Here is a 144,179-nt window from a genome sequence, read left to right on the forward strand (position 1 = left end):
AATTGTAATAAACATTTTTTCTGATTAATAAAATTAATGAGGTATTTTATTCAAATATCTTAATTGCATTAATATTTATATTAAATTCCATTTAATCATATTATATGTATTTATGTGATCACTGTTAACCTAAAGGGCTATAAATAATATAATTTTGATGATAACAAACATATGTATTGAGTGATTTAATAAATATTGTATTTCACATTTTCACTAGTTTTTTAAGGATAATATTTATGCAAGTGAATCAAGTGAAATCAAGATTGAAGACACTCAACGGACAACGGTGACATCAAGAATATAGTTTAGAGCTCAACGAACAAATTAGTGCGATAAATTCTTGTAAAGCCGGTATGATTTAATTGATGCATGATTTAGTATTTGAGAAGCTCAAGAGATTAATTTAATTAAATACCTTTCATAAGCTAAAAGGTTTTATTTTTATAAAGCAAAGTATTTTGTGGAATTGAGTAATTTGGACTTAAATGCTAAGTTTTGAAATCTTTGATTTTAATAAGTATTATTATTAAATTTCGGAGTTGGATGTTTTTACAAACATTTGAAATGTTTTGGGCCAAACTATAATTTATGAATATTTTGGACTAAAGTGAAAGGTTTTGAGAACTTTGAAAAATATGGGTATTATGTTGAAAAGGACCTTTATGCGAAACAATAAAATCTTTGGGGCTATATCATAATTTTGGAAAGTTTGGAAAAGATAATTATATTTCGGAAGTTCTGAAATTGGACCTATTTGTAAAGTTTTCTGACGTTTTGGGCTATAGTATAATTATAAAAAATTTTGGGCCAAAGTGTAATTTAAGTGAACAGTATTACTGTAGCAAAATTCAAAAATAACGGTAATATCACTATTCCTGAGCGGCGAGCCGGATAAACAAGCGGCTAGCCACTTGGACGCTGGAATTTACCTATAACGGCTAGTTTTTGGGCTTTCACTATAAAAACTCAACTCAAACTTCATTTTAAGAACTAACACAAGGAAAAACAATATCATATAACATATATTGAGCTTCCATTTCATAAATCATCGTTTGTTGAATCATCATTGAGCTATAATTTGTTTATCCACTCTTAGAGAGAGTTTTTGTTGCAATTTTTATTTCTCATCAAATTGTGAGTGTACAAGTGTGGGAAACACTTGGGGTGAAAAGATTGGGGATATAATCTCTTGTTGTAAAGGTTCATTGACACCTTGGAAGTCAATTGTAAACATTTGAAGCCTTGGGAGGCTTGGATAGTGAAATCCTCGAGCTCGGTTGGCTTGGAGGCGTGGACGTAAGCGGGGATAGCCGAACCACGTAAAAATCCTTGTGTTCATTTTCTCTTCCCTTACTCTTTTAATATTGTGCTTGAATGAATTTATTGTTTTGATTTGATTAAGGCAATAGATTAAATTGTTGTGCGAATTGTATTGCATAAATTTTTTATATCCCAATTCACCCCCCCTCTTGGGTTGCATAACTTGTATTTCAATCACCATGTGGATTCGCAGAAGACATAAATACAAGTTATCTTATGATTAAATAAATTTAGTTCACAGTTGATAAATAAAGTTGGACACTTTATTTAGGTATAGACTGTAATGAATTCATTGAATGATTTGTCTTAATCCTGTATGAATTTATTGATGTAGTACGACTACATTGAACATGATCACATATGAGATTTAATTAACCATGAAATGACTGTCAGATTTATTAAATCTCATAGGCATTGATTTCACTGTAATCTTAATCTTGAGTTAGTTATGATTTCATGATTGTAATTGTTATTCCATTTGAGTTACCAATGGGGATGACACAAAATTGTGGCAAGATTACCTGGTATCTTGGTGGGAGCAATTATGAGTATTGAAGTTATGGATTAACAATATAGAATTTGTACAACACATCTCTTGATGGGTTTTTGGCATTTGATCATAGAATTCTCTGGCCAGAGTGTGTCAACATATTTAGTATGTTGAAGATGATCATTAGAGAAAACTAGTAAGTATCAAGGAATAAGATGTTATTAAATTGATTGGACAGTTGAGATATCAATTTAATTAACGATATGGTATAAACGATTGTGCAGTAAAGAAATCAATGTGGCTTGGGACGAATTATTATTCGAGCATACAATTATGGAGGTCAATTCCAATCTTTTAGTGTAGGCTAGTTTAATTACAGGGCTGATTGTTATAGCCACTATTGTATGTTCCCAAATGATTCTCGAGTTAGCTCATTTAATTGATTGCACCACTACTGGACTAATAAGTAAGATAACTAGCTATTTGGGTCAAAAGCCTAAATATATCTTTTAGTGGGAGGCTCCATTTAATTAGCTTGTGTATAAGGGGCCTTATGTTATTTTACAAGGTAGGTCCCCTATAGAAAAAGCAAGTAACGTAAGTTTTATTTTTTGATTATTTGGAGCCTAGGGTTTTCACTAAAGGAAGATATAAAATGCTTATTTTCTCTAAAGAAAAAAAGGGCAGCCACTTTATACAGATCAGAGAAAAAGATTTTTCTATCTATTGTTGAGAGAAAAATTTTCTCGTGCTAGTTGCTTTGGTAGTGATAAAGGTGCCCACACATCAAGTGCAGATCGAACCTAAGTCATAACCTGGAGGATCATTGGTAACAGTTCGTGATCTAACAAGCGTGGTGGTGATGGATCGTGATCAAATAAGAGTGGTGGTGACGGATCGTGATCTAGGAGCCTAAATTACTCCAGCGGAAAAAGCCAAATCAGATTTTTAATGTACGATTTCTGGATTACGTATTCCTATATATTATATAAGAGCGGTCCTTAAAATATTTTATAATATTTTAAAAACCTGATTTTTCCCCAACAGATACAGCAAATGCAACACATGAAATACATTTGGTGCAAAAATGTGGGCTCTAATCAGAAAATGATTAACCAAAATACCAACACGAAGAAAAGTTTTTATTGTTCGTAAACATGCAACATCAATGCAACTTTTATTATTACGACTTTATTCATTTATTAAAGCATGCGTATAACTTTAAAACGAAACAAATTTTAATTCAACTTATTTAATTTATTTTAATTTCAATTTATATGATTTACTTAATTTATAATAAATTTAAAAAAAAGTGTATTCGAAAATAAAATAAAGTAATATTATTAAAGAATGGTGCCTAGTGGTTATTACTTATTATAAAATAATACGGAAATAAATAATATATATGTTTATTTTAGTAGGGAGAAAACTAACAATCTCTTTTTTTATAGAAAATTTATCCTTATATCATCAATGTATGGTTTATTCATTACAGTCCCATGGTTGGCTTCTTTAATTCTACATATTTTATGCTATAATCGAGTCAAGTTCATAGATTGTTATGAACTATCAATTCTTTGTACAAATGATTTAATTTTTTCTTACTGGAATTGAACTATCACAATGATTTAATCTCCTTCGTAATTTAAAATGAAAATGTTGACACCAATCAGGAAAATGATGAACCAAAATAGCCACTTGAAGAAAAAAAGTATCTATATATATATAAAGTTGGGACTTGAGGAGGTGATGTGGCATTACCATTTCTCGTCTTTGTATATTTTCTATTATCTAATAAATAGAAAAATTTTCTTTTAAATTTGACTTTTCATCTTCTCATAATTAATTTGATTGTTATTACATAATAACAATTATGTAAATATTTTAATAAGACATATTCTTTATAATGAACATCAAAGAGGGAGTGTTATGAATTTATTAAAATAAATATAGATGTTCATAACATATATCTCTTAGTCTCCCCACTATCTCTCGTTAGCAACCTTTAGCTTCCCTATAACTCCCACTATCTCACAAGTGTAAATTAAGAAAAAAGGATAATACTAAATTTTTTTTTCAAAGCTGCGTGAAGCGCGGTTCTATTTTCTAGTTTGTTATTCATAGACATGCAAAATTGATGCAACGTTTATTATTACAACTTAATTTATTCTTTTATTAAAGCATGAGTACAAGCTTAAAAGAAAACAAACTTTATTTTTAACTGGAAGCATTTGCGGAGCTCTCAGCAGCTCGATCTTCAAACCTTTTTAAACACAACTTTGAACGGAATATAACTCAAAGCCAGACGCCGCACCCCACCATTAATAAAAATGCCAACATCTCTGCACAAACCTCTGCAGAAATTACAAACCGAAGGACAGTAGACAAGCTTGTAATCACCAAAAAACTTCTCAATCTTAAAACCAATTTCTCATGGTTCTGGGGCCGGGATTGCCTTCAACTCCCCCAGTTGTCACAAGCCACTGCCCAAATGCCGCATCAAAATTGTCAAGCTTCCACACTGTGGACTGCGCGCAACTTGTTGCAGCGTCAAATTTGATGTTTAAGTCAGTGGACTCACGAACAACGCCTTTTTTAGGGTTAACGGGCGAAAATGTTACCGGAAAACCATTTTTAAATGAATGCTGTTCTTGAACAACATCTAGGGGACATGTCTTATTGTTGCTTCTGCCAGCAAGTGTAAGCCCGCCGCCTCTGCCCTTTGTAACGGGCAAGATGTAGTACTTACTGCCAGCTCGGAGCTGCTTACCGGCGATGTCCAGCACCGGATCAGGTTGAGCATTGCCTTTGACAGGCAATGGCGTTGCAGTGAAGGCAAAGAGTAGGATCAGCGAGGGTAAGACTAACGTACTTCTCATTGTTATATCGTTATAGTTTTTGTTCTTATCTTTTGTTGTTGTGTGTAAATATCCCTTATGAGACCAAATTTATAGAATTAGGCTAGTATACCTAATTGACGGACAGCATGTTCGTTGGATTTGACTGTCCGATTCGAGAAGCCGATGGCCGCCCATAAGACATAAGCGAATTATCAGATTCTGCTTTGTGTCCTGTAACCCACCCCCCCCCCCCCCCCAACAGAACAGCCTGATTAGAAGATTTAATACAAATTTCAAGCTATGGAAAGCGTAATTTGATGAGAAAGTCAAAGTTTTAGTTTAAAGTTAGAAGTCAATACCCTTATCTTTTCTCTTAGACTAAATTTAACGGAATTTAGATCTGATTCCTGTGTCTTTGTTGATGGTTTCGTCATTTTGTTTTGCATGGTCTATATGTTTATTCTTAAAAGAACAAGTTTTTTTAGCTAAAGTTGGCCTGGTCAAGTGACGAGTTTATTGAAAAATTAAAGTAGCAAAGAAATGATAAAGCATACGTCTAGGGAGGCATAACATGTGCCATGTCTTTTATATAAAAATCGCACCAAGAATTTGAAAAAAAAAAAAAAGATGTAAAAAGACATACAAGAGATTATCAAAACATGTTACTAGCAGATCTATTGGCTATGTTCATATGGAGATGTCTTTTAGTATTATATTATGTGAAATTAACAGCCGTACACCCTAAGTTTACTTGGTTATAGAAAATATTACAAATTTTTTAATTTGTTTAACTTTTCATCTTAAGTTTTCAAAATAAAATAATAGTTTAAATTTAAAAAAAAATGTGATAATCAATATTCAATTAAATACACTTAAAACTCTAATATTTTCCTTAAATAAAAAAAATTATAGTTTGTCTTTTCAGTTTATCTTCACAAATTTACACAATCTAACCTAATTCGTGGACACGCAATCAATTTAGCCAATTCATTTTCTTAAGTAAAAAAAGCTAAATTAAATTTTAGTATTTATGAAAGTCAAAAATTCAATTGAATTGAAGGGTAGAATTTCCATTTCACTTAAATTCTGTTAAGTATTCTAGCAGTGTGAACTTTTTACTGGATGATTGATATAAATTACAAGCTTAGAGTAGAAAATCAAATAAATTTAAACTTTTGTAATATATTTCATAAGATGTAAACTTAGGGCGTGCGGCTTATAATTTTTTCTAAATTTTAATCCTTAACAAGGTTCCAACTAAAGCGACTATCAAATCCCCTTACGAGCTTTAGACGAGAAAAAAGTCTATTCTAAAACATTTGCACGTTTGGGATGTCTAGCTGAGGTAAGGGCTTACAGGCTTAATGAGAAACAGTTGAGTTGTTATTTTTATTGGATACTCTGAAAGATCCAGGGGGTACAAGTTTTATGATTCCACGACTAAGTTGGTTTTTGAGTTGGAAAATGCTCAATTCTTTAAGGATGTCGAGTTTGCAAGTGTGATATGGCTAGGGACTTTGTATTTGAATAGGGATATGTTGATATTTCTTTAGGTGTTATTGGCATTGATCAGGGTCTCATGCCCCTATATGAGAAGTTGCTCTAGAAGAACAAACTCTACCATCTCAAGAACCTACTCTATTAAGGAGATCCACTAGAGAAATGAGGTAAACATTGGAGTGATGGAAGATAATCCGATCAATTACTATCAAGACATAGAAATTAAGTTCTAACTCTTAGAAGTGGATTGATGGCGTGAATGAGGAGATGAAGTTTGTGAAGGATAATGACGTATGAGATCTTATCTCATTACCAAAAGGTATGAAACCTATTGGTTGCAAATACATATTTAAGACCAAGAGAGATTCGAAAGGCAATGTAGAGCAGTACAAGGCGCGTCTTTTCAGAAAGGGCTTTACACATAACGAAGGTATCGGCTATAAAGAAACTTTCTCTCCAATTTCTTTGAAAGACTCTTTCAGGATTCAATCTTATAACTTAAATGGATGTGAAGATAGTGTTTCTCCATGGTGACATTTATAAGAATATCTATATGGTGCAAGCAGAAATTTTGTGTCAAGAAACCCAAAGAATATGATTTGTAAATTTAAGAAACCATTTATGAACTCAAGCAAGCATCTCAACAATGATATTTCAAGTTTCATTAAGTGAACATCTCATTCAATTTTGAGATGAATTTAATCAATGATTGCATAAATAATAAGTTCTAGGTGAGTAAGTATATTTTTCTAGTTTTATACATCGATGACATTTTGCTTGTCAGCAATAATATAGGCTTATCTCACGACATTAAAAGATTTCTAGCTAAAAATTTTAAGACGAAAGATCTTGGTGAGCCTCTTTCGTATTAGCCATACAGATACACTTGGATCATTTGTAATGTATTCTTGGATTATCACCAAAGAGTTATATCAAAACGATACTCAAGAGATATGGCATGCAAGATTGCAAACCAAGTGATACCCATGTGGCTAAGGGAACAGGTTTTGTCTCAATCAGTGCTTTAAGAATAATTTTGAGGTGAAAGAAATGCAGAAGATTCCTTATGTATCAGTTGTAAGAAGTCTAATATGTATTCAAGTTTGTACGTGACTGGATATTGCATAATTTACTAGGATGTTTAGGAGATACCTAAGTAATCTAAGAGTAGACTATTGGAAAGCGGTGAAATAGGTCTTGCGGTACTTACAAAAAACAAAAGGCTACATGCTCAAATATTAGATTGGAGGCTAGATTAGATTGAGATCATCAGGTATATTGACTCTAATTTTGCTGGATGCCAAGATAGTATGAAGTCCACATCGGACTACATCTATCTACTAGTTGGGGTTGTTGTCTCTTGGAAGAATGGTAAACAGTCTCTTGCAGCCTCTTCAACAATAGCAACAGAGTTCATAGTATGTTATGTAGCATCTAATCATAGAATGTGGCTGCAAAATTTTGTTATGGGACTATGAATAGTAAATGGTATTGATAAATCACTCAAGTTATCTTGTGGCAATAAGTCAATAATGCCTTATTCCAACAATAACAAGAGCTTGACGAAGTCAAAGTATATAGACATCATGTTCATAGTTGTTAAAGAAAGAATTCAGAATTTGCAGTTGTGTATAAAGTATGTGAGCACAAACTCTATGATTGCGGATCCACTTATTAAGGTATTGCCACCCAAGATGCTTCATGAGCACACTATTCGTATGGGTGTCATGTTATTAGAGGATATTTAGTTTAGTTGGAGATTGTGATTTTAGATTCTCATCTAATATAGACATTTTTCAGTTATTTCAGTTTATGGATATTTTAGGTTATTTTCTATAGAAATAAAGTTTTGGTTTATTCACACTCTAATTTTAATATGCTTTGATCTCACTAAGGATTAAGGTAAACCAGTTGAAAATAAGCATGTTAAGTCCACATTGCATGAAATTCTATGCTACACATCCACATTATAATCCATGTCTTTTAGTTCTAGGCATAGTGACTATTTATGAAACGAGTTATAATAGTTGTAACGAATGTCGCCTTTGATCCTATATTGGTATAATTGATAGACCTTATTGATTATAGATACATTTTGATAATAATAGTAACGTTGAGCTCATACAATTATTTTTACAAAGCTTAATTATAAGGTTACATATATAGCCCAAATGAGAGATTGTCAAATTTTTTAATCTAGCATTGTTAGATCCTTAATCTAATGTTGGGATTATACATGAATAATTATGTATTGCGGACTGTTATATATGGTGAAACCCAATTAAAAGTGATCTATTAAGGTCTACAGTAATATAGGCTTTAATGTATCTGATAAGGTGAGACCTTTAATGTGTAGAGACTTAAGGGTAATTTTTATTTTTACGACTGGTTGAAATAGGAATACCTGAAGATAATAGAAAAAGTTATCTATATAAATGGTCATGGTCCCTAGGTCACATGTATCATTTTATTTTTTCTGACATCCTATCATCAGAGAGAGAGTGCAAAAAAAATTAAAAAATTTTCTAGGAGAACGTATTGAATTGGAAGGCAAACCACAACCATAGAGAGTAATTTAGTATTATAGATTCAGGTTCACTTTTCCTTATTTTGTTATTGATTCTTAGTTATATAAAATGAATGGTCTTAGATTATAGGTGATAGTTTTCACCAAAAGATTTCTTGTTCTAACATTTAAACAACAAAAAAAAAAAGCCTTGAGTAGTTGAAGAAAAATTAAAAAAAGAAAACCTATTTAATTATAATATAATCCAAAGGTTTGTTGAGCATAACTAAAAAGTTTGAGCTTGATAGCGAGTCATGGTCAATGAATAAGGATGGTTGTATAGTAATTAAAACTTCTAACAAAAAAAAAAAAAGAAAGAAAGAAAAGAAAAAGTTATAATAATATTTATTTTTATGATCGTACGGTCATCAGTAGTGTTCTATCATGGAACAGTTCGAATAAAGCTTGACCTAATTAAAAACTTTTTTCTCTTCCACCGTCACCTATCTAATAATTTCCACACTAATTTGGATTCCGAGCAATATAATTTATAAATTCCCACCAAACTAAAAGTCTACCATTTTAAATTATATAATATCAATTGCAACCAAATATTTAATTTTATATAACATATATTATTTATGGATGGACAATATTATGATAGACAATTGTCATATGAAAATAACAAATCTATTACACATAATACATCATAAAATCTATGACATATATAAATTATCATCAGAAATTTTTTGACACATGTTTTAGTGACCGACACATGACTATCATCTAATAAGGTGTATAATGGTAAAAAAGTAGTTATTTTATTTTATTTTTATTTTTTTGTGATCCTAGTTAGTTTTTTGTTTTCTAAAGAGCTCTTAGTTTAAAATTAATAAATTTTTGGAAAAAGGACAATTGTGCTCCCCAAAGTTTAGGGAATGGTCATGAGAACCTTTAAGTTTTTAATAAAGTACATCAAAATCGTATTTTGACCATAATTCTATTTGGCTCTATGAACTTGCAAGTTTATTCTAATACTTTGTGATAAAACAAGATATAATATTAAAATAAATGTAAAAATGCCTAATATTATTAGCCTACTAGACAAATTAAGTTACTTATATTATATTTGTATTTATTAAAAAATTGAAGTCAAATTTTAATTATTGTACTTAAAAGGTATTAGTGTCTATTTATTAAAAATTTACGATATCTATATGATAATTTTTCTAAACTTTAGGAGTATAGCTGTCAATTTTGTTGGAAGACCTTTCAAATTATTATTTAATATATTTATTTTCCTTCAAAAGCTCGTTACACAATGGAAATTTTAATATTTTAGATGTAAAAGTAAATTTTCTTCAAAAAAATTAATGGTTCAAGATTAACAAAATTTTTAAGTATAAAAATCATTTTCACATAAAAAGTTTTCTTAGTTTACTATAAAATATCTTGATTGAAAATAATAAAATATAAATTAAATTTTAAAACATTTTTTCATTCAAAACAATCAAAATGCATTAATTTATCCAGGTGGTGGGACCAATGACAACAAAAGTAAGATATCCAACGGTGGTGTCAAATTTCTGACTAAGATGGGGTTGAGGTAGTGTGATGTTGAAGCATAACTTCTGTATAAAATCATTGGCTAGTTCGTGTTTTGGGCCGGTGAGGTACACGATTTGACGAGTGTGAAAAAGACGCTCGGCTCAGTCACTCTTTACGATAACAAAATGTTGGAAAGCAGAGAGCGTGGTAAACATGTTTGAATGACATTGAACTAACGCAGCAGTGAAAATGAGAAACACAGCGGGTAGTGTAGCATGGGGTCCACAGGACATGACGTCATTACTTAATCACGGAAGCGTACGACATATGGAGATACTGGTGACTATCGGAATGTTCCATCCATTTATAGCCATGCGATCTTCTCATTATCTAATTTGAACGGCTGATGTCTGTGGTGGAGGATCCTCTCAACATTCACGTGGAGCCAAAACTATCAAGATCCGTACATTTGATGATTTGATCTTTGAGCTTTTAATTGCCTAAGATATTTTGCTAAGTTACAACAAATGTAACCTATAATTCTTGTAAATATGTAAAAATTTGTGCCATGTCAGTGGGTCACCAGTGTCATGTTAGAAAGGCTGTAGATTACATTGATTGTAATTTAGTAAGATCATTCATTTATAATATTAAAAAAAATTACAGATTCTTTCATGAAATATTTACATTCAAATTTAAATATGTCATAACACTTACCCTTTTAAATTTGAAAGTACAACACTTATTACTTTTTTTTTTAATCATATGCTACATTTAACTGCTTAATCTAATAGAAAATCAGAAATTGATATATTGTATTAAATTTTAATAAAAAAAATCTATATTACTTCTAATTAATTTAACTTATTTTACAAGTCATAAATATCTAATAAATTGAAATTTTCTTTGTATGTGCGATATGACAATATTGTAGCTGATAAATTTAGTTAATTACTTAATTATTTTATTTAGAATTTCGGCATAACCATAAGCTATTGTATATTAGATTTTCTTATAAAATTTTCATTTGAGTCCATTTTCACCACATCATGAATTATAAATTAATTTTACTTCTTATATAATACAATATATTCTCCGATTGATCATACAAAAAAAAAGTTCCACCAAACCTTCAAGTACCATATTCCTAATTTATTTACATTTTTCAATTTTGAAGCCAAGAAAATATGAAAATAGAAAAGAATTAAAAATCTAGGTAATTAACTTAGGTTATTAAGGATAATATTGTCATCAAACGTACAAAATATTTCATTTTCATGATTTTTTCTATAGTGTGTAAAATAACTTAAGTTAATTAAGTGAAACTTGGAATTCTTATTATAATTTAACAAAACATATCAACTATTGTTTATCTAAGGGAGTTAAGTTTGGTATTATAAAATTCAAAGGACGTAAGGGATTTTGTTTGTTTGTTTGTTTGAAGTTTGAATTTTAATTATTTTAAGACATTTACAGTTTTTATTTTATTTATTTTCTATCACTCATGTCTGATTATAAAATGTTTAGGTTTAAATGGAAAAAATTAAATATTTTGATTTTTATTTAAACAGTAAAGTATCTGAATGAAACTTTAATATTCTCTCTCATTAATACCATTAACACCCCTATTAAATAAATTTACTTCCTCCTATATAAATTATCCTTTTATTATATTTTTACTTATCCCCTTTTTTTATATACGTGCATTAAATTATTATTATTATTTTTAAATAAGAACATTAAACATAATAGAACTTTATGTGAGTGTGTTTTATACTAGGTCCATCTTTTACTATGTTTATAATAGATTTTGAATTTTATTTAATAAGTTAAGTTTAATTCAAATGATTAAACAATTCTTGATTGACTTATATAATTAACAAGAAAAAAACATCAATATAGTGAACTAAAAATAACATTATAATAGTATATATTATTGTTAAAACAATACACATGTTAGATATATATTTTATTTTCCATGCTTTATTAAGCTAAACATTATCAAATGTTTTTGTACTAATATGTTTATTTATAAATTCTCATGTGTTTCACTAGTTAAACCAATAAATACAAGTATTGGTAATATTTATGAGGTTATATATGGTGAAATTTAATATTTTAGATGTTTTCTTTTAAAAAACAAACACCTTAACACTTATCTTCTATTATAAAAAAATGAAAAACAAGCATGTTATTCAGATATATAAATTTAGATCTATTCAAACTTCAGCTAAATTCAGACCCATTCAAATTTTAGACAAAAAAAATGCTACCTAAAAATAAAATGCTACGTAAGTGTCATAAACCATTTAAGTTATGTATAAGTTTTTCTTACCTATATTTGAGGATGAATTTGTAATTTTTCCATAAAATTTATGGGTGATTCCACATTTTCTTCAAGGCATCAATAATGTAACAAATATATACCATTAGATTTAACAAACGATGTAAAAAATTTTATTAGTGAAAAGCTAAAATTATTTTAAAATGTTATAACTATTTCTTAACCATTTAAAAAATTATGTAAAACTTAAAAAAATAAAAAAGGAGAGTTATTATCGATCAAAATCTCTCTCTCTCTCTCTCTCTCTCTCTCTATCTATCTTATTGGATTCTTGCCCTGGGGTGTTTATCTCTTACATTTAAAGTCATGAGTTAATGTGAATAGGGATTTGTATGACTATTTGATTAAGGTTGAAGCTGATGGAAGGTAGGATGATACTCCTGAAATGCTAGTTATGCAACCCAAAATGGGAATGAATTGAGATTTTGAAACTTATGCAAAACAATTCGCATAACAATTTAATCTATTGCCTTAGTCAAATAAAAAATAATAAATTCAATAAAGCACAATAATAAAAAGAGTAAGGGACGAGAGACCAAACACAATAATTTTATGTGGTTCGGCAATCATCGCCTACGTCTACGTCTCCAAGCCAACCAAACTCGAGAATTTCACTATCCAAGCCTTCTAAGGTTTCAAGTTCTTTACAATTGACTTCCTAGGTGTCAATGAATCTTTACAACTAAGAGATTATTGCCCAATTTTTTTCACCCAAGTGTTTCTCACACTTATACACTCACAAATTTAATGAGAAAATAAAAATTACAACAAAAAAACTCTCTTTAAGAGTGGATGTACAATTGATAGCTCAATGAAGATTTAATCTATGATGATTTTCGAATTTGGAAGCTCAAAATATGTTGTTTAAACTTGTTGGTGCTTGCAAGAGTCTTAAAATTGAAGTTGGAGTTGAGTTTTTATAGTTAAAGCCCACAAATTAGCCGTTTTAGTAAAATTCCAGCAAGCAAGCGACTAACTGCTTATTTTAGCTGTCTCTTCACTTTAGAACAGTAAAGTTACCATTAAATTTGAATTTTAGTACATTAATACTGTTAACAAAATTATATTTTTTCCCAAACGTTTCTATAATTATACTATACCCAAAATGTCATAAAACTTTATAAATAGGTCCAATTTCAGATTTCTAAATAATACTTGTCAATAACAAAAATTTCTAAAATTATGATATGACCCAATATATAATAATATTTTTTAAAGAAGTCCTTTTCAAAATTTAACAAAATACTTATAGAGTTCAAAGTTCTCAAAACCTTTTCAATTTAGTCCAAAATTTGGAAATATGAAAATTTCATCAGGCGGCTAGCCGCTAGACCTCAGGCGGTTAGCCACTAACTCTCTGTCTATTTTTAAGATTTACACTCAAGTCCTCAACTTTCATAAATTATAGTATGGCCCAACATATTTCAAATGTTTACAAATAAATCCAAATTCAAAATTCAAAATAATACTTATTAAAATCAAAGATTGCATAACTTTTTCATTTTAGTCCGCATCTTGAAAAATATCTAACTTCATAAAATACTTAGTTTATACTTGTAAAATATTTGATTTATGAAAAATTAATGATTTATTAAACAAAATCTTGAACTTCTCAAATGTTAAACCATTCATATATTAAATCATACAGTCTTTACAAGAATTGTTGCAATAATGAGTCTGTGGAGCTCTAAACTTTATTCTTGATTGTGCCGTTGTCTGTTGAATGTCTTGAACTTGATTTTACTTGATTCACTTGCATAAACATTATCCTTCAAGAATCAGTGAAAATGTGAAATATATTATTTTTCAAATCTCTTAAGACACATATTTGTTATCATCAAAATTACATTGTGTAGCCCTTTAGGCTGACAATTCCTAAGAGCAAAGTTGTAATCAAAGATAGTAGTGAACTTCCTTTATAATTTCTAAGAACTATTGTCTCATCTAAATGAGTGAATTAGGTCTTAAAGTACACGTTATTGGTGATATTCCTAGTGTCAAGTTCTTGATTGTAAAGCTTTCTAGTGTTTCCCTCTTGGCTGTCTTTAAAGAGAAAAAGGAGAAACCAAGGTTTTAAGAGAGAATTGTTCATGCGGATTTTGTAAACATTTTCTGGTATTAACTAGTAAATTTGTTGTTGGGGTCAATGGCGGTGACACATTTGGATTATTAGGGGCTGAAGCCCCTAGTTAAATTTTTTAAAATTTTAATTAATAATAACAATTATTTAATTTTAATTTGATTTATAAAATTTTAATTAATAATAACAATTATTTAATTTTAATTTGATTTACCTTAAAAAGTACTTATCAAGTTATAAAAATAACTGGAATATCACATATTTGTTCTTACACGTTATTTTGAATATGAAAAAAGGTTAATCCTACAAACCTCATTGCTTTTGTGTGTCGAATTATTTCATGCAGTTTTAGACATACAGCTTCAAAAATTAAGCAATCATTTTAATGAAATGAAGATTTACTTGCTTCTATTTTTGGTAGAGTAGAAGGGGCCTTTTTTAGCTATAAATTTTTATTAAAAATCAACTGAAAATCATATAGAAGATCAATAGTTGAGTGATGGTCTTGTTGTCTACAAAGAAATAGATATATTTTGTAGCTGTTGAATTTCAGAGTCTTGACAAGTGAAATCTTCAAATCTTTGATCTTTGATCGAGATCAAAGTAAAACATAGAATCAAGAACAAACCAGACATTGAGAACAAAAACGAAGAACATAATTGCACGATACAATATTTTCAAGGCATATGTTTAATAATATTTATACTATTAAATCAAATGGCTTAATAATTTTTTTAGACTTATAAGGAGGTCCAAGATTCTAAATATTTATCTTATATGAAAATTTTACATCAACATAGCCATTTTTTTTTTTAACTAAAGGAGATTCTAAAATTAAGATCCATACTAACTAATAACTAATGAGTTGTTGTCCATAGGGTCGCGGTGGAATGACTTTCAGTTTCTTGATTTTACTAATCACTGTGAGATTGAGGGCCAGTTTGGGATTGCGGTTGAAATTTAATAAGCTGCTTATTTCATAATTTTTGATAAAAATAGTGTTTAATAAATTTTATAAAATCAGCTTATTTCATAATTTTTTCCATTTTGTCAGCAGTTTTTAAAAGCAGATAAAAGGTTGCTTTTCATAAGAAGTTTATTTAATAATCTACTACACCTTTTTAAAATTCCTATTATAGCCCTAAAGTTTAATAAAAAGACAATTGTATATTACTTATTAATAAACTCTAATATATAAATAATCAGATATCATATTACCGTCACAATTTAGTTACCGTCATAACTACGTACATTCTCTCCAGTTTTGATCCCGTAAGTTCATATTCTAATTTCATAACTATGGCTTTTAAATTTTAATTTATATATATTTATATTTTTAATCTAAGAGCATCACAATACTAATGGCTCTGGATCCCAAGAAATGGAAAATATTTTATGTAATAGATTGTGAAGTTCTTTAGATTTTTTTAAATTGAGTTTTTTAATGTAATTTTATATATTTAAGAAAAAAAGATTTGTCTAAATAATTTATTAAACATACTCTAAAAATAACAAGCAATTAAAATCTTTTGTCTATTTTGGTCATTATATAAGAAAACAACACTTTCGTAATAAAACTTACCAAACGCATGTACTTTACTTTTCAAACTCACAATAATCGTAACAACATAATTTACCAAACATTAAGCTACTTTTTTAATCAGCAGCTTATTTTAACTACACAATACAAGCAACTTATTTCATCAGGCTCCGCAATCCTAAACTGACCCTAAATCTTAAAAAGTAGAGGATTAATAAAAAGTATATTTACACTTTGCAACCCCTAAATTTAATAGATTTAATAAATAAATAATTAGCAAGTTGTTGGGAATTTTGGGCACTTTCCAACAAATTTTTATATGCGGATTTTAAGACGTGTCCTAATTAGACCATTTTTAATTGGTAGAATCTTTCAGAATTTACGTTATTTAATCTAGGGTATAACTAGTCATCGGGCTATTGCTCATGTTTGTAAACAATTTTATGTCACCATCATTATTTGATAGGTGTAATGTATTGGTTGAATCCTTCATTAGTGTCATAATATTACACTACTAACTAAATGATGACACGTAATACAATCTATTACTTTAAATATAAACTATGTATATATTCCAATTGTGGATATCTGTAGCATAACTTTTACTCATTTGTAAACCTGATATAGATCTTGGCTATATTTAAAATAAATTTTCTGAGCAGTGCTATTTAGATTCTTGATTTTTATGTTAATAGATAATAGAGAGGGTATAAGTTACATAAGAGAAAAGCCATTCAAGGTAGGCATTTATTTGGATCGTTTGCATGGAAAATAAAACTGATGAAGATGTCCTTGTAATAAGTTTCTTGTTTTATTTCTCTTAGTATAATTTTATTAAATAATTCTTAATAATAAATAAATGTAATCACGAGTAATTTTGTATATTATTAAGACTTTAAGATCATGGAATTTCAATTAATTTTGAACATTTTATACATAACACACACTTTATATGAAGCAAACTGAAACTAAGTTTAGGTAATAGTCGTTTGAACTTATTGTAAAATCATTTAGGATGATACAAGATGTATAACTAGATATTCAAAATCAAACCGTCAACGTTTTCATATTTATCAAATTTAGGATGTTTCTTCTGAATAGATTTCTCAGCCATCAGTCGTTGCTGCTTCTGCAGTTGACTATTTTCAAGGGTTATTGACAGTTGGCATTAGTCAGTTTCAGCAGTCATACGTTGATTTTATTCCGTCTTTGGTGACTGTAGGGGATGATGTGAATTTATGTAGAAAGCCAAATATAGATGAGGTTAGGCAGGTGGTTTTCTCTATTTGATTTTGTTCCGTCTCTGGTGACGGTAGGGGATGATGTGAATCTATGTAGAAAGCCAGATATGGATGAGGTTAGGCAGGTGGTTTTCTCTATTAATCTTGACAGTGCTTCGGGTCCTGATGGGTTCTGTAGTAAATTTTATCAATACTATTGGGATATTATTAGCAATGATTTATTGGAGGTTGTCCTTGATTTCCTCAAAGGTTCAGCTATGCCTAAGGGTTTCCAGAGTACATTATTGACTCATTTTCCTAAGAAGTCGTCCCCAACATCTTGGATAAATTTTAGACCGATCATTTTATGTAATGTCAATAACAAGGTTCTAACCAAACTGCTTGCGTTGAGATTTCCCCCTTTGTTGCCTCGTCTTATTTCTCCTTCTACACAATAATGTGCTTTTGGTTGAGGAGTTGGTCTATGATCTCAACCACCGTACTCGGGGAAATAATGTGGTGCTGAAACTTGACATGGCAAAGGCTTATGATCGGATGTCATGGTCTTTTATTATTCAGATGTTGCGGTGTTTTCGGTTTTCGGAGTGGTGGGTTTCTTTGATTCAACGAGCCATCTTTGGTCGTTAGTTCTCAGTGTTGGTGAATGGAGTTGGCCATGATTTTTTCCAGTTTAAAGGAGGTCTCAGGCAGGGAGATCCTCTCTCCTCACATTTATTTATCATTGCTGCTGAGTTTCTATCTCGAGGTTTGGACTGTATATACGCTCATTATCCTTCTGTGCGATATTGTTCTACCATACCTATTGTTGTCTCTTATTTAAGATATGCAGATGATATTGTTATTTTTTTAAATGGGAATCAATCGAGTCTTCAGTGGCAATTAATTAATCAAGCCAAAAGTAATTTTTTCATTAGAACTTCGGCTTCTACTTTACGATAGGCTATTGTCCATTCAGTCATTGGCTTTAAACGATGTCAGCTTCCATTCACTTATCTTGGGTGTTCGGTCTTTACAGGGCATCTTAAGATTTCTCATTTTGATGATATGTCCGAAAAATTAGGGATAAGATCTCAAGATGAGCCAATAGGTTGCCTTCTTTTGGTGGGTAGCTAGTGCTTATTCGACATGTGTTGTCTTCTATGTCGTTATAACTGCTTCATGTTCTTTGCCCACCTACGGTTGTAGTACAACGTTTAGAGAGGTTCTTCAACCGATTCATATAGGGCGATTCTGAGTCAAGACATCAGATTCATTAGTGTAAACAAGTCAGGTTCAGGTTCGTCATTCCACCTCTCCTCTTTAGAGATGATTATGTTCAATTTGGTCAGTTGTGGGGAGTGTAGTTTTAGGTATGATTGCTGGCTAGACTCTTGCCTTTTGGCCTCCTACAATCCTGCAATGGCTTATGGGGTGCTGGTTTCTTTTTATTGGCGGGGTACAATATGGGATTAGGTTAAGCTCCAAGATGTGTTACCTTCTTCGATCGTTGCACAAATTCTATTAGTTCCTATCTCTAGTAAAGAACTTGATATAATTCGGTGGGCTTAGACCATGATGGCCTATTTCATTTGCGGATAGCGTGGGAGCTTGTGCGTTGTTCTAGACAGAGCGATGATGTTTTTTTCGCTTATCTAGCAGCGACATATCCCTTCTAGAGTTTTTTTTTTTCTATTAGCTGTTGCATGATTTTTTGGCTACTAATGATGCCTTATGTTTGAGAGGAATTTGTATGGTCTCCTAGTGTATTTGTGATAGGGCTGAGACTTTTCGGCATTTGTCCCTTGATTGCCCACGGGTTAGGCTGATATGGGTTCATTTTTGGCAAAATTTAGGTGTGCGAGATGTGGTTTTTTTAACGCCGTATGCTTTGCTTTGTTATTAGAGATGGTGTGCACTAACTCGAAGTCATATTTGCATCCTTCTTCCATACTTTATTTTGTGGCAAATTTGGAAGGCTTGCAATGCTTTCAGGTTTGATTCGCAGACCTTCTCTGTGGATGCAATTATCCACTAGGTGGGATTGGACCTTAGGCTTGCTAGCTACGCATTTAGATTTAAGCCCTCCCAACTACGGGAAGTTTTGGGTTCTTGGATTACAAAGGGTTTGCGTATCATAATTCCCCTTAAGAGACCAATTCATTTAGTTTATTGGATACGACCACCTCCTGGGGTTGCAAAATTAACAGTGGATGGTTGCTCTAAGGGCAACCCCGGAATAGCTGTAGCAGGTGGTATTCTTCGTGATCATCAGGGTGACGTATTGGCTGCTTTCGGATATTTTCTTAGTTGCCAACCAATTCTTTATGTTGAGCTTATGGCTATTTGCGAGCGGTTGGATCTCGCTACTCAACTTGGGTACTCTACACTTGAGGTAGAATCGGACTCAGCCATTGTTATTTCTTGGATTCACTCCCAGGGTCCTGTTCGATGGGATTATATTTACTTGCTACATCGAATGTGTGCTTTGATATCTTCCTCTCACATTTTGATTAGACATGTGCTTTGGGGGGCTACATCTATTGCTGATTTTCTGGCCAATTGGGCTTACTCTCACCGACTTAGTCAACATTTCTTTTGCACTCATGATCTACCTACGAGCTTATCTGGCATTAGTCATTTAAATGCGCAAACTATTCCTCATGTCAGACGATAGGATTGTTGGTTTATTGTTTCAATTGATGGTGTATTCTTTTCTTTTATTTTTATGTATTTACATCTGTTTTAGGAGGTTTTAGGTTATGTTATCCTCTTTATGTAATTACTTCTATATTGATTTATATGACAGGTAAGGTTCATGCTTAACCCCACCTCTTTGGTAGTTATTAATTTAAAAAAAGAAAAGAGAGTAAGAATTTGATATAACCTAAAATTTATCTCAATTTGTGTTTGTAGCAAAGAAAATTCCCTAAAGTTTTAATAAACTGCTAACTTTATAAGCATGTTAGGTTGCTAGGAGACAATCAAACTTGAGCTTATTTTATTTAAATAAACAAAAAAATATATACACTTCCATTAACTACCTCTTCTTTATTTGTTTTGAAGTAGACAAGTGTAATGTTATATTGCATGAACACCAAATACACATTTGACGGTTTTGGCTATGAAATTGGTGAAAGAGCCTAACTAATTGAGGGACTTATTGAGGTTTTTTTTTTCAAAAATTAAAGAAATATTAATAGAAAAGGGGTTTGATAAGGATAATGGAGCTAATAGCATTACTCAGTTACGTATTGCAATGAAAGATCAATCTCTTTCTCTTCCTCCATTGGAGAACTAATAAGAACACACACACAAGGTGATTTTAATGATCTTTTAAAACCTTTGTCCGTAAGCAAGTATGAAGTTGCCATCATAGTGATGGTTGATACAGAAAATGTTCATGTGATTCCTTTATATGCAACCTTTTTTTTTGTTTGTTTTCTTTTTAGAATTCAAGTAACTTGAAGTTCGGTTTCAATTCTCACTTAGGCCTTCGCACTAGTGGCAAGAGCCTTCTTTAAAGTCTCTGTATGGACCAATTCATTAACTGTATCTTATCCACTGTGATAGGGTAGAGATCTCATCTCTTAATAGGCATTGATTTTTCTATTAACTGGAATTAAATTTAATCGAAATTTTACTAGGTAATTCACATTTACAAGTGTTGAGACCAATAAAGAAGATCAAAAGTATCTACGAAAGTGAGAATGTGAACAAGCCTGAGCAAAACCACATTGGAGTAGTGACTGTGGATGATTTTCAATTTTGGTTCATGGGGTTTTTGCGTTGTGAAAAAGCTTATAGAAAACTTCAGAAGGCCATTTCGAAGCCAACAAATTAAATTATTAGGATATATTTTGAAGACAATAAGCTCAGCTAGCAAGCTTTGACAATCATTTTAAAATAGCGTACTTCATATCATGTGCTTTAGTTCTATGTATATGAGTGAAGGTCATTATATATCATATATAACTCCTGCAAGTAAAGAAATTGCATTTTGGTTCTGATGCAATTGCAATTAACAATTTATTTATTTTTTTACATAAATGCGTAAAGCTTTATTAAAGAAAAACAGGAGAAAGGTACAAAAATCACAAGAATTAAAGTTAAGAAAAACGATAATGGTGTAATCTCTACTCATCCTTTTTAGGAGGCGTATCATGAACTGAGGAGGATCATTCCACCACGTCAGATTCACACAATTTAAGTCTATATTAGTCAAAGTATCAGCCACAAGATTGCCTTCTCTATAAATGTGGGAACAATGGAACTGCATGTTGTTGATTATATCTAGCGTGAAGAGACCATGAGGGATTATAAATTTATAATTGTTATTAAGAATAAAAGCTTTAGCTATTGTGGAGTCACTCAATTAGAACTTCCTTTACCACTTTTTTTTTCCAAAACATCATCGATTGAACCACACCAATTTTTTCAGGTTTTCCTTGATCTTTTCTTGTGGTAGATTTATGATAGGTAGATTATTATTGTCCACATCCAATAAGATGGAAAGATCTAAGACAAGTTTATCAACTGGGATTCCATACAAGCGTGAATGTATTCAATCTATATGATCTAAGACCAATTAGAGATCGATGAGAATTAGGAAATGAAATTGGTCCTAACTTTTTTTGGACAGATTGGAAAGTATCTTGGGATCCCAAACCTTTCTACTATTTTTTCCTACTATTTTTCTTTAAATTTGTAACTGAAACATAAAAAAGAAAAAAAATACTACCAGAATGGTTTTTAAATAATTTTATTTAATTAGTTTAGCTCGAATTTTGAGAAATCATATATTAAAAATTTGATTTAAATTTTACCCATCCCTCTACGATTAAAAAAAAGGGAAAAAAGACTAAAATCTCTAATCACTAAAATCTGATCTAAACATGACCAGGTCCACGTCCATGCTACTAGAGATGTTAAAAAATTTCGAGTCCAGTCGAGATTTGCAAAGATTTGGAAGATCTGGATCGGGAAAAATCCGATCTGTGCATTAAAAAATGAAAGTCTTGATATTAAAATTGAAAATCTATACGGATTCTGGTGTAGATCTGGATGCAAGTGCATCTAAAAAACTAGATATCCGGATCTGCATTATTTTTTTAATTTATTTATTTATTAAATTAAAAAATATTTTTAAGTGAAAAAATCAAACCCATGTGGATTTTACGGTAGTTTCTTTGTTTGTGTCTTTGTGATGGTTTTGAATGGAATCTATGTGGATTTGGTGTTTTCATTTATGGATTTGTATTGGTGTTAAACTTGGATTTATATTATTTTTTATATTTGATTTATGTTGCAGTATTTTTATATGTAAATTTATGGTGTATTTTTATTTGTGGATCCATGGTGTTGTCGTATGTTATTCTATGTGTTGAATTATTTTTTGTTGAATTATAATTGGATTTTATTTGATTTTTTTAGTAAATTCGTTAAATTTTAAATTATAGTTGAATTTATTATGTAGATCTAGATGTCTGAAAAATCCGTCCGCAATTCGAATCAATATTACCAGCATTTGGATCCACCTTTTTTTATGGATCTAGATGCAAATCTTAAAATATCAATTCAAATTCAAACGCACCTATATCTGGATTCGAATTTTGCCATCCCTTACAACCCGACACCATCAGCCGTTTGACTTTGAATGTTGTACGTAATTCATTTTTTTAATTAATTAAATACAATCAAATGTATCTCCAGCCATATGGATGGTAAAAGAACAATTACAAATTGTAATAAATATGCAGCCTCTAAGGACCCAGTGAATTTAAAGCATAAAATTTTTATTACTAATTAAATGTCATGATGGTTAGAAAAGTACTCTGCCGACACCGGTGGATCAATACCATCAAGCAATTCAAGTCTCCAAGTTTCTTCCTTCCGTAGAGCTTCTTTCCTTATAGTAGAGAAAAGAATGTGATAGAAATATTCATTGAATGTCTTTTGGGATGTCAGTTGAATTTTTAAATTAAATATTTATAAATATGTTGACGAAAATGTTCTTATAGATGCTGAATAAATTGTTAATTAAAATATTTTAAATACTTGGGATATGGGACTGAGTATTAGAAATGGTTTGGGATTAATTAATCCTAATTTTAGTTTTGAATGTACAACCGAGACAAGATTTGGTCCATATTGATGGAAACAAAAAAATTAGTTACACAATTATTTGTCTCTATCTTAATTATTGATTTGGAAAAGATAGATTGTCAAATAAATAAAGATTGATTGACTCAATCTTTACTAATCAATCATTATTCCTAAATTATTTTATTTTAATTGGTTAATTTCCTTTTTATGTCTCAAATACTTGCAAAAATTGATTTGCAAGAGTGCTTCGTTCAGTGAAATTTGTTTTATAACTTTTTCTGGAGATTGATTGAAAATTAGTGGTGTGGAAGTAACTAAGAACTCTTGCTTGTTCTTAATTCGATTTCCTATATGTTAAAACGAAAATTGATTTCTAGTGTTTGGTAGATTGATCATAGGCTGATTAGTTAGTCTTTAGATCACATGGCTGGGAAGGCTTGAGTAACGATATATAGCTCCACTCCCACGATAAGTTAATTATTATTTGAACTTGGCTTCTGAATTATAACAAAGATCTTATCCTCTACACAACCTAAACAGGAAAATGATAAGTTAACCAAAATAACAACATGATGAAGACAACTCTAAACTGTTATTCATGAACAAGCATGCAAACATTAATTAATTCTTATTGTTACAACTTTTATTCATTTAGCAAAGCATCATTCTATAGACGTTCAGATGCGCATAAGGTAAAAACATAACAAGCTTTATTTTTATCCTCAAGCTTTTGTTCAGCAGCTCCATCTTCAAGCCTTTAGAAAAATAACATTGAATGGGACATCACTCAGAGCCAGATGCTGCACCCCATCATTCATAAAAATGCCAACATTGCTGCATAAAACTTTGCAAAACTTACAAACCAAAGGACAGAAAACAAGCTTGTAATCACCATAAAACTTCTCAATCCTGAACCAATTTCTCGTAGTTTGTAGGCCAGGATTTCCTTCAACTCCCTTAATTATCACAAACCACTACCCCAATGCTGCATCAAAATTGTCAAGCTTCCATATTGTGGATAGCACACTAGTTTTTACAACTTCAAATTTGATGTTTAAATCAATGGACTAACAAATAACGCCCTTTTTAGGGTTTACAGGTGAAAATGTCGTTGGCAAACCATATTTTAGTATATTTTGCTCTTGAACAATATGTAGCAGAAATGTTTTATTGTTACTATTGGAAATTTGAGGGTGCAGTAGACACGCAGTTAAAGTGAAATTGATAAATAATGATCACACAGGGACACAAAAATTTACGTGATTCGGCTTTTAGCCTACCTCCATGGGCGAAAACAGGAGAAAATATTTTACTAGTGAAAAGGAGTTACAAGTATTGTAATATTTTGTCTCACAACCCAAAACCCCAATACACTCAAACTCTCAAAACACTAGAACTAGAGCTCAAAGCTCTCAACACTCTCAACTTACATCTCTTGGCACTCTCACTTGAATTAGAGAAAATGGGATGAATGAAGAGGGCAAATGAGGCCTCTATTTATAGGCCAAGCCATGCCAAAAAATCAACAATGGTGGGTATTAAAATAATTTAAATTTCCACCCAACTTTTCCACTTTAGTGCCAAAGTCAAAAGTTGATCCCTCCCACTTACCTTTGTTTCCTACTTACTCAACAACTTTATGCCAAGAGTCAAAAAGTTGCATGCTAGTCACATGCAATTGTTTACCACATGTATGCACATGTTCAACAATTCTCCCACTTGGAGACTTGATTGAGAACCAATAATGTCTCCACACCATCCTTTCTTCTTCGTCATTATCGTGTTGCTTACGTCTCTGCTAGCCCACAAGAGAATCTACTCCATACAAACTTGTTAGCATTGATTGGCTAGGTTAAAACGTCTACTAGGTTCTCCTTGGTATGGATTTTCTGTAAATCCACACCTCCGTCCTCCACTACTTCTCGAACAAAGTGGTATTGTACCCTTATGTGCTTTGTCTTGGAATGAAATGCTGCATTCCTTGTCTGTGCCCGAGCTCCTCCAATAACCTCTGTATTCAAATAACTTCCTTGCCAACTTGTGTAGCTACCATATATTCTGCTTCTATGTAGATAAAGCCACAACAGTCTAAAGTTTTGAAATCTAGCTTACAGCTCCTCCTGCAAGTGTAAACACATAACCAGTAATGGATTTCATTTTTTAAGGTCTCCTGCAAAATCTGAATCCACGTAGCCCTTGACAGTAAACTCTAATCCTCCATAACATAATGCAACATTCGAGGATCCTCTGAGGTATCTCAGAATCCTCTTCACAGTTTTCCAATGCTCTTCACTAGGATTCACCATATACCTACTCACCATTCTCTCTGCTTATGCAATATCTGTTCTTGTGCATATTATAGCAAACATCAAACTTCCCACTACTGATGCATACGGTACGTGAAACATCTATTTCCTCTCGACTTCATTGCGAGGACACATACTTGAGGATAATTTGAAATTAATAAGAAGTGGGGTAGAAATTGGTTTACAATCTTACATGTTGAAGCGCCGTAAGATTTTCTTCAAGTAATTCTTCTAAGAAAGCCAAATCTTCTTGTTATTTTTGTCTCGGTGAATTTGTATCCTTAGAATATTGTTTGCTGGTCCCAAGTCCTTCATTTCAAACTCTCTAGCTAATTGTGCCTTTAATTCTTGGACTCGATCTTTGTTGGGGCTTACTACCAACATGTCATCCACATATAACAGCAAAATGATAAAATAATTATCCTCAAACCTCTTGTAGTATGCATAATGGTCTGAACTACGTCTGTTGTATCCAAAGCTTATGATGAAGGAATCAAATCTCTTATACCAACACCTCGGCGCCTGTTTAAGACCATAGAGAAATTTGTTCAATCTGCAGACTAAGTTTTCCTTACATGTTTCAGCAAAACCTTTTGGTTGGAGCATATAAATCTCTTCTTCAAATTCTCCACAAAGAAATACAGTTTTCACATCTAACTGCTCTAGATATGGGTCAAATGTAGCACACATTATCAGGACTATTCTCACTATTGTAAGTCGAACTACTGGAGAAAATATCTCGTTCAAAAATGCCTTCATTCTGAGCATATCCTTTTATCATCAATCTTACACGATACCTTTCTACTTGATCATTGCCATTACGCTTGATCTTATAAATCCATTTGTTACCAATGACTTTTTTCCCATATGGTAGTGGTACAAGTTCCTATGTTTTATTCTATTACAAAGATTCATTCCTGCATTGCTGTCATCCATAAAGCAACATTTGAGCTATTTAAAGCTTCATGGAAATTTGATGGTCTTCATCCTCTATTAGACGATAATATGTAACATTGATCTCTGTAACATACTCTGAGTGCCACACCGGTGGTCGTCTCTCTCGAGTTAACTGATGAACTTTTGTAGCTTCGAACTCGACTAGTTCTTGTGCTTCATGCTCTGGTGCTGCTTCAAAAGAATCTGAATCTTCTTTTTTCAGATTATTTTCCATATATACCGGTATAGTCTCAGACATTTCTTTTATAGTGCTATCATCCCTATCTTTTCTTTGTATTTGATCTTCTACAAAAATAACATCCTTACTGATGACAATCTTGTGGATAGTGGAATCCCACAGACGATACCCCTTTACTCCATCAACATACCCTAAGAAGATACATCTCCTGAATTTTGGATCCAACTTTGTTCTTTCTTAGGCATTGTACAACAAGTACACAGGACATCCAAATGTGTGCAAACGAGAGTAATTAGCTGGCTTCCCAATCCACATCAACATCGGTGTCTTCAACCCAATTGCTGTGGATGGCGATCGATTCACCACATAACAAGTGGTTCTGGCTACTTCTATCCAAAATGAGTTTGGTATATCAGTAGTCCTCAACATGGCTTTTATCTTTTCTATAAGAGTTCTGTTCATCCGCTCTACCACTCCATTCTGTTGAAGAGTGTTTGCCACTATGAACTATCCTTGAATACCTTCTTGCTTATAAAATGCAAGAAATTCACCGTTTGTATACTCTTCACCATTATGTATCCTCAACCACTTAATCGTTTTCCCGGATTTAAGTTTTACTCGTGCTTTGTACTCCTTGAATACTGGAAATATATATAACTTTTTTTTATTTGATACACCCAACATCTCCTAAAATAATCATCAATGAAAGTTATCATATACTTTGCACCTCCTAGGGACTTATTCGGCGATTCCCAAACATCAGAATGAACCAAGTCTAGAATGCACTTATTTCTAGCGTCAGATCTATTGAACTTCAATCTATGTGGCTTACTTGTAAAACAATCCTCGCAAAATGATAAGCTCACCGATTTGAGCCCTGGAAGCAACTTCCGTTCAGAGAGAATTTTCAAACTTTGTTCCGACATGTGGCCAAGTTTGAGATGCCATATCATCATCGATTCTTCTCTATTTGACACGACACACGTATAAGCTTCATCTAGTGTTTCACCTTTAAGCATGAATAAATTGGCACTGATCTTTTTCGCTTTCATCAATACAAGCGCACCTCTAACAATCTTAATGATCACATTTTCCACATGAGTCTTGCAGCCAAGACTATCTATTTGTCCTAAAGACAATAGATTTTTCTTCAGGCCTTTAACATGTCGTACCTTCTAAGTAGTGCGAACTATACCACTAAATATTTTTATTTTGACAGTACCAATACCAATGATCTCCAAGGCATGATCATCACTCATATATACAGATCTTCCTAAAATAGGTTCATATTTGTAGAACCATTCTCTCCGATAGTTCATGTGCTAAGTAGCTTCTGAGTCTATAAACCAGATGTCAGATAGTTGTTTTCTGCCTTCTGCAACCATTGCTGCCTCACTGTATAAAACGTCACTATCATCTGAGGTACTTACTACACACCCATGAACATTTGATGACTCAGGATCTTTATATTCTCCTCTCTTTTGTTTACTCTAATAATCTTTCTTAGCATACCCCATTTTGCCACATTTGTAGCATCTGATCTTCTTCTTAATTCTTGACTTTGATATACCATGATTGTAACTCCCACTGGTACCACGTTATGCTAATCTCCCTCTCATCATTATTAGTGCTTCCGCTTGCTGCGAACTTGTTTGCATGTCTTCTTTATTCTTGTGCCTACTCTCTTCTTCTAATATAGAGGCTGTAACATCATCAAAGACTATGTACTCTGTGAAGATATTATTCATTAGGTTGATAATGAGTTGATCATATGAGCCGAGAAGACTTTGAAGTAGAAGCTGCACACGTTCGGTTTCCTCTATTTTATGCCTCAACGTTATAAGTTGTGAAAATAGATTTTTCAAAGTTTTGATATGGTCGGTTACAACTGTGGTCTCCCCCATTCGAAGAGTATAGAGTCTCCTTTCTAAGAAGATCTTATTTTGTAGCCACTTGATCTCGTACAGATTTGTGAGAATATCTCAAATACCCTTCGCCGTCTTTTCTTCTACCACATGGATAGTACCCCATGTGCAAGTGCCAGGTGTAGATCAACAACTGTTATCTATCTCATTTCACTTATCATTAGTGATTTCTGCAGGCCTTTCTCCAATTGCTTCTAAACAATTATTTTTCCTTAAAATTGCTCGTATCTTTATTTTTCACAACGAGAAGTTCTCAAACTTTGCTGCCATTTTGCTAATATCATACATAAGTTAGTGTACCTCCTTGAATAGTTATGAGTGATCCCGTTCACTTCCAAAGCATGTTTTTGTTTTGGTGGTGATAAACCTGAGTTACATATGTACACAAATATGGCAAGAGATGTTGATTCTAGAAAATTCCTATCAAAATATTTGCTCACTTTTGTAGGAAAAACAATTTGATGCCAATCTAAGCTTCAGTAGTGTGTTTATTTGTCTACTACTGAAGCAAAGTAAATTGTAATCACTAAAAGTTGCAAAAAAACCTTATGAATGAAAATTTTCCTCCAAGAGTTAGGTGTGAAACAAGACAACTATATTGTGTACTGCGACAGTCATAGTGCCATTCACTTGGAAAAGAAATTGACATATCATTTGAAATCTAAGTATATTGATGTGAGATATCATTGGATACAAGACGTGCTTAAGAAGAAATAGATGCAGCTTGAGAAGATTCATACAATAGAGAATGGATTAGATATGATGACAAAGTAATTGCCTAAAGAGAAGCTGAAACATTGTATGTAGAAAGTGAGCTTGGTTGTGTCCCCTATATGATCTGAAAGAGAGATTTATTGGGTCCATCTCATTTGAGTGGCCCACGCCCAAAGGTTTATTAGTTTAGGTAGGTAAGATATTAAAAGAAACTTCACTACTACAAAAATGACTTTTACTGACACTTTGTTTCTGACACTTTGAAAAAAATGTCAGTAATTACCTAACTATGCACCATTTTCTGCTTTTAACAAATAAATGTCATAAATTATTAATACTAATGTATCAGTAAATTAAATATTAGAGATCACTGATACTTCAGCATCAGAGATCTAAAAAAAATCATTAAAATGTGTTTTGATTTTAACTCGAACCTGCGACTTCTAAAACTCAAAACTTTTACGTTTAGATTGCAAACCACTGGACCCCATAAAATTGAGTTAGAATTACAATGTTATATAAAATATTAACATATAAAAAACCAAACCCTAATTCCCCTTTTCCATTGTGCAATAGAGCCCATGCCGCAGCTGCTGCATAATATCCTTGCCTTTCTTGACTTCTTCTTCTCTATCGTGAAAGATGCCGAATGACAAGGCCCAAACGCCCACGTCCACGGCCGCGCCCAACCCCCACGGCTGCGCCCACCCCCACGCCGTTGCCACTGTCACTTCCGTTCAAGTAGTTCGACACTGCAGGTACTAAATTAAGAATTTAAAACATGTAAAACGAAAGTAAAACATATCCCAAACTTAGCAATTGTCCCCGTCTCGCTGTCTTTTATACACACAAATCTCTAACCCAAACTCAAACCCAAAACTGTCTCTTGCCTTTCTCTTTCTCTTTCTCTTTCCTTTTTCTCTTCTCGATCTCTTTCCTTTTTTTTCTGTCCATTCACAAATTCGTTCATTTAACTCAAATAGATAATATAAAGCTAAAACCCTAAGTGAGGCTTTTATTCCCTTTTTCCTTTTTTTTTCCCAAATTGAAAAACGTACCAAAACCGTAATCGAGGCTTCTTTCATCAATTTTTTTTCTTTTTATGGTCAAATTTCTCTTTTTTTTGTTCAATATTCAAAACCCATTTTCTTGAATTTGAATAAAATTATTGAGAAATTAGTTAATTTTCTTGCTATGGAAGGGATACCACACCTTATACGTAGACCTGTGAAGGAGATTTTCAATGACTTTAAGGGCAAACATGTTGCCTTGATTAAGGCTTAACTGCTAGTAATGGCTTAATATTTTATTTTCTTTGTCAAATTAATTAATAGATTTGTTTTATTTTAGCTTATGATTATTGGGGTTTTTTGTTAATTTAATTTTCTGGGTTGTTGCAGATGTTGAGAAATTCTCCCAGTAGTGCAGTCTTGGTGGGATTTCTTTTCCATATCTATTTTTTGTTTATTTAATTGTAATTTGAATTTTTTTTTCTTTTTTTCCTATATTTCTATATTATATAGATTGAATGGCTGTGTATTTCATAATTATTACGTGTTATTTATTGCTCTGTTTCATGTAAAGATAGGAAATTATGTTATAGAAACCAACATGTTTATTTTTTTATTTTTTTCAGTTGGAAGATTTTTAATAGAGACAATGACTATGATATGAATTAACTAAGTTCATGCTTGTCTGAATGTTTTGAGATTGCACAAAGTTCATTATTTGTCTTTAATTCAAGAAGAAAATGCTTGTTTTTAGGTAGTTTTGCTTGTTGTAGCACTTGAAGACTTACATTTTCTTTGTTCATTTGCACGGTTAGTTTCGCTCTTATTCAGAAATTTATGTGTTTCCTCACTTGCATGGTCATTAATTCATTCCATAATTTTTCTTCTGTAAACACACTTTTATTTTCCTTTCACTAGTTTGAAGGAATTTATTTTTTTAAAATAAAAAATTCTAAAGATTGGAATGAATTGAAATTGTTGCTATAATGTACTTTCTTTGCTGCTGAAGTTCAAGGAATGTCTATTTAAATGAACTAGAACTTGAAAAATCTTGAAGTGTTGTTGTACCCATAGACTTCATTTTTTTCCTGCACATTACACTTATTTTGTTCATCTTCTTACCTTCAATTTGTCGTAGAGGTTAACAATGCTTGACGAGAAATGGAGGTTTGCATTTACTGCGGCTGAATCTCATGAACAAGAAGTTGGCAAACTGCGGTCTATATTTTTTCCTCAAATTCATAGTTGAATTCATAGTAAGCTCAAAGCAATTGATTGAGGGAGAAAATAAATTGAGTTTTATTTATTAGCATAATTTTTGTTATTTAGTGCTTTACACTCTTCATGACAACTTCAGCGATCTTGTCCTATTACCTTAAGGTACTACTGGATATTTGAGAAAAAATTAAAAATGATTAAGCTTATCTTTCTTTGATGATAGAATTACAATATGTCTTCTCACTTATTATAGTTCTTCTGGGGAGTTTCCTTCTTTTGATTTGTTTCTTAATGTCACTAAGAACAGCCAAGAATCTATTTGTTTAAAGTTGATATGTTGAGTTTATTGTTGAGGGTTTGAATGCCTCAGTGTTTTCTATTTTTCTATTTATTCTTCTCTTGGTGTGTGATACTTCAATAGCCTTTTTTTGTGGACTCCTTTTTGACATTTTGTAATTATTGTTCTTATTAATACTAATTTCTCTGTTTCCTATAAAAAATAAATAAATAATGAAGGATAGGTATAAATATTATAAGCATTTATTGGAAAATAAAACTATGCAGCTTATTTAGTTGTTTTCCTATTTAGTGATAAATTAAAATTTTTGGCTTAATTATATTCGGATATATAAACACCAAGTTTTCAGTGTTAAAATTATTGAATTGTTAATACTGAATCTTTTTTCAGTTTCAGTTAAAAAAAAAAAAGGCCCTTCTTTTTTCTATCTTCAAATTTTGTGTGATAGAAGTATACTGTTGGGCCTTTCTTATCAACTTTAGCTTTTGGGATTATTGTTGGTTTAACTTTAGAATTATTTGACCCAGAGATTTTATGTTCCATTAAATAATAACACTCAATACACTGGATTTAGTTCATGTTTATTAAATGTGGATTTTTATGTGAGACGGTACAAGTATTGGGGATTAGTGGTCTCTCAACATTATGATCGAAAACTAGCCCTCACTGCCAATTTGTATTTTAAGCCCAATACTCAATCCTTGATCACTATCAAACTTCCACAATCATTCTTCTTCATATTCTTATAAATCAGCCTCAAACTCCAACGAAAAACCTAAGCCATTCTCTGTAAGGGGTAAGCGTCTGTTCTTGTTTGGATGAAGGTGCCTAGTTTTATTTTGCTCTTTAACGTTAACAAGTCAATTCCCATGATGTGTTAGGTGATTTGTTTGTTTCATGCTGTTTATTTCCTCGTCTTTTTTTTCTTCTATCTACTGTTTCTTTATGAATTTACCTCTAGGCATTTTTGCAGTTGCTTACTATGAAATACAATGGGCTTATGCTATATTTTTGTAAAAATAACTATGTAATTCAATCTCCAAATTAGTTAATCTTCTTAGTTGGCTTTGTCTTTGACTGTTTTTTATATCAATTAATTTGTTTCATTGTGTGCGGGTTAATTTCTATTGTTGGAGCCATGAGTCTGCTGAACACATTTTTCCTAACAGAGGTTTGGGATATGGACTTGCCCAATTTTCGTCTGTTTTGTTTCTAGGTTATTATGTAAAAATTTTATAATGGTTTGCTTTGCTTTGGGTTATTATGTAAAAACTTTGTAGCCTCAAATGTTTCTGTTATTATGTCTTTGGTCTTATCCTGAGATACGCTATATTCTTATTCCTCAATTTTTACCCCTGGATTGTTTAATAAGTTTCTAATTTTGGATGTATACTAATAAATCTCCATTTATCTTTCTTAATCCTTAGGATTTTTTATTTTTTATTTTTGTATTCTACTTAAGTTGAGTTGTGTATAGATCTGTAGGAAAATCCACTCAAATTCAATTCTTAGCAGATAAATATTCTTCACAATACTACCTATTACAATTAGCTTGCACTAAGAGAGCTATGTATTGTTTTTGCCCCATTCTTTGTTAGTCTCTTTGAACACTGAAATTGGCCTGATTGTTTTTTCTCCCAAAAATCCAAGAATTATTTTTTGTGGTATACTAATTGATTTTATGTACTTGTAGGTGGGAAAAGAACAATGAAGCTGCTTGTGGATGTTCAATGACATTATGTGCTTCTTTCTGTTGGTTAATATTTGTTGAATCTTAACTTAGTACTTGGTTGTTAAGAGCTTGTCCAAGACTTAATTTAGTACTTATATTTTTCTTTTCCAAACAATGATGTAGTTGAATTATATGAATTTAAGTGATGTATTTGAGATGTTTCTTATGCAATTGTGTTGTGAGATTTTGTATATTTAATATATTTTGAGTTTTCTTTCAGTTGTAAAACAAATAGGAAAATATAATTAAAATCAAAGTATACTATTAACCAAAAGAATCATAACATCACTAAAGACTACAGTATCAAGAGCACACTGACTCAATAACATCAAAAATTATTTTAGTGACATCTAAAATAGTATCATTAAATACTAATGCTATCGTGTCATTATTTTAGTGATACCATAATGACATGAATTGCTGACACTAAAAATTAGTGTCAGTGTGTTCTGGTTGGAGCATTACTGACACAATTAACAAGTGTCAGGAAAAGTAATTACTGACACTAATTTAGTGCCAGTAAAGCCCATTTTTCTAGTAGTGCTTGAAGGGGGCAAAATGAAATTTTACATTAAAAAAATAAGGTTTTGAAAGCGTGGTTATATAAGCAGGAATAAGTGGAGGCGTCGACAACTTTTGTGCATGGGAAAAAGACGAGAGGGAAAGAGATAAATATATATAAATATGTTAACAAAAATGTTCTTATACATATTGAATAAATTGGTAAGTAAAATATTTTAAATACCTGAGATATGGAATTGAGTATTAGAAATGGTTTCAGATTAATTAGTCCTAATTTTAGTTCTAAATGTACAACAGAGAAAAGATCCAGTCCATATTGATGGAAACAAAAAAATTAATTAAACAATTATTGTCTATATCTTAATTATTGATTTAAAAAGATCGATTGTCAAACAAGTTAAGATTGATTAACTCAATCTTTTCTAATCAATCATTATTTCAAGTATTTATTCAATAGCTCCATCTTCAACCCTTTAGAAAAGTAACATTGAATGAGACATCACTCAGAGCTAGATGCCACACCTCGCTGTTCATCAAAATGCCAACATCTCTGCACAAAACTTTGCAAAACTTACAAACCAAAGGACATAAAACAAGCTTGTAATCACCATAAAACTTCTCAATCATTAACCAATTTCTCGTAGTTTGCGGGCCAGGATTGCCTTTAACTCCCCAGTTGTCACAAACCTACTGCACCAATATTGCATCAAAATTGCCAAGCTTCCACACTATGGATTGCACACTAGTTTTTGCAACTTCAAATTTGATGTTTACATCAGTGGACTTGTGAACATTGCCTTTTTTAGGGTTTACGGGCGAAAATGTCATTGGCGAACCATATTTTAGTATGTTTTGCTCTTGAACAACATGTAGTGGAAATGTTTTATTGTTACCTCTATTACCAAGTGTAAGACCACCTCTTCAGCCAATATAGCTGCCAAGATGTAGTATTTACTGCCAGCTTGGAGCTACTTTTTGATGATGTTGAGAACTGGATCAGGTGAAGCACTGCGTAGGACAGGCAATGGCTAAACACCAGTAGGATTTTAGAGGGTGATGCCAAGAACTTACCCTGAAAATTTAAGAGAAAACGGAGTTAATTTCGCCTTCTAATCGCCCAATTAAAGATTGAAAATCTTGCCCCCAAATTATAATAACCAGCCACGTTTCATGGCAATTTTCATCCAACTCTAAAGCTTAATATTAATTGCACATCAAGCAAGCGTTTTCGGGCTTTAGGCTTTTGGACCCCCAAATGAAATGGACCCAACACTATGAAAGTCAAAATTTCGAGTTTGTGTTAGAAGTCAAATACCATTGTCTCTTCTCTTACTCTAAATTTATTTTTTTCAGATCCAATTTTTGTGTCTTGGTCAAAAGTTTTGTCATTTTGTGTTGCATTTATACGGTATGGATTTAGGGGTTGATTATGGTCTTTTTTCTGATGATGTGGACGTTGTAGAGGCTAAATCTCTTTGCTTTGGCATACGACATGCTAGTGAGGCTAGTTTGCCTCGTTGGTGGTGGACTCAGATTCGTTGTAGGTTATTTAGTTTGTTAGTGGCAAATGTCATACACGTATTGAGCTTTTTTGGATTATTTCAAAAATTGAAACGCTAATCTCAGCGGTAGAATTTCAAAATGTAGCATATTTGAAGATATTGTAACCATGTTGCTGATGTATTATCTAAATTTACTTCTCAGTATTCAGAGTCTTTAGTTCGGTTGGAAGATTATCCTAATTTTTTAAAATGTTATTTGTAAGTTGAATTCTGAAATAAAATACCCGCATGTATTAAAAAAAACATGCAGTATGGATTTGGATCTAGTATTAAGTTGAACTGGGGGTAATTATTTATAATTTTTCTACCACACATGTATGTATAGTAATATACAATTAAATTTTAATTTAATTTTATTTTCTCATCCAAATATTATCAATTATATTTTTTACAAAATTTAGCAAAACAATTGAACACTACTCTCAATGATAAATACAAATTTATTGGCTAGGTTCACTGGAAATATCTGTTAGTATTAATTAATTTATTTTCCAAAATAATACTAAGGATTTGATGAGCGCTTCACAATACAAAACATTTTAAATGAAAACCTACGCGTGCTTTTGCTGGGACACGACCTGCAGTTCGGTCTCAGTCCATGGGCCGGGCATAACTAATGCTAGATTGACAGTTTGGCACGGCACAACACTTTGACATACAAGCTAGCATGGGCATGCTTGATTGCTTGTGGCCATTTCTAAACTATTTTATAATATCTATTTACCTTGACGAATTCAATGCAAAATTTGTTAAGTTTTAACTACTCATTGATTTGATTTGTTAGAGTACGATATTGCCCTTGCTTATAACGATATATATTAACTAACGTTTGTATTGCTTCAAATTTATTTATTGAGTTAATAAGAGCATCACCAAAAGACTCTTCAAATAAGATTTCATTACTTATTTGAAGAGCCACATCAATATTTAAAATTTCAAAAGACACTTAAATTAAGATTTTTTAAATAAGAATTAATTCTCTCTCTTCAAATTTAGAGAGTTAATTTCTCCCTCTTCAATTTATATTTTATTACTTTTCATTGAAAAAAGAGAGAGAAGTGCTTTAATTGCTATTGACTTTTCCTTTAAAAAGTTAATTATATGATTAAAATAATATTAACTCTATTTGAAGAGTCTTTTGGAGAATATCATATTTGTTCACCTTTTTATTTGCCACATAGGTAAGCAAATAGGTATTTGAAGAGTAAAATTTATATAGGCTTTTGGAGATGCTAGAATAACAAGCCTCAATTCTCGCTTTTTGTAGAATTTGTATGCTTGGGAGTCCCTGATGATTAAATAAACCAAGATTTTACCATGACTGCAATTTTAGCTTCTATAACTGGATAACTAGCACTGAAAACTGCCTTTACATTGGTTGGTTTGGTGTTTTGATGATCCCTACTTTATTGACCGTAACTTCTGTATTTATTATCGCCTTCATTGCTGCTCCTCCAGTAGATATTGACGGTATTCGTGAACCTGTTTCTGGATCTCTACTTTATGGAAACAATATTATTTCTGGTGCGATTATTCCTACTTCTGCAGCTATAGGTTTGCATTTTTACCCGATATGGGAAGCGGCATCCGTTGATGAATGGTTATACAATGGCGGTCCTTATGAGCTAATTGTTCTACACTTCTTACTTGGTGTAGCTTGTTACATGGGTCGTGAGTGGGAACTTAGTTTCCGTCTGGGTATGCGTCCTTGGATTGCTGTTGCATATTCAGCTCCTGTTGCAGCAGCGACTGCTGTTTTCTTGATCTACCCAATCGGTCAAGGAAGTTTTTCTGATGGTATGCCTCTAGGAATCTCTGGTACTTTCAATTTCATGATTGTATTCCAGGCTGAGCACAACATCCTTATTAATAATACGTAATGAAATGTTTAAATACTAAAATGGATTTGAGTTTTGCCCATCCTTGTTTTTTTCTTTCGTTTTCCGATCTCAAAATGTAAAATTTGGAAATTTCATCTAATTCGTTTTATTGCATTGCTGCTGAGTGAAATCTTCATTCGAGAAATAAAATTTTCAAGATAATTAATTTTTATTAAGTATTCACTACACTGAAAAATCTATAAATTCAATAGCCACCAATAACTCAAACAATGTCTACTACAAATACATAGGACACTCTCTATTTACTTTTTCAATTCAAAATCTTAGAAAGATTTCACAATTGAATAAATCAGCGCATTAATTCTAATTATTATGCTACTTCTTTTTTATATTATTATTTAGCTTAATGTCAACCAAAGTTCCATCCTACTCATGTGAACAAAGTTCAAACCTTGAATCTCTTGTTTTTAACAGAAAGGATTTTATAATTTCGAACAGATGATACCTACAAAAGTTACAATGCTACTTTGATATAGTAGAGTTACAAAACTTTTATAAAACTTACAAAAATACCAAAATACTCATATACAGTAAAATCTCTATAAAATGATATTGTTGGAACTAGGAAAAAAATTTATCATGATGATGGTTATTTATTAATTAATGAAGAATTTGTTAATTTATTGGTAAATTAATGAATATTTATTAATTTAAAACGAGTATTACTTTTTAATTACTTGTGTTATTTAGGCATGTGTACTATTCTTTTCACAAATATTTCAAATTAGGCATGTGCATGAATTTCAAAAGTTATCATATATACAAAAGATTCCAATAAATGTTATGAACATATACATAGAAGCACAAAATAATGTAAGTACATTGTACATAGTTTCAAATTTATTACCCTTTGAAGATAAAGTGTTTCAGATGCTTAGAGTACATAGATTAAAAAGTCTATAAGTACATTGGTCATTAGTTTCAAATTATTTGATGCATATTTTTAGAAAAGAGTTTAATTAAAAAAAGTATAGTTTTTAAGAAAAAACTCCTAATTAAATATAATGAATTTTATATGTTATTTATTATTGGTATTTCTTGTACTTATTAATTTATATTTTCATTGGACCCTAAAGGATTCATGGAAAAAAATTATTTCATGCATTTAACAAGATTGTTAATTTAGTACAATGGCCAAGTCAGGACTAGAAGATTTTATTATTTAATAAAAATTATTAATAATTTTTAGACTTTTCATAAATTTTAAATTTACTAATTTTTAATTTTTAGTACATTAATTTATTGAATATTTATTTATCGATATCTTACAGAAGATTTAAATAACTTGTGATAAAGTAAACGGGTTTTCATTACATGGTGTCAAATTTCTGAAACCCTATTTTTGATAAAAGCAGCACAGCTGTTAATAAAAAAAGAAAACATTTGCATTCATTTAGATCACATGAGTGGGCAAACTCATATTTGAGTGATTACATGTTTGCTCTCGTAGGATGGCCTTGGCTGCCCAAGTTATTAAAAGGAATTGAAAATTTAATTATCCATTTTGTAATTTTTATGTTTAGTCTCCTTATTTTTCTAAAGGGAGGAAAGTTTGTATCCTATTGAAATGAATATATATCACATACCTTTTACTATTTTTATAATATCTAATAACCCTCTTGGCATAAAAATTAAAAAAAAAAAAGAGAAGAGAAGTAAATAAATCATTTACTTGATATTTGATATTGGAAATATAAAATTATTATAAGAAACAAATTTGCAAAAATAAAAGTACAAGAAAAATATCTTGTGATAAATTTTTTATTCATATCAGAACCTAAGAAATGTACTTACTTTTTATATTAATTTATATATTTTATTTAATTTATAATAAATATAAATAAAAGTACAATAGAAAATAAGAGTAATATTATAAAATAATGGTGTCAGATAACTATTAGGTATTAAATAGTAAGGGTATAAGTAATATATACTCATTTCAATAGAACAATCACCCTTTTTCTAGGCAATTTCATCCGTGTAGCATCTATGGATGGTTTATTTATCATAGTCCCATTGTTGGCTTCTTCAATTTTATATACCTTATGCTGTAATCAAGCAAAGTTCATATTATATATTTTCTGAATGGAGTTGAACTATCACAATAATTTGATCTTCTTCGTACATTGAGATGAAAATGTTGACACCAATCAAGAAAATGATGAACCAAAATACCCACATGAAGAAAAAAAATATTTATTATTCATAGACATGCAACATTGATGCAACTTTTATTATTACAACTTAGTTTATTCATTTATTAAAGCATGCGTACAGCCTTAAAAGAAAAAAAAAAACTTTATTTTTAACTGGAAGCATTTGCGGAGCTCTCAGCAGCTCGATCTTCAAACCTTTTTAAACACAACTTTGAACGGAACATCACTCAAAGCCAGACGCCGCACCCCACCATTAATAAAAATGCCAACATCTCTGCACAAACCTCTGCAGAAATTACAAACCGAAGGACAGTAGACAAGCTTGTAATCACCAAAAAACTTCTCAATCTTAAACCAATTTCTCATGGTTCTGGGGCCCGGATTGCCTTCAACTCCCCCAGTTGTCAAAAGCCACTGTCCTAATACCGCATCAAAATTGTCAAGCTTCCACACTGTGGACTGCGAACAACTTGTTGCAGCGTCAAATTTGATATTTAAGTCGGTGGACTCACGAACAACGCCTTTTTTAGGGTTAACGGGCGAAAATGTTACCGGCAAACCATTTTTAAATGAGTGCTGCTCTTGAACAACATCTAGGGGACATGTCTTATTGTTGCTTCTGCCAGCAAGTGTAAGCCCGCCGCCTCGGCCCTTTGTAACGGGCAAGATATAGTACTTACTGCCAGTTCGGAGCTGCTTACCGGCGATGTCCAGCACCGGATCAGGTGAAGCATTGCCGTTGACAGGCAATGGCGTTGCAATGAAGGCAAAGAGAAGGATCAGCGAGGGTAAGACTAGTGTACTTCTCATTGTTATATCGTTATATTTTTTGTTCTTATCTTTTGTTGTTGCGTGTAAATAACCCTTATGAGGCCAAATTTATAGAGTTAGGCTAGTATAGTTAATTGACGGACAGCAAGTTGGTTTGATTCGCCTAATGTCCGATTCCAGAAGCCAATGGTCGCCCATACGACAAGAACGGATTATCACTCTCTGCTTTGTGTACTGTAATTATTATTATTTTTTTCCCGCCTAAACAGCCTGATAAGAAGATTTAATACAAATTCAACAATAGAAAGCGTAGTCTAGTAAGAAAGTCAAAGATTTAATTTAGAGTTAGAAGTCAATACCCTTATCTTTTCTCGAACACTAAATTTAACGGAATTTAGATCTGATTCCCGTGTCTTTGTTGATGGTTTCGTCATTTTGTTTTGCCTGGTATATATGTTTATTCTTAAAAGCACAAGTTTTTAGCTGAAGTTGACCTGGTCAAGCGACGAGTTTATTGAAAAATTAAAGTAGCAAAGAAATGACAAAGCATATGTCCAGCGAGGCACAACGTGAGCCCTGTCCTTTAATTTAAAATTTGCACCAAGAATTTGAAAACAAAAAATGATGTAAAAAGACATACAAGCGATGATCAAAACATGTTACCAGCAGATCTATTGGCTATGTTCATATGGAGATATCTGCTAGTATTATATTATGTGAAATTAACAGCCGTAGACAGATTTTGTATAAAAAATATTACAAGATTTTGTATTTGTTTAACTTTTCACACTAAGTTTTCAGAATAAAATAATAGATTAAAATTTTAAAAAATTTTTATTACCAATATTCAATTAAATACATTTAAAACTCTAATGTTTTCCTTAAATAAGAAAAGAGAAATTATCAGCCATGTACCATTAAATGACACCAGTATCAAACGTGCTACAACACTTTTCAAGTGTATCACTCGTATACCCTAAGTTGACAAAACACTTCTGCCGTCCACCAATCCGTTAATTGCCGTTTGCGAGCGCTGATATCATAAGGGCATTCTAGTCTTTTTAAAAAAAGACATGTCATCCCATTTACCTAGTAAAAAACGATATGTCATATGATATATTTTGATAAAAATGACATGTCATCCCATTTATCTAATAATTGCTAAAAAAAAGCTACTTTACAACCGAATCTACTCCTCCAAAATTTAACCTAAATTATTGAAGATCTACTCCTCCAAGCTCAAACTTGAATTTTTTATGGTATAATATGTATAATTATAAATAATATGTTGTTAATAATTTTTTATGGTATAAGATGAATATTTTTTATGGATAATTGTTAATAATATGTACCATTAATAATTCATATTTTTTTAATAAAAAATGTATTGTTAATAACAAAATATAAAAAAATTGTGTATTGAAAATTTACATTAATTTTCAAGGTAAATTTATTTTTTTACCTCATTTTGAGTTTAAAGGGTAAAATAGTCATTTTGCTCAAATTTTGTTAAGTTCTTAATGGAAGTAAACGGAAAGGTGGACGCCACAACTCTTTTGTCAACTTAGGGTATACGAGTGATATAAGCGAAAAGTGTTGTAGCACGTTTGATACTGGTGTCATTTAAGGGTATATGGCTGATAATTTCCCATAAGAAAAAATATATATATAGTTTGTCTTCTCAGTTTATCTTCACAAATTTACACAATCTATCCTAATTGGTGGACACCCAATCAATTTAGCCAATTCATTTTCTTAATTAAAAAAAGCTAAATTAAATTTAATTATTTATGGTGCAAAGTAAAAAATACCATTGAATTCAAGGGTAGAATTGCCATTTTACTTAAATTCTGTTAAGTATTCTAAGGGTGTGAACGTTTTGCTGGATGATTGATATAAATTACAAGCTTAGGGTCGAAAATCAAATAAATTCAAACTTTTGCAATATTGTTTTATAACATGTAAACTTAGGACACGTTGCTTATAATTTTTCAAAATTTTAAGTGCTTAAGACTACAGTATATATCCTTAATATGGTTTCAACTAAAGCGACTACAAAATCCACTTAAGAGTTTTAGACGGGCAAAAAGCCTAGTCTAAAACACTTGCTCGTTGGGGATCTCTAGCTGAGACAAGGCCTTATTGGCCTAATGAGAAAAAACTGGAAATAAGAATAGTGAGTTGTTATTTTATTAGATACTCTAAAAGATCCGCGAGATACAAGTTTTATGATTCCGTGACTACGTCAATTTTTGAGTTGGAAAATGCTCAGATGTCGAGTTTGCGGGTGTGATATGGCTAGAGACTTTGTCTTTGAAGAGGGATATATTAATATTCCCATAGGTGTTATTAGCATTGATCAAGGTCTTGTTTCCTTATACAAGAAGTAGTTCTAGAAGAACAAACTCTACCACCTCAAGAGCCTACTCTATTAACGAGATCCACTAGAGAAAGGAAAAGTACAGTGCTAGATGACTACATTATTTTTCTCCAAGAGCATGAGGTAAACATTGGAGTGATGGAAGATGATTCGATCATTTTCTGCCAAGCCATAGAAAGTTCTAACTCTCAGAGGTGGATTGATGGTGTGAATGAGTAGATGAAGTCTGTGAAGGACAATGATGTATGAGATCTTGTCCCATTACCAGAAGGTGTGAATCCTATTGGTTGTAGATACATATTTAAGACTAAGAGGGATTCAAAAGATAATGTAGAGCAGTACAAGGCATGTCTTGTCAGAAAAGACTTTATATAGAAAGAAGGCATCAACTATAAAGAATCTTTCTCTCTGGTTTCCATAAAAGACTCTTCCAGCATTATAATGGCACTAGTGGTACATTTCAATCTTTAGTTATATTAAGTAGATGTGAAGACAGTGTTTCTCAATGGTGACATTGATGAGAGTATCTATATGGTGCAACAAAAACTTTATGTTAAGAAACCCAAATAATATGGTTTGTGAACTTAAAAAATTCATTTATGGACTCAAGCAAGTATCTCGACAATGATATTTCAAGTATTATCAAGTAATCATCTCATTTGATTTTGAGATGAATTTGGTCGATGATTACATATACCATAAGTTCTATATGAGCAAGTATATTTTTTTCGTTTTATAAATCGGTGAAATTTTTCTTGCCAGCAGTAATATAGGCTTATTACATGGCACCAAGAGATTTCTAGCTAAGAATTTTGAGATAAAAGATCTTAGTAAGCCTTTTTTGTAGTAAGCATACAGACACACCGGGATTGCTCTTGAGGTATTCTTTGATTATCGCAAAAGAGTTATATCAAAACGATTCTCAAGAGATACGGCATGCAAGATTGCAAAGCAAGTGATACCCATATGGCTAAGGGATATAGGTTTAGTCTCAATCAGTTCCCTGAGAATGATTTTGTGGTGAAATAAATGCAGAAGATTCCTTATGCATCAACAATAAGAAGTCTAATACATGCTTAAGTTTGTACGGGACCGGATATTGTGTATGTTATTGAGATGTTTGGCAGGTACTTAAGTAATCTAAGAGCAGACTATTGAAAAGCGGCCAAACAAGTCTTGCGATACTTACAGAGAATAAAAGGCTACATGCTCATGTATCAGAGGCCAGATTAAATTGAGATTGTCGGGTATATTGACTCCAATTTTGCTGGATGCCAGGATAGTATAAAGTACAAATTGGGCTACATTTATCTACTCGTTGCGATTGTTGTCTGTTGGAAGAATGTTAAATGGTCTCTTACAGCCTCTTCTACGATGGCACTAGAGTTCATAACATGTTATGAAGTATCCAATCACAGAATATGGCTACGAAATTTTGTCCTGGGACTGTGAATAGTAGATGGTATTGATAGATCACTCAATTTATCTTGTGGCAATAAGTCAATAATGCCTTATTCGAATAACAACAGGAGCTCGATGAAGTCAAAGTATATAGACATCAAGTTCCTAGCTGTTAAAGAAAGAATTCAGAATGGACAATTGTGTATAGAGCACGTGAGCACAAACTCCATGATTGCAGATCCGCTTACTAAGGTATTGCCACCCAAGATGCTTTATGAATTATGAGCACACTACTCATATAGGTGTCATGTCATTAAATGATATTTACTTTAGTTGGAGATTGTGATTTTAAATGCTCATACAATATAGACATTTTTTCAGTTATTTTAGTTTCTGGATATTTCAGGTTATTTTCTATAGAAATTATTACTGTTTTGGTTTTCCATGGCTAAAAGAAATCAAAATAATAATATATGTATTTGTATTCGTATGTATTGAGTACCATCCTTAGAGATAAGGATGAGAGTGTGAGTGTGACATAAAGTAAGGAGTGAGTTGTAAAGTAGATTCTTTAGAGATAAGGATCAATTATGTACACAGTGTGTAATAGTGGTTCCCTTGTGCCTATAAAAGGGAACCCTTGGTTTGTTTCTAGGCATCGAGTCTTAGAGTCCAATATTGTATTCTAAATCTCTCATTCCTATTAATGAAGTAACCTTCCTATGTTTTCAAGAAATCTAAATTTTGGTATCAGAGCCATATTTCCCAAAAGGAAACCCCTGGGTGTGCAATAATATTATGCTCTGTGGTTGCCGAAATACTTCGGATCCTTCACATCAGAAAGTTGTTGGATACTGATCTGACTGTCCAAATTTTCCATACTAAAACACTACAGAGTGAATTCTGGAAGGTGTGGCGCCCCCCCTTGAAAAGGCCAAGAGAGCCGTGTTTAGGGCTTATCACCCCAAAGAAAACCCTTTGATTTCTTTTAGCCATGGAAAACCAAAACAGTAATAGATCCGGAAACCAACTAATTTCTGACCAAGCATCCACTTCGGCCATCAGAGTTCCAACTGATAGCTCACCCTCCATAAATTTCCATTATGAAACCTAAGAGGATGAAAGCAATGAGAGAGCAGTTCAGTCCTTCAGACTTGATTCGTTAGACCCTTATAGATACTATCATATCAGTCCTACTTTAAACCACCTAAGGGCCATAATCCTCATCAAACAACCTAAGCTCAAAACCATCTATAAATCCTCTGAAATCATTGTCCAGTCCATCTCCTCTATTTCAAAGGAAACATCCCTTCCCATAATCTCTACCAATGAGGTTACAAGGTATAAATTGCAGGGATATAAGGGATTACACCTTGGAGTAATCCAGATAGGGATACAACCTTTATTCCTAGCTGGAAAAGATATTACATGTTTCATTGCCATTCTAGACACTAGATGGCAAGCTTTTGAAAAGGCCTTGATTACTGCTGTTGAAGCAGGACTCAACCAAGGTCATGTTGTTCTCCAAGTTGAGCCAAACTTCACCCTTGACATACACAAGTCATCCCTCACAGATGCCATTAAGGTATTAATTCAGGTCAATAGTTTAACCATGAAACCTGATGAATCTACCTTGGCAATTCACCATACTATGACCTATAAGGTCCAAACCCATTTGTTCTCGATGAGCAGCTCTGGCAAACCTATTACCAGATTTCTTGCTGGTGATGGCAGAATCTTTCAACCCAGGACTTATAGGCAAAACCAACTCATTTTTCCACCACAATGGATCAATGAGTATGAGAAAAACAACAGACCTCAACAAATCCATGAGGTTCCAAAGATAAGCAGGTTGCAAGAAGGAAGGGTATCAGTCTCTTTTCCTACTGAGACTAAAGCCCTCTATCCTTGTGAAAAGTGTCAACTTGAAAGAAAGCATCCTTCTTTGTGCACACATATGCCAAGAAGAACCACCTCCTGCAGAATCATGAGTCCAGTCAACATGATCACCACTCCTGACCTTGATAATGAATTCATCAAGGATATTCCTGGAGGAATGTATGCTGCCAAATGGGTAATACAGAAGACCAGCCCAATTGAATTCGGCCCAATTGAGAAGGCAGTCAACTGGTTAAACATTAATGTGATGGAACAGAACCAGACATTAGGAGACATCATGGTCACCCAACAGCAAATCCTTGCTGATTTAGCTGTCATCAGAAAACAGCTAAAGAAGATCAGAAAACAGTATAAAATGACTACCCAACAGTTTTCTCAACTACATGATAATGCCTCAAGATCTATCAACATGATTGTTATGACTGGAGCTGCAGATGAGGACGAAATGGAGAGAACAAAGGAAAGCTACCAAAAGAAGGTGTCCAGACACTGAAAGAGCAAACCCACAAAACCATGGCATATTTGGGAGAAAATGCATCTGGCAATTGTTAGAAGGCATTCTGGAAAAGTTATGCTCCTCCTCCCCAATATCCATGGCCTCAAAAGGCCACAGGATGGAACGAGAAATTTGATACTGAAGAAGAATCAAGTATCTCCTCTGATGATACTACAGGGATCTCTCCGATTCCCATTCTTATGCAAAGAGCAAATCCTCCAAATCCATTCTATGTGGATACTCGAACTAGATTTGCAGCCTCAACGCCAACACAGGGTCAAACTTCTGATCCTACAAGACATGAACAAACTCAGAACCCGTCAGGCACAGCACAATTCACTGCTCCAGAATTCACTAATCAACCAACAACATCTGCGGAAGTATCCTCCAATCTGGTCGATCAAACTGCTGAACGTGCCCCACATATAGATGAAGTATCCCAAGGAGAAGATTGGGAAACCAGGGTACAACTAGGGCACTCCACAACCGAAAAAATGTTCTAGAATGTCGATGGAATGAAGCCAAAGGAAATGTTGGCTTATTTTAAAAAAATGGTAACTTGGTACGAAGGAGAATGCCAACGAGCCCCTCAGTTGAGCAGAAGATCAGCTGCACTAAGGCTGATAGCAGGGTTCATCGGTTCGCTGAGACGATGGTGGGGAAGAAAGCTCACCAGAGACCAAAGACAGTTTATTCTCAGCAGGGAAGATCCTTGTGGAAGCTTGGTAGAGAATCTATCATTAGATTTTCTAGGCCAATACATAAGAGAAGAAGAGGTTGCTGAAAAGCAATTTCTACAAAACAAGTGTTGTGATGTCCGAAAGATGGAAGAGTACTACCTAGAGCAAGAAAGGTTGTACTACATCTTTGACAAACAATCTGATACCATCCACAGAACATTCGTGCTGAACATGCCAGGCCCAGTTGCTGAAATGATGGAGGCTAAATTCAAAGCTGATGCAATTGTTGATTTAGCACAACTTAGCCTAGCCCAGCTCTATCAGATGTCTATGGAGCTAATTCAAAGTCATTGCCGATCTCAAGATTTACCAAAGCACATGAAGCAGATTGAGAAATCCTCTCTACAAAAATTTTGTAACGAGGAACCAAACAAGTTTGGCTGCCAACATACTGAAAAAATGTGCTCTTGCAACACAGGCAAACGGAGAAAGGAGAAGCGGCCCTGGAAACCTTACAAAGGAAATAAACAAACCGCTTCATAAAAAAGCGGAACCAGAAGAAGGGCTCTGGTAGATGTTTTATCTGTGGAAAGAAAGGTCACTATGCCAAGCAATGCAAATCCAAGAAAAAACTCCCGGTCAAATTCCTCCAAATGATTCAACAAGACGATTTCGATGATGAAATCTATACCTGGTCAGATAGTCCCCTTGGAGCCGTCTTCACATTAGACGAATATCCTGATTCCACTAGTGAGGAAACCAATTCTACTACCAGCACTAACACCGATTCCGAGAATGCAGACTTTATCATGGCTGTCCACGACCCATTACAGATAAAGCTTGCTATGCAACCATCATCTCTTTTCAGGCCACACATTAAAATTATCCTCAATCCAACAGAGGATACTCAAGTAGCACTTACTGCTCTTATTGATACAGGAGCAATGTGCTCATTTATCCGAGAAGCTTGTGTTCCAAAAAGCTTTTATGTCCCTACCAAGGTTTCCTTCGGATCAACCAGCGGTCGAGATTTCTATAGCAAAAAGATTACTCGACCAATAGAGATCCAACCATTCATGATCCGGCATGGCTTCTTTGCCTTTGATTACTCCGGCGAAGATATCTTATTGGGTACTGACTTTTTAAGTCTGGTTGCCCCTTTTGCCTTTTTTCCTGAAGGTTTCTCCTATACCATTCGCAATCCTTTGGATGGTACGAGTCATTTTTTCCAAGTTCCTTGGGTCGAAAAGCAATCCATTTTTGGGGAGGGTAAAAAACTAGAAAACTACCTTATCCATAAATATGAACCTCAGATCAAGGAACTCTTAGAGTGCTGTGCAGAAGTGCCAAACCAGTTCTGGGCTAGAGAACATAATTTTGTGTCTCTACCCTACAAGGATGGATGGACCATGCCTCATCAGACAGCCTCTCATCCCGGCATGCCCCATGACGAAGAACTATGCAAAATAGAGATCCAAGCCCTTATGGATCTGAAGCTCATCAGGCTCTCTAAGTCTCATTGGGCCAGCTCAGTATTTTATGTCAACAAGCATTCAGAGCAGATACATGGAAAGAAGCGATTTGTGATAGACTACAGAAAGCTGATTGATTGTTTGCAAGATATAGGGTACCCCATTCCACGGAGGACACACCATTTGAAATGCATTGCTGGAGCAAAAGTATTCTCAAAGTTTGACATGAAGTCAGGCTTTTGGAAAATTGGAATCAAGGAAAAAGACAGACACAAGACAGTGTTTGTGGTCCCCCATGGGCATTATGAATGGAACGTGATGCTTTTCAGCCTAAAGAATGCACCATCAGAATTCCAAAACAAAATGGATGAGGTGTACAAATCCATCTCAGGATTCTATCTTATCTACATCGACGATGCTCTTATCTTCAGCAACAGTAAAGAAGAACATGCTGAACACCTGTCTTAATTCAAGGCACTAACCTATAAACATGGGTTAGCCCTGTCAGAGCCAAAGATGAAGATAGGCCTTGATGAGGTAGACTTTTTGAGACTACACATCAAACAGGGATTCATCATTCCTCATCCACATATTGCTGAAAAAATATCCCAATTTCCAGACCAGCTGTCAACTAGAAAGCAAATCCAGCAATTCCTCGGGATAATCAACTATGCAGCAGACCATGTGCAAGATCTATCAAAGATGACAAGTCAAATATCCAAGCACTTAAAGAAGGGTGCCCCACAATGGTCAGGAGATGCTACAAAAGCCGTGAAAGACTTAAAGCAAAAGTGCCAATCACTTCCACCATTAAAGATACCTAACAAATGACCGCTCATCTTACAGACAGATGTTGGTGACCATTATTGGGGAGCACTGTTGATAGAAGAATCCGAGGGAAATAGGAAAGTTTGTGGATATAAATTTGGACAGTTCAATGATGCTCAAAGCCACTACCCTTCTTCGAAGAAAGAAGTCTTAGCAGTCGTCAAAGGGATCAAGAAGTTCCAATTCTTTTTCTCTTTAACCCCTTTTTTGATTGAAACAGACTATAAATACCTCTAGGGATTGCTCAAAAGAAAAGAATGAGAAATCCCTGACCCTCAACTTGCAAGGTGGTCTGAGTCTCTCTCGAGATTTAAGTTCGAAGTAAGACACATCAAAGGAGAATCCAACACTGTAGCGGATTTCCTTTCCAGACCAATCACCATTATCAGATGAAGGAATCTTCCAAGAAGATGGGAAGAAGGCAGCTCTAGTGCTCATGAAACTAGAGCACATTTTCTCAAAAATCTTAACACTTTCATAGCATGGCTTCCCTCAGAAGTCCAGGAAGATATCTTTGAGAAAATCATCACCCACAAAAGAGATCCAGAAGATCAAGTTCTAACATGGCGGGTATGGCAACTCATGGCTATGCAAGAACACAGACCTGCCCTCAACAAAAGATGTCAGAGAGCTTTTGATCTACATCCAAATCTTGACCAGATGCACGAAACGGTCTTCAAGATCGGTTGCACCTTCCACTATGTAATAGATGAAAACTCCAACTGGGGTCACTATGTTATCTATGACATAACCCCACAAGCCTATTACATAACGTGGTACTGGCTGAACATCTACCCTGTAGCAATACTGTTCGAGCCAAATCTTATCCACACCAGCCGAAGATATGACAAGGGAAGGTGGTTTGACAGAATGTTTGCCCCTATCTTCGAAGATATCCTACCACTTAAGCTCATCAATGGATACAACATCACTCACTCTACCATAGTGATTGTGAAGCTCACGGATATCTGGGGATGATATAAGAAGCCACTGATACAGGTAATCCAGCATGACCACTCCCACGAAGAGATTAATTCCATGTGGACAGGCTGTTGGAATGCTAGAAAGGCATTAGCAGAGGTATATGGGACTGTTCCCATGTACAATACTCACAGTCCAGTATCCCCACAAGTCTGCAGTACTCCAGATCTCTATTACAGAGAAGAGATCAGGAATCTCAAGCTTCATGGAGAAGATGATGAAGCAGCAGACATACAGCAGAGGTATAATGACTACCTCACTCGACATGGCAGGCCAAAGGAAGTCACTTATCTGGACACTCCAGATATTGACAGATGGAGGAACGAACTTGAAGAGATGGCCCATTGGCTAGACCTCCAAGAATGGCCCCAACCAGAACTAAACCCACAGCCAGACAACATAGAAGACCCCATATGGCCAACTATGGGAGAAGACATGGATGCAGCATCCGAGGAACGATGGAACCATAGGTCAGGACGCAACATGCCAACAAGTGGCAACACTAGACTGTATCGGAAGCTTAGTAGACCCTACAGTGGAAGGAATGGCGATAATAATATATGTATTTGTATTCGTATGTATTGAGTACCATCCTTAGAGATAAGGATGAGAGTGTGAGTGTGACATAAAGTAAGGAGTGAGTTGTAAAGTAGATTCCTTAGAGATAAGGATCAATTATGTACACAGTTGTAATAGTGGTTCCCTTGTGCCTATAAAAGGGAACCCTTGGTTTGTTTCTAGGCATCGAGTCTTGGAGTCCAATATTGTATTCTAAATCTCTCATTCCTATTAATGAAGTAACCTTCCTCTGTTTTCAAGAAATCCAAATTTTAGTTTTGGTTTATTTACACTCTAATTTTAATATGCTTTCATCTCACTGAGATTTAAGTTGACCAGTTGAAAATAGGGCATGTTAAGATTACATTACATGAAATTTCTATGCTACACACCCATATTATAATCCATGTCTTTTAGTTATATTGGCATAGTGACCATTGATGGATCGAGTTATAATAGTTATAACAAAGGGCGCCTTTGATCCTATGTTGGTATAATTGATAGACTTGATTGGTTATTGATACATTTCGATTATGATAGTAACGTTGAACTCATATAGTTATATTTACAAAGCATAATTATAAGGTTACATATATAGCCCAAATGGGAGATTGTTGAATTTTTTAATCTAGCATTGTTGGATCCTTAATCTAATGTTGGGCTTATATGTGAATAATTATGTATTGCGAACTATCATATATGGTTAAACCCAATTAAAAGTGATCTATTAAGGTTTACAGTAATATAGGTTTTAATGTATCTAATAAGGTGTGGACCTTCAATTTGTAGAGCCTTAAAGATAATTTCTATTTCTATGACTAGCCGAAATAGGAATACCAAAAGACAATAGAAAAAGTTATTTATATAAGTGGTCATGGTCCACAGGTCACATGTATCATTCTATTCTTTCTGACATCCTATCATCAGAGAGAGAGAGCATAGAGAAAATTAAAGAATTCTTTAGGAGAACGTGTTGATCTGGAAGGCAAACCACAACTCTAGAGAGTAATTAAACATTATGGATTTAGGTTTGCTTTTGCTTATTTTGTTATTGATTTTTAATGATATCAAATGAATGGTCCTGAATTATAGGTGATAGTTTTCACCTAGTTTTCACCAAAAAAGCCTTGAGGAGTTGAAGAAAAATTAATAAAAGAAAAGTAAAAATAGAAATAAAAAGGAAGGAGTACTAGCCATAATGATTTTATAAAGAATCTAAAAACCTATATAATTATAATATAATCCAAAGGTTTATTGAGCATGATTAAAAAGTTTGAGCTCAATAGCGAGTCATGATCAATGAATAAGGATGTTTGTATACTAATTCAAACTTCTAACCAAAAACAAAAAGTTATAATAATATTTATCTTTATGATCGTACGGTCATTAGCAGTGCTCTATCATGAAGCAGTTCCAATATAACCTGATTCTAATTAAAAAAAAAAATTCTTCCACCGTTACCTATCTAATAATTTCCACACTAATTTGAATTTTGACCAATATAATTTCATAAATTCACACCAAACTAAAAATCTATCATTTTAAATTATTTAATATCAATTACAATTAAATATTTAATTTTGTATAACATATATTATTCATGGATGGACAATATTATGATAGACAATTGTCATATGAAAATAATAAATCTGTGACACATAATACATCATAAAATCCATGACATATATAAACTATCATCAGAAATTTTTTGACACAGGTTTTAGTGACGGACACATGACTGTCATCTAATAAGGTGTATAATGGTAAAAAAGTAGTTTTTTTATTGTTTTGTGAACCTAGTTAGCTTTTTGTTTCCTAAAGAGCTCTTAGTTTAAAATGAATAAATTTTTGGAAAAAGAATAATTGTACTTCCCAAAGTTTAGGGAATGGTCACGAAAACTCCTAAGTTTTTAATAAAATACATCAAGACTGTATTTTGACCATAATTTTATTTGTCTCTATTAACCCGAAAGTTTATTCTAATATTTTGTAATAAATAAAAGATATAATATTAAAATAAATGTAAAAATGCTTAATATTATTAGTCTACTAGACAAATTAAGTTACTTATATTATATTAGTATTTATTAAAAAAATTGAAGTCAATTTTTAATTATTGTACTTAAAACGTATTATGCTTAAAAAAAAGGGCATCAATGTCCATTTAATAAAAATTTACGTTATCTATATGATAATTTTTCTAAACTTTGGGAGTATAGCATCAACAAAATTTTTAAGTATAAAAATTATTTTCACATAAAAAAACGTATTCTTAGTTTATTATAAAACATCTTTATTGAAAATAATAAAATAGAAATTAAATTATAAAACATTTTTTTCATTCAAAGCAATCAAAATGCATTAATTTATTTCCTGGGATCAATGAAAACAAAAGTAAGATATCCAATGGTGGGTATCAAATTTCTGATTTAGATGGAGTTGAGCCAGTATGATTGCTGATGTTGATGCATAACTACTATATAAAATCATTGGCTAGTTCGTGTTTTGGGCCGGTGCGGTACAAGATTTGAGGAGCGTGAAAAAGACACTCGGCTCAATGACTCTTGCGAAAACAAAAGGATCGAAAGCAGAGCGCGTGGTATACACATTTGAATGACATCGAACTTATGTAGCAGTGAAAATGAGAAACATATTGGGTAGTGTAGCATGTAGGGTCCACATGACATGGCATCATTACTTAATAATTGAAGTCTACGACACGTGGCAGACATATACAGTATGGAGAATTGGAGATACAGGTGTAAACTCTCAGAATGTTCCATCCATTTATAGTCATGTGATCTTCTCGTTATCTAATTTGAACGGTTGATGTCTGTGGTGTAGGATCCTCTCAGCATTTAGGTGGGGCCCAAAACTGTCAAGAATCCATACATTTTGCGAAGTTACAATAAATGTAACTTTTGCAGAGCATGTAAAAATTTGTGACATAGCAGTGTTACAAGGGCTGGAAGTTATATTGTTGGTAACTTAGCAAGATCCTTCGATTATAATATTGAAGAAAATTATAGATTCTCTCATGAAATATTTATATTCAAATTCAAATAAACCATAATACTTAGCCTTTTAAATTTGAAAATACGACACTTATTGCTTTTTTTTTAATCATATGCTACATTTAAACGCTTAATCTAACAGAAAATTAGAAATTGATATATTAAATTAAATTTTAATTAAAAAATCTATATTACTTCTAACTAATTTAACTTATTTTACAAGTCGTAAATATCTATTAAATTGAAATATTCTTTGTATGTGCGATGTGACAATATTGTAGTTGATAAATGAAGCTAATTACTTAATTTTGTATTTAGAATTTCAGCATAACCATAAGCTATTGTTTATTGGATTTTCTTATAAAATTTTCATTTTATTCCATTTTCACCAAATCATGGATTATAAATTAATTTTACTTCTTATATAATACAATATATTCTTTGATTGATAATACAAAAAAAAAAAAAAAGTTCCACCAAACCTTCAAGTACCATATTCCTAATTTATTTACATTTTTCAATTTTGAAGCCAAGAAAATATGAAAATATAAATTAGGTAATTAACTCACCAAACCTTCTTATATAATACAATATATTATTATTATTTTTTTTAAATAAGAACATTAAACATAATAGAACCTTAGGTGAGCGTGTTTTATAATAAGTCCATCTCTTCATATTTATATTTACTACGTTTATAATAGATTTTGAATTTTATTTAATAAGTTAATTTTAATTCAAATGATTAAACAAGTCTTGATTGACTTATGTAATTAACAAGAAAAAAATCAATATAATGTACTAAAAATAACATTATAATATTATATATTATTGTTAAAAAAATACACATGTTAGGTATATATTTTATTTTTCATGCTTTATTAAGCTAAACATTATCAATTTTTTTGTACTAATCGAATAATTTATTTATAACTTCTCATGTTTTTAATGAGTTTAACCAATACATACAAGTATTGCTAATATTTATGAGGTTATATATGTCGAAATATAATATTCTAGATGTTTTCTTTTAAAAAACAAACAACTTAACGCTTATCTTCTGTTATTAAGAAAAGAAAAAAAAAACATATTATTCAGATATATGAATTTAGATCTATTTAGGCTTCAGCTAAATTCAGACCCATTTAAATTTTAGACCAAAGAAAGAAAAAAAAATGCTATCTAAGTGTCATAGACCATTTAAGTTGGGTATAAGTATTTCTTACCTATACTTGAGGAGGAATCTGTAAATTTTTCATAAAATTTAGGAGTGATTCCACATTTTTTTTAAGACATCAATGATGTAACAAATATATACCATTAGATTTAATAAACAATGTAAATTTTTTTATTTGTGAAAAACGAAAATTATTTAAAAATGTTATAACCTATTTCTAACCATTTAAAAATTATTTAAAACTTAAAAAAAAAAAAAGAGTTATTATCAATCAAAATCTCTCTCTCTATCTTATTGGATTCTTACTCTGTGGTCTTTAGCTCTTACATTTGAAGTCGCCAATTAATGCGAATAAGGGTTTGTATGACTATTTGATTAAGGTTGAAGCTGATGGAAGGTAGGATGATACTCCTAAGAGCAAAGTTATAATCAAAGACAGTAGTGAACTTCCTTTGTAATTTCTAAGAACTATTGTCTCATCTAAATTAGCGAATTAGGTCTTAAGGTACACATTATTGGTGATATTCCTGGTGTCAAGTTCTAGGTTGTAAAGGTCTTTAGTGTTTCCCTCTTGGGTGTCTTCAAAGAGAAAAAGGCGAAGCCAAGGTTCTAAGAGAGAATTGTTCATGCAGATTTTGTAAACATTTTCTGGTATTAACTAGTAAATGTATTGTTGGGGTCAATGGCAGTGCCACATTTGGATTATTAGGGGTTAAAACCCCTGCTTAAACTTTTTAAAATTTTAATTAATAATAAAATTTATTTAATTTTTAATTTGATTTACCTTAAAAGTACTTATTAAGTTATAAAAATAACTGGAATGCACTACTAGAAAAATGATTTTTATTGACAGTAAACTAATGTCAGTAATTACTTTGATCACTGACCAAGATCAAAGTAAAACATAGAATAAAAAACAAACCAGACATAGAGAACAAAAACGAAGAACATAATTGCACGATACAGTATTTTGAAGGAAAAGTCAACTCATTTTATTAATCAAAACACTTTGAATACAAATCATATCTACAGAGGAGATTGCATTGAACACATAGAAACAAATTTCAATTTCAAACAAAATGAATAACAAACAAAGAAGAAATCGAATAGCCAGCATGTGCTGATAATCAGCTTCCTTTTATGAACTTACAACAACTTTTGACATGTCAGCGTTTTATATCACTGACCCTCGAACTGAAGTCAATCGGGGCATTGACTCAATAAGTTCCTCTCGTTTGCATTATTGTCTAAAAGCTTAAGTGCCTTAACTTATATAGTAGCCCTGGCAATGAAATTATCCTTTAATATTTTCAACATATGAAACTATATTGAGGTTGTTATAAATATATTGAATTAAATATATTAATAAATTTTTATTTTGATATTTGTTATTTGTTGATTAATTTTTTAAATTATATTATTGTTTGAATTAAACTCCTATTAGATCGAAATCCTGGCACCACCACTAGATGTGCTAAAAAAGAAGAATCACAATTAGTGAATATTATCGGTTTCTTGTTGATGAGAACCTGATTTCAATAGGAAAAATATTATGGGAGCACAAGTAATGAATAATGCAATCATTAAAATTTTCTTTTTTTAAAAAAAAATAATTGCTAAGGTAATGAAAATTTACTTGGCGGCCATGTTGATAGTTTACTTTAATTTAGATTTTTTTTTCAATGTATTATGAGTAAATAAAAATTGTACAAACATTTGTCATCAACAAGAAACTAATGAGGTTCATAAACCCCATAAAATCTGTACATGGTGAGCTCTGCCATGTAGAAATTTTAAAATAAAAAACTAATGGGTTCATTTGATTTGAATCTCATGGCTTGAATTAGAATCCCGCCCTTCCTCGCTCTTAAAAAATAGTTTACCTCTTAACACTACCTTTAAGTATAAAAAAATATGTTTTAAAGTTAAATTAACTCAAATATATTTTTATCTTAAATTAGTTTTGAAGTGAACTATTATATTTTTAAATGACCAGAAACTTAACACATACTTGGGATTTTCAACACATAATTGGAATTTGGGAAAAGGAAGGGAAAAAAGAAAAAATTAACACCGTGTTACTAAATTTATGCTTGTTGAACCTCATCGAAGGACTGGAGTGAGTGTAATACATATTTTGTTTATTTAATTCTCAAAATTTCTGGTTTATTTGATATTTTTGCCGACAACAAGGACCTCAAAGAAAGATTTCAATTTAATATTATGTATTCTAGAATTTCTAATTTAGCCACTTTCGTTGACCTGAGGAAATTCTAATGAAGCCGGGAAAAATAGACTTCCAAGCCTATGGAAACAGCCAGGAAATTGTATCATAAAAATCATAACAATAATGTGTCTTATTAACAATATTTTATTCCGACGACAAAGCTTAAAAAGTCTCAAGCCTTTTTAGTTTCTTCCATTGTGTAACAAGGCACAAGCAAAAAGCGTCTCTCAGGAATTTTTATTTTTATTTTTTTAATTATTAGTGTCTCAGGAATTAATTAGTGAAGATGAAAGAAAAAGAAGCAGAATATTTTGAGATGGCGGTGTCATATGATACGACGCCAGAAAGATGTTCTTCTCAATCGCAACCATTCTGTTCGTTTCAAAGTCCATCTTCTTCAGATGCCTCTCCCAGCTTCAGCTCTTGTGCGTAGTACGCTCTTAATTTTCTCTGTTTCTTTTTATTTTCCTTTTTTTCAATTTTATCCCTATTTGCTTTTTCTTATTGTGATTTCCAGTTAGTTTAGTAATTGTTAGCAAGTTTAGTAATTGTTAGCACAAGTTTTTAGAGGTGATACGAATCGAATCCCCAGTGGTGATTTTAAGAGAAAACTTTTAGCTCTTAATGGCATTAATCTGTTGAGAAAGAAAGAGCGGACAAGTCGATAATATAATTAGAAATGTTCTAATTTAGTATTCTGGACTTTATTAAGACTTTTTTCTACTTATTTAATGTTTTTTTGCTTGAGAACATCTTGGAATTTCAATTAATTTTGAACATTTATACATAAGACACACTTTACATGAAGCAAACTGAAACTAAGTTTAGGTAATAGTCGATTGAACTTATTTTAAAATCGTTTAGGATAATACAAGATGTATAACTGGATATTCAACATCAAGCTCACATCCTGACAATTAAAGTACAACACTACAACTAGATGATTTTTATCAATGTATATATTGTTACACTTTATATATAGTCCTTTTAAAGAGCAGATATTCAAACTTTATGAAGTGTGGACTCATCCTTTTACAGCGTTGGCTGTACAATATTATAGAGACCTTTAGACGAAGACAAACAATGACTCACCTTACAGTCAATGCAGATGAAGAAGATACAGAAATGGGTCAGAGGAAATGTATTGAGAGCAAAGGTAGTAACTTCGCTTGCAGAATTCGAGATCACGGTAATCAGTTTCTTCCCTAAAAATTTTTTCATGTATGTTATAATCACATCATATAGCTAGGAAAAAAACTGAATGAATTTTCTGAACAAATTAATTGCAGTGAAAATGGGCCCAAAATTTTCTGAAACAGTGAAAAGTAAGCTGAGCTTGGGAGCAAAAATTATTCAAAAAGGCGGGAGGGAAAATATATTCAAGCAGATTTTTGGTTTGACAGAAGGGGAAGAATTCTTGAAGGCCTCACAGTGCTACTTATCAACGACGCGCGGTCCAATTGCTGGACTTCTTTTTATTTCTAATAAGAAAATTGCTTTTTGCAGTGAAAGATCAATCTCTTACTCTTCGTCCACTGGAGAACTAATAAGAACACCATACAAGGTAATTTTAATGATTTTCTATAATTTTTTTCCTTAAGAAAATATGAAGTTGCTATCATAGTTTGTGGTTGATACGGTCAATGTTAATGTGATAAAAATTTATAAAATTAGCGTGTAGATGATGTGATACCCCCGTCTCACATAAAATTCTCTCTCTATATATGTGAGTGTGTGTGTGTATATATATATATATTGAAATTCAAGTAATTTGAAGTATCATTTCAATTTTCACCGAGGCCTAGGGCTGGCAATTTGCGGGCTTGGGCCGGATTTTTTTGAAGCCCAAGCCTAAGCCCACAACATTTAAACAAAGTTTAGGCCCTTCAAAAGCCTGTTCAAATTTGGACAGGCTGGGCTTGGATTTTTTTTTAATTAATTATAAAATATTTTTTTAATTAAAAAAATATTTAAATTAAAAATAATTATCTAATACATAATAAAATAATAGTCCAATGCATAAAATATTAGTAATACAACCTAATAAATAATAAATACTAATATAAAAAATTAAACTAATTTAATATTTAAAATTTTTTCTTTTATTATTTCAATTAAATTTATTTTTTATTTATAAATTAAAAAAATCCTAGCTAAGTCTGGGCTTTTTTGCTAAGCTATTATCCAGGCCCAACGTATGGGGGCTTTGCATTTTTTAGACTTGTACAGGCCCAACCCTTGCTGGTCGGGCTGGGCTTGGGTCGGCCTGAGCTTTTTTGCTATCCCTACCGAGACCTTGAGTCAAGTGGTGAGCTTTCGTTCAATTTCTAAAGATATTTTTTTACTATAATCCTATCCCCAGGTAATGGGGTAGAGATCTCACCTTTTAATAGCCATTAGTTATTTATTTTATTAGCTGGAACTAAATCATGTCAGATAATGAAAATTTTATTGACATAATTCACATTTACAGGTGTTGATACCAATACAAAAGATCAAAAGTATCAACGAAAGTGAGAATGTGAACAAGCCAGAGCAAAAGTACGTTGAAATAGTGACCGTAGACGATTTTGAATTTTGGTTCATGGGATTTTTGCGCTATGAAAAAGCTTACAGAAATCTTCAAAAGGCCATTTCTATGGCTAACGAAGTGTAAATAATTAGGACCGATTTTGAAGACATGTTCAGCTAGTAAGCTTTGACTATCAGTTTTGTGTTAAATAAATGTCGTACATCATATGCTTTAATTTGTATATATGAGTGAAGTTATGAAGGGTGTTATGGGCATTCCAAAGTGGAGCCCTGCGCTGGCTTTAGTGCTCTCGGGTTCAATTGGAACTTTTTTTTTCTTTATTTTTTTTCCCATGTAAATGCTTAAAGCATTATTAAAGAAAAAGAGGAGAAAGGGTACAAAAATCAAAAGAATAAAAGTCAAGAGACGTAACAACAGGGTGGTCTCCACGCATCGTCATTGAAGAGGCGTACCACTGATAAAGGATGATTAGTCCACCACTTAAATTTTAAGAATTTAAACCCATATACCTATATTAGCCAAATCCTCAAACTTGAGATTATCTTCTCTATAGATGTGCGAAGAACGAAACAACATGTTCTTGATCATGTCTTAACAGTTAAGTCATTTAGTACGAAAAAGGTCATGATAAATTATAATTGTTATTGAGGAGACAAGCTAAGCTGCTGTCGAGTCACTCAATTGGGACTTGCTTTACCACTTATTGTGTAACATCATCAATTGAACCACACCAGTTTTTCAGATTTTGCTTTCTTGATCTTTGCTTATACTTGATTCTGATCTCTTGTGATAGATTTAACATAGGTTGATTATTATAGTCCTTCTATCCAATAAGACGGAAAGATCAAAGAGAGGTTCATCAACTGGAACCAAACGAGAATGTATTCAATCTATATGAGTTAAGTGCAATTAGAGATGATCTGTCCGGATTTGGAATTGAAATTAGCTCCAATTTTTTTTTTTGGAACAGATTGGGAGGTATCTTGATGGATGAACATTGAAAAATAAAAACACAGACCGAATGATTTTTAAATAATTTTGTCTGGTTAGCTCAATTTGAATTTTGGAGAGAAATTAATTTGCAGTGAAAATGGGGCCAAACTTCTCTGAAAGGGCGAAAGGTAATTTGACCTTGGACCAAAAATATTCAAAAGGGTGAGAGGGAAAAATATATTTAAGTTGATTGTTTGTTAAAGACAGACGGCGAAATTTTTTTGAAGGCTTCACGATGCTACTTCTCTACTTTTCTACTAGGAGTCAGTGCTACTTGTATATTTATCATTGTCAACAACATGTGGCCCAATTGCTGGACTTCTTTTAATTTCTACTGAAAAAAATTAATTTTTACAATGTAAAAGGGTTTAATACTTATTTAATCTCTATATTTTGACTTAAATATTTATTTAGTTAATATATTTTAAAAATACCTCAAAACACTCGTGCAGTTAAATATACTATATTTTTAATTTCTTACCCTTACTTTTCTTTCCTTCTATAATTATAAACTTTCACTGATATTCTTGAAATTGATTAATTTATCTATAAAAAAGTTAATTAGTAATTTAGCCAATAAATATCAGTATGAAAGAACTAGTATTTTTTGTACCCATGCAACTTAAAAACAATGTTCAATATCCTTACAACAATCTTACTAGTAGTTATTTATAAAAAAATTAATTCACCAAGTTAATCCTAAAAGAAAAATAATAATATAAATGTTTATGCAATTTTTATGTTACTTCTAAAATTAATTTGATAAATTACTATTTTTTCATTAATATCTCCAAGAATGTTTTTGCAAGAGTATTATTGTAAAAGAAAAGAAAAAGTAAGGATAGAAATGTAATATGATTAACAGTAGGAGTGTCTTGAGATTTTTTTTCTAAAATATAGAGATTAAACATGGACTTAACACAAAATATAGTGATTACATCAAGCATTTATCTCAGTAAAAGATTAATTACTCTCTCTTTCCCCATAGGAAAAATGATAAGAACACCATACAAGATAATCTTAATGGTTTTCTAGAATCTTTTTCTTTAAGAAACTATTAAGTTGCTATCATAATTTTTGATTGGCACAGCAAATGCCCATATGATAAAATATATAAAATTAGCGTGTAGATAATGTGATACAATGAATGCCGGTTCATGTGTCCTCATAGCCCTACTTCTGACGGGATGGGCACGTCGCATTGGTTGTCTCTACTAATGCTTAGTAGTCAGCTAATAACTTAAAAAAAAGGTAAAATTGAATATATTCGTTCCACTAAATTTAAGCTCGTTGAACTTGACCGAAGGACTTGAATGGATGAGTGGTACGCGGAGGACCTTTTATAAGGTTCCAATTTTATTTAATAATAATCATAAAAATCCAAGAGGACCAAGACTATGGAACTGCCAGGAAATTTTATCATGAAAAATCATAATAAGAATGTAACTTACTGAAGATATTTTATTCGGGCAATAGAGCTTAAAAATCCTCAAGCCTTTTCAATTTCTTAAAAAGCCTCGAGCGTTTGAGATGCCTCTCCCTGCATCAACTCTTGTGAGCTCTCTTTAATTTTCTCTCTCTTTTTCTATTTATTTTATTTTTTTTAATTTTATTCTTATTTTATTTTTCTAGTTATGGTTGTCAATTAGTTGAATAATTATAGTAATCGATTTTAGAGACGATGCGATCGATTCCCTAGTGGGTCCTGATAACTTTTCCAGATAAATTTGAGCTCTTAATGGCATTAAACCATTGAGAGAGAAAGTGAATAAGTTGATAAATTTTCTATAAACAACTTTTTTTTTTTTAATTTTGAATATTCACTTCGTTCAAAAAAAAGTAATTTTTTAATATTCAAATGGCCACTATTTATTTTTCTTTAATTAAGGAGTTCCTAAAAGAGCCATAAATTAAGAATAGTGACAATTGTATATAGTATTGGTTGAATCTATTTTTCTTCATTAATGTGATAATATTATACAACCTAATAAATGATGACATGTCATATCTTTCATTAATTTTGGATTTAAACAATGTATCCCAGCAATGGGTACATGTATCATGACTCCGCTTTATATCTGCAATTAAAATTCAGGACTAATTTACGATGTCATAATTGAATTTAAGACATTGTAAAGATATGTTTATGACATCATAAGTTTGTCCAAGACTTTAATGCCAAATTAAAAAAAAAATTTATGTCGCATAACTCTTATTTATTTGTAACTGTGATGTAGATCTCAGTGATATTGGTCAAAATTTTTTAAAAATATGCTACTTAGATTCTTGATTTTAATTTAATAGATAGGAATAGATACAGTTTAAATTAAATGAGAGGTAAGCTATTCAAGTAGGCATTTATTTGGATCGACTGCATGCAAAATAAAAATAATGAGGGTCAGCTTGTAATATTCCCATTATTTAATTTTACTAATTTATAAAATTATTGTAATAAGCTGTGGATATCCAAATTTTATAAATTTCACACTCACTCTTTTATAGCACCGTAAAGTAGCAATACAACATAACAAAGGCCCTTGATACACCAAAGGGCTTGTAGCCTATTGACAACCCATGCGCCCAATTGGGTTCGAGTTCCAACAATAGCCCAATTGGGTTTGAGTTTCAACACTAGCTAGGATTTGATTTCACTCATAGTAGGGATTTATTTGTCTCCCTTCATTTAGAGTAGAATAGATCTTCTTTAGTATTAAGTGAGGGTTGACCTTTGAGTTATGCCATAATAGAATTACTAAAGGGAGTCCCAATCGATTTCTGATTGTAAAGAGCTCTGATTGTAATATATTAGTATATTAAAAAAAAAGCCCTTGATTCAAAATAAATAATGATTCACCTTATCATCAATGCACAAGAAATGTACTAAGAGCAAAGGTTGGTAAATTCGCATGTAAATAATAACATGAATGAACACTTTATGTATGCAAATAATTACATCACATTGAAAAAAAAACTGAATGAATTTTTTGAACAAGTTAATTTGCAGAAAATGGGCACAAAATTTTTTGAAATAGTGAAATGGAAGTTGAGCTTGGGAGCAATAATTATTCAGAAAGGCGGGAGAAAAAAATATTCTCAAGCAGATTTTTGGTTGACAGAAGGCAAAGAATTTTGAAGGCCTCACAATGACACTTATCAACATGTGACCCAATTGCTAGACTTACTTTTTATTTCTACGGATAAAATTACTATGAGGGGTGCTACTGGCGCCCCTCTATGTCTCCGATAAAACTCCCTTTTGTTCATTTTTTTTATAATTTTACGCTTTGCATTAAAAGCAAAAACTTATTGATTAAATTTATCACCTATTATTTTACTTGGTTATTTTCTCTATTACAAATACTAGAAATCTACAAACATAAAAAAGAGGTTGATTGTAAAAGAGTAAGAATTCAAGATTGTGTTACAACCTTTGACCAGTCGAACCTTTGAGAAAATTGCCACGATTGACCAAACCTTGACCAGCTGCTATGGCTTCATCGGCGGCTGGTGGTGATGATCAACCGCCACCAGCACTTCCCCAACTTGCTAGCGACCAGTTCTCTATCCGGCAACTCTCCATTTGATGATTTAGAAGAAGCGTCAACTTTTTCATATTTATCAGATTCAAGATGCTTCTTCTGAAGAGATTTCTGAGCCATCAGCCATTGTTGCCTCTGCAGTTGAATATTTTCAAGGGTTATTGACAGGTGGTATTAGTCAGTTTCAGCAGTCAAACTTTGATTTTACTCCGTCTCTGGTGGCTATCGGGGATGATGTGAATCTATGTAGAAAGCTAGATATGGATGAGGTTAGGTAGGTGGTTTTCTCTATTGATCTTGACAGTGCTCCGAGTCCTGATGGGTTCTACAGTAAGTTTTATTAGTACTGTTGGGATATTATTAGCAATGATTTATTAGAGGCTGTCCTTGATTACTTCAGAGGTTCGACTATGCCTAAGGGTTTTCAGAGTACATTATTGAATTTTTTTCCTATGAAGTCGTCCCCAACATCTTGGATAGATTTTAGACCGATCAGTTTATGTAATATTAGTAACAAGGTTATGACCAAACTGCTTGCGTTGAGATTGGCCCCTCTGTTGCCTCATCTTATTTCTCATTCTTAGAGTGGTTTTGTCCCCTAGTAGAGTGATACATAACAATGTGCTTTTGGTTTAGGAGTTGGTCTATGATCTCAACCATTGTACTCGGGGAAATAATGTGGTGCTGAAGCTTGACATGGCAAAGGCTTGATCGGATGTCAAGGTCTTTCATTATTAAGATGTTGCGGTGTTTTGGGTTTTCAAAGCGGTGGGTTTCTTTGATTCGACGAGTCCTTAGTTCTCAGTCTTGGTGAATGGAGTCAGCCATAGTTTTTCTAGTTTAAGGGAGGTCTTAGGCAGGGCGATCCTCTCTTCTCATGTTTATTTATCATTGCTACTGAGTTTCAATCTCGAGGTTTGGACCGTATATACGCTCAATATCCTTCTATGCGATATTGTTCTGCCACACCTATCGTTGTCTCTTATTTAAACTTTGCAGATGATATTGTTATTTTTTAAAATGGGAATCGATCGAGTCTTTAGCGACAATTGATTAATCAAGCCAAAAGCAGTTTTTACATTAGAACTTTGGCTTTTGCTTCACGACAGGCTATTGTCCATTCAGTCACTGACTTTCAGTGGTGTCAGCTTCCATTCACTTATCTTAGGTGTTCGGTCTTTACAAGGCATCTCAAGATTTCTCATTTTGATGATATGGTCCAAAAAATTAGGGATAAGATCTCGAAATGGGCCAATCGGTTGCTTTCTTTCGGTGGGAAGCTAGTGCTTGTTTGACATGCGTTGTCTTCTATGCTGTCGTGTTCTTTGCCCACCTACAACTGTAGTACAATACTTAGAAAGGTTCTTCAACCTATTCTTATAGGGTGATTCTGTGTCAAGACATTAGATTCACTGGTGTAAACGAGTCAGGTTTAGGTTCGTCATTCCGCCTCTCCTCTTTAGAGATGACTATGTTCGGTTTGGTGGGTTGTTGAACCTCATATGCATTGGTCGGTCGGTTGTGGTGAGTTTTAGGTATGATTGCTGGCTAGACTCTTGCCCTTTGGCCTCCTATAATCTTGCAGCGGCTTCTGGGGTGCTGGTTTCTTTTTATTGGTGAGGTACAACATGGGATCAAGGTAAGCTCTAAGATGTGTTACCCTCTTCGATTGTGGCACAAATTTTATTGGTTCCTTTCTCTAGTAAAAAACTTGATATAATTTGGTGGGCTTCCAGCCATGATGGCCTATTTCATTTGCGGACAGCGTGGGAGCTTGTGCTTTGTTCTAGGCAGAGAGATGAGGTTTTTTTCGCTTATCTAGCAGCGACATATTCTTCTAGAGTTTTCTTTTTTCTCTGGCAGAAATTGCATGGTTTTTTGGCTACTGATAATGCCTTATGTTAGAGAGGAATTTGTATGGTCTCCTGGTGTATTTGTGATAGGGTTGAGACTTCTCAGAATTTTTTCCTTGATTGCCCACATGTTAGGTTAATATAGGTTCATTTTTGGCGAAATTTAGGTATGCGAGATGTGGTGTTTTTAACCCCGCATGCTTTGCTTTGTTATTGGAGACGGTGTGCATCAACTCGGAGTCATATTTGAGTCCTTTTTCCTTACTTTATTTTGTGGCAAGTTTCGAAGGCTTGCAATGCTTTCAGGTTTGATAGGGTAGAGATCTCATCTCTTAATAGGCATTGATTTTTCTATTAGCTGGAATTAAATTTAATGGAAATTTTACTAGATAATTCACATTTACAAGTGTTGAGACCAATAAAGAAGATCAAACGTATCTACGAAAGTGAGAATGTGAACAAGCCTGACCAAAACTACATTGGAATAGTGACTGTGGAGATTTTCAATTTTGGTTCATGGGGTTTTTACGCTATGAAAAAGCTTGCATAAATCTTCAGAAGGCCATTTCGAAGTCAACGAAATTAAATGATTAGGATATATTTTGAAGACAATAAGCTCAGCTAGCAAGCTTTGACAATCATTTTAAAATAGCGTACTTCATATCATATGCTTTAGTTCTGTGTATATGAGTAAAGGTTATTATATATCATATATACCTCCTGCAAGTAAAGAAATTGCATTTTGGTTTTGCTACAATTGCAATTAACAATTTGTTATTTATTTTTACATAAATGCGTAAAGCTTTATTAAAGAAAAACAGGAGAAGAGGTATGAAAATTACAAGAATTAAAGTTAAGAAAAATGATAATGGTGTAATCTCTACTCATCCTCCTTAGGAGGCGTATCATGAATTGAGGAGGATCATTCCACCATGTCAGATTCACACAATTTAAGTCTATATTAGTCAAAGTATCAGCCACAAGATTGCCTTCTCTATAAATGTGGGAACAGTGGAACTGCATGTTGTTGATTATATCTTAACAATTAAGTCATCTAGCGTGAAGAGACCATGAGGGATTATAATTGTTATTAGGAATAAAAGCTATAGCTACTGTGGAGTCACTCAATTGGAACTTCCTTTACCACTTTTTTCCAAAACATCATCGATTCAACCACACCAGTTTTTTCAGGTTTTCCTTCCTTCATCTTTGCTTGACATGATCTGATCTTTGTTTGTAATTGAGTATGATTTCTTGTGGTAGCTAGATTTATCATAGGTTGATTATTATTGTCCACATCCAATAAGATGGAAAGATCTAAAACAAGTTTATCAACTGGGATTCCATACGAACGTGAATGTATTCAATCTATACGATCTAAGACCAATTAGAGATCGATGAGAATTAGGAATTGAAATTGGTCCTAAATTTTTTTGGATAGATTGGGAAATATCTTGGGATCCTGAACCTTTTTACTATTTTTCTTTAAATTTGTATCTGAAACTTAAAAAAGAAAAAAAATAATAACATAGTGGTTTTTAAATAATTTTATTTAATTAATTTAGCTCGAATTTTGAGAAATTAGATATTAAAAAATTGATTTAAATTTTACATATCCCTCTACGTTTAAGAAAAAAATGGAACAAAGACTAAAATCTCTAATCACTAAAACTTGATCTAAACATGACAAGGTCCACGTCCATGCTAGTAGAGATGGTAAAAATATTCAGGTCCAGTTTAGATTTACAAAGATCTGGAAGGTCTGGATCAGGAAAAATCTTATCTGCGCTTTAAAAAATGCAGGTCTCGATATTAAAATTGAAAATCCATACGGATTCAGGTGTAGATCTGAATGCATGTGCATCCAAAAAACCGGATATCCAGATTTGTGTTATTTTTTAATTAATTTATTTAATAAATTGGTAATTAAAATATTTTAAATACCTGGAATATGGGACTGAGTATTAGAAATGGTTTGGGATTAATTAGTCCTAATTTTAGTTCTGAATGTACAACCAAGACAAGATTTGGTCCATATTGATGGAAACAAAAAAATTAATTACACAATTATTTGTCTCTATCTTAACTATTAATTTAGAAAGATTGATGGTCAAATAAATAAAGATTGATTGACTCAATTTTTACTAATCAATCATTATTCCTAAATTATTTTATTTTAATTGGTTAATTTCCTTTTTTATGTCTCAAATACTTGCAAAAAATGATTTGCAAGAGTGCTTCGTTTAGTGAAATTTGTTTTATAACTTATTTTTGGAGATTCATTGAAAATTAGTGGCGTGGAAGTAACTAAGAACTCTTGCTTGTTCTTAATTCGATTTCTTATCTATTAAAACGAAAATCAATTTCTAGTGCTTGCTAGACTGATCATAGGCTGATTAATCAGTCTTTAGATCACATGGCTGGGAAGGCTTGAGTGACGATATAGAGCTCCACTCCCACGTTAAGTTAATTATCATTTTAACTTGGCTTATGAATTATAACAAAAAATCTTGTCCTCTACATAACCTAAATAGGAAAATGATAAGTTAACCAAAATAATAACTTGATAAAGACAGCTCTAAACTATTATTCGTGAACAAGCATGCAAACATTAATTAATTCTTACTGTTACAACTTTTATTCATTTAGCAAAGCATCATTCTATAGACGTTCAGATGCGCATAACGTAAAAACATAACAAGCTTTATTTTTAACCTCAAGCTTTTATTCAGCAGCTCCATCTTCAAGCCTTTAGAAAATAACACTGAACGGGATATCACTCAGTGCCAGATGCCGCACCCCACCGTTCATAAAAATGCAAAATATTTTGCAAAACTTACAAACCAAAGGACAACAAACAAGCTCGTAATCACCATAAAACTCCTCAATCTTGAACCAATTTCTTTTAGTTTGTGGGCCAGGATTGCCTTCAACTCCCCCAATTGTCACAAACCACTGCCCCAATGCTGCATCAAAATTGTCAAGCTTCCATATTGTGGATTGCACACTAGTTTTTACAACTTCAAATTTGATGTTTGAACCAATGGACTAACAAATAACGCCCTTTTTAGGATTTACAGGCGAAAATGTCATTGACAAACCATATTTTTGTATGTTTTGCTCTTGAACAACATGTAGCGGAAATGTTTATTGTCACTGTTGGAAATTCGAGGGTGCAGCAGACACGCAATTAAAGTGAAATTTAGAAATAATGATCACACAAGGACACCAAAATTTACATAGTTTGGTTTTTAGCTGACATCCGTGGGTGAAGATAGAAGAAAATATTTTACTAGTGGAAAGGAGTTATAAGTATTGTAGTATTTTGTCTCAACCCAAAAGTCCAATACAACCAAACTCTCAAAACACTAGAACTAGAGCTCAAAGCTCTCAACACTCTCAACTTACACCTCTTGGTACTCTCACTTGAATGAGAGAAAATGGGATGAATGAAGAGGGCAAATGAGGCCTCTATTTATAGGCCAAGCCATGCAAAAAAATCAACAATGGTGGGTATTAAAATAATATAAATTTCCACCCAACTTTTCTACTTTAATGCCAAAGTCAAAAGTTGATCCCTCCCACTTACCTTTGTTTCCTACTTACTCAGCAACTTTATGCCAAGAGTAAAAAAGTTACATGCTAGTTCACATGTAATTGTTTGCCATAAAGAATTGTTTGCCACATGTATGCACATGCTCAACAATTCTCCCACTTGGAGACTTGATTGAGAACCAATCATGTCTCCACACCATCATTTCTTCTTCACAATTATCATGTTGCTTCCGTCCTTCACTACTTCTCGAATGAAGTGGTATTGTACCGTATGTGCTTTGTCCTAAAATGAAAGGCTGGATTCCTTACAATGTGTAAGACACTCTGACTGTCACAAAATACATGAATTTTTCCTTATTTGTGTCCGAGCTCCTCCAATAACCTTTGTATCCAAATAGTTTCCTTGCAAGCTTGTGTAGCTGCCATAAATTCTGCTTATGTTGTAGATAAAGCCACAACAGTCTGCAGTTTTGAAATCCAGTTTACAACTCCTTCTGCAAGTGTAAACACATAGCCAGTAGTAGATTTCTTTTTATTAAGGTCTCGTACAAAATCTAAATTCATGTAGCTCTTGACAGTAAACTCTTATCCTCCATAACATAATGCAACATCCGAGGATCCTCTGATGTATCTCAGAACCTCTTCACAGTTTTCCAATGCTCTTCATTAGGATTCACCATATACCTATTGACCATTGTCTCTGCTTGTGCAATATCTGTTTTAGTGCATATCATAGCGAACGTCAAATTTCTCACTACTGATGCATACAGTACTCAAGACATCTCATTCCTCTTTGCTTCATTGTTAGGACACATACTTGAGGATAACTTGAAATTAATAGTAAGTGGGGTAGAAATTAGTTTACAATCTTACATGTTAAAGTGCCGTAAGATTTTCTTCAAGTAATTCTTCTAAGAAAGCCAAATCTTTTTGTTATTTCTTTCTCAGTAAATTTGTATCCCTAGAATCTTGTTTGCTGGTCCCAAGTCCTTCATTTCAAACTCTCTACCAAATTTTACCTTTAATTCTTAGACTCGATCTTTGTTGGGGCCTACTATCAACATATCATCTACATATAACAACAAAATGATAAAATCATTATCCTCAAACCTCTTGTAGTATGCACAATGGTCTGAATTAAATCTGTTGTATCTAAGGCTCATGATGAAGGAATTAAATCTCTTATACCAACACCTCAGCTCTTGTTTAAGACCATATAGAGATTTGTTCAACCTGCAAACCAAGTTCTCCTTACATGTTTCAGCAAAACCTTCTAGTTGAAGTATATAAATCTCTTCTTCAAGTTCTCCCTGAATAAACGCAATTTTCACATTTAACTGCTTTAGATATAGGTCAAATGTAGCACACATTGCCAAGACTATTCTGACTGTCGTAAGTCGAACTACCAGAGAAAATATCTCATTGAAGTTAATGCCTTCTTTCTAAGCATATCCTTTTACCACCAATCTTGTACGATACCTCTCTACTCGATCTTTGCCATCACGTTTGATCTTGTAGACCCATTTGTTACTAATGGCTTTTCTACCATATGGTAGTGGTATAAGTTCTCATATCTTATTTTATTACAGAGATTTAATTTTTTCCTGCATTGCTGTCATCCACAAAGTAACATCTAAGTTGTTTAAAGTTTTATGGAAAGTTAATGGCTCTCTATCCTTTATTAGAAGATAATATGCAACATTGATCTCTGTAACATACTTCGTGTGCCACACCGGTGGTCGTCTCTCTTAAGTTGACTAAGGAACTTCTATAGCTTTGAACTCGACTGGTTTTTGTTCCTCGTGCTCTGGTGCCGCTTCAAAAGAATCTAAACATTTTTTTTGGATTATTTTCCATATATACTAGTATAATCTCTGACTTTTCTTTCACAGTGCTATCATCCCCATCTTTCCTTTTTAGTTGATCTTCTACAAAGATAACAACTCTACTGATGACAATCTTGTGGGAAGTGGAATCTCATAGACAATACCCCTTCACTCCATCAACATACCCCAAGAAGATATATCTCTTGGATTTTAGATCTAGTTTTATTTTTTCTTGGGCATTGTACAACACGTACACAAGACATCTAAATGCGTACAATCAAAAGTAATTAGCTGGCTTCCCAATCCACATCTCCATTGGTGTCTTCAACCTAATTGTTGTAGATGGCGATCGATTCACCACATAACAGGTAGTTCTGGCTATTTCTGCCCGAAATGAGTTTGGTAGACCAGCAGTCCTCAATATGGCTCGCATATTTTCTGTAAGAGTTTTGTTCATCCGCTCTACTACTCCATTCTGTTGAGGAGTGTTTGCCATTATGAACTATCTCTGAATACATTCTTGCTTACTATTGCAAGAAACTCGCCGTTTGTATACTCTCCACCATTATATGTCCTCAAATACTTGATCATTTTCTCAGATTTAAGTTTTATCCGTGCTTTGTACTACTTAAATATTGGAAATACATCTGACTTTTTCTTGGTTGAATACACCCAACATCTCCTGAAATAATCATCAATGAAAGTCACCATGTACTTTGCACCTTCTAAGGACTTATCTGGCGATTCCTAAATATTACAATGAGCCAAGTCTATAATGCATTTATTTCTGGCGTCAGATCTATTGATCTTTAATATATGAGACTTACTTGTAACATAGTGCTCGTAAAACAATAAGTTCGCCAATTTAAGCCCCGAAAGCAACTTCCGTTTAGAGAGAATTTTCAAACCTTGTTTGACATGTGGCCAAGTTTGAGATGCCACATCATCATCAATTCTTTTCCATTTGACACGATACACGCATCAGCTTCCTCTAATGTTTTACCTTTAAACATGAATAGATTGGCACTGATCTTTTCCACTTTCATCAATACAAGCGCACATTTGACAATCTTAATGATCCAATTTTCCACATAAGTCTTGCAGCCAAGACTATTTATTTGTCCTACAAACAATAGATTTTTCATCAAGCCTTTAACATGTCGTACATCCTGAAAAATACGAACTATACCATCAAACATTTTTATTTTAACAGTACCAATACCAACGATTTCCAAGGCATTATCATCACCCATATATACAAATCTTCCTAAGATAGGTTCACATTTGTGGAGTCATTCTCTCTGAGAGATCATGTGCCAGGTAACTCCTGAGTCAATAATCCAAACGTCAGATAGTTGTTTTCTACTTTTTGCAACCATTGCTGCCTCACTGTATAAAACGTCGCCATCATCTTAGGTACTTGCTACACACCTCTGAGCATTTGATGACTCAGGATCTTTACACTCTCCTCTTTTCTGGTTACTCCAACACTCTTTCTTGACATGCCCCATTTTGCCACATTTGTAGCATCTGACCTTCTTCTTACTTCTTGACTTTGATCTTCAAACAATGTCTACTACAAATACACAGGGCACTCTCTGTTTCCTTTTTCAATTCAAAATCTTAGAAAGATTTCACAATTGAATAAATCAGTGCATTGATTCTAATTATTATGCTACTTCTCTCTAATATTTACACTCTCCTCTGATGATACTACAGGGATCTCTCCGATTCCCATTCTTATGCAAAGAGCAAATCCTCCAAATCCATTCTATGTGGATACTCGAACTAGATTTGCAGCCTCAACGCCAACACAGGGTCAAACTTCTGATCCTACAAGACATGAACAAACTCAGAACCCGTCAGGCACAGCACAATTCACTGCTCCAGAATTCACTAATCAACCAACAACATCTGCGGAAGTATCCTCCAATCTGGTCGATCAAACTGCTGAACGTGCCCCACATATAGATGAAGTATCCCAAGGAGAAGATTGGGAAACCAGGGTACAACTAGGGCACTCCACAACCGAAAAAATGTTCTAGAATGTCGATGGAATGAAGCCAAAGGAAATGTTGGCTTATTTTAAAAAAATGGTAACTTGGTACGAAGGAGAATGCCAACGAGCCCCTCAGTTGAGCAGAAGATCAGCTGCACTAAGGCTGATAGCAGGGTTCATCGGTTCGCTGAGACGATGGTGGGGAAGAAAGCTCACCAGAGACCAAAGACAGTTTATTCTCAGCAGGGAAGATCCTTGTGGAAGCTTGGTAGAGAATCTATCATTAGATTTTCTAGGCCAATACATAAGAGAAGAAGAGGTTGCTGAAAAGCAATTTCTACAAAACAAGTGTTGTGATGTCCGAAAGATGGAAGAGTACTACCTAGAGCAAGAAAGGTTGTACTACATCTTTGACAAACAATCTGATACCATCCACAGAACATTCGTGCTGAACATGCCAGGCCCAGTTGCTGAAATGATGGAGGCTAAATTCAAAGCTGATGCAATTGTTGATTTAGCACAACTTAGCCTAGCCCAGCTCTATCAGATGTCTATGGAGCTAATTCAAAGTCATTGCCGATCTCAAGATTTACCAAAGCACATGAAGCAGATTGAGAAATCCTCTCTACAAAAATTTTGTAACGAGGAACCAAACAAGTTTGGCTGCCAACATACTGAAAAAATGTGCTCTTGCAACACAGGCAAACGGAGAAAGGAGAAGCGGCCCTGGAAACCTTACAAAGGAAATAAACAAACCGCTTCATAAAAAAGCGGAACCAGAAGAAGGGCTCTGGTAGATGTTTTATCTGTGGAAAGAAAGGTCACTATGCCAAGCAATGCAAATCCAAGAAAAAACTCCCGGTCAAATTCCTCCAAATGATTCAACAAGACGATTTCGATGATGAAATCTATACCTGGTCAGATAGTCCCCTTGGAGCCGTCTTCACATTAGACGAATATCCTGATTCCACTAGTGAGGAAACCAATTCTACTACCAGCACTAACACCGATTCCGAGAATGCAGACTTTATCATGGCTGTCCACGACCCATTACAGATAAAGCTTGCTATGCAACCATCATCTCTTTTCAGGCCACACATTAAAATTATCCTCAATCCAACAGAGGATACTCAAGTAGCACTTACTGCTCTTATTGATACAGGAGCAATGTGCTCATTTATCCGAGAAGCTTGTGTTCCAAAAAGCTTTTATGTCCCTACCAAGGTTTCCTTCGGATCAACCAGCGGTCGAGATTTCTATAGCAAAAAGATTACTCGACCAATAGAGATCCAACCATTCATGATCCGGCATGGCTTCTTTGCCTTTGATTACTCCGGCGAAGATATCTTATTGGGTACTGACTTTTTAAGTCTGGTTGCCCCTTTTGCCTTTTTTCCTGAAGGTTTCTCCTATACCATTCGCAATCCTTTGGATGGTACGAGTCATTTTTTCCAAGTTCCTTGGGTCGAAAAGCAATCCATTTTTGGGGAGGGTAAAAAACTAGAAAACTACCTTATCCATAAATATGAACCTCAGATCAAGGAACTCTTAGAGTGCTGTGCAGAAGTGCCAAACCAGTTCTGGGCTAGAGAACATAATTTTGTGTCTCTACCCTACAAGGATGGATGGACCATGCCTCATCAGACAGCCTCTCATCCCGGCATGCCCCATGACGAAGAACTATGCAAAATAGAGATCCAAGCCCTTATGGATCTGAAGCTCATCAGGCTCTCTAAGTCTCATTGGGCCAGCTCAGTATTTTATGTCAACAAGCATTCAGAGCAGATACATGGAAAGAAGCGATTTGTGATAGACTACAGAAAGCTGATTGATTGTTTGCAAGATATAGGGTACCCCATTCCACGGAGGACACACCATTTGAAATGCATTGCTGGAGCAAAAGTATTCTCAAAGTTTGACATGAAGTCAGGCTTTTGGAAAATTGGAATCAAGGAAAAAGACAGACACAAGACAGTGTTTGTGGTCCCCCATGGGCATTATGAATGGAACGTGATGCTTTTCAGCCTAAAGAATGCACCATCAGAATTCCAAAACAAAATGGATGAGGTGTACAAATCCATCTCAGGATTCTATCTTATCTACATCGACGATGCTCTTATCTTCAGCAACAGTAAAGAAGAACATGCTGAACACCTGTCTTAATTCAAGGCACTAACCTATAAACATGGGTTAGCCCTGTCAGAGCCAAAGATGAAGATAGGCCTTGATGAGGTAGACTTTTTGAGACTACACATCAAACAGGGATTCATCATTCCTCATCCACATATTGCTGAAAAAATATCCCAATTTCCAGACCAGCTGTCAACTAGAAAGCAAATCCAGCAATTCCTCGGGATAATCAACTATGCAGCAGACCATGTGCAAGATCTATCAAAGATGACAAGTCAAATATCCAAGCACTTAAAGAAGGGTGCCCCACAATGGTCAGGAGATGCTACAAAAGCCGTGAAAGACTTAAAGCAAAAGTGCCAATCACTTCCACCATTAAAGATACCTAACAAATGACCGCTCATCTTACAGACAGATGTTGGTGACCATTATTGGGGAGCACTGTTGATAGAAGAATCCGAGGGAAATAGGAAAGTTTGTGGATATAAATTTGGACAGTTCAATGATGCTCAAAGCCACTACCCTTCTTCGAAGAAAGAAGTCTTAGCAGTCGTCAAAGGGATCAAGAAGTTCCAATTCTTTTTCTCTTTAACCCCTTTTTTGATTGAAACAGACTATAAATACCTCTAGGGATTGCTCAAAAGAAAAGAATGAGAAATCCCTGACCCTCAACTTGCAAGGTGGTCTGAGTCTCTCTCGAGATTTAAGTTCGAAGTAAGACACATCAAAGGAGAATCCAACACTGTAGCGGATTTCCTTTCCAGACCAATCACCATTATCAGATGAAGGAATCTTCCAAGAAGATGGGAAGAAGGCAGCTCTAGTGCTCATGAAACTAGAGCACATTTTCTCAAAAATCTTAACACTTTCATAGCATGGCTTCCCTCAGAAGTCCAGGAAGATATCTTTGAGAAAATCATCACCCACAAAAGAGATCCAGAAGATCAAGTTCTAACATGGCGGGTATGGCAACTCATGGCTATGCAAGAACACAGACCTGCCCTCAACAAAAGATGTCAGAGAGCTTTTGATCTACATCCAAATCTTGACCAGATGCACGAAACGGTCTTCAAGATCGGTTGCACCTTCCACTATGTAATAGATGAAAACTCCAACTGGGGTCACTATGTTATCTATGACATAACCCCACAAGCCTATTACATAACGTGGTACTGGCTGAACATCTACCCTGTAGCAATACTGTTCGAGCCAAATCTTATCCACACCAGCCGAAGATATGACAAGGGAAGGTGGTTTGACAGAATGTTTGCCCCTATCTTCGAAGATATCCTACCACTTAAGCTCATCAATGGATACAACATCACTCACTCTACCATAGTGATTGTGAAGCTCACGGATATCTGGGGATGATATAAGAAGCCACTGATACAGGTAATCCAGCATGACCACTCCCACGAAGAGATTAATTCCATGTGGACAGGCTGTTGGAATGCTAGAAAGGCATTAGCAGAGGTATATGGGACTGTTCCCATGTACAATACTCACAGTCCAGTATCCCCACAAGTCTGCAGTACTCCAGATCTCTATTACAGAGAAGAGATCAGGAATCTCAAGCTTCATGGAGAAGATGATGAAGCAGCAGACATACAGCAGAGGTATAATGACTACCTCACTCGACATGGCAGGCCAAAGGAAGTCACTTATCTGGACACTCCAGATATTGACAGATGGAGGAACGAACTTGAAGAGATGGCCCATTGGCTAGACCTCCAAGAATGGCCCCAACCAGAACTAAACCCACAGCCAGACAACATAGAAGACCCCATATGGCCAACTATGGGAGAAGACATGGATGCAGCATCCGAGGAACGATGGAACCATAGGTCAGGACGCAACATGCCAACAAGTGGCAACACTAGACTGTATCGGAAGCTTAGTAGACCCTACAGTGGAAGGAATGGCGATAATAATATATGTATTTGTATTCGTATGTATTGAGTACCATCCTTAGAGATAAGGATGAGAGTGTGAGTGTGACATAAAGTAAGGAGTGAGTTGTAAAGTAGATTCCTTAGAGATAAGGATCAATTATGTACACAGTTGTAATAGTGGTTCCCTTGTGCCTATAAAAGGGAACCCTTGGTTTGTTTCTAGGCATCGAGTCTTGGAGTCCAATATTGTATTCTAAATCTCTCATTCCTATTAATGAAGTAACCTTCCTCTGTTTTCAAGAAATCCAAATTTTAGTTTTGGTTTATTTACACTCTAATTTTAATATGCTTTCATCTCACTGAGATTTAAGTTGACCAGTTGAAAATAGGGCATGTTAAGATTACATTACATGAAATTTCTATGCTACACACCCATATTATAATCCATGTCTTTTAGTTATATTGGCATAGTGACCATTGATGGATCGAGTTATAATAGTTATAACAAAGGGCGCCTTTGATCCTATGTTGGTATAATTGATAGACTTGATTGGTTATTGATACATTTCGATTATGATAGTAACGTTGAACTCATATAGTTATATTTACAAAGCATAATTATAAGGTTACATATATAGCCCAAATGGGAGATTGTTGAATTTTTTAATCTAGCATTGTTGGATCCTTAATCTAATGTTGGGCTTATATGTGAATAATTATGTATTGCGAACTATCATATATGGTTAAACCCAATTAAAAGTGATCTATTAAGGTTTACAGTAATATAGGTTTTAATGTATCTAATAAGGTGTGGACCTTCAATTTGTAGAGCCTTAAAGATAATTTCTATTTCTATGACTAGCCGAAATAGGAATACCAAAAGACAATAGAAAAAGTTATTTATATAAGTGGTCATGGTCCACAGGTCACATGTATCATTCTATTCTTTCTGACATCCTATCATCAGAGAGAGAGAGCATAGAGAAAATTAAAGAATTCTTTAGGAGAACGTGTTGATCTGGAAGGCAAACCACAACTCTAGAGAGTAATTAAACATTATGGATTTAGGTTTGCTTTTGCTTATTTTGTTATTGATTTTTAATGATATCAAATGAATGGTCCTGAATTATAGGTGATAGTTTTCACCTAGTTTTCACCAAAAAAGCCTTGAGGAGTTGAAGAAAAATTAATAAAAGAAAAGTAAAAATAGAAATAAAAAGGAAGGAGTACTAGCCATAATGATTTTATAAAGAATCTAAAAACCTATATAATTATAATATAATCCAAAGGTTTATTGAGCATGATTAAAAAGTTTGAGCTCAATAGCGAGTCATGATCAATGAATAAGGATGTTTGTATACTAATTCAAACTTCTAACCAAAAACAAAAAGTTATAATAATATTTATCTTTATGATCGTACGGTCATTAGCAGTGCTCTATCATGAAGCAGTTCCAATATAACCTGATTCTAATTAAAAAAAAAAATTCTTCCACCGTTACCTATCTAATAATTTCCACACTAATTTGAATTTTGACCAATATAATTTCATAAATTCACACCAAACTAAAAATCTATCATTTTAAATTATTTAATATCAATTACAATTAAATATTTAATTTTGTATAACATATATTATTCATGGATGGACAATATTATGATAGACAATTGTCATATGAAAATAATAAATCTGTGACACATAATACATCATAAAATCCATGACATATATAAACTATCATCAGAAATTTTTTGACACAGGTTTTAGTGACGGACACATGACTGTCATCTAATAAGGTGTATAATGGTAAAAAAGTAGTTTTTTTATTGTTTTGTGAACCTAGTTAGCTTTTTGTTTCCTAAAGAGCTCTTAGTTTAAAATGAATAAATTTTTGGAAAAAGAATAATTGTACTTCCCAAAGTTTAGGGAATGGTCACGAAAACTCCTAAGTTTTTAATAAAATACATCAAGACTGTATTTTGACCATAATTTTATTTGTCTCTATTAACCCGAAAGTTTATTCTAATATTTTGTAATAAATAAAAGATATAATATTAAAATAAATGTAAAAATGCTTAATATTATTAGTCTACTAGACAAATTAAGTTACTTATATTATATTAGTATTTATTAAAAAAATTGAAGTCAATTTTTAATTATTGTACTTAAAACGTATTATGCTTAAAAAAAAGGGCATCAATGTCCATTTAATAAAAATTTACGTTATCTATATGATAATTTTTCTAAACTTTGGGAGTATAGCATCAACAAAATTTTTAAGTATAAAAATTATTTTCACATAAAAAAACGTATTCTTAGTTTATTATAAAACATCTTTATTGAAAATAATAAAATAGAAATTAAATTATAAAACATTTTTTTCATTCAAAGCAATCAAAATGCATTAATTTATTTCCTGGGATCAATGAAAACAAAAGTAAGATATCCAATGGTGGGTATCAAATTTCTGATTTAGATGGAGTTGAGCCAGTATGATTGCTGATGTTGATGCATAACTACTATATAAAATCATTGGCTAGTTCGTGTTTTGGGCCGGTGCGGTACAAGATTTGAGGAGCGTGAAAAAGACACTCGGCTCAATGACTCTTGCGAAAACAAAAGGATCGAAAGCAGAGCGCGTGGTATACACATTTGAATGACATCGAACTTATGTAGCAGTGAAAATGAGAAACATATTGGGTAGTGTAGCATGTAGGGTCCACATGACATGGCATCATTACTTAATAATTGAAGTCTACGACACGTGGCAGACATATACAGTATGGAGAATTGGAGATACAGGTGTAAACTCTCAGAATGTTCCATCCATTTATAGTCATGTGATCTTCTCGTTATCTAATTTGAACGGTTGATGTCTGTGGTGTAGGATCCTCTCAGCATTTAGGTGGGGCCCAAAACTGTCAAGAATCCATACATTTTGCGAAGTTACAATAAATGTAACTTTTGCAGAGCATGTAAAAATTTGTGACATAGCAGTGTTACAAGGGCTGGAAGTTATATTGTTGGTAACTTAGCAAGATCCTTCGATTATAATATTGAAGAAAATTATAGATTCTCTCATGAAATATTTATATTCAAATTCAAATAAACCATAATACTTAGCCTTTTAAATTTGAAAATACGACACTTATTGCTTTTTTTTTAATCATATGCTACATTTAAACGCTTAATCTAACAGAAAATTAGAAATTGATATATTAAATTAAATTTTAATTAAAAAATCTATATTACTTCTAACTAATTTAACTTATTTTACAAGTCGTAAATATCTATTAAATTGAAATATTCTTTGTATGTGCGATGTGACAATATTGTAGTTGATAAATGAAGCTAATTACTTAATTTTGTATTTAGAATTTCAGCATAACCATAAGCTATTGTTTATTGGATTTTCTTATAAAATTTTCATTTTATTCCATTTTCACCAAATCATGGATTATAAATTAATTTTACTTCTTATATAATACAATATATTCTTTGATTGATAATACAAAAAAAAAAAAAAAGTTCCACCAAACCTTCAAGTACCATATTCCTAATTTATTTACATTTTTCAATTTTGAAGCCAAGAAAATATGAAAATATAAATTAGGTAATTAACTCACCAAACCTTCTTATATAATACAATATATTATTATTATTTTTTTTAAATAAGAACATTAAACATAATAGAACCTTAGGTGAGCGTGTTTTATAATAAGTCCATCTCTTCATATTTATATTTACTACGTTTATAATAGATTTTGAATTTTATTTAATAAGTTAATTTTAATTCAAATGATTAAACAAGTCTTGATTGACTTATGTAATTAACAAGAAAAAAATCAATATAATGTACTAAAAATAACATTATAATATTATATATTATTGTTAAAAAAATACACATGTTAGGTATATATTTTATTTTTCATGCTTTATTAAGCTAAACATTATCAATTTTTTTGTACTAATCGAATAATTTATTTATAACTTCTCATGTTTTTAATGAGTTTAACCAATACATACAAGTATTGCTAATATTTATGAGGTTATATATGTCGAAATATAATATTCTAGATGTTTTCTTTTAAAAAACAAACAACTTAACGCTTATCTTCTGTTATTAAGAAAAGAAAAAAAAAACATATTATTCAGATATATGAATTTAGATCTATTTAGGCTTCAACTAAATTCAGACCCATTTAAATTTTAGACCAAAGAAAGAAAAAAAAATGCTATCTAAGTGTCATAGACCATTTAAGTTGGGTATAAGTATTTCTTACCTATACTTGAGGAGGAATCTGTAAATTTTTCATAAAATTTAGGAGTGATTCCACATTTTTTTTAAGACATCAATGATGTAACAAATATATACCATTAGATTTAATAAACAATGTAAATTTTTTTATTTGTGAAAAACGAAAATTATTTAAAAATGTTATAACCTATTTCTAACCATTTAAAAATTATTTAAAACTTAAAAAAAAAAAAAGAGTTATTATCAATCAAAATCTCTCTCTCTATCTTATTGGATTCTTACTCTGTGGTCTTTAGCTCTTACATTTGAAGTCGCCAATTAATGCGAATAAGGGTTTGTATGACTATTTGATTAAGGTTGAAGCTGATGGAAGGTAGGATGATACTCCTAAGAGCAAAGTTATAATCAAAGACAGTAGTGAACTTCCTTTGTAATTTCTAAGAACTATTGTCTCATCTAAATTAGCGAATTAGGTCTTAAGGTACACATTATTGGTGATATTCCTGGTGTCAAGTTCTAGGTTGTAAAGGTCTTTAGTGTTTCCCTCTTGGGTGTCTTCAAAGAGAAAAAGGCGAAGCCAAGGTTCTAAGAGAGAATTGTTCATGCAGATTTTGTAAACATTTTCTGGTATTAACTAGTAAATGTATTGTTGGGGTCAATGGCAGTGCCACATTTGGATTATTAGGGGTTAAAACCCCTGCTTAAACTTTTTAAAATTTTAATTAATAATAAAATTTATTTAATTTTTAATTTGATTTACCTTAAAAGTACTTATTAAGTTATAAAAATAACTGGAATGCACTACTAGAAAAATGATTTTTATTGACAGTAAACTAATGTCAGTAATTACTTTGATCACTGACCAAGATCAAAGTAAAACATAGAATAAAAAACAAACCAGACATAGAGAACAAAAACGAAGAACATAATTGCACGATACAGTATTTTGAAGGAAAAGTCAACTCATTTTATTAATCAAAACACTTTGAATACAAATCATATCTACAGAGGAGATTGCATTGAACACATAGAAACAAATTTCAATTTCAAACAAAATGAATAACAAACAAAGAAGAAATCGAATAGCCAGCATGTGCTGATAATCAGCTTCCTTTTATGAACTTACAACAACTTTTGACATGTCAGCGTTTTATATCACTGACCCTCGAACTGAAGTCAATCGGGGCATTGACTCAATAAGTTCCTCTCGTTTGCATTATTGTCTAAAAGCTTAAGTGCCTTAACTTATATAGTAGCCCTGGCAATGAAATTATCCTTTAATATTTTCAACATATGAAACTATATTGAGGTTGTTATAAATATATTGAATTAAATATATTAATAAATTTTTATTTTGATATTTGTTATTTGTTGATTAATTTTTTAAATTATATTATTGTTTGAATTAAACTCCTATTAGATCGAAATCCTGGCACCACCACTAGATGTGCTAAAAAAGAAGAATCACAATTAGTGAATATTATCGGTTTCTTGTTGATGAGAACCTGATTTCAATAGGAAAAATATTATGGGAGCACAAGTAATGAATAATGCAATCATTAAAATTTTCTTTTTTTAAAAAAAAATAATTGCTAAGGTAATGAAAATTTACTTGGCGGCCATGTTGATAGTTTACTTTAATTTAGATTTTTTTTTCAATGTATTATGAGTAAATAAAAATTGTACAAACATTTGTCATCAACAAGAAACTAATGAGGTTCATAAACCCCATAAAATCTGTACATGGTGAGCTCTGCCATGTAGAAATTTTAAAATAAAAAACTAATGGGTTCATTTGATTTGAATCTCATGGCTTGAATTAGAATCCCGCCCTTCCTCGCTCTTAAAAAATAGTTTACCTCTTAACACTACCTTTAAGTATAAAAAAATATGTTTTAAAGTTAAATTAACTCAAATATATTTTTATCTTAAATTAGTTTTGAAGTGAACTATTATATTTTTAAATGACCAGAAACTTAACACATACTTGGGATTTTCAACACATAATTGGAATTTGGGAAAAGGAAGGGAAAAAAGAAAAAATTAACACCGTGTTACTAAATTTATGCTTGTTGAACCTCATCGAAGGACTGGAGTGAGTGTAATACATATTTTGTTTATTTAATTCTCAAAATTTCTGGTTTATTTGATATTTTTGCCGACAACAAGGACCTCAAAGAAAGATTTCAATTTAATATTATGTATTCTAGAATTTCTAATTTAGCCACTTTCGTTGACCTGAGGAAATTCTAATGAAGCCGGGAAAAATAGACTTCCAAGCCTATGGAAACAGCCAGGAAATTGTATCATAAAAATCATAACAATAATGTGTCTTATTAACAATATTTTATTCCGACGACAAAGCTTAAAAAGTCTCAAGCCTTTTTAGTTTCTTCCATTGTGTAACAAGGCACAAGCAAAAAGCGTCTCTCAGGAATTTTTATTTTTATTTTTTTAATTATTAGTGTCTCAGGAATTAATTAGTGAAGATGAAAGAAAAAGAAGCAGAATATTTTGAGATGGCGGTGTCATATGATACGACGCCAGAAAGATGTTCTTCTCAATCGCAACCATTCTGTTCGTTTCAAAGTCCATCTTCTTCAGATGCCTCTCCCAGCTTCAGCTCTTGTGCGTAGTACGCTCTTAATTTTCTCTGTTTCTTTTTATTTTCCTTTTTTTCAATTTTATCCCTATTTGCTTTTTCTTATTGTGATTTCCAGTTAGTTTAGTAATTGTTAGCAAGTTTAGTAATTGTTAGCACAAGTTTTTAGAGGTGATACGAATCGAATCCCCAGTGGTGATTTTAAGAGAAAACTTTTAGCTCTTAATGGCATTAATCTGTTGAGAAAGAAAGAGCGGACAAGTCGATAATATAATTAGAAATGTTCTAATTTAGTATTCTGGACTTTATTAAGACTTTTTTCTACTTATTTAATGTTTTTTTGCTTGAGAACATCTTGGAATTTCAATTAATTTTGAACATTTATACATAAGACACACTTTACATGAAGCAAACTGAAACTAAGTTTAGGTAATAGTCGATTGAACTTATTTTAAAATCGTTTAGGATAATACAAGATGTATAACTGGATATTCAACATCAAGCTCACATCCTGACAATTAAAGTACAACACTACAACTAGATGATTTTTATCAATGTATATATTGTTACACTTTATATATAGTCCTTTTAAAGAGCAGATATTCAAACTTTATGAAGTGTGGACTCATCCTTTTACAGCGTTGGCTGTACAATATTATAGAGACCTTTAGACGAAGACAAACAATGACTCACCTTACAGTCAATGCAGATGAAGAAGATACAGAAATGGGTCAGAGGAAATGTATTGAGAGCAAAGGTAGTAACTTCGCTTGCAGAATTCGAGATCACGGTAATCAGTTTCTTCCCTAAAAATTTTTTCATGTATGTTATAATCACATCATATAGCTAGGAAAAAAACTGAATGAATTTTCTGAACAAATTAATTGCAGTGAAAATGGGCCCAAAATTTTCTGAAACAGTGAAAAGTAAGCTGAGCTTGGGAGCAAAAATTATTCAAAAAGGCGGGAGGGAAAATATATTCAAGCAGATTTTTGGTTTGACAGAAGGGGAAGAATTCTTGAAGGCCTCACAGTGCTACTTATCAACGACGCGCGGTCCAATTGCTGGACTTCTTTTTATTTCTAATAAGAAAATTGCTTTTTGCAGTGAAAGATCAATCTCTTACTCTTCGTCCACTGGAGAACTAATAAGAACACCATACAAGGTAATTTTAATGATTTTCTATAATTTTTTTCCTTAAGAAAATATGAAGTTGCTATCATAGTTTGTGGTTGATACGGTCAATGTTAATGTGATAAAAATTTATAAAATTAGCGTGTAGATGATGTGATACCCCCGTCTCACATAAAATTCTCTCTCTATATATGTGAGTGTGTGTGTGTATATATATATATATTGAAATTCAAGTAATTTGAAGTATCATTTCAATTTTCACCGAGGCCTAGGGCTGGCAATTTGCGGGCTTGGGCCGGATTTTTTTGAAGCCCAAGCCTAAGCCCACAACATTTAAACAAAGTTTAGGCCCTTCAAAAGCCTGTTCAAATTTGGACAGGCTGGGCTTGGATTTTTTTTTAATTAATTATAAAATATTTTTTTAATTAAAAAAATATTTAAATTAAAAATAATTATCTAATACATAATAAAATAATAGTCCAATGCATAAAATATTAGTAATACAACCTAATAAATAATAAATACTAATATAAAAAATTAAACTAATTTAATATTTAAAATTTTTTCTTTTATTATTTCAATTAAATTTATTTTTTATTTATAAATTAAAAAAATCCTAGCTAAGTCTGGGCTTTTTTGCTAAGCTATTATCCAGGCCCAACGTATGGGGGCTTTGCATTTTTTAGACTTGTACAGGCCCAACCCTTGCTGGTCGGGCTGGGCTTGGGTCGGCCTGAGCTTTTTTGCTATCCCTACCGAGACCTTGAGTCAAGTGGTGAGCTTTCGTTCAATTTCTAAAGATATTTTTTTACTATAATCCTATCCCCAGGTAATGGGGTAGAGATCTCACCTTTTAATAGCCATTAGTTATTTATTTTATTAGCTGGAACTAAATCATGTCAGATAATGAAAATTTTATTGACATAATTCACATTTACAGGTGTTGATACCAATACAAAAGATCAAAAGTATCAACGAAAGTGAGAATGTGAACAAGCCAGAGCAAAAGTACGTTGAAATAGTGACCGTAGACGATTTTGAATTTTGGTTCATGGGATTTTTGCGCTATGAAAAAGCTTACAGAAATCTTCAAAAGGCCATTTCTATGGCTAACGAAGTGTAAATAATTAGGACCGATTTTGAAGACATGTTCAGCTAGTAAGCTTTGACTATCAGTTTTGTGTTAAATAAATGTCGTACATCATATGCTTTAATTTGTATATATGAGTGAAGTTATGAAGGGTGTTATGGGCATTCCAAAGTGGAGCCCTGCGCTGGCTTTAGTGCTCTCGGGTTCAATTGGAACTTTTTTTTTCTTTATTTTTTTTCCCATGTAAATGCTTAAAGCATTATTAAAGAAAAAGAGGAGAAAGGGTACAAAAATCAAAAGAATAAAAGTCAAGAGACGTAACAACAGGGTGGTCTCCACGCATCGTCATTGAAGAGGCGTACCACTGATAAAGGATGATTAGTCCACCACTTAAATTTTAAGAATTTAAACCCATATACCTATATTAGCCAAATCCTCAAACTTGAGATTATCTTCTCTATAGATGTGCGAAGAACGAAACAACATGTTCTTGATCATGTCTTAACAGTTAAGTCATTTAGTACGAAAAAGGTCATGATAAATTATAATTGTTATTGAGGAGACAAGCTAAGCTGCTGTCGAGTCACTCAATTGGGACTTGCTTTACCACTTATTGTGTAACATCATCAATTGAACCACACCAGTTTTTCAGATTTTGCTTTCTTGATCTTTGCTTATACTTGATTCTGATCTCTTGTGATAGATTTAACATAGGTTGATTATTATAGTCCTTCTATCCAATAAGACGGAAAGATCAAAGAGAGGTTCATCAACTGGAACCAAACGAGAATGTATTCAATCTATATGAGTTAAGTGCAATTAGAGATGATCTGTCCGGATTTGGAATTGAAATTAGCTCCAATTTTTTTTTTTGGAACAGATTGGGAGGTATCTTGATGGATGAACATTGAAAAATAAAAACACAGACCGAATGATTTTTAAATAATTTTGTCTGGTTAGCTCAATTTGAATTTTGGAGAGAAATTAATTTGCAGTGAAAATGGGGCCAAACTTCTCTGAAAGGGCGAAAGGTAATTTGACCTTGGACCAAAAATATTCAAAAGGGTGAGAGGGAAAAATATATTTAAGTTGATTGTTTGTTAAAGACAGACGGCGAAATTTTTTTGAAGGCTTCACGATGCTACTTCTCTACTTTTCTACTAGGAGTCAGTGCTACTTGTATATTTATCATTGTCAACAACATGTGGCCCAATTGCTGGACTTCTTTTAATTTCTACTGAAAAAAATTAATTTTTACAATGTAAAAGGGTTTAATACTTATTTAATCTCTATATTTTGACTTAAATATTTATTTAGTTAATATATTTTAAAAATACCTCAAAACACTCGTGCAGTTAAATATACTATATTTTTAATTTCTTACCCTTACTTTTCTTTCCTTCTATAATTATAAACTTTCACTGATATTCTTGAAATTGATTAATTTATCTATAAAAAAGTTAATTAGTAATTTAGCCAATAAATATCAGTATGAAAGAACTAGTATTTTTTGTACCCATGCAACTTAAAAACAATGTTCAATATCCTTACAACAATCTTACTAGTAGTTATTTATAAAAAAATTAATTCACCAAGTTAATCCTAAAAGAAAAATAATAATATAAATGTTTATGCAATTTTTATGTTACTTCTAAAATTAATTTGATAAATTACTATTTTTTCATTAATATCTCCAAGAATGTTTTTGCAAGAGTATTATTGTAAAAGAAAAGAAAAAGTAAGGATAGAAATGTAATATGATTAACAGTAGGAGTGTCTTGAGATTTTTTTTCTAAAATATAGAGATTAAACATGGACTTAACACAAAATATAGTGATTACATCAAGCATTTATCTCAGTAAAAGATTAATTACTCTCTCTTTCCCCATAGGAAAAATGATAAGAACACCATACAAGATAATCTTAATGGTTTTCTAGAATCTTTTTCTTTAAGAAACTATTAAGTTGCTATCATAATTTTTGATTGGCACAGCAAATGCCCATATGATAAAATATATAAAATTAGCGTGTAGATAATGTGATACAATGAATGCCGGTTCATGTGTCCTCATAGCCCTACTTCTGACGGGATGGGCACGTCGCATTGGTTGTCTCTACTAATGCTTAGTAGTCAGCTAATAACTTAAAAAAAAGGTAAAATTGAATATATTCGTTCCACTAAATTTAAGCTCGTTGAACTTGACCGAAGGACTTGAATGGATGAGTGGTACGCGGAGGACCTTTTATAAGGTTCCAATTTTATTTAATAATAATCATAAAAATCCAAGAGGACCAAGACTATGGAACTGCCAGGAAATTTTATCATGAAAAATCATAATAAGAATGTAACTTACTGAAGATATTTTATTCGGGCAATAGAGCTTAAAAATCCTCAAGCCTTTTCAATTTCTTAAAAAGCCTCGAGCGTTTGAGATGCCTCTCCCTGCATCAACTCTTGTGAGCTCTCTTTAATTTTCTCTCTCTTTTTCTATTTATTTTATTTTTTTTAATTTTATTCTTATTTTATTTTTCTAGTTATGGTTGTCAATTAGTTGAATAATTATAGTAATCGATTTTAGAGACGATGCGATCGATTCCCTAGTGGGTCCTGATAACTTTTCCAGATAAATTTGAGCTCTTAATGGCATTAAACCATTGAGAGAGAAAGTGAATAAGTTGATAAATTTTCTATAAACAACTTTTTTTTTTTTAATTTTGAATATTCACTTCGTTCAAAAAAAAGTAATTTTTTAATATTCAAATGGCCACTATTTATTTTTCTTTAATTAAGGAGTTCCTAAAAGAGCCATAAATTAAGAATAGTGACAATTGTATATAGTATTGGTTGAATCTATTTTTCTTCATTAATGTGATAATATTATACAACCTAATAAATGATGACATGTCATATCTTTCATTAATTTTGGATTTAAACAATGTATCCCAGCAATGGGTACATGTATCATGACTCCGCTTTATATCTGCAATTAAAATTCAGGACTAATTTACGATGTCATAATTGAATTTAAGACATTGTAAAGATATGTTTATGACATCATAAGTTTGTCCAAGACTTTAATGCCAAATTAAAAAAAAATTTATGTCGCATAACTCTTATTTATTTGTAACTGTGATGTAGATCTCAGTGATATTGGTCAAAATTTTTTAAAAATATGCTACTTAGATTCTTGATTTTAATTTAATAGATAGGAATAGATACAGTTTAAATTAAATGAGAGGTAAGCTATTCAAGTAGGCATTTATTTGGATCGACTGCATGCAAAATAAAAATAATGAGGGTCAGCTTGTAATATTCCCATTATTTAATTTTACTAATTTATAAAATTATTGTAATAAGCTGTGGATATCCAAATTTTATAAATTTCACACTCACTCTTTTATAGCACCGTAAAGTAGCAATACAACATAACAAAGGCCCTTGATACACCAAAGGGCTTGTAGCCTATTGACAACCCATGCGCCCAATTGGGTTCGAGTTCCAACAATAGCCCAATTGGGTTTGAGTTTCAACACTAGCTAGGATTTGATTTCACTCATAGTAGGGATTTATTTGTCTCCCTTCATTTAGAGTAGAATAGATCTTCTTTAGTATTAAGTGAGGGTTGACCTTTGAGTTATGCCATAATAGAATTACTAAAGGGAGTCCCAATCGATTTCTGATTGTAAAGAGCTCTGATTGTAATATATTAGTATATTAAAAAAAAAGCCCTTGATTCAAAATAAATAATGATTCACCTTATCATCAATGCACAAGAAATGTACTAAGAGCAAAGGTTGGTAAATTCGCATGTAAATAATAACATGAATGAACACTTTATGTATGCAAATAATTACATCACATTGAAAAAAAACTGAATGAATTTTTTGAACAAGTTAATTTGCAGAAAATGGGCACAAAATTTTTTGAAATAGTGAAATGGAAGTTGAGCTTGGGAGCAATAATTATTCAGAAAGGCGGGAGAAAAAAATATTCTCAAGCAGATTTTTGGTTGACAGAAGGCAAAGAATTTTGAAGGCCTCACAATGACACTTATCAACATGTGACCCAATTGCTAGACTTACTTTTTATTTCTACGGATAAAATTACTATGAGGGGTGCTACTGGCGCCCCTCTATGTCTCCGATAAAACTCCCTTTTGTTCATTTTTTTTATAATTTTACGCTTTGCATTAAAAGCAAAAACTTATTGATTAAATTTATCACCTATTATTTTACTTGGTTATTTTCTCTATTACAAATACTAGAAATCTACAAACATAAAAAAGAGGTTGATTGTAAAAGAGTAAGAATTCAAGATTGTGTTACAACCTTTGACCAGTCGAACCTTTGAGAAAATTGCCACGATTGACCAAACCTTGACCAGCTGCTATGGCTTCATCGGCGGCTGGTGGTGATGATCAACCGCCACCAGCACTTCCCCAACTTGCTAGCGACCAGTTCTCTATCCGGCAACTCTCCATTTGATGATTTAGAAGAAGCGTCAACTTTTTCATATTTATCAGATTCAAGATGCTTCTTCTGAAGAGATTTCTGAGCCATCAGCCATTGTTGCCTCTGCAGTTGAATATTTTCAAGGGTTATTGACAGGTGGTATTAGTCAGTTTCAGCAGTCAAACTTTGATTTTACTCCGTCTCTGGTGGCTATCGGGGATGATGTGAATCTATGTAGAAAGCTAGATATGGATGAGGTTAGGTAGGTGGTTTTCTCTATTGATCTTGACAGTGCTCCGAGTCCTGATGGGTTCTACAGTAAGTTTTATTAGTACTGTTGGGATATTATTAGCAATGATTTATTAGAGGCTGTCCTTGATTACTTCAGAGGTTCGACTATGCCTAAGGGTTTTCAGAGTACATTATTGAATTTTTTTCCTATGAAGTCGTCCCCAACATCTTGGATAGATTTTAGACCGATCAGTTTATGTAATATTAGTAACAAGGTTATGACCAAACTGCTTGCGTTGAGATTGGCCCCTCTGTTGCCTCATCTTATTTCTCATTCTTAGAGTGGTTTTGTCCCCTAGTAGAGTGATACATAACAATGTGCTTTTGGTTTAGGAGTTGGTCTATGATCTCAACCATTGTACTCGGGGAAATAATGTGGTGCTGAAGCTTGACATGGCAAAGGCTTGATCGGATGTCAAGGTCTTTCATTATTAAGATGTTGCGGTGTTTTGGGTTTTCAAAGCGGTGGGTTTCTTTGATTCGACGAGTCCTTAGTTCTCAGTCTTGGTGAATGGAGTCAGCCATAGTTTTTCTAGTTTAAGGGAGGTCTTAGGCAGGGCGATCCTCTCTTCTCATGTTTATTTATCATTGCTACTGAGTTTCAATCTCGAGGTTTGGACCGTATATACGCTCAATATCCTTCTATGCGATATTGTTCTGCCACACCTATCGTTGTCTCTTATTTAAACTTTGCAGATGATATTGTTATTTTTTAAAATGGGAATCGATCGAGTCTTTAGCGACAATTGATTAATCAAGCCAAAAGCAGTTTTTACATTAGAACTTTGGCTTTTGCTTCACGACAGGCTATTGTCCATTCAGTCACTGACTTTCAGTGGTGTCAGCTTCCATTCACTTATCTTAGGTGTTCGGTCTTTACAAGGCATCTCAAGATTTCTCATTTTGATGATATGGTCCAAAAAATTAGGGATAAGATCTCGAAATGGGCCAATCGGTTGCTTTCTTTCGGTGGGAAGCTAGTGCTTGTTTGACATGCGTTGTCTTCTATGCTGTCGTGTTCTTTGCCCACCTACAACTGTAGTACAATACTTAGAAAGGTTCTTCAACCTATTCTTATAGGGTGATTCTGTGTCAAGACATTAGATTCACTGGTGTAAACGAGTCAGGTTTAGGTTCGTCATTCCGCCTCTCCTCTTTAGAGATGACTATGTTCGGTTTGGTGGGTTGTTGAACCTCATATGCATTGGTCGGTCGGTTGTGGTGAGTTTTAGGTATGATTGCTGGCTAGACTCTTGCCCTTTGGCCTCCTATAATCTTGCAGCGGCTTCTGGGGTGCTGGTTTCTTTTTATTGGTGAGGTACAACATGGGATCAAGGTAAGCTCTAAGATGTGTTACCCTCTTCGATTGTGGCACAAATTTTATTGGTTCCTTTCTCTAGTAAAAAACTTGATATAATTTGGTGGGCTTCCAGCCATGATGGCCTATTTCATTTGCGGACAGCGTGGGAGCTTGTGCTTTGTTCTAGGCAGAGAGATGAGGTTTTTTTCGCTTATCTAGCAGCGACATATTCTTCTAGAGTTTTCTTTTTTCTCTGGCAGAAATTGCATGGTTTTTTGGCTACTGATAATGCCTTATGTTAGAGAGGAATTTGTATGGTCTCCTGGTGTATTTGTGATAGGGTTGAGACTTCTCAGAATTTTTTCCTTGATTGCCCACATGTTAGGTTAATATAGGTTCATTTTTGGCGAAATTTAGGTATGCGAGATGTGGTGTTTTTAACCCCGCATGCTTTGCTTTGTTATTGGAGACGGTGTGCATCAACTCGGAGTCATATTTGAGTCCTTTTTCCTTACTTTATTTTGTGGCAAGTTTCGAAGGCTTGCAATGCTTTCAGGTTTGATAGGGTAGAGATCTCATCTCTTAATAGGCATTGATTTTTCTATTAGCTGGAATTAAATTTAATGGAAATTTTACTAGATAATTCACATTTACAAGTGTTGAGACCAATAAAGAAGATCAAACGTATCTACGAAAGTGAGAATGTGAACAAGCCTGACCAAAACTACATTGGAATAGTGACTGTGGAGATTTTCAATTTTGGTTCATGGGGTTTTTACGCTATGAAAAAGCTTGCATAAATCTTCAGAAGGCCATTTCGAAGTCAACGAAATTAAATGATTAGGATATATTTTGAAGACAATAAGCTCAGCTAGCAAGCTTTGACAATCATTTTAAAATAGCGTACTTCATATCATATGCTTTAGTTCTGTGTATATGAGTAAAGGTTATTATATATCATATATACCTCCTGCAAGTAAAGAAATTGCATTTTGGTTTTGCTACAATTGCAATTAACAATTTGTTATTTATTTTTACATAAATGCGTAAAGCTTTATTAAAGAAAAACAGGAGAAGAGGTATGAAAATTACAAGAATTAAAGTTAAGAAAAATGATAATGGTGTAATCTCTACTCATCCTCCTTAGGAGGCGTATCATGAATTGAGGAGGATCATTCCACCATGTCAGATTCACACAATTTAAGTCTATATTAGTCAAAGTATCAGCCACAAGATTGCCTTCTCTATAAATGTGGGAACAGTGGAACTGCATGTTGTTGATTATATCTTAACAATTAAGTCATCTAGCGTGAAGAGACCATGAGGGATTATAATTGTTATTAGGAATAAAAGCTATAGCTACTGTGGAGTCACTCAATTGGAACTTCCTTTACCACTTTTTTCCAAAACATCATCGATTCAACCACACCAGTTTTTTCAGGTTTTCCTTCCTTCATCTTTGCTTGACATGATCTGATCTTTGTTTGTAATTGAGTATGATTTCTTGTGGTAGCTAGATTTATCATAGGTTGATTATTATTGTCCACATCCAATAAGATGGAAAGATCTAAAACAAGTTTATCAACTGGGATTCCATACGAACGTGAATGTATTCAATCTATACGATCTAAGACCAATTAGAGATCGATGAGAATTAGGAATTGAAATTGGTCCTAAATTTTTTTGGATAGATTGGGAAATATCTTGGGATCCTGAACCTTTTTACTATTTTTCTTTAAATTTGTATCTGAAACTTAAAAAAGAAAAAAAATAATAACATAGTGGTTTTTAAATAATTTTATTTAATTAATTTAGCTCGAATTTTGAGAAATTAGATATTAAAAAATTGATTTAAATTTTACATATCCCTCTACGTTTAAGAAAAAAATGGAACAAAGACTAAAATCTCTAATCACTAAAACTTGATCTAAACATGACAAGGTCCACGTCCATGCTAGTAGAGATGGTAAAAATATTCAGGTCCAGTTTAGATTTACAAAGATCTGGAAGGTCTGGATCAGGAAAAATCTTATCTGCGCTTTAAAAAATGCAGGTCTCGATATTAAAATTGAAAATCCATACGGATTCAGGTGTAGATCTGAATGCATGTGCATCCAAAAAACCGGATATCCAGATTTGTGTTATTTTTTAATTAATTTATTTAATAAATTGGTAATTAAAATATTTTAAATACCTGGAATATGGGACTGAGTATTAGAAATGGTTTGGGATTAATTAGTCCTAATTTTAGTTCTGAATGTACAACCAAGACAAGATTTGGTCCATATTGATGGAAACAAAAAAATTAATTACACAATTATTTGTCTCTATCTTAACTATTAATTTAGAAAGATTGATGGTCAAATAAATAAAGATTGATTGACTCAATTTTTACTAATCAATCATTATTCCTAAATTATTTTATTTTAATTGGTTAATTTCCTTTTTTATGTCTCAAATACTTGCAAAAAATGATTTGCAAGAGTGCTTCGTTTAGTGAAATTTGTTTTATAACTTATTTTTGGAGATTCATTGAAAATTAGTGGCGTGGAAGTAACTAAGAACTCTTGCTTGTTCTTAATTCGATTTCTTATCTATTAAAACGAAAATCAATTTCTAGTGCTTGCTAGACTGATCATAGGCTGATTAATCAGTCTTTAGATCACATGGCTGGGAAGGCTTGAGTGACGATATAGAGCTCCACTCCCACGTTAAGTTAATTATCATTTTAACTTGGCTTATGAATTATAACAAAAAATCTTGTCCTCTACATAACCTAAATAGGAAAATGATAAGTTAACCAAAATAATAACTTGATAAAGACAGCTCTAAACTATTATTCGTGAACAAGCATGCAAACATTAATTAATTCTTACTGTTACAACTTTTATTCATTTAGCAAAGCATCATTCTATAGACGTTCAGATGCGCATAACGTAAAAACATAACAAGCTTTATTTTTAACCTCAAGCTTTTATTCAGCAGCTCCATCTTCAAGCCTTTAGAAAATAACACTGAACGGGATATCACTCAGTGCCAGATGCCGCACCCCACCGTTCATAAAAATGCAAAATATTTTGCAAAACTTACAAACCAAAGGACAACAAACAAGCTCGTAATCACCATAAAACTCCTCAATCTTGAACCAATTTCTTTTAGTTTGTGGGCCAGGATTGCCTTCAACTCCCCCAATTGTCACAAACCACTGCCCCAATGCTGCATCAAAATTGTCAAGCTTCCATATTGTGGATTGCACACTAGTTTTTACAACTTCAAATTTGATGTTTGAACCAATGGACTAACAAATAACGCCCTTTTTAGGATTTACAGGCGAAAATGTCATTGACAAACCATATTTTTGTATGTTTTGCTCTTGAACAACATGTAGCGGAAATGTTTATTGTCACTGTTGGAAATTCGAGGGTGCAGCAGACACGCAATTAAAGTGAAATTTAGAAATAATGATCACACAAGGACACCAAAATTTACATAGTTTGGTTTTTAGCTGACATCCGTGGGTGAAGATAGAAGAAAATATTTTACTAGTGGAAAGGAGTTATAAGTATTGTAGTATTTTGTCTCAACCCAAAAGTCCAATACAACCAAACTCTCAAAACACTAGAACTAGAGCTCAAAGCTCTCAACACTCTCAACTTACACCTCTTGGTACTCTCACTTGAATGAGAGAAAATGGGATGAATGAAGAGGGCAAATGAGGCCTCTATTTATAGGCCAAGCCATGCAAAAAAATCAACAATGGTGGGTATTAAAATAATATAAATTTCCACCCAACTTTTCTACTTTAATGCCAAAGTCAAAAGTTGATCCCTCCCACTTACCTTTGTTTCCTACTTACTCAGCAACTTTATGCCAAGAGTAAAAAAGTTACATGCTAGTTCACATGTAATTGTTTGCCATAAAGAATTGTTTGCCACATGTATGCACATGCTCAACAATTCTCCCACTTGGAGACTTGATTGAGAACCAATCATGTCTCCACACCATCATTTCTTCTTCACAATTATCATGTTGCTTCCGTCCTTCACTACTTCTCGAATGAAGTGGTATTGTACCGTATGTGCTTTGTCCTAAAATGAAAGGCTGGATTCCTTACAATGTGTAAGACACTCTGACTGTCACAAAATACATGAATTTTTCCTTATTTGTGTCCGAGCTCCTCCAATAACCTTTGTATCCAAATAGTTTCCTTGCAAGCTTGTGTAGCTGCCATAAATTCTGCTTATGTTGTAGATAAAGCCACAACAGTCTGCAGTTTTGAAATCCAGTTTACAACTCCTTCTGCAAGTGTAAACACATAGCCAGTAGTAGATTTCTTTTTATTAAGGTCTCGTACAAAATCTAAATTCATGTAGCTCTTGACAGTAAACTCTTATCCTCCATAACATAATGCAACATCCGAGGATCCTCTGATGTATCTCAGAACCTCTTCACAGTTTTCCAATGCTCTTCATTAGGATTCACCATATACCTATTGACCATTGTCTCTGCTTGTGCAATATCTGTTTTAGTGCATATCATAGCGAACGTCAAATTTCTCACTACTGATGCATACAGTACTCAAGACATCTCATTCCTCTTTGCTTCATTGTTAGGACACATACTTGAGGATAACTTGAAATTAATAGTAAGTGGGGTAGAAATTAGTTTACAATCTTACATGTTAAAGTGCCGTAAGATTTTCTTCAAGTAATTCTTCTAAGAAAGCCAAATCTTTTTGTTATTTCTTTCTCAGTAAATTTGTATCCCTAGAATCTTGTTTGCTGGTCCCAAGTCCTTCATTTCAAACTCTCTACCAAATTTTACCTTTAATTCTTAGACTCGGTCTTTGTTGGGGCCTACTATCAACATATCATCTACATATAACAACAAAATGATAAAATCATTATCCTCAAACCTCTTGTAGTATGCACAATGGTCTGAATTAAATCTGTTGTATCTAAGGCTCATGATGAAGGAATTAAATCTCTTATACCAACACCTCAGCTCTTGTTTAAGACCATATAGAGATTTGTTCAACCTGCAAACCAAGTTCTCCTTACATGTTTCAGCAAAACCTTCTAGTTGAAGTATATAAATCTCTTCTTCAAGTTCTCCCTGAATAAACGCAATTTTCACATTTAACTGCTTTAGATATAGGTCAAATGTAGCACACATTGCCAAGACTATTCTGACTGTCGTAAGTCGAACTACCAGAGAAAATATCTCATTGAAGTTAATGCCTTCTTTCTAAGCATATCCTTTTACCACCAATCTTGTACGATACCTCTCTACTCGATCTTTGCCATCACGTTTGATCTTGTAGACCCATTTGTTACTAATGGCTTTTCTACCATATGGTAGTGGTATAAGTTCTCATATCTTATTTTATTACAGAGATTTAATTTTTTCCTGCATTGCTGTCATCCACAAAGTAACATCTAAGTTGTTTAAAGTTTTATGGAAAGTTAATGGCTCTCTATCCTTTATTAGAAGATAATATGCAACATTGATCTCTGTAACATACTTCGTGTGCCACACCGGTGGTCGTCTCTCTTAAGTTGACTAAGGAACTTCTATAGCTTTGAACTCGACTGGTTTTTGTTCCTCGTGCTCTGGTGCCGCTTCAAAAGAATCTAAACATTTTTTTTGGATTATTTTCCATATATACTAGTATAATCTCTGACTTTTCTTTCACAGTGCTATCATCCCCATCTTTCCTTTTTAGTTGATCTTCTACAAAGATAACAACTCTACTGATGACAATCTTGTGGGAAGTGGAATCTCATAGACAATACCCCTTCACTCCATCAACATACCCCAAGAAGATATATCTCTTGGATTTTAGATCTAGTTTTATTTTTTCTTGGGCATTGTACAACACGTACACAAGACATCTAAATGCGTACAATCAAAAGTAATTAGCTGGCTTCCCAATCCACATCTCCATTGGTGTCTTCAACCTAATTGTTGTAGATGGCGATCGATTCACCACATAACAGGTAGTTCTGGCTATTTCTGCCCGAAATGAGTTTGGTAGACCAGCAGTCCTCAATATGGCTCGCATATTTTCTGTAAGAGTTTTGTTCATCCGCTCTACTACTCCATTCTGTTGAGGAGTGTTTGCCATTATGAACTATCTCTGAATACATTCTTGCTTACTATTGCAAGAAACTCGCCGTTTGTATACTCTCCACCATTATATGTCCTCAAATACTTGATCATTTTCTCAGATTTAAGTTTTATCCGTGCTTTGTACTACTTAAATATTGGAAATACATCTGACTTTTTCTTGGTTGAATACACCCAACATCTCCTGAAATAATCATCAATGAAAGTCACCATGTACTTTGCACCTTCTAAGGACTTATCTGGCGATTCCTAAATATTACAATGAGCCAAGTCTATAATGCATTTATTTCTGGCGTCAGATCTATTGATCTTTAATATATGAGACTTACTTGTAACATAGTGCTCGTAAAACAATAAGTTCGCCAATTTAAGCCCCGAAAGCAACTTCCGTTTAGAGAGAATTTTCAAACCTTGTTTGACATGTGGCCAAGTTTGAGATGCCACATCATCATCAATTCTTTTCCATTTGACACGATACACGCATCAGCTTCCTCTAATGTTTTACCTTTAAACATGAATAGATTGGCACTGATCTTTTCCACTTTCATCAATACAAGCGCACATTTGACAATCTTAATGATCCAATTTTCCACATAAGTCTTGCAGCCAAGACTATTTATTTGTCCTACAAACAATAGATTTTTCATCAAGCCTTTAACATGTCGTACATCCTGAAAAATACGAACTATACCATCAAACATTTTTATTTTAACAGTACCAATACCAACGATTTCCAAGGCATTATCATCACCCATATATACAAATCTTCCTAAGATAGGTTCACATTTGTGGAGTCATTCTCTCTGAGAGATCATGTGCCAGGTAACTCCTGAGTCAATAAGCCAAACGTCAGATAGTTGTTTTCTACTTTTTGCAACCATTGCTGCCTCACTGTATAAAACGTCGCCATCATCTTAGGTACTTGCTACACACCTCTGAGCATTTGATGACTCAGGATCTTTACACTCTCCTCTTTTCTGGTTACTCCAACACTCTTTCTTGACATGCCCCATTTTGCCACATTTGTAGCATCTGACCTTCTTCTTACTTCTTGACTTTGATCTTCAAACAATGTCTACTACAAATACACAGGGCACTCTCTGTTTCCTTTTTCAATTCAAAATCTTAGAAAGATTTCACAATTGAATAAATCAGTGCATTGATTCTAATTATTATGCTACTTCTTTTTGTTATTATTATTTAGCTTAATGTCAACCAAAGTTTCATCCTACTCATTTGAACAAAGTTCGAACCTTGAATCTATTGTTTTTAACAGAAAGGATTTTATAATTTCGAACAGATGATACCTACAAAAGTTACGATGCTACTTTCATATAGTAGAGTTACAAAATTGTATAAAACTTACAAAAATACTAAAATGTTCATATACAGTAAAATCTCTATAAAAAGATATTGTTGAAACTAGGAAAATTTTTTATCCTGATGATGGTTATTTATTAATTAATGAAGAATTTGATAATTTATTGGTAAATTAATGAATATTTATTAATTTAAGACGAGTATTACTTTTTAATTACTTGTGTTATTTAGGCATGTGTAGTATTCTTTTCACAAATATTCGTGCATGAATTTCAAAAGTTATCATATATATACAAAAAATTCTAATAAATGTAATGAACATATACATAGAAGCACAAAATAATGTAAGTATATTGTACATAGTTTCAAATTTAGTACCCTCTGAAGATAAAGTGTTTCAGATGCTTAGAGTACATAGATTAAAAAGTCTATAAGTACATTGGTCATTAGTGTCAAATTATTTTACACATATTTTTAGAAAAGAGTTTAATTAAAAAATTATAGTTTTTAAGAAAACAATCCTAATTAAATGTAATGAATTTTATATGTTATTTATTATTGATATTTCTTGTAATTAACTAATTATTAATTTATATTTTCATTGGACCCTAAAGGATTCATGTAAAAAAAATTATTTTATGCATTTATCAAAATTGTTAATTTAGTGCAATGACCAAGTTAGGACCAGAAGATTTTATTATTTAAAAAAAATTATTAATAATTTTTAGACTTTTCATAAGTTTTAAATTTATTAATTTTTAATTTTTAGTACATTAATTTATTGAATATTTATTCATCGATGTCTTACAGAAGATTTAAATAATTTATGATAAAGTAAATGAGTTTTCATTAGATGGTGTCAAATTTCTGAAATTCTATTTTTGATAAAAGCAGCACAGCCGTTAATAAAAAAAGAAAACATTTGCATTCATTTAGATCACATGAGTGGGCAAAATCATATTTGAGTGATTACATGTTTGCTCTCGTAGGATGGCCTTGGCTACCCAAGTTATTAAAAGGAATTGAAAATTTACCCATTTTGTAAATTTATGTTTAGCCTCCTTATTTTTCTAAAGGGAGATTGAAAGTTTGTATCCTATTGAAATGAATATATATCACATACCTTCTACTATTTTTATAATATTTAATAACCCTCTTGGCATAAAAATTAACAAAAAAAAAAAAAGAGAAGTAAATAAGTCATTTGCTCGATATTTGGTATTGGAAATATAAAATTATTAGAAGAAAAATATTAAAAGAAATAAAGTACAAGAAAAATATCTTGTGATAAATTTTTTATTCATATCAAAATCTAGGAAATGTACTTATTTTTTATTTTTATTTATATATTTTATTTAATTTATAATAAATATAAATAAAAGTGTAATAGAAAATAAGAGTAATATTATAAAATAATGGTGCCAGGTGATTATTAAATATTATGAAAATAGTAAGGGTATAAGCAATATATACTCATTTCAATAGGGAGGAAACTTACCATCACCCTCATTCTAGGCAATTTCATCCGTATAGCATCTATGCATGGTTTATTTATCATAGTCTCATTGTTGGCTTCTTCAATTTTATATTCATATTATACATTTTCTGAATGGAGTTGACTATCACAATAATTTGATCTTCTTCGTACTTTGAAATGAAAATGTTGGCACTAATGAGGAAAATGATGAACCAAAATACCAACATGAAGAAAAGTTTTTATTATTCGTAAACGTGCAACGTTCGTGCAACTTTTATTATTACAACTTAATTTATTCACTTATTAAAGCATGCGTACAACCCTAAAACGAAACAAACTTTATTTTTAACTGCAAGCATTTGCGGAGCTCTCAGCAGCTCGATCTTCAAACCTTTTTAAACACAACTTTGAACGGAACATCACTCAAAGCCAGACGCCGCACCCCACCATTAATAAAAATGCCAACATCTCTGCACAAACCTCTGCAGAAGTTACAAACCGAAGGACAGAAAACAAGCTTGTAATCGCCATAAAACTTCTCAATCTTAAACCAATTTCTCATGGTTCTGGGGCCGGGATTGCCTTCAACTCCCCCAGTGGTCACAAGCCACTGCCCTAATGCCGCATCAAAATTGTCAAGCTTCCACACTGTGGACTGCGCACAACTTGTTGCAGCGTCAAATTTGATGTTTAAGTCAGTGGACTCACGAACAACGCCCTTTTTAGGGTTAACGGGCGAAAATGTTACCGGAAAACCATTTCTAAATGAGTGCTGCTCTTGAACAACATCTAGGGGACATGTCTTATTGTTGCTTCTGCCAGCAAGTGTAAGCCCGCCGCCTTGGCCCTTTGTAACGGGCAAGATGTAGTACTTACTGCCAGCTCGGAGCTGCTTACCGGCGATGTCCAGCACCGGATCAGGTGAAGCATTGCCCCTGACAGGCAATGGCGTTGCAATGAAGGCAAAGAGAAGAATCAGCGAGGTTAAGACTAGTGTGCTTCTCATTGTTATATCGTTATATTTTTTGTTCTTATCTTTTGTTGTTGCGTGTAAATAGCCCTTATGAGACCAAATTTATAGAGTTAGGCTAGTATAGTTAATTAACGGACAGCAAGTTGGTTTGATTCGCCTAATATCTGATTCGAGAAGCCAATGGTCGCCTACAAGACAAGAGCGGATTATGACATTCTGTTTTGTGAACTGTAATTATTATTTTTTTTCCCGCCTAAACAGCCTGATAAGAAGATTTAATAAAAATTCAACAATAGAAAGCGTAGTTTAGTAATAAAGTCAAAGATTTAGTTTAGAATTATAAGTCAATAATCTTACCTTTTCTCTTACACTAAATTTAATCGAATTTAGATCTGATTCCTCTGTCTTTGTCATTGGTTTTGTCATTTTGTTTAAATCGCATAGTATATATGTTTAATTTTAAGGATATATTTATTTTCTTTTTGTGCTGAAGTTAGTCTCGTCAAGCTAGGTGTTTGTCGAAAAATTAAATTAGAAAAGAAATGATAAAGCATATGTTTAGGGAGGCACAACTTGTCCCCTCTTCTTGAATATAAAAATTGCACCAAGATTTTGAAAACAAGAAATGATGTAGAAAGACATTTAGGTGAAGATATCAAAACATGTTACTAGCAGATATATTGGCTAAGCTCATATGGAGATGCCTGTTAGTATTAAATTATGTGAAATTATGAGTTGTATATCCTAAATTTTTCATGTTATAAAAAATATTATGTAATTTTGAATTTCTTTGATTTTCCACTCTAAGTTTGTAAATTATAACCGTATACAAACTCAAGATGGAAAATCAAATAAATTCAAATTTTTATCATATTTTATAATAACATGGTGAACTTAAGGTATATAGCTCATAATTTTTCTAAGTTTTATTTTATTATTTACAGTGAAAAGTCAAAAATGCCTTTGAATTCAAGGGTAAAATTATCTTTTCACTTAGATTCTATTGAATATTATAATAGTGTTAACATTTTGGTGGGCGGTAATACAATTTACAAGCTTAGAGTGAAAATTCAAATAAATTCAAATTTTTTATTATTTTTTTATAGTAAGGTAAACTTAGTATATATAGTAAATAATTTTCCTTTATTTATTAATGTTTAGGCCCATTTTTTAGCCCAAACGGACTACAATATTAATGAATTTGTCTTTAAAAGGGATTGGAGTAGGGATAGCGAATTGATCCATCCAAGTTGGATATCCATATATCCAATTTAATTGGGTTAGATAATATATATCCGATGCATTTTGGATATGGATATGATTTTTTTTTAAATATATAATTAGATATTGGATGGATATGTGAATCCATTTATCTGATTGGCCTAAAAATAATATTTTATAAAATTAAAATGAAGTGAAGAATTATATTTGCCATAATATTCATTTACCCGAATGTCATACCCTTTTCTATTTTTTATTTAGCAAATCCTAGGTTCTCTTTTTACTTCACGCGTCAGCTACTAGTTGCTCGCGAGCCATTGATCACACCGGTTGTTGCTTATTCACGGGACATTGATATTAGTTTATTCCAGACTTTGCTATCTCCTTTTCAGCGTTACAGCTTCTTCTTTTTCTTATTTAACATATCTTTCTTTTTATCTTTCTCTCAGTGCATTAATAACTACATGTGTTAGCTTTTATTTTATGTCTGTGTTTTGATATCAATTGATGGTCCAAATGTTGCGTGAACTGTGAAAGTTTTCTTCTTTGCTTGAGTTAAATGAAACATTGAAATATACTGATAATTTGGTGTTCGCATGTTAATTTATGGATAATTCGACATAATTCACATGTAGAAATTATTTTTGAAATTTATGGGCTAAATAAATTTTATGGACTAAAAATTCATTTCAAACACCTGCCATTTCTTGTAAACTAATACTTACTAGGTAAAAATGGTTATTGTTTAAATTACTTTTATTTGTCAGTGTATAATTTGATGAATAGTGGATTTGAAATATTCCGTAAACAACACTTTGGTCAATATTTGTGAGTGCAAGATTTGATGTTCCATGCCAACACATGTAGTAGAATTTAGTATGGGTGGTCAATTTTTAATCCCACATCGCAGTAGACTTCATCCTAGTATATTAGAGACTTTAGTGTGTGCTCAGAATTAGATATGAGTTCAAATAAAAGGTATCAAACTCATCTGAGTTCCACATTTTATTTAAGTTTGATAACATTTGTTTACATTCTATTTCAAAACCACTTTTATTTTTTTTAACCAAAAAAAAAAGAAAAACGGAATTCCTAAAGATAAGCTAATAACAAAGAAGAAATAAATAGAGAAGTGATTAATAATGATGATGAATAGGAGACATAGCACATGTTTTGAATAGTGCTTATTTTTTCTTTTTTTGTATATGCGCTTGATGCTCATTATGATGCTATCATGGTCATACATAATACAAACTATTTACTTATTTAATGCTTTAATTGTATTAATTTGCAGATTTATGATGATGATCAGATTCGAGATTGAAAGCTTAATTGTAAGTCATTACAAACAAGCCTTATTAGAAGGCTTTTGTGGATTTGTAATTCCAAATGATAGGTTCTTTTTTGTGGATTTGTAGTTATGATATTTGTTATTTGGATGTTTATTTTTTCTAATTTAGTATTAAAATCTGATAGTGATTTAACTATTTTATATTATTATTTTTTATTTCATATTTTTTTGCTTTATTTTCATATGATAAAAATTAAATATCCGTGGATATTCATATCCATATCCATATCAAATTTTAAAAATTAGATATGAATATGGACATATCCATCATAGCTAATTATGAATTTACATTTGGATGGATACTTGCCATTGATAGATTGAAGTAGCTTGATCAAATGGCGCTCGACGAACTAGATATTGGTAGGATGGTGTGTGTATGTGTGTGTGTGTGTGTGTGTGTACGCGCGCGTGCGTGCGCATGCGCGGGTTCGTATGTTTATGAGAATTGACAATCAATAAGAAAATGCTTTATTATATACTTAACAAAAGTGCTAGGCTTGTTTGATATCTCGAAAACAACATCACCATCCATTAATAACACTCCTCTTACATTTTTGAATGCCGTCTTTTAAAGGGGGGACAATGGGTTGATGGGTTGAATTTGTGTCAAATCCTAAATAACTTGTTGTTAAGTTTTAGAATTTAAATTCAATCTATTTATTAAATGAATAATAATATAAATTATTTTTTGATTTGATTCTTTTATCTTTAAGTAACAAATGAATCTAATCGAATTTTGATTGGTTTAATTTGTTCATCTATAATCATACTTTTATTTTTTCTTATTCATCAGTTAATTACAAAACTAATGTTACCGCTTAATGATTTTTATATTAAATTTAAAATTTAAAATTTATCTTAATTAACAAATATTACTTTTTGAATATGAATTCCTTAGGAAGCAAAGAATCAGAATTTTATTTTGAAAATAAAATGCTAAACTCCGAAATAATCCACTCTCCTATATCAGTCGTCCTTAGTATTTCTTATTTTACCATTTACTCTCTGAATATGATATAATAATAAATAATCACTCACCACCAATGATTTGCAGATGAAGAAGATAGATCAAATGGAACACATGAAATACATTTGGCGCAAAAATATGGGCTCTAATCAGGAAAATGATGAACCAAAATACCAACACGAAGAAAAGTTTTTATTGTTCGTAAACATGCAACATCAATGCAAATTTTATTATTACGACTTTATTCATTTATAAAAGCATGCGTATAACTTTGAAACGAAACAAACTTTAATTTTATTTATTGTAATTTCAATTTATAAGATTTACTTAATTTATAATAAATTAAAAAAAAAGTGTATTAAAAAATAAAATAAAATTACTAAATAATGGTGTGCAGTGGTTATTACTTTTTTTAAAAATAATATGGAAATAAACAATATATATGTTTATTTTAGTAAGGAGAAAACTAATAATCTCTTTTTTTATAAAAAAATTTATCTGTATATCATCTATGTATGGTTTATCCATTACAGTCCCATGGTTGGCTTCTTTAATTCTACATATTTTATGCTATAATCGAGTCAAGTTCATAGATTCTTATGGCTCCCCTCAAATCAAAATCCTGTATTACAAGAAATTAATGCCTAATTTTTTCTTACTGGAATTGAACTATCACAATGATTTAATCTCCTTCGTAATTTAAAATGAAAATGTTGACACCAATCAGGAAAATGATGAACCAAAATAGCCACCTGAAGAAAAAAGGTATTTATTATTCATAGACATGCAACATTGATGCAACTTTTATTATTACAACTTAATTTATTCATTTATTAAAGCATGCGTACAGCCTTAAAAGAAAACAAACTTTATTTTTAATTGGAAGCATTTGCGGAGCTCTCAGCAGCTCGATCTTCAAACCTTTTTAAACACAACTTTGAACGGAACATCACTCAAAGCCAGACGCCGAACCCCACCATTAATAAAAATGCCAACATCTCTGCACAAACCTCTGCAGAAATTGCAAACCGAAGGACAGAAAACAAGCTTGTAATCGCCATAAAACTTCTCAATCTTAAACCAATTTCTCATGGTTCTGGGGCCGGGATTGCCTTCAACTCCCCCAGTGGTCACAAGCCACTGCCCTAATGCCGCATCAAAATTGTCAAGCTTCCACACTGTGGACTGCGCACAACTTGTTGCAGCGTCAAATTTGATGTTTAAGTCAGTGGACTCACGAACAACGCCTTTTTTAGGGTTAACGGGCGAAAATGTTACCGGAAAATCATTTTTAAATGAATGCTGCTCTTGAACAACATCTAGGGGACATGTCTTATTGTTGCTTCTGCCAGCAAGTGTAAGCCCGCCGCCTTGGCCCTTTGTAACGGGCAAGATGTAGTACTTACTGCCAGCTCGGAGCTGCTTACCAGAGATGTCCAGCACCGGATCAGGTTGAGCATTGCCCTTGACAGGCAATGGCGTTGCAGTGAAGGCAAGGAGAAGGATCAGCGAGGGTAAGACTAACGTGCTTCTCAATGTTATATCGTTATATTTTTTGTTCTTATCTTTTGTTGTTGCATGTAAATATCCCTTATGAGACCAAATTTATAGAATTAGGTTAGTATAGCTAATGGACGGACAGCATGTTGGTTGGATTTGACTGTCCGATTCGAGAAGCCGATGGCCGCCCATAAGACATGAGCGGATTATCAGATTCTGCTTTGTGTGCTGAAACCCCCCCCCCCCCCCCCCCCCCCCCCCAAACAAAACAGCCTGATTAGAAGATTTAATACAAATTCCAAGCTATGGAAAGCGTAATTTAATGAGAAAGTCAAAGATTTAGTTTAGAGTAAGAAGTCAATACCCTTATCTTTTCTCTTAGACTAAATTTAACGGAATTTAGATCTGATTCCTGTGTCTTTGTTGATGGTTTCGTCATTTTGTTTTGCATGGTATATATGTTTATTCTTAAAAGAACAAGTCTTTTAGCTGAAGTTGGCCTGGTCAAGCGACGAGTTTATTGAAAAATTAAAGTAGCAAAGAAATGATAAAGCATATGTCTAGGGAGGCACAACATGAGCCCTGTCTTTTAATTCAAAAATCGCACCAAGAATTTGAAAACAAAAAATGATGTAAAAAGACATACGAGAGATGATCAAAACATGTTACTAGCAGATCTATTGGCTATGTCGATATAGAGATGTCGTTTAGTATTATATTATGTGAAATTAATAGCCGTACACCCTAAGTTTACTTTGTTATAAAAAATATTACAAAATTTTCAATTTGTTTTAACTTTTCATCCTAAATTTTCAAACTCACATAACAGTTTAAATTTTTTTTAAAAAATTGTGATAACCAATATTCAATTAAATACACTTAAAACTCTAATGTTTTCCTTAAATTCGTGGACACCGAATCTATTTAATTAGCCAATTCATTTTCTTAAGTAAAAAAAGCTAAATTAATTTTTATTATTTATGGTGCAAAGTCAAAAATTCCATTGAATTCAAAGGAGAATTGCCATTTTACTTAAATGTTGTTAAGCATTCTAGCGGTGTGAACGTTTTGCTGAATGATTGATATAAATTACAAACTTAGGGTGGAAAATCAAATAAATTCAAACTTTTCTTATATTTTTCATAACATGTAAAGTTAGGGCATGCGGCTTATAATTTTTCTAAATTTTAAGTGCTTAAAACTATATTATATATCCTTAACAGGGTTCCAACTAAAGCGACTATCAAGTCCCCTTACGAGCTTTAGACGAGCAAAAATCCTAGTCTAAAACACTTGCATGTTTGGGATGTCTAATTGAGGCAAGGCCTTATAGGCCTAACGTGAAACAATGAGTTGTTATTTTTATGACTCCATGACTAAGTTGATTTTCGAGTTGGAAAATGCTTAGTTCTTTAAGGATGTCGAGTTTGCGGGTGTGATACAGCTAGGGACTTTGTCTTTGAATAGAGATATGTTGATATTCCTATAGATGTTATTGGCATTTATCACGGTCTCATTCCCCTATACAAGAAGTTGCTCCAGAAGAACAAACTTTACCATCTTAAGAACCTACTCTATTAAGGAGGTTCGCTAGAGAAAGGAGAAGTGCAATGCCAAACGACTACATTGTTTTTTCCAAGAGCATGAGGTAAACATTAGAGTGACGGAAGATAATCTAATCAATTACTATCAAGCCATAGAAAGTTCTAACTCTCAGACGTGGATTGATGGCATGAATGAGGAGATGAAGTCTATGAAGGATAATGACGTGTGGGATCTTATTCCATTACCAGCAGGTGTGAAACCTATTGGTTGCAAATACATATTTAAGACCAAGAGAGATTCAAAAGGCAATGTAGAGTAGTATAATGTGTGTCTAGTCGGAAAGGGCTTTATACATAATGAAGGCATTGACTATAAAGAAACTTTCTCTCTGATTTCTTTGAAAGACTCTTTCAAGATTCAATTTTATACATCAAATGGATGTGAAGATAGTATTTCTCCATGGTGACATTTATGAGAATATCTATATCGTGTAAGCAGAAAGTTTGGGTCAAGAAACCCAAAGAATATGATTTGTAAGCTTAAGAAATCCATTTATAAACTCAAGCAAGCATCTCGACAATGATATTTCAAGTTTCATCAAGTGATTATCTCATTCAATTTTGAGATGGATTTGGTCAATGATTTCATAAACCATAAGTTCTATGTGAGCAAGTATATTTTTCTAGTTTTATGCATTGATGACATTTTGCGTGCCAGTAATAATATAGGCTTATCGCATGACATTAAGAGATTTCTAGCTAAAATTTTAAGATGAAAGATCTTGGTGAGCCTCTTTTGTATTAGACATATAGATACACCTGAATTGCTCCTAAGGTATTCTTGCATTATCACAAAAACGTTATATCAAAATGATTCTCAAGAGAAAACAAAAGGCCACATGCTCAAATATTAGAGGCTAGATTTGATTGAGATCGTTGGGGTATATTGACTCCAATTTTGCTGGATGCCAAGATAGTATGAAGTCCACATAGGACTACATCTATCTTATAGTTGGGGTTGTTGTCTCTTGGAGGAATGCTAAACAATCTTTTAAAACCTCTTCTATAATGGCAACAAAGTTCATAGCATTTTATGAAGTATCCAATCACAGAATATAGCTGTAAAATTTTGTTACGGGACTATGAATAGTAGATGGTATAGATAGATCACTTAAGTTATCTTGTGGCAATAAGTCGGTAATGCCTTATTCCAATAACAACAAGAACTTGATGAAGTCAAAGTATATAGACATCAAATTCTTAGTTGTTAAAGAAAGAATTTAGAATGGACAGTTGTGTATAAAGCATGTGAGCATAAACTCTATGATTGCGGATCCGCTTACTAAGGTATTGCCACCCAAGATGCTTCATGAGTACACTACTTGTATGGGTGTCATGTTATTAGAGGATATTTAGTTTAGTTGGAGATTGTGATTTTATATTCTAATATAATATAGACATATTTCAGTTATTTCAGTTTATCGATATTTCATGTTATTTTCTGCAGAAATAAAATTTTTATTTTTTCACACTCTAATTTTAATATGCTTTGATCTCACTGAGGTTTAAGGTAAATGTTGTGCAAATTTTAATGTACTCGCAAGCGCACGAGTCTATTGTAGTATAGATCAATGGTGACGAGTGTCGATCCCACGAGGAGGTGGATTTTAATTGTGTAGAATTAATTTTGTGAATGGGTGATTGGATTTATGGTGGAAATGATTTGGAATATGCTAAAACTTAAATTAAAATGGCGAGAATAAATTCTAAAATTGGTATTGAAATGACGAGAATAAATTAAAGAGAATTCTAATGAAATGACGTACTTGGGTATCTGGATCCGTATCAACATGCATCATGGGCTAAATAATCCGTATTAATGCCAATTAAATCATGAGGGGGGAATCCACACCTCATGAACCATGCTCTAATCAATATGGTGCTAAGGGCTTATCGTGCCAAATAATAATAACCTTGTACTAGAGGGTTGGTGAAACCAAGGCGGTACTAGACAAGATTAGTATTATTTGTCGACGAGAAGTCAAAACATCCACAAAAACTAGAGGGGAAGAGAAAATAAATTTACCAAATTAAGCGCATGACACATGTTGAGACTTCACCTTCAACCCAAGCTTGAAAGAAAATTAGCCACTCATAATTGAACAAGGGGCAAAATGAGAATTTATTAAAATACGAAGAAAATACAAGATGGAGAGGGAATTACAGAAAATGGAGTCAAAAAATGGATTCAGAGATATCAAATTAGGGGGGGAGGCCCCTTTTTTATAGATACATGGAGTAAATCATAGCCATCGGATTAAAAACAGTTTGGACGCTCAGGATTGCGCCACGTCATCAGTCAACAGTACGCGTGAATAGTACGTGGTTTGACCACGCAGATGAACAGTAACATGGTTTGACCCGGCTTTGAATAGTAACGAGGTTTGACCCGACTTTGAACAGTAACGCGGTTTGGTTGAAAATAATCCTGTGTGATGCATGTACCGTACGCGAGATTTTTCGTCCACTGATATGCTGCCACGTCACCATCAACAGTACATAAGAATTTTAGCCCAACAGGATCGTGACACCTCATCAGTCAATGCCACATCATCGGTCAATGCCACGTCATCGTCCGTCTATGTGAACAGTGTCGTGAACAGTAACATATACAGTACCGTACAGGTGAATAGTACCGTACATGTGAACAGTGTTATTTTTCCTTTTATGCTCCTCCTAAGGTTTTTGACCGTCCTGAGTTCAAAAGTGATGTCCGTTTTGCCATCTGATCTCTCATTTATTGTGAAATGACTATGATGCCCCTAAAATACATAAAATACTTAATTAAAATAAAACAAACGGAATTAAAAGGTTAAATTCATAAAAGTAAAGGTGTTAGTTAGACTTGAAATGTAAAATGACGGTTTTCTCCTTTATAAATATACATTTTCTAACACTCAACACACCCCCAACCAGCTTATTGCTAGTCCCTAGCAAATAAAGCGAAAACAAAATTCAAACACAAAATGTTTTTATTTTATTTTTTATTTTTTTTTAATTTTTTTTTAAACACTCGTGTTTATTCACTCAGATTAATGATAGCAATCAAATAAAAGTATAAGCATTATCTCCAGTCTAAAGCAACATCACACCCACATCAACCATCCACATGAATCAGCCCAGTAGACTTTGTTATAGCTACTTTCAAGAATGACATGTTAAACCCCAAAATCTCACTGGAAGTAGTGACACTCTCACAAAGAAATTAAACCCAATAAAAATAGTCACTCCAATAAATGGTAATTGAGAGAAAATAATAAAGAAGTGATATCACATGCTCTCACCAAGATGAAAGAAATATGCCCTCAGCTTAGAAATAATACAATCTCAAGTCAAACAAAAATGCTAGTCAACCCATTTTATTTATCTTTTTTATTATTATTATTATGCATCACTACATCTTTTTAGCCCATATAACTAGCTTCTACTTCAGATTATAGTTCCCTAAAATCAAGAAGGACTTTTTTTAGGATGTAACGTAGGCTAGGGATATGGTTAACAAAGAAGGGAAATAAGGAAAACAAAGTGTATGTTTGAGAAAAATGCAGAGGAATTTTTTTTTTTTGGAAGTTGCAAGGTGGATTTCACATATTATTGTTATTATTATTATTATTTTTTTAAACTTTTTTTTTTTTGCTTTTGCTCGACACAACGTCACTGAACAAAATAATTATTTACATTTTTCTCAAACATAAATAGGTGATGGAACTTATAAGACATTGGGTAATACTCCAAATTGGAGTGGGTCAAGATGATAAGTTTGACAAAGAAAGGTTTTTTTTTTTTTTTAAAGGCTCAAAAGGGTTAACTATGGATATTTGATAAAAAGGATGGCTAGAAAGGCTCAAACAGATCAAAGATAGCCTTTCCATCGTCTTTTAGGGCTCTAAATAATCTTCCATATCTACTAGTTAGATGGGCCTCCCAATGTAACAACACACATTTTTTTTCTTTTTTTTATTTTACAATTTTTTTTAAAGGGTTAACTTAAAAGCAATTTAGAGATCGTGTATAAAATAATAAACTGCTAAGCTGTATAAAGAGTGGGCAAAAGGGTTATTCTCCAAGAAAAATAATAGGCTCAAAAACTCACTTGGTACTTATTATGACATGTTTATTCCTTCAAGCAACTCACATTTGTCTCCGACATCAACATGTAGAGTAGCAACCATAATGTAACATCACTTAAGACCAAAGATAATACAAATACTAAAATTTGAAATTAATCATGTCATCCAATGTTAAAACAAATCACACAATTTTTTTTTTAAACAAAATTCTACCCCCCAACTTATTCTAAACATGAAAGGAAAATATGCATGCAGAAATGTGAAAATGATGCATAAAAACTAATTAGAAAAGTTACACGTAAAATGATAGAAAAATAAAATGGTTTTTTTTTAAGAAGATGAGTTTCTAGAGGCACTACACTCCATATTCAACCATCTTCGACTCAAAAGTTGGAAAATGTATATTTATAAGGAGAAATTAAAAAGAAGAAGAAAAATGAACATCAAAACTTAATAAAGAAAAAGAAAATTTTGTTTTTATTATTTTTTTTAGTTTTTTTTAAACGATGAAGATGCGTTTCTCGAGTCACTACACTCCATATTCAGCCATCTTCAACACAAAAAGTTAGCAACAGTTAGTTTCTACAACAAAAAAATCAGTAAAAACTTAACCAAGATTCCACAATTGTCGACTATTCCCTCCCCCCAACCAGAACGAAATATTGTCCTCAATGTTTGAAAGGAAAGAAGTAGAGTTTAGAAGACATCACCTGGGTGGTGTAACACAGAAGAAAATATTTACAAGCGGAGAGTTAAATCTAATTTGTACTTCTTACTACGGCTACTGTTACCATCATTATTTGGGTGCTCCAACACAAAGGTCCAGGGGTCTGGCTCCGGTTTATAAGGTTGTAATAGATCAAGTAGTTCATTAGTAGTGTGAGCACAAATAAAAAGTTTTTTCACATTAGAAGGAATGAAATAGTTTTTTATTGCATGGTTAAGAAATGCGATAAAGCCATCATAAAAGTTATTGACATTTAACAAACCGATGGGTTTCTGGTGGATGTGCAGATGGGCCCAAGATGCTAGTGTGATAAGTGCCTCTAGTGTTGCAAGATCTCTTGGAAGGAAAATAAAAGCATCAGCATGATTAAGCATTTCAGTTATTCTTTCTTGCATACCTGAGACGACTAACTCTTCTCCAGTTGATGAGTCAGACGAACTGCCCAATGGTTTTAGGACTCTTGGAATGATGCCTAACACTTGGCTGCCTCTGATAAAAGCTGCTTCAGAGACCACTTTTGATAACTCTCGGTTACCTCCTCCATACACCAAGTGTAATTTTCTCGCTGCTATGCTGCGACCAAGATCTATGGCTGCCTCAACGAACTCTTTATGTTTGCCATATGTAAATCCAGAAAGCACACAAATGTTCTTGAATTGTCTATTTGGAGTAGCTGCCATTGGGATACTTCTCAAAAAATAATTTGTGAGTGCTTGACAAAAAAAAATCACATTTAAGAGTCTTGGTGACAGTGGGTCACAGTTGTGTATGAGGTAACATGTCAGTATCAAATAACGCGTAAAGCACATGGCTCGCGAGTCAAAAAGGAAACAGTAAAAAGGAAAAAGCAAACAGTAATAAAATTATTAAAGACAATAATGTACACAGTGAAATAAAATAACAGTAAAGTGAAAGGATATTTACAGGTAGTTGCGACTGTGGCTCACATCTTCCTCTGGTTTTACGTTCAGAAACGGCTTGAACGCCCTCTATGGGTCGAGGATAGGCTTCCTATCCAGTTTTCTTATAAACTGGCAAACAGGGTTGTTTATAGTCAGATTCCTGAGACTATATCGTGCATGCTCTTTCTGGAATAATGGCCATAACCGGAGAATCGCTCCTTGCACATATCCACTGGGATGCGTTTCAAGAGACAAAAGGATATCATCCAATGACTCCTTATTCAAGCCATCCCTAATGAATTGAATCTTATTTTCCCTGTTATCAGACACCATTCCTAAAGAACATGGGTTTTTATTGCAACTCATTCTGGCACACTTATGACAAGCAACAGAAATTCTTCGAGCTCGTCGTTTTCTTGCATAATTTCCTTTACCACAACCAGGCATGTATGCAATAAATTTTGGAGGTAACTCACCTGCCGATCGTACTTTAGCCTCGATTAACCAATGGATGTCAGCAGGTATGTTATTCCTCATGAGTAATCGCATGCGTTCGGATTGAGCTTTATAGATCGTAAGGAGGGCATTCTGAGGAAGTGAAGGGAATCGCTTGTGAAGCTTCGCTAGAATCTCGTTTCTGTCCATACCTTCGCCTCAGAATATCAGTTATTATCGGAAACTGAAGTAACCGACTTGATTGTCACGGAGTACCGTTATCCGCCACTTCACCGGGGTAACAAACTAAAGCACACAAACAGAAAAACAAATTAAAACACACAAAGAAAATTAAAATCGTCCTCTTATTGAATTTACCTCAAGCTCCAACTGGATGTCGTAAACACTTCTCTCAATGTCTCTGAGTTGGCTTTCTAAACCCTCAACATAGGCTACTAACTCTGGTGGCTGTAGAGCCCAAATGCGATGTGTTTTACAAAATTGAATCTGCCTTTTGAGATGAGTTTTTACACGTTGAAGTGGTTTAAGAATGTTCAGGAGGAACGGTCTAAGTAAGGTACTTATGATTAAAAATGATAAAAGAAAACTTAATAGTTAAACAAACACACTTATGCAAAAATAATTTCAATTAGCAGAAGAATAATATAAAGAAAGAAAAAAAAATCAAATCAACGAAAAGAAAGAAAAAAAAATCAATTCAAATCTGGTGGGTCACTCAAATTTATTTCGGTGTCTTCTCCATGTGGTTGGTATTCTAGATATGGCTTTAATCTTTGACCATTAACATTAAACGTGACACCGTTCTTTGGGTCCTTAATTTCAATTGCCCCATGTGGAAAAACAGTATGAACAATAAATGGGCCAGACCATCGAGAGCGTAACTTACCTGGGAATAGGTGCAAGCGAGAATTGAATAAAAGCACTTACTAACCTGGAGTGAACGATTTTCTCATAATTTGCTTATCATGGAAGACTTTCATTCGTTGCTTGTAAATCTTGGCATTTTCGTATGCATCATTGCGAATTTCTTCAAGTTCTGCCAGCTGTAATCTTCTTTCTGAGCTGGCTTGCTGCATGTCAAAATTGAATTTCTTGATGGCCCAATATGCACGATGCTCGAGTTCAACAGGTAGGTGGCAAGCTTTTCCATACACTAGCCTGTAGGGTGACATCCCAATCGGGGTCTTGAAAGCCGTTCTATATGCCCATAAGGCATCATCAAGTCTTAATAACCAATCTTTTCTGTCCAGCCTCACCGTCTTTTCTAATATGTGCTTTATTTCTCGATTGGAGATTTCAACTTGGCCACTGGTTTGCGGATGATATGGGGTCGTCACTTTGTGTGTGATTGAATACTTTGTTAAAAGAGCTTTGAATACTTTGTTACAAAAGTGGGCACCACCATCACTGATTATTGCTCGAGGGAATCTAAAGCGTGAGACAATATTGCTTTTCAAAAATCCTATCACCACCTTGTGATCATTGGTTCTACATGGAATTGCTTTTACCCATTTCGATACATAGTCAACAGCAACCAATATATATTGATGGCCAAAAGAAGGGGCAAAGGGTCTCATGAAGTCGATACCCCATACATCAAAAATCTCAACCACTAAAATTGGATTTAGTGGCATCATGTTCCTTCATGTAATGCTCCCCATTCGTTGACACTTATCACATGAAGAACAGAAAGTGTAAGCGTCTCGAAATATAGATGGCCAATAGAAACCACATTGTAAAACTTTAGTTGCTGTTTTCTTAGCACTGAAATGGCCTCCACAAGCTTGTTCATGGCAGAATGAAAGAATATTCTGAATTTCATTTTCTGGGACACATCGTCTAACAATTTGATCAGCACAATACTTGAACAAATATGGGTCATCCCAAAAGAAATTTTTTATCTCTGCAAAGAATTTAGCCTTGTCTTGCTTGGTTTAATGCTCTGGAGGTTTACCTGTAACAAGATAATTAACTATATCAGCATACCAAGGCAATACTTCCACACTCATTAATTGTTCATCTGAAAATGACTCATTCAATATTAATGGCTCTGTAATTGTGTCAAAATGGAGACGAGAGAGGTGATCTGCCACAACATTTTCTGTCCCTTTCTTATCTTTGAATTCCAAGTCAAATTCCTGCAAAAGTAATACCCAATGAATTAGTCTAGCTTTTGCATCTTTCTTTGTGAGAAGATATTTAAGAGCAGCATGATCCGTGAATATAATTATTTTACAACCAATGAGATAGGATCGAAATTTTTCCAATGCAAACACTACTGCTAGCATTTCTTTTTCAGTAGTTGAATAGTTCAACTGTGCATCATTTAATGTCATACTAGCATAATAAATAACATGGGGAATTCGATCAACTCTTTCCTAATACTGCTCCTACTGCATAATCAGATGCATCACACATGAGTTCAAATGGTAAGTTCCAGTTCGGGGCCTGAATGATGGGTGATGATGTCAACAACTGCTTTAATTTTTCAAAAGCCACAAGACATGAATCATTAAAGATAAAAGGTACATCCTTAGCAAGTAGATTGCATAAGGGTCTAGAAACTTTGCTAAAATCTTTAATGAAACGTCTATAGAAACCAGCATGCCCAAGGAAAGATCTTACTTCTCTGACTGTTTTGGGTGGAGGAAGATTAGAAATGAGATCCACCTTGGCTTTGTCAACCTCAATACCTTTGCTCAAAATGATGTGACCGAGAACAATACCTTGTTTTACCATAAAATGGCATTTCTCCCAATTTAAGACCAAGTTCTTTTCGATATATCTCTGCAGAACTAGTGTTAGATGATGTAAACATTGATCAAACGAATCACCAAAGACAGAAAAGTCATCCATAAAGACTTCAAGAAATCGTTCAACCATATCAGAAAAAATGCTTAGCATGCATCGTTGAAATGTAGCAGGTGCATTACATAATCCAAATGGCATCCTCCTATATGCAAAAGTGCCAAAAGGGCAAGTGAAAGTAGTTTTCTCTTGATCTTTTGGTGCTATGGAAATCTGATTATATCCTGAGTAGCCATCTAGAAAGCAATAAAATTCATGGCCTGCTAATCTATCAAGCATTTGATCGATAAATGGTAAAGGAAAATGGTCTTTACGTATGACAGAATTCAACTTCCTATAATCAATGCATACACGCCATCCTGTAGTCACTCTAGTGGGTATCAATTCATTATCGGCATTGGTAACTACAGTGACTCCTGATTTTTTTGGGGACAACTTGCACAGGACTGACCCATGAACTATCAGAAATAGGGTAAATGATACCTGCGTCTAATAGCTTAAGGACTTCTGTTCTAACAACTTCTTTCATATTAGGATTTAACCGACGTTGCATTTCCCTAGTAGATTTAGCATTTTCATCAAGGTGAATGTAATGCATGCAGTCTACTGGGTTTATACCTTTGATGTCTGCTATGGTCCATCCTAATGCTCCTTTGTGCTCTTTTAAAACATCCAACAACTTACCTTTTTGTTCGTCATTGAGGGATGATGAGATGATTACCGGCAAAGTACTTTCTTCTCCCAAAAATGCATATTCCAGAGTGTTGGGTAATGGTTTGAGCTCGAGTTTCGGTGGTGATTCTGATGATGGAATGAGTTTCTTCTCTGATGGTGCTAGTTGTTCAACTCTTGACTTCCATTTATTAGTGTCCATAGATGGTGCTGAGTCAAGCAGGGCGTTGACCTCATCAACCGATCTGTCAATATCAAAATCAAAACCAAAGTGAGTTAAACATGTTTGTAAAGGATCATCACTAAGGTTTGAAAGAAAAGTGTTATCAACTATTGTTTCAATTAAATCCACATCAACAATTCCATCATCTACATTGTGAGGTTGTTTGGCAATGTTGAAGATGTTTAGCTCCATAGTCATGTTTCCGAAGGACAACTGCATATTTCCAGTCCTGCATTGAATGTGAGCATCCGCAGTTGCCAAGAAAGGTCGGCCTAGAATAATGGGGATGTACTTCCTTGAATCCTATATTGGTTGAGTGTCAATTACAATGAAATCAACAGGAAAATAAAACTTGTCTACCTGGATAAGCACGTCCTCCACAATACCACGAGGTATTTTCGTGGACCGATCTGCAAGCTATAACACCACTGGAGTTGGGTGTAATTCTCTCAGTCCAAGTTTCACAAATACTGAATAAGGCAACAAATTTACACTAGCTCCTAAATCCAACAAAGCATTCTCAATTGTGTGGTTCCCTATACTACATGAGATAGTGGGGGAGGCTGGGTCTTTGCATTTTAAAGGAATTTTATGTTGGAGTATAGAACTAACGTTTTCTGTTAAAAATGCCTTCTTTTGAACATGCATATTTCTCTTTTTAGTACAAAGGTTTTTAAGAAACTTGGCATAAGATGGAACTTGCTTAATAGCATCAAGTAAAGGGATGTTAACACTTACCTGTTTGAAGATTTCAAGAATCTCACCTGTGGATTTTTCCTTTTTTTCTTTAGCTAACCTCTGAGGAAATGGAGCTTTCGGAACATATTCTCGTGGGTTGGTTTCTTTTTTCTCCTCCGGTGATGAGTCGTCAACATTTACAGGTACAATTTAATTTTCTTTTATCACCGGCATCTCTACTTTGTTGTCGACTTCTTTTCCTTTTCGCAAGGTCATGACTGCTTTGACCTCTCCATGCTGTTGTGGTGAACTGGTATTTGCTTCATGCACTCCTTTAGGATTAGGCACTGGTTGACTTGGAAACTTGCCTTTCTCAACAGTCATTGCCAAGGTCTGAACTGAAGAAGCAAGTTGTCCCACCATCTTCTCAAGGCTTGAAACTGATTGAGCTTGTGAGTTGAAGCCTGCTCTCAACTCATTTCGTAGTCCATCAATGGTGCGGTTTTGTTGCTCAATTGTGGAGTGAATAACATTCCTGAAATTCTGGAATGCATCCTCCCATGGTCTGGGTTGAGAGTGGTTCTGGTTCTGATTATATGGTCTGAATGGTGGCTGAGAGGCTTGAGGATTTTGAGGAATTTGTTGCATTGGTGGAGCTGGAGCTGCTGGTCCATTCTGTTGGAATCCTTGAGACCATGAAAAATTGGGGTGGTCTCTCCATCCAGGGTTATATGTGTTGGAGTATGGGTTATAATTCGATGGCTTTCTCATTACACCTATGACATTGGCTTGATCTGAGTATGAGTCATGGTCATGTGGTTCTGTTGATTTAGCAGTCGATAACGATGCTATTTGTCGAGCAAGACCTTCAACCATCTCCTTGACTTCTTTGATTCCCGAAGTTGACTCGCCAATTTGAACCTCATTTACTCCCTTAATTCTTCTAGTATTCCTGAGTGATCGACTCCGTTGTTGGGAATTATCCGCTTGTCGCTGGAAGAATTCCCAAATCTCTGATGCACTTTTTGACATTAGCTCTCCTCCACTTGTTGCCATTAGCCATTCTTGCACATTCGGCAATAATCCCTCCAAAAAGTATTGGCATTAGTGCCATTTCTCGTACCCATGATGTGGACACTTCAAGAGTAGCCCATTGAATCGCTCCCATGTTTCGAAAAATTGCTCGTCTTCTCTCTGTGTAAACTCTGAAATTTCCCTGCGAATAGCGTTGGTTTTATGCACTGGGAAAAATTTATTCAAAAATTTTGTTACCATTTGTTCCCATGATGTGATGCTATTAGCAGGCAAAGTATTTAACCATGAACGAGCTTTATCCTTTAAAGAAAATGGGAATAATCTAAGTTTAACATCATCATCTGAAAAATTCTCATATTTAAATGTTTGACAAATAACATGAAAATCATTTAAATGATTATATGGGTCCTCATTTTCTAAGCCATAAAATGTGGGGAGACAATTTAGCACACTAGGTTTTAGTTCAAAGCTCCTAGCAGCTACATTTGGGTATCTTATGCATGATGTGCTCAAATTGGCTAAAGGACTGAAATAATCCTTAAATGGCCTCTCCTGTGGTGCTTGTAAATCCATTCCAAATTTATTTTTAATGTGCCTGTGTGTGCGAAGTGTTTTTTCTAATTCAAGGTCTATAAGTTCAAGATTAGGTAATAATGACCTACGACCATGCATGCAAAACAAATAAAATAAAAATAAAGATTGGAACAAAACAAATAAAAATAAAGAAGAGGGAGAAATTACGATACTAACCTTATTGCGCTATTACAACCTTTCTATAAAAATACACAAAAATAAATACGTGAATAAATTAACTAAAAATTAAATTAGTAAAATAAAAAAAATTACAAAGAAAAATAAATTGAAAATTAAATCACAGAATTTTAAAGAAGAGAAAAAGAAAAGAAATACTAACCTTTAAATGTAGATTCATTTTTTTTTCTTTTTTTAATTAAAAAAATATAAGAAAACAAATAAAAGAAATTATTCAAAAAAAAATTAATTCTATGAATTAAAATTACTTACCTCCCCGGCAACGGCGCCAAAAACTTGTTGTGCAAATTTTAATGTACTCGCAAGCGCACGAGTCTATTGTAGTATAGATCAATGGTGACAAGTGTCGATCCCACGAGGAGGTGGATTTTAATTGTGTAGAATTAATTTTGTGAATGGGTAATTGGATTTATGGTGGAAATGATTTGGAATATGCTAAAACTTAAATTAAAATGGCGAGAATAAATTCTAAAACTGGTATTGAAATGACAAGAATAAATTAAAGAGAATTCTAATGAAATGACGTACTTGGGTATCTGGATCCGTATCAACATGCATCATGGGCTAAATAATCCGTATTAATGCCAATTAAATCATGAGGGGGGAATCCACACCTCATGAACCACGCTCTAATCAATATGGTGCTAAGGGCTTATCGTGCCAAATAATAATAACCTTGTACTAGAGGGTTGGTGAAACCAATGCGGTACTAGACAAGATTAGTATTATTTGTCGACGAGAAGTCAAAACATCCACAAAAACTAGAGGGGAAGAGAAAATAAATTTACCAAATTAAGCCCATGACACATGTTGAGACTTCACCTTCAACCCAAGCTTGAAAGAAAATTAGCCACTCATAATTGAACAAGGGGCAAAATGAGAATTTATTAAAATACGAAGAAAATACAAGATGGAGAGGGAATTACAGAAAATGGAGTCAAAAAATGGATTCAGAGATATCAAATTAGGGGAGGGAGGCCCCTTTTTTATAGATACATGGAGTAAATCATAGCCATCGGATTAAAAACAGTTTGGACGCTCAGGATTGCGCCACGTCATCAGTCAACAATACGCTTGCATAGTACGCGGTTTGACCACGCGGATGAACAGTAATATGGTTTGACCCGGCTTTGAATAGTAACGAGGTTTGACCCGACTTTGAACAGTAACGCGGTTTGGTTGAAAATAATCCTGTGTGATGCATGTACCGTATGCGAGATTTTTCGTCCACTGATATGCTGCCACGTCACCATCAACAGTACATAAGAATTTTAGCCCAACAGGATCGTGACACCTCATCAGTCAATGCCACATCATCGGTCAATGCCACGTCATCGTCCGTCTATGTGAACAGTGTCGTGAACAGTAACATATACAGTACCGTACAGGTGAATAGTACCGTACATGTGAACAGTGTTATTTTTCCTTTTATGCTCCTCCTAAGGTTTTTGACCGTCCTGAGTTCAAAAGTGATGTCCGTTTTGCCATTTGATCTCTCGTTTATTGTGAAATGACTATGATGCCCCTAAAATACATAAAATACTTAATTAAAATAAAACAAACAGAATTAAATCAGAAGAAGGTTAAATTCATAAAAGTAAAGGTGTTAGTAAGACTTGAAATGTAAAATGACGGTTTTCTCCTTTATAAATATACATTTTCTAACACTCAACAGTAAACCAGTTGGAAATAAGCATGTTAAGATCACATTGCATGAAATTTCTATGCTACACATCAACATTATAATCCATGTCTTTTAGTTCTAGGCATAGTGACCATGCCTGGATCGAGTTATAGCAGTTGTAACAAAGGCCGCCTTTGATCCTATGTTGGTATAATTGATAGACTTGATTGGTTATAGAAACATTTCGATAATAATAGTAACGTTGATCTCATACAGTTATTTTTACAAAGCCTAATTATACGGTTACATAAATAGCCCAAATGGGAGATTGTTGAATTTTTTAATCTAGCATTGTTAGATCCTTAATCTAATGTTAGGCTTATATATGAATAATTATGTGTTGTGAACTGTTGTATATGGTTATATTCAATTAAAAGTGATCTATTAAGGTCTACAATAATATAGGCTTTAATGTATTTAATAAGGTGTTGATTTTTAATGTGTAGAGACTTAAGAGTAATTTCTATTTCTTTGACTGGTTGAAATAAGAATACCTGAAGCAAATAGAAAACATTATCTATATAAGTAGTCATGATCCTCAGGTCACATGTATCATTCTATTATTTCTAACATCCCATCTAGGGGTTTGAGATGCCTCTTCCTGCTTCAACTCTTGTGAGTTCTCTTTAATTTTCTCTCTTTTTCTATTTATTTTATTTTTTTAATTTTATTCCTATTTTATTTTTCTAGTTATGTTTGTCAATTAGTTGAATAATTATAGTAATCAATTTTAGAGATGATACAATCGATTCTCTAGTGGGTCCTCATAACTTTTCCAAATAAGTCTACTTCTTAATGGCATTAAACCATTGAGAGAGAAAGTGAATAAGTTGAGAAGTTTTCTATAAACTGGTATTTTTTAATTTTGAATGTTCACTTCGTTAAAAAAAGTAATTTTTATATTTAAATGGCAACTATTTATTTTTCTTTAATTAAGGAGTTCCTAGAAGAACCATAAATTAAGAATAGTGACAATTGTATCTAGTATTGGTTGAATCTATTTTTCTTCATTAATGAGATAATATTATATAACCTAATAAATGATGACATGTCATATGTTTCATTACTTTTGGATTTAAACAGTGTATCCCAGTAACGGGTATATGTAGCATGACTTCGCTTTATACTAAAATTAAAATTCAAGATTGATTTACGATGTCATAATTGAATTTAAAACATTGTAAAAATATGTTTATGACATCATAAGCTCGTCCAAGACTTTAATCCCAAATTAAAAAAATTATGTATGTAGCATAACTCTTATTTATTTGTAACTATGATGTAGATCTCGGCGATGTTGGTAAATTTTTTTCTAAAATATACTACTTAGATTCTTGATTTTAATTTAATAGATAGGAATAGATAGAGTATAAATTAGGGGTGGGCAAAATTCAGATTAGGTTAAAAAGTCGGGCGGAGTTCGGATCGAATCGGATTTGAGTTAATTCGGGTTATTCGGATCAATTCGGGTCAATTCGGGTCGGGTGTAAACGGATCAAATTCGGGTTAATTCGGGTTCGGATTAAATTCGGGTTATTCAGATCAATTTGGGTCAATTCGGGTTATAGCTAATTTAGTAATTGGGGAGGTGAAATTAGGAAATTAATTTATTATAATTTTATTGTATTTTTTCCTGAGGGGTTTTGGTGCTGGAAAGATTGTAAAAGTTACATGAAATTATCTTTTTTATTTTGTGTTGTTGATTATGAGGCTCATAATGAATCTTGCACCAAGCATTCTTACAAAAATTTTGTTCATATTAAAATAAATTAGGTTTGTGTTCATTTTGCCAATAACAACATGAACGTGCATGTCCGTTATAAAACAAGCATTTGTGCAATTGCACTCGAAAAATAAAATAAACTTGCCATTATTTTTGCTTTTCCTGATTCGGTTTCTGTTGAAACTAAAGCTTATCCATGCAAAAATCTCTCTATATGGAGGAAAACCAACCCAACTTGTCAATATAAAGAAAAATCTTCAATGGCGTATGTCATCAATGCTTTATGCTATAACAAATACTCACACCTCTGCCATTTAATAATGAAAAAAGTTGAACTATCATGTGCATCTTATAACCAAAACTTTACACAGTCAAATCAGAATTTAAGCTGGATTCTAGTCTTTGTTTTTTCTCAGAATTTTTCAATTGGTTTTTTTTCCACTCTTGTCACCTTGCTAAGTGAGACATTTCTCTCCCACCTTCATTGTCCTCCCTCATTCATCCATCCATTCATTTCAACCGACAAAAAAAGAAAACTACTATAGAATTAAATTCAAATGATTCAAAATTAAAAATTAACACAAAGCATAAAATTAAAATTAACACAAAGTTTAAATTTAATAGTTTCCATCCAAAGCGCAGTGTCCAACATATAATATGAAATTATAAATAATAATATCTATTAAGAATTACCTTTCAAATATCCATAGCACCCATATCAGCGCTCACTGTTTCCACCGTTGAAGCTTGTGATCTTACAAACTCTTTAAAATGTCAAAAAAAATGAAATTAGTAAGTAACTTAAGTACATGTAGATGCTATTTATAAAGTTATAATACATCTTAACTTTATAAAGTATGAGAAAAATATTACCTTCTTCTAGCTCTATATGGAATATCTGCTCTTTAATATCTTCCTGAAGGTTGTAGACAGGATTAGCAAAAAGTTTAGCTTGTAACCAATTTTCGATACATATCAATGCCTCAATCATACAAGGGGTCAAAGAACTCCGATATTCGTCAATGACGCGATGCCCTGTGCTAAAGGCAGATTCAGATACCACTGTGGAAATAGGAACATCGAGGACATCCCTTGCAATTTTCTCTAATATCGGATACTTCGATCCATTAACCTTCCACCAAAGCAAAACATTGAGCTTAAGATTGCTCGGATCTTCAACTGGGTCACTCAAATATCGTTCCACCTCAGATACTACTCTCTTGCCCTAATTCTGAACAAACACTTTTTGAGCATACCCAAAGAAAGGGCGAGAAACTCAGAAAATGTCATCACCATCACCACTAGGACCCTCCGGCAAACTAACCTCAGTTGTAAAATAAGGAGAATAACTTGTACCACCATAGCTGCTGCTAGGAACACTCTCACTACACATTGATGGGTGGAATTATAGCACATTGCACTATATGCATCATAAAGCTCATTCAACAAATCTTTCACTGCTTTGGTCATTTCTTCAACTTTCCAACCATCATTGGCAAAAATGATCTCAAAAATATGTTTGGCAAAGTCCATTTTAGCTCGTGGATCAACAATAGAGGTAACAATCAACATTTTATTTATCTTCCCTGAAGACTCTCAATATTTATCAAAATTTTCCCTCATATGATAAGCCATAGCCACCACCCAAGGATCTTTACTTGCCTCTAATGCAGTCAATGAGCTCTCAATTAAGCCAATGGTATCATAACAAAGATTAGAAGTCACATTTAAAGAGGCAGAAAATAACAATGTGGCACCATAAAATACCTTCAAAAACTTCACAATTCGTCATGCACTCTCCCAATCCTGAGGTTCAGACTGGCCCATCCTCTTAGCGTTATTTTCTTTCTCGAGAAAGTATGCCTCATATGGTTTATCCACCTCTGCCATTCTATCAAATGCTGCTTGAAACTTCAACGCAGTCATCAACATTAAATAGGTGGAATTCCACTTAGTAGGACAATCCAAAACAACCGTTCCATTTGGACATTTCACCTGTTGAGCACACTGTTTAAATGTCTGTAGCCTCGTAGTGGAGGATCTCACATACTTCACAACATTCTGGATGGTGGCAACACTAGCATGCAATTCATTCAACCCCGAAACAACAATCAAGTTCAAAATATGTGCACAACAACGCACATGCATATACTGACCTGCCAATACAATTGCATCATCATTCCTCCAAGCAAGTAATTGCATAGTCACATAATTAACAGCAACATCATTTGTACTGGCATTATCAACAGTTATTGCAAACAACCTCTCTATCCCCCAATCTTGTAAATAAGCTACAATCTTTTTACCGATCGTTTTCCCTCTATGATCTTCAATCACACTGAAACTAATAATCCTTCTGTTCAAACACCAGTCACTATCAATAAAATGAGCTGTGATCACCATGTAACTCATGTTTTGAATAGAAGTTCATAAATCAGTGGTAAGAGACACTCGTTATTTGTTATTGCAAATCAAACTCTTCAACATTGTCTTTTCTTTCAAAAATAAATCCATAACATCCCTACCAATAGTTCTCCAAGATGGCATAATAAACCGTGGAATAGCTACACTACAGAAATGCCTGAACCCTTTGTTATCCACAAAACTAAGTGGCAACTCACCCATAATGATCATTTTGGTGACTGCCCTTCTACAAGCGTCTTGACTCCACCCTTTAGCTAAAACCATATTACTTGCATTTTCTTCCCCACCCTCAGTTGTCAAGTTTTGTTGACTTCCCTCTTGTTGTTCCCGGAATGTCTTGTATGCAAGATAAACCAGTATATGATTTCTCATATTTGTAATCCAATCACGCCTTGAATGACATTGATATTGTCTACCACAATAGTTTCACTTGCATTTGTTTGGATTGTCTTCAAGTAAAGTAAAATGATTCCACGTCACAGATCTTTTCTTCATCACTGGTCTTTTCCGCTTTGCCTTTTGCGTTCCTTCCATTTGAACACTTTGATTGTCATCATCACTTATTGAATTCGATCTTGAGTGTCCAAAAATCTAAACATACAAATAAATAATTATTAATCATTAATTCATAAATTAAAACAAAAAAGACTATTAAAAAAATCTACTTAATAGTTAGTATTACAAATTGATTCAAATAATTGTTAATTTAATTTTATGAAACTTTATGAAATCGATATTTCCAATTTTCCACCATAATGTTTATATATGATCAAGAATTCAAGATGCATATTCCATAAAAGAAAACCTAGAAATTAATGTAATTATTTAATTTATAATATCTAATTATCCATTGGCCAAAATAATATAATATTAATTACATATCCATATCTTAAATTCTTAATTCTTATTATGCCCACATTATATGTACTTAATCACTTAATATTTACTTCTTGGTTATCATGCAATTAATTAAATTGATTAATTATTTGTTGAAGTTGAAACTTGAAACTACTGCAAATAAATTGGTTAATTTTTGGTTGAAGTTGAAACTATTGTACAAGTACACATATCATATGACATATATAATTATAATTCATATTGTAACATAATATTTAATTTTAATTTTTAATCTAACATTACTATTCATACAAAAAATCAATTATTAATAAGTAACAGAAAATTAATGCCAGATTATTTTCATTTTATTGATAAAATTTAACAATTATAATTAACATACAAAGTTACAATTAACATTTCTCATATAACAAATAACAATTATAATTAATCATTAATGCATATATAATTATATATTATATTAATACCATCTCTTGAATAAGTATAAAGGTCGGATTTGCTGATTCAGGCTTCCAAGTTCCAAACTTCCAATTTCCAAAACAGAGAGTGAAGAGACTTTTTGAGACTGGAGCCATGACCCGTGAGGCGTGACCGTGAATGGGTGTGGTGGCCGAATGTCAACACTCAACAGCTGTGACCCGTGAATGCCTATGGTGGAGACTGGAGTGGATTGGAGGCAGCTTGCCGGGTGGATCTTCAATCGGACTGAGTGATGGTGGAGTGGAGGATTCAAGTCGTGGATCCGGCGCTTGGTTGCAACAAATCTGTAGATCGGGTCACGATCTTCGCGAATCAGCTTCGGCTTCGGTTGGCGTCGTTCTCGGCAGCGGTTGCTGCGTGTAGTGGCCGGATGAAGCTACCTCCGTGAACTGTGGGTGTGTGTTTGCTGCGTGTGGTGAGCGACGGTGGCTGTGAGGCGTGAATGGGTGTGGGTTGGCTGCTTGTGCTTGACGGCTTGAGTGCTGGTTTCAGTGGTTTGTGTGTAACAGTGAGGGTTTGTGATACTGTGAGGTGGTGAGTGTCTGAGTGAGTGAGGGTTTGTGAGTTGTTACTTTGCTTGTGTTCTTTTCTTTGTGAATTACTGAATTGTTTTGTTGCGGTGAATAGTTTGGAGTGAATACTGACTTTGTGAATTACTGAATTGTGTGGTGAATACTCTGAGACTGTGAGTCTGTGAGAGTGTGAGTGTGTGATACTGCAAATCCGTGAATGTGTGACACCGTGATCTGTATTCTGTGAGTTACTAATTTAGTGATTGTGTCGTGTACTCATGTGAGTTTATCATGTGTGTGATACTGTAATTTTTGCCAAAATTCTTTTTTTTTGTCTAAACCCGATCGGGTTTTCGGATCACCCGATCCGATCATGATCCAATCGGGTTGAGACAATTTCACCCGATCAGGTTTTGTTCACCATCTGATCCTATCCAAACCCGAAATTTTTCGGATCTGGTCAGATATTTTGCCCACCCCTAGTATAAATTAAATGAGAGGTAAGCTATTCAAGTAGGCATTTATTTGGATCGACTGCATGCAAAATAAAAATAATGATGGTCTGCTTGTAATATTCCCATTATTTAATTTTACTAATTTATAAAATTATTGTAGTAAGTTGTGGATATCCAAATTTTATAAATTTCACACTCACTCTTTTATAGCACTGTAAGGCGTAAAGTAGCAATACAATATAACAAAGGCCCTTGATACACCAAAGGGCTCGTAGCCTATTGACAACCCATGTGCCCAATTGGATTCGAGTTCCAATAATAGCTAGGATTTGATTTCGCTCATAGAAGGGTATGATGATGTAGCATTGATCGATGACATGGCAACATCGTAGTAGAGCAATGATGTGACATTGACCGATGATGTGACGTTAACCGATGATGTGACGTTAACCGATTATGTGGCATTGACCGATGATGTGGTAGGATGCTATTGTACCAAAATACTAATGTGGCATTAACCTATGATGTAGCAGCATATTATTGGACCGAAATGTTGATCTGGTGTTGATTGATGATGTGTTCCAACCAATTAAAGCTTATCACGTTGCCCAATCCTAAGCGTCTGAATTATTTTCATCTGATAACCATGATTTACCTATTGTATCTATAAATAAAGGGCTCTCCCCTAATTTGATGCCCTTGAATTTATTTTTTAGCTCTATTTTCTATAATTCTCTCTCTATCTTGCATTCTCTATGTATTTTAATAAAATTATCATTTTATCCCTAATTCAATTGTGAGTGGCTAATTTAGTTTTAAGCTTGGGTTGAAGGTGAAGTCTCAACATGATCTATGTGTTTAATTAGGTGAGTTTATTTTATTTTTCTCTCTGATTTATGTGGTTGTTTTGACTCATTGTTGACAGATAACATATCATGTCTAGATTTTGCAAGGTATATCGGCTCCCTAGCGACGGACCATTACTGTCTAGCACAATAAGCACTTAGCAACATATTAATTAGCAAAAAATTCCCCTCTAGTATTCTATAGGTCGTCTTGACTGAGTCTCCACAGAGAGTGTATCTAAGCTACTTAGTGGATGATCTTACCATGTTGTCAACAAAAGGATTATTATTGTCTGGCACAATATGTTCTTTATACCACACTTAGTGGAAAATCATTACCTCTGGCACATTGAGCACTTGATACCATATTTATTAGAGTGAGAATTATGAGGAATGGAAATATCCACCTCATAAATTAATTAGAACTAAAAAGAAATATTAAGCACATGGTGAATGTTGAGTGTGAATTTAAAGACTCAAGCATTTCATTTGCATTGATTTCATCCTTAATACATTTCTGCCTTTTAATTTTAATGTTAAGATAAAAAAGAATCCACTTTCAACCAACTCACATTTACACCCAAAAAATTAACCCTACACATAATTAAATCTACCACCTCGTGAGATTGACACTTGTCACCACAAAATCTATTGTACAATAGATTTGTGCGCTTGCGAGTATAATAAAATTTGCACAACATCTCTGCTGCAATAATATAATTCTCATACTGTAGCGGCGACTACTTGAATAGATGAACCAACTGAAGAAAGTACAGTAGTAGAGGAATGGGGTGAGGAATCAGAAGAAGAGTAGCACCTAGAGAAGGACGAAGTTGAAGTTGAAGAAGAAGAAAAAGAAGAAGAAGAAAGTGAAGGGGATGAAAATGCAAAAGAGACAGAGGATGAAGAGGAAGGGGATAAAAACAAAGGAAAGTAGAAAATCATGCTTGATAAAGATTCAGATGAAAAAGAAGAAGAAGATGATGATATGTCTATTGAAGAGGTCATCAACAGGGCTGCAAGAATAGAAGAAGAAAAGAAGAGCTTGAAGGAGCTCATTACTAGCACAACTATTAAGCAATTAACAGCATCTCCTCGACCATCTACGACAAACAAGACCCCAAGAAGTCTCCTGCCACAACTCCCAGAGTTTCCAGTAAGAGAATAAGGGCACAAATCTCTAGAGGTGCTGCACCATCACAAACACCAAAGAACCAGAACAAATGAAAACAAAGCCCAATCTGCTTAAATTTGAAGAAGTTGCTGGAACTTCACAAATCAGTCCAAGCAAAGGCAAAAAGAAAGTGAACCTGCACAAAGAGTGTTGTAGCATTATCTTCAATAACAGGGGAATATCCCCAGCCTATTCAAGTTTATTTTACAAATTAGTAGTTTAGTACAAATTAGTAGTTTAGAAACTATTGCAAACTGTGTAGGAAATAAAATAAATTTTGGTCTAATGGCTAAGCTAAAAAATTTGATGCTTAAGTGATGTTGCATCAATTCTACAACTTGATCAAAGTGAAACACGCAGACACTGGACATAATAAAACCAAAGTCTAGAACTAGAATTGTTAATGGTAACTTAGCATGTTTAAGAGTGAAGTTTAAGGGTTGATCAATTAGAGCAATCTAGATAACAAAGCTAAGTTGTTTATTGCATGATTGTGTGATTAAAATGTTAGTGTTGTTGTTATTACTTGAGGACAAGTAATGGTTTAAGTTTGGGGTGTGATAACTCTATGAAATGAGAGTTATCATAACATTTATAGACCTAAACTAATATTACTTAGAGAATTAATGATGAGTTTTTATCCCATTTTTAGTAAATTGTGCATGGAGTATCTATTTCATGTGTTTTAGATCATTTTTAGCTTTGATTAAATGTGACATTATAGGCAACCCAAAAGCTCATGCCTTGTTGATAAATGTTGTAGAAGGACTACATTGCTGTAGCAACAAACTTGCAAAAACGACAACAGACTTATCTGCATATGAACAAAAACAAGTCTAAACTAGGGGAAATGCTAGAGCAATTTCTATAGCAATCTAAGACCAAATACAAACAAAACTGTCTGGGTTGTACACATGCTATCTAACAGATTCTGCTAAAGTCGTTATTGCACTACCACTATTAGGTGCAGGAAAAATGGCAGACGTGGCGAGTAGCATAAAAAGAAATGTGGTCCTAAAATACCAAGAACAGACAAGTGTTCTCATGCCCTTTTTGGGTTGCCCTAATTCCAAGATATAAAAGGACACATTTTAAGGAAACAAAAGAGGTATTTTCCATCAACACAAAAAAAAAAAAAAAAGACAAAGACACAAAGGAATTTCAAAGCTAAAACAGAGGGTATTTCGTGGAGAAGAAGGAGAGAACTTGAAAACTAAACCATGACACCTTGATCCTTTTGCATCTCAACTTCATTCTTATATTTGGTTTATTGTATTTTCTCTTGAATGATGTGTTTCATGGCACATACTTATGTTTTTAGTGTTTTAAAGCTCATCATGAGCTAAACTTTAATGTAGTTGGGTTTTGAATGAGCTTAATAGTTATTTGACTTATATATATGTATGTTGCTTAGAATCTAACTATGTCATTTTGTCTTGATTTTACATATAGCAAATTCTTATTTCGGTTGACCACCCGTTTAGTGGATACTAGCTAAGAAAGAGCCTAAAAAATGTCTGATTTAGTGGAACAAATTAAAACGATAGATGGTTTTAAATTGGGTTTCCCAAGTTGAGTAAATCTCAATTTGAATAGAGCCATACTTAATCTAAAATTAGTGAAGAACTAGACATAAAGATCACTTTGTAGGGCAAATAGAGTCTATATCGTATACTGCTATGTTTAATGTTAATTTAACAACTAGTTATTGTTAGATTGTATACAAACATAAGATATCCAACATGCGACAGTTGATGATACATTAGAGATTTTGTCTAGTGTTTTAGTAGATGCTGTAGCAACCACACCTCAAGTGTAAAACCGTCAATAACCATTAAGTAAGTTTAGTACCCAACTACCCCTTTATCATTAAAGTGTATCTTTGTGTTTGACGTTAATTCCCCCTAACTGCATTCTGTTTGTTGTATTTTTTTAGTTTCATTAGATCATTAATCTCAACATTTATTTTATTTTATTTCGTTTAGTAAAGTTGCACTATTAAGATTACTGTAGCAAATCCTATAATATTAATTTATGTGAAGACGATCTTGATTCTCATCATTATATTACTTGTTGTGTACACTTGCACGTTAACACCTTAACACACACACCATTGAGATTTTTTTTTTCCTTTTCTCCTTTTTCCTCATCTTTCATAAATTGGCCTAATGTCTGAATTACATGGACCATATTTTTTCCCATTTTTCTTTATACCCAACTACCTCTAGAATATGCAATTTCTATGGGGTACAATTCATGTCTCATATTGAACCACGTCATCTAGCAGCCGCTAGGAAATGTCTTATTTGCAATAAGAAATTCTAAGGATATGTTCTTCTTTAGTATGATTTTATTTAAGAAATAAATAATTTTTCTTTTGGAACTTGACTTATTCAAGGAGAAATACAACTAGTATAAGAAAAAGAATACTTCTCCTACAAGAAATAATCACTATATATTAGATTCACTTGTTTGTATAACACAACAATTAGTTCTCTGTACATAAATAGTTTCTAATGTGAGAAAAACGGTAGATCTATTGCGAGATTCAATATTATTGAGACTTTGGGTGTGAAATAAATGATAGAATGATTATAATATTTTTTCACATAAATTACTGTGTTGTGTGATTGATTTTATTATTTATTTATTTATTTATTATTTATTTAATATTTTTTCTTATAAGATCTTGGGTGGGAATAAATTTCTCTAACAATAACCGATGAGAATAAAACAATGATTTTGTACAATGTCATTGTATAAATTATTTTTTACGTTGATACTCTCACATGCGATGTTAATTGCGAGAAATGGCCGACACAATAATTTTTCCTTTTTGTATTTTTATTTTTATTTTTATTATTATTATTTTTAACACTTCACATAACAACCGCTCAAGTCTATGCAAAAGTCGAGGAAATTTTTCCACGTATAAAACAAAAAAGCCGATAATGCAAGATCACAATTGGTTCGTAATGATATATCAGTGGCTCCACGTGGAAAGGAGATACGCTAGATGTCAGATGACTGTGTTTGTGTTTTATGAATGATAAAGGAGCCATCTGACTCTGTGGTGTAGATTCAATGAGCTATTTCGTCATGCTTTTCTTATTGCACCTTGTTATGTTACGTTAGCTATAACATACAATCACCCAAAATTAATTTTTTTATATTTTTAATTGTTGTTATTCAAACAATTTGAAAATTGTGAAAAATCAGTTTTAGGTGAGCTGTAGCAGCATCCCATCTTATTTCACTTATTTACGTCTAATACGAGAACTGATTTGGATGAGAGCGACTTTAGAGAATTATTAGTTTGTATGATTGTCCCACACCCAAAATATACGCACCAGCAATTTAACGTAGAAATGATAGGCATAACAAATACACAGAGCTAGAGTCGGGTTCCAAATGTTGAAAGGACTGATATTAATTACACAACCCAAGTGTTAAAATTTAAAGATTGATTAAACAAGCCAATCAACCTCCGCGTATCTTAATTCTGGGTAACGCAAACCGTTTGCCCACCCCTAATTTTTATTTTTATGAGGGGAAAAATGTTATCCACGTTTAGCCTTCCGCTTTCAGCAATCTATCTTAATTTAACAGGCAAGAGCTATAATATTAGCTAAACAGTACAGGCGGCGCGGCCTCCCGCCGGGGGAGGGGGGGGGGGGGGGTTGCTAGCCTTTGCAAGAAACAATCTCTCTACAGGTTACCTAACAGGCTACAATAGGAACAGAATTTTCTTAATTACAATCGACTGGGTGTGTTGTGGCGATTTTTTTGAGTAATATATCTGGAAGTGCCCTTGAATATTACTTTTTAACACCATTTCGAACACAACTAGTGCATTCCAATAACCCTTACCCGGAAGTCATGGATGTTTGGAGTAATTTGTCCCTCATAAATGTATGCTGTTTTGTCAAAGCATGCATGGATCGTGCTCCTTAATAAAACCATAATGATGTTACAGTTTTCCACTTTACGATTTATCATGAATAACAATATTTATTGTCCAAAATCATTAAAATTAACTCTTTGATTGGTGATATGATTAGCTAGCTATAACTAAAAGGTTACTACAATAAAATATTTGGTAATCAATGATTGCTGTAGTGTGGAAGCTAAGTTGATGTGACACTATACTTATATTATGAAAAATCTATAATATCTATAATATTTTTTTCAAGCTTATTGTTCAAAATTATGTTTATTACACATTATTTCACAACAATTACAGTACTTCAATAACCAAGGAAGCTTAAATTTCTAATAATTAGAGAATGTATGCAATACCTATCAGATAAACTAAAAGACAATGTAATAAAAGAAAAATTGGACGGACCGTGTTTCGGCAAGTCGTTGGAAAGTAGTTCCCAGATCTGACAAGTTTAAGATCTCGGTGGTCTTGCGAGAGCATGGTTGATAAACTACTATTGTAGTTTTCTTTAGGAACTCCCCTAGCTATCAGGCTTATAATACAACGAAGACGGTGGATATTTCCACTAGTTGGGTAAAAGATAATAAGCATAATGAATTCACTACAAAGGTAGCCAACAGTCCAATAAATTAATTGGAGAATGCATGTTTCATCTATAAATGTCATATTTCTATTTACATCCTTACTAGATTTTTAGTTACCTTATTCATCCTTCTAGTTTAAGAGATAACACATAAAGTCAACATTTTTTTTTTGTTTATTTACCACTCACTCCCTAGAAGATTATATGACATTTCTAAGTAGTTCGGTGTCAAAATTAAAGAGAAGACGAAAATGATTAGTCCTATAAAATTAATAAAAGAACATTCACAGTTTTTCATTTTTTGCTTATCCCAATTACTTACATTATATTTTAATTTAAAATTTAAAAATATTACAAAATTTTGCCCTTATTTTCATAATTCATTTTGTTATCTCTTAATGGAAGGGATAAAACAAGTAAGTAAAAATCTACTAGGGATATATAAGTGGTAAATAGGTATGGCAATTCAACCCACACCCGGCCCGGACCTGGAAGAAACCCAGATTTTCGGTCCGGGTTCAACCCGTACCGGATTAAATAAAACCCGGATCCGGATATCATTTTAAAAACCCGCATGTGTCCCGGTCCGGTTCTAGGTTTAGGTAAACTCGTACATCCGGAACCCAGACCCGGATATATATTAATTTTTAAAAATTATTTTTAATATAAATAGGAAAGCAAAAAAACCCAAATGGTGCCCTAGCAACTCATTACACTTTCCTAGCCGCACAAACATTTCCTCTCTTATTCCCTCTTCAACTCATCTTCATCTTCATCAAATCATCGTCGCATCACTTGCCCATCTTCACAGCTGTTCAACATCATCATCAGTCGCCGTCACTTTCAAGAATGATACTCGAAAATATTTTGATGGGAATCTTGTTTTTGGTCATTTTAGTAACAATGTGTGCGAGTGCGAGTGCGAGTGAGAGAGAGAGAGAGAATGTGGCTTACTCGATGCTACTTATCATGCTTTCATCTTTTTTCATCCAGTGGCGGGGTGGTGTGGTGGTGTCTGTCTTTGTTGGCTTTTTGGAAAACTTGTTGCTTTTAATGGTGTATTACTTCTTCTGAATATCCAATCAATGTAAACTTATTTGCATTACCCCTCCAGCTTTCCCATCACCATTAAAAGTGCTTTGGCTGCTCCTTGACTCCTGACTTCCTGCTCCCAACTAAAGCTAGTTCTTTAGCTCTCTTTACTAATGTTTTGAACGAGCCGCCACATTGGGTTGCAGATTCTGGGCAACCAAACGAAATTGTTGTTTTTGTTAATTAGTTTCCAGATGAAATAATTTTTCTTTGATTTGCTGAAATCCTAGATATGTATTTCTATTTGATTTTTTTAGTCGAATTTAGTTTTTTTTTTAAAATTGGATTCATGAATTCGGGTTGGAAACCCGCAGTCTGGGAACCCGAATTTTTCCGGGTTGAACCCGTACTGGACTTGGAGTGGAAAAATGCGAGTTTATTTCCGGGTCCGATACAGAAAATATTCGTCCGGGTCCGGATCCGGAATGGTTAAACCCGGACCCAGACCCGGACCCGGATTTTGCCATCCCTAGTGGTAAATACAACATCTTATCATTGTTGAAACTAGGGATGACAAAATCCTCCACGGGTTTGGGGTCCCATGGAGCCCCACCCAAAATGGAGAAAATTTTTAATAATTTTTGGGGAATGGGGTGGGGAGTGGGGAAAAAATAATCCCCAAATTATTACAGGGTGGGGTTTGGTATTGCACTCCCCACCCCACCCCCACCCCAATCCCCATTATATATAAATATGTTTTTAATTCTTATTTAATAATTTTTGTTTTATCAACTATAATGTCAATTAATAATTTTTTTAATTTTTATGTAATATAAATAGAATATGAGTAAAAGAAAACCCTACAATATTTTTCAACTTTAAAACATTATTATATTTTCTTTTCTCTTTTAAGGTGCTGCTCTCTTTAAATATTTTTCACTTTTAATATCATTTTAAGATATTGTTTCAAATTTTTAGAGATTTTAAAAAAAATTAAATACTTTATAATATGATGATGATTTTATTTTAAGTCGTTAATTTTTAATTTACTGAAATCATATTTTTATATCCACTATAAAATAAGTAAATAAGGAATGGGGTGAGGATGGGGGAATCATTCCCCACGTGGAGATTTTCCATCCCCGACCCACTAAATTTATTAGGGAATGGAGGCAAAAATTTTTAATGCGGTGGGGAATGTGATGAGCATATAATATATGCTTATTTTACCCTTAATTAAATAATTGTTAGTTATATTTATTTGTTATTTTTAATTAATTAAATTATTTTATTGAATAGGAAATTAATTGGAGATTACGGATAAAAAAGGCACAAAGGAGTTCAATTTGTGAGCATTAAAGATTAATTAACTTGGAAGCAATTATGCTTATATGCATATTAATTCAAGCCAAGGAAACCGAACTCAACAAATGCATTCACCATCCACGTGCAAACAAAGAAGAAGGTTAAAGCTAAAGTGGGCAGCACATAAAAACAAAGCTTTTAATTAAGCCATTGAATGGAAAGTCAAAGTAGAATAAAGGAAGGAAATCAATAGCTTTTGGCTTTTATTGTTTTCAATTACGTGGCAAGCTTAGGGCTTTAGCTTGTAAAAGTTGGTTTAGTTATTAGAATCACAATAGGATTTGGTGGCCAAGCAATATAAAAGAGAGTTTTGCTTTTGAATTAAAAGAGCAGCTGGACGGAAACAAAAGGGTGCATACGCAAGGTTGGGAGAGAGTATTCGGCAGCAGCAGCAATTCAACTTCCATGGCTGATTTTATTTCTTGTGTTGCTCTCAATTCAAGTATGTCTAGCTAATTTTCTTATACTAAGGTTAAGGATGAAACCCTATTCAATAAAATAATTATCTTTTTATTTAATTAATTTCCTATATATGTTCTTTAATGATTATGATTTTTATTTCACATGATTAATTGGATGTTATTAAAATCTTTTCATCAATTCTGTCATGCATTATTGATTGTTAGGATTAATATTTGATTAAATCTATGCTTGGATCTATAAAGTTTATACATGATTGTCTTTGATTTTATGTCTTTTATTAAATTGTTTACATAGAGTGCTTAGGGAAACTTTGACTCTTTGTTATTCAATATGTTTACATGGGATGCTTAGATATCATATTATTAAGCAGAAAAAGAACCTACACAAGATTAATTTTATTTGAGCTTAATTGTTATATCCATGAGATGACATAGATTGATTTCGAGTTGTCACTCTAAAATTGGGGATTAATTAATAATTAGATAATTACTAGTTGAATAGTGGTGGATTCTGAAACCTTGGTAATTTCTATCCTATTGAATTCTCCTTTATTTTAATTGTTTTCTTAGTTTAATTAGTTTAATTTCTCTTAAAACTCAATTTGGTCAACTAGGTTGGAATTAATATTAATTTTAGATTTAAATTAGACTTTTCAATTTATAACAATCCCTGTGGGATCGACCTCGTTACCATTACTCTATTTCTAGATTCGTGCGCTTGCGAGTACATTAAAATTTTCACAACAGAATGGGGTAGGCATCCCCACCCCCACCCCGCCCCATTGACATCCTTAGTTGAAACATGTATTCTCTCCAAATTAATTAGCAAGAATTCAATATTATTTGCATTGAATGGACATGTGTTGCACATTTTTGTTGATTGTCTTGATGTATGTTGCTTTGGATAAGATATCCGCGAAGTCTGTGGTATAGATATTTTTTTTTTGAGATTAAGAATCGGTGAAGGCTTTTTCTTTTTTCTTTTTAAATCAGAGCGGTAAAGATTTGAATAGGGCCGTGTGTCACTAATATTACTGCTTTATATGGCCCTATTTTTGGTTTGCCTTTGTTTCAATGGATACTTAATAATACTTCCTGATCATGTTCATTGTTGTGATTTTATGGCAACGTATTTGTCTTTGTTACGCTGCTGAAGAGAAGAAACTCTTGAGAATTTCAATTTAATATTAGTGGATTCCCGGACAATTGTAGAATTGTCATACGGCAATAAACCTACATTCTTGTTCCTTTTGTTTTTAGGACTTAATTGGATAACATCCTTTGGACACCGTCCATATTTGGCTTTGTCTACGCTAATTCCACCGCTGGTTTTAACTCCCCAGAGTGCTGACACAAGATAATACCTCTCGCTGGAGTCCACCTCGTTGCCATAGACATCTAAGATAGGTTCAGATTCTGAGGTGCGCAACTGAGGTTTTGTGGCCAAAGCAAGTATAAGGAAGGAGTGTGGTTACCGTTGAAGCCTTCACCTTTTTTTTTTTTTTTTTTTTGCTGTTTGTTTTGTTGATCAATTCGGTATTCAAGTGTTTAAATTTATAGAGAGCTAGGGTTAATATGTGATAAGGACTTTGTGGTAGCTGCTTGAATGGTCATGTATTATTGAGTCTTACTTTTTTCCACTTTAAGTTTAGTAAATTTGTTAATTTTTTGTTATATGGAAATGTAGTATGGGCGACACATACATAAGTTTGGTTCTCATATTATAGAAGTTTATGAGCCTAACTCTTACTTAAAAGCTATTTTGAGAGAAAGCTGCGCCTCAATGATTTTAAAAATATCTATAAAAAGAAGATATATTTTACTTTTATTGATTCATAAGTGCAAAATGCTCAACTTATAAAAGATTCAAAACACAACAAAGGAAATGATAAAATTTGGGATTGATTTGTATTGATTGACAATCAATCATGCAATTGTTTGCCAGAGATATGGTTTATCTTTTCATTGATTCTTTTCATTTTCCCTCAAGTTGGTGAGGAAATTTGTAAACTGGGCTTGACTTAACTATTGAAAACCATTTTTGGTCTATACTTTCTAGTCTCACGGAATAAATTTATGAAGTCATTCCTTAAACCTTACGTATAGAGGTGGCCAACGGGTTGTGCCGTGTCGGTCCAGGCCCATCAAAGGAAAGTAAACGCATGCTCGTGCTCGTGTCGTGTCGTGCCCACTATATGTTTCGTGCCGTGCCGTGCTGTGTCTAATTTTTTTTGTTTAGGCCCAGCCCGGCACACATGCCGTGCCTATTAAAAAAAGTCCACTAAGTTTTTTTATTATTTTTTTATTTTTTTAAGAGTGCATGCCAAGTTGTTGTCTTATTTTTTTTCAAGTCTTTGTACTTTTTTGAATCTATGTGCCTTTATTCAATTTTAATAGAATAAAAAATTCAAAACTCAAGTGAATATTCAATAATAATAAATTAATAATAATAAGAGAATGTAATATTAGTTACTAAGTTTGACTCTATGGTATTAGAATTCTTTTTTAGTACTTAACAACAACAAGAATAATAATTTTTTTAAGGGTTAACTTATTTGTTAACTTGGAATTACGTAGAGTCATATATCATAGTTTATAATAATATTAATACATATTTATAAAATCATGATATTTATAATTTTATTTATTAAAATCCGGATATCAACTATTATTTAATAAATTATAAACATAAATCAACTATAATTTTTTTGAACTAAGATTTAAATAAATTTAAAAAACTTGAGCTAATGAAATATAATAAAAGATTCAATTTCAAGTTATTTATAAAATCATAAAATTGTAAGTTTACTTTCATTAAAAAAATAAAATGTGCTTATTGCTTGCTTTTTCGTTTGTCGTGTTTTGGTCCATCTCTAATCGTGCTGTGCTTGTAAGGTTCACATGCCTAAAATTCTAAGCCCAGCTTAGCCCATATGCGTGCCGTGCCGTGCCGTACCACGTACTCTACCAAAACGTGCTCATGCCGTGCAATACTGTACGGACATGTGTTGTGCCTCGTTTCATCTAGTCCATTGGTCACCTCTACTTACGTACCACTTACCTTTACTATTTTTATAGTATCCAATAACCACTTTTGCACCAAAATTTTGAAAGGAAAAGAAAAGCAAATGGATTATTTATTTTATATTTAATCTTGGGTATAAAAAAATGTATATTTGTTATAAGATTTTTTTTTAAATAACGAAAATACAAAAAATGCTTAGTATTAATTTTTTTATTAAAAAAGAAATGTGAATTTCTTATTTTTAGTATATATATTTTTTAATTTCAATTTATATGATTTATTTAATTTATAATAAATATGGATAAAACTATATATAAAACTAATAGTAGTTCTGTAATTACGGTGCCAACAAGGTTATTGGGTTTATCAAAATAATAGGAGATAAATGATATATATTGAGTTTTTTTTTTATATAATGGTATATATTGAGTTTAATAGAAGAAAAAATGGCAACTTCCTGACTTTAATTGTAGGGTAGCGTACAATGAACGGATGAACGACTATAGCACAATTAGCGATTGTCGTAGGGCCATTAGGGATGGCAATGGATTGAATCTGAACCAAGATCCACGTGATCCAAATCCAATCAGATCGGATTTGGGTCAGATTAAAATGAATTTAGATCGGATTTGGATATCAATGCATGGATCTAAGGTGGATATGGAGCAAGTTCGGTTTATCTTAATATCTAGATCCAGATCCATATTCACTCACCATTTAATGTAATTTTATTTTAAAATTTTTTTAACAATTATGTAATTATAAACGATAATAAAATTTATTCATTAGCATGTATTTAAGAATCTTAAAATTTAAGGTATTTAAATGATAATAAGACAAAAATTTATCAAGTGTAAAATAATTAGGGTAGCATGTCCTAAATTTTTTAAGTTTTTCACTCTATAATTTAGTATTTTTTTCTCTTTAGTCTACTCTCGCTTCTCCACTTCAATTGAATGCTTGGATCAGTCTTTTAATTGCTAGGAAAATCTATAGACTTGGGTTTTTTTTCCTATCATTTTCTCATAATCTTATTTATTTTGTATAATCACTAATTAGTTGTGGCTATCAACTATAAAATAATTATGTTAATCATATATTTAGTTAAATATGATCATAATAAAAATAATAAATCACTGAATATAATATATCATTTTTAAATTATATGATATTATTTAATGATATAGGAATGATGATGGTGTGCCGTGGATATCAGGATATTAAAAGAGACATTAGAATATTATAATGACCTTATTCCTGCAATTACTTTTGATGGATATTTTATTATCTTTCTTATTTGTTTATTTTGGTATAAAAGTAGAAGCTACAATACTTATCAGATTTTTTATACAAATTATAGAATTTAATTGTTACCAATGCATTTTAGTCTTAAATTTTCTTTCTAAAAAATTATTGATATCTTATTATTGAGATTTACAATTCGTGACGGATCTAGAGCAGATTTGGATTTTAATT

The 144,179-nt window shown here is 33.0% G+C and overlaps 5 protein-coding genes, 1 long non-coding RNA gene and 1 other non-coding gene across 23 annotated transcripts; 4 read left to right on the plus strand and 3 right to left on the minus strand.

The window, feature by feature from the left end:
• Nucleotides 1-3,996: 3,996 nt before the first annotated feature.
• LOC127901237 (kunitz trypsin inhibitor 5-like) lies at nucleotides 3,997-40,836 on the minus strand. Its single transcript, XM_052438112.1, has 2 exons — nucleotides 40,165-40,836; nucleotides 3,997-4,073 (listed from the first exon to the last, which is right to left on the minus strand). The coding sequence occupies exons 1-2, from the start codon at nucleotides 40,777-40,779 to the stop codon at nucleotides 4,068-4,070; spliced, it is 621 nt and encodes a 206-aa protein (XP_052294072.1). The 5' UTR covers nucleotides 40,780-40,836; the 3' UTR covers nucleotides 3,997-4,067.
• On the minus strand, nucleotides 40,037-103,277 carry LOC102629458 (kunitz trypsin inhibitor 5-like). Of its 2 annotated transcripts, XR_008053387.1 has the most exons (2): nucleotides 102,545-103,277; nucleotides 40,037-40,091 (listed from the first exon to the last, which is right to left on the minus strand). XR_008053387.1 is itself a non-coding variant. In XM_052438111.1 (1 exon), exon 1 carries the CDS (start codon nucleotides 103,227-103,229, stop codon nucleotides 102,609-102,611), a length of 621 nt encoding a protein of 206 aa, XP_052294071.1. In that variant the 5' UTR covers nucleotides 103,230-103,277; the 3' UTR covers nucleotides 102,442-102,608. The 2 variants fall into 2 exon arrangements, 1 of the variants encoding a protein (XP_052294071.1); XM_052438111.1 differs by lacking the exon at nucleotides 40,037-40,091 and having other exon boundaries at nucleotides 102,442-103,277.
• LOC102628826 (putative GEM-like protein 8) lies at nucleotides 57,990-87,578 on the plus strand. Of its 10 annotated transcripts, none has more exons than XM_052438103.1 (5): nucleotides 57,990-58,086; nucleotides 84,871-85,063; nucleotides 85,670-85,820; nucleotides 85,921-86,195; nucleotides 87,105-87,578. In XM_052438103.1, exons 2-5 carry the CDS (start codon nucleotides 84,980-84,982, stop codon nucleotides 87,285-87,287), a joined length of 693 nt encoding a protein of 230 aa, XP_052294063.1. In that variant the 5' UTR covers nucleotides 57,990-58,086; nucleotides 84,871-84,979; the 3' UTR covers nucleotides 87,288-87,578. The 10 variants fall into 10 exon arrangements, with proteins under 10 accessions (XP_052294063.1, XP_052294061.1, XP_052294064.1 ...); XM_052438101.1 differs by having other exon boundaries at nucleotides 84,871-85,056; XM_052438104.1 differs by having other exon boundaries at nucleotides 58,007-58,092; nucleotides 84,878-85,063.
• LOC102630437 (putative GEM-like protein 8) lies at nucleotides 58,028-60,800 on the plus strand. 7 transcript variants are annotated; one of them, XM_052438096.1, is made up of 4 exons: nucleotides 58,028-58,278; nucleotides 58,953-59,042; nucleotides 59,143-59,417; nucleotides 60,327-60,800. In XM_052438096.1, the coding sequence occupies exons 1-4, from the start codon at nucleotides 58,140-58,142 to the stop codon at nucleotides 60,507-60,509; spliced, it is 687 nt and encodes a 228-aa protein (XP_052294056.1). In that variant the 5' UTR covers nucleotides 58,028-58,139; the 3' UTR covers nucleotides 60,510-60,800. The 7 variants fall into 7 exon arrangements, with proteins under 7 accessions (XP_052294056.1, XP_052294055.1, XP_052294058.1 ...); XM_052438095.1 differs by having other exon boundaries at nucleotides 58,029-58,285; nucleotides 58,914-59,042; XM_052438098.1 differs by having other exon boundaries at nucleotides 58,029-58,285.
• Nucleotides 103,278-107,516: 4,239 nt separating the features above from the next.
• Nucleotides 107,517-108,337, minus strand: LOC102630335 (kunitz trypsin inhibitor 5-like; the record flags this gene model as incomplete). The annotated part of the gene is made up of 1 exon (XM_006495001.3): nucleotides 107,517-108,337. A coding segment is annotated over one exon (687 nt), but the record flags the coding sequence as incomplete, so codon positions are not given.
• A 13,158-nt stretch (nucleotides 108,338-121,495) lies between these two features.
• On the plus strand, nucleotides 121,496-121,599 carry LOC127901577 (small nucleolar RNA R71). Its single transcript, XR_008053821.1, has one exon. It is a non-coding gene; the product is annotated as a small nucleolar RNA R71 (small nucleolar RNA).
• A 17,714-nt stretch (nucleotides 121,600-139,313) lies between these two features.
• LOC127901441 (uncharacterized) lies at nucleotides 139,314-141,354 on the plus strand. The gene is made up of 2 exons (XR_008053588.1): nucleotides 139,314-139,698; nucleotides 140,939-141,354. It is a non-coding gene; the product is annotated as an uncharacterized LOC127901441 (long non-coding RNA).
• Nucleotides 141,355-144,179: the final 2,825 nt, after the last annotated feature.

The sequence above is a fragment of the Citrus sinensis genome, chromosome 3 (assembly GCF_022201045.2).
Source record: "Citrus sinensis cultivar Valencia sweet orange chromosome 3, DVS_A1.0, whole genome shotgun sequence".
Classification (NCBI taxonomy): domain Eukaryota; kingdom Viridiplantae; phylum Streptophyta; class Magnoliopsida; order Sapindales; family Rutaceae; genus Citrus; species Citrus sinensis.

Excerpts from the sequence above, each read along its gene's own strand:
- LOC127901237 (XM_052438112.1), bottom strand. The coding sequence starts at position 40,779 with ATGAGAAGTACACTAGTCTTACCCTCGCTGATCCTTCTCTTTGCCTTC.
- LOC102630437 (XM_052438094.1), top strand. The coding sequence starts at position 58,183 with ATGATACGACGCCAGAAAGATGTTCTTCTCAATCGCAACCATTCTGTT. Across the intron at positions 58,279-58,891 it reads CTCTCCCAGCTTCAGCTCTT|CGTTGGCTGTACAATATTAT; the intron begins GTGCGTAGTACG and ends ATCCTTTTACAG. Across the intron at positions 59,418-60,326 it reads TAATAAGAACACCATACAAG|GTGTTGATACCAATACAAAA; the intron begins GTAATTTTAATG and ends TCACATTTACAG.
- LOC102628826 (XM_052438101.1), top strand. The coding sequence starts at position 84,961 with ATGATACGACGCCAGAAAGATGTTCTTCTCAATCGCAACCATTCTGTT. Across the intron at positions 85,057-85,669 it reads CTCTCCCAGCTTCAGCTCTT|CGTTGGCTGTACAATATTAT; the intron begins GTGCGTAGTACG and ends ATCCTTTTACAG. Across the intron at positions 86,196-87,104 it reads TAATAAGAACACCATACAAG|GTGTTGATACCAATACAAAA; the intron begins GTAATTTTAATG and ends TCACATTTACAG.
- LOC102629458 (XM_052438111.1), bottom strand. The coding sequence starts at position 103,229 with ATGAGAAGCACACTAGTCTTAACCTCGCTGATTCTTCTCTTTGCCTTC.